Source organism: Bombina bombina, chromosome 6 (assembly GCF_027579735.1).
Source record: "Bombina bombina isolate aBomBom1 chromosome 6, aBomBom1.pri, whole genome shotgun sequence".
NCBI lineage: Eukaryota > Metazoa > Chordata > Amphibia > Anura > Bombinatoridae > Bombina > Bombina bombina.
The window spans coordinates 193,786,676-193,930,854 of NC_069504.1; the positions used below are offsets into that span (position 1 = coordinate 193,786,676).

At 39.9% G+C, this 144,179-nt stretch overlaps 1 protein-coding gene across 1 annotated transcript; it reads right to left on the minus strand.

Annotated features, from left to right (window-relative positions):
* Nucleotides 1-11,041: 11,041 nt before the first annotated feature.
* On the minus strand, nt 11,042-94,089 carry IFRD1 (interferon related developmental regulator 1). The gene is made up of 12 exons (XM_053716720.1): nt 93,791-94,089; nt 80,614-80,718; nt 80,461-80,542; nt 66,232-66,356; nt 49,549-49,706; nt 28,713-28,763; nt 28,476-28,639; nt 17,284-17,392; nt 16,219-16,353; nt 14,729-14,857; nt 11,917-12,012; nt 11,042-11,818 (listed from the first exon to the last, which is right to left on the minus strand). The coding sequence occupies exons 1-12, from the start codon at nt 93,825-93,827 to the stop codon at nt 11,729-11,731; spliced, it is 1,281 nt and encodes a 426-aa protein (XP_053572695.1). The 5' UTR covers nt 93,828-94,089; the 3' UTR covers nt 11,042-11,728.
* Between the last annotated feature and the right edge of the window lie 50,090 nt (nt 94,090-144,179).

Consider the following 144,179-nt stretch of genomic DNA (forward strand, 5'->3'; position numbering starts at 1 on the left):
TTTACCTGCCTTAAAAAAAAAAAACAGGGCGGGCCGTGGACTGATCACACTACAGAAGAAAGGAATTTATCAGGTAAGCATAAATTATGTTTTCTTCTGTTAAGTGTGATCAGTCCACGGGTCATCATTACTTCTGGGATACCAATACCAAAGCAAAAGTACACGGATGACGGGAGGGATAGGCAGGCTCTTTATACAGAAGGAACCACTGCCTGAAGAACCTTTCTCCCAAAAATAGCCTCCGAGGAAGCAAAAGTGTCAAATTTGTAAAATTTGTAAAAAGTATGAAGCGAAGACCAAGTTGCAGCCTTGCAAATCTGTTCAACAGAGGCCTCATTCTTAAAGGCCCAAGTGGAAGCCACAGCTCTAGTAGAATGAGCTGTAATTCTTTCAGGAGGCTGCTGTCCAGCAGTCTCATAGGCTAAACGAATTAAGCTACGAAGCCAGAAAGAAAGAGAGGTAGCAGAAGCCTTTTGACCTCTCCTCTGACCAGAGTAAACGACAAACAGGGAAGACGTTTGTCGAAATTCCTTAGTTGCCTGTAAATAAAACTTTAGGGCACGAACTACATCCAGATTGTGCAGAAGACGTTCCTTCTTCGAAGAAGGATTTGGACACAAAGAAGGAACAACAATCTCTTGATTGATATTCCTGTTAGTGACTACCTTAGGTAAGAACCCAGGTTTAGTACGCAGAACTACCTTATCCGAATGAAAAATCAAATAAGGAGAATCACAATGTAGGGCTGATAACTCAGAGACTCTTCGAGCCGAGGAAATAGCCATTAAAAATAAAACTTTCCAAGATAACAACTTTATATCAATGGAATGAAGGGGTTCAAACGGAACGCCCTGTAAAACATTAAGAACAAGGTTTAAACTCCATGGCGGAGCAACAGTTTTAAACACAGGCTTAATCCTGGCCAAAGCCTGACAAAAAGCCTGAACGTCTGGAACTTCTGACAGACGTTTGTGCAACAGAATGGACAGAGCTGAGATCTGTCCCTTTAATGAACTAGCAGATAAACCCTTTTCTAAACCTTCTTGTAGAAAAGACAATATCCTAGGAATCCTAACCTTACTCCAAGAGTAACCTTTGGATTCGCACCAATATAGGTATTTACGCCATATCTTATGGTAAATCCTTCTGGTAACAGGCTTCCTAGCCTGTATTAGGGTATCAATAACTGACTCAGAAAAACCACGTTTTGATAAAATCAAGCGTTCAATTTCCAAGCAGTCAGCTTCAGAGAAGTTAGATTTTGATGTTTGAAAGGACCCTGTATCAGAAGGTCCTGTTTCAGAGGTAGAGACCAAGGTGGACAGGATGACATGTCCACCAGGTCTGCATACCAAGTCCTGCGTGGCCATGCAGGTGCTATTAGAATAACTGATGCTCTCTCCTGTTTGATTCTGGCAATCAATCGAGGAAGCATCGGGAAGGGTGGAAACACGTAAGCCATCCTGAAGTCCCAAGGTGCTGTCAGGGCATCTATCAGGACTGCTCCTGGATCCCTGGATCTGGACCCGTAACGAGGAAGCTTGGCGTTCTGTCGAGACGCCATGAGATCTATCTCTGGTTTGCCCCACTGATGAAGTATTTGGGCAAAGACCTCCGGATGAAGTTCCCACTCCCCCGGATGGAAAGTCTGACGACTTAAGAAATCCGCTTCCCAGTTCTCCACTCCCGGGATGTGGATTGATGACAGGTGGCAAGAGTGAAACTCTGCCCAGCGAATTATCTTTGTTACTTCCATCATTGCTAGGGAGCTTCTTGTCCCTCCCTGATGGTTGATGTAAGCTACAGTCGTGATGTTGTCCGACTGAAACCTGATGAACCCCCGAGTTGTCAACTGGGGCCAAGCCAGGAGGGCATTGAGAACTGCTCTCAATTCCAGAATGTTTATTGGTAGGAGACTCTCCTCCTGACTCCATTGTCCCTGAGCCTTCAGAGAATTCCAGACGGCACCCCAACCTAGAAGGCTGGCGTCTGTTGTTACAATTGTCCAGTCTGGCCTGCTGAATGGCATCCCCCTGGACAGATGTGGCCGAGAAAGCCACCATAGAAGAGAGAATTTCTGGTCTCTTGATCCAGATTCAGAGAAGGGGACAAGTCTGAGTAATCCCCATTCCACTGACTTAGCATGCACAGTTGCAATGGTCTGAGGTGTAAGCGTGCAAAGGGTACTATGTCCATTGCCGCTACCATCAAGCCGATTACCTCCATGCATTGAGCCACTGACGGTTGTTGAATGGAATGAAGGGTGCGGCAAGCACTTTGAAGTCTTGTTAACCTGTCTTCTGTCAGGTAAATCTTCATTTCTACAGAATCTATAAGAGTCCCCAGAAAGGGAACTCTTGTGAGTGGAACGAGTGAACTTTTCTTTTCGTTCACCTTCCATCCATGTGACCTTAGAAATGCCAGTACTAACTCTGTATGAGACTTGGCGGTTTGAAAGCTTGAAGCTTGTATCAGAATGTCGTCTAAGTACGGAGCTACCGAGATTCCCCGCGGTCTTAGTACCGCCAGAAGAGCACCCAGAACCTTTGTGAAGATTCTTGGAGCTGTAGCCAATCCGAATGGAAGAGCTACAAACTGGTAATGCCTGTCTAGGAAGGCAAACCTTAGGTACCGGTAATGATCTTTGTGAATCGGTATGTGAAGGTAAGCATCCTTTAAATCCACAGTGGTCATGTACTGACCCTTTTGGATCATGGGTAAAATAGTCCGAATAGTCTCCATCTTGAACGATGGAACTCTTAGGAATTTGTTTAGGATCTTTAAGTCCAGGATTGGTCTGAAAGTTCCCTCTTTTTTGGGAACCACAAACAGATTTGAGTAAAACCCTTGTCCCTGTTCCGACCGTGGAACTGGATGGATTACTCCCATTAACAAGAGCTCTTGTACGCAGCGTAGAAACGCCTCTTTCTTTGTTTGGTTTGTTGACAACCTTGACAGATGAAATCTCTCTCTTGGAGGAGAGTATTTGAAGTCCAGAAGGTATCCCTGAGATATTATCTCTAGCGCCCAGGGATCCTGGACATCTCTTGCCCAAGCCTGGGCGAAGAGAGAAAGTCTGCCCCCCACTAGATCCGATCCCGGATCGGGGGCCCTCAATTCATGCTGTTTTAGGGGCAGCAGCAGGTTTCCTGGCCTGCTTGCCCTTGTTCCAAGACTGGTTAGGTCTCCAGCCTTGTCTGTAGCGAGCAACAGATCCTTCTTGTTTTGGGGCAGAGGAAGTTGATGCTGCTCCTGCTTTGAAATTCCGAAAGGAACGAAAATTAGACTGTCTGGCCTTAGGTTTGGCCCTGTCTTGAGGCAGGGCGTGGCCTTTACCTCCTGTAATGTCAGCGATAATTTCTTTCAAACCAGGCCCAAATAAGGTCTGCCCTTTAAAAGGTATATTAAGTAATTTAGACTTAGAAGTAACATCAGCTGACCAGGATTTTAGCCACAGCGCTCTGCGTGCCTGAATGGCGAATCCTGAATTCTTAGCCGTAAGTTTAGTTAAATGTACTACGGCCTCCGAAATGAATGAATTAGCTAGTTTAAGGACTCTAAGCCTGTCCGTAATGTCGTCCAGAGTAGCTGAACTAATGTTCTCTTCCAGAGACTCAATCCAGAATGCCGCTGCAGCCGTGACCGGCGCAATGCATGCAAGGGGTTGCAATATAAAACCTTGTTGAACAAACATTTTCTTAAGGTAACCCTCTAACTTTTTATCCATTGGATCTGAAAAGGCACAGCTATCCTCCACCGGGATAGTGGTACGCTTAGCTAAAGTAGAAACTGCTCCCTCCACCTTAGGGACCGTCTGCCATAAGTCCCGTGTGGTGGCGTCTATTGGAAACATTTTTCTAAATATCGGAGGGGGTGAGAACGGTACACCTGGTCTATCCCACTCTTTAGTAATAATTTCAGTTAGTCTTTTAGGTATAGGAAAAACGTCGGTACTCGTTGGTACCGCAAAATATTTATCCAACCTACACATTTTCTCTGGTATTGCAACTGTGTTACAATCATTCAGAGCCGCTAACACCTCCCCTAGTAATACACGGAGGTTCTCCAGCTTAAATTTAAAATTTGAAATATCTGAATCCAATCTGTTTGGATCAGAACCGTCAGCCGCAGACAGAAGCTCTCCGTCCTCATGTTCTGCAAGCTGTGACGCAGTATCTGACATGGCCCTAGTATTATCAGCGCACTCTGTTCTCACCCCAGAGTGATCACGCTTGCCTCTTAGTTCTGGTAATTTAGCCAAAACTTCAGTCATAACAGTAGCCATATCTTGTAATGTTATCTGTAATGGCCGCCCAGATGTACTGGGCGCCACAATATCGCGCACCTCCCGAGCGGGAGATGCAGGTACTGACACGTGAGGAGAGTTAGTCGGCATAACTCTCCCCTCGCTGTTTGGTGAAATTTGTTCAATTTGTACAGATTGACTTTTATTTAAAGTAGCATCAATACAGTTAGTACATAAATTTCTATTGGGCTCCACTTTGGCATTGGAACAAATAACACAGGTATCTTCCTCTGAATCAGACATGTTTAACACACTAGCAAATAAACTTGCAACTTGGAATACAATTCTAGTAAAATATTATGATAACGTACTGTGCCTATAAGAAGCACAGAAGATTTATGACAGTTGAAAATTAATAAACTGAAACAGTTATAGCATCAATCCTTGTAAACAACACAACTTTAGCAAAGGTTTGTTCCCATTAGCAAAAGACAACTAACTCTGATAGCAGAAAAAAAATTACAGAATAAACGTTTTTTATCACAGTCAACTACAATCTCACAGCTCTGCTGTGAGAATTACCTCCCTCAAAACAAGTTTTGAAGACCCCTGAGTTCTGTAGAGATGAACCGGATCATGCAGGAAATACAATGAGCTGCTGACTGAAATTTTTTGATGCGTAGCAAAAGAGCCAAAAAACGGCCCCTCCCCCTCACACACAACAGTGAGAGAGATCAGAAACTGTCAGAAATTAGATCAAGCAACTGCCAAGTGGAAAAATAGTGCCCAAACATTTATTCACTCAGTACCTCAGAAAATGAAAACGATTTTACATTCCAGCAAAAACGTTTAACATAAATTAAGAGTTATTAAAAAGCCAGTTGCTAGTCCCTGCAAAATAGGCTAAAAAGTTTTATGTACACAGTGTAATTCCAGTGAAGTACCATTCCCCAGAATACTGAAGTGTAAAATATACATACATGACATTATATCGGTATGGCAGGATTTTCTCATCAATTCCATTGTCAGAAAATAAAAGCTGCTACATACCTCTTTGCAGATTAATCTGCCCGCTGTCCCCTGATCTGAAGTTTACCTCTCCTCAGATGGCCGAGAAACAGCAATATGATCTTAACTACTCCGGCTAAAATCATAGTAAAAACTCTGGTAGATTCTTCTTCAAACTCTGCCAGAGAGGTAATAACACACTCCGGTGCTATTATAAATTAACAAACTTTTGATTGAAGATATAAAACTAAGTATAATCACCATAGTCCTCTCACACATCCTATCTAGTCGTTGGGTGCAAGAGAATGACTGGGAGTGACGTAGAGGGGAGGAGCTATATGCAGCTCTGCTGGGTGAATCCTCTTGCACTTCCTGTTGGGGAGGAGTAATATCCCAGAAGTAATGATGACCCGTGGACTGATCACACTTAACAGAAGAAAGATAGTATAACTATACTAGTCTAAGACTATATAGTCTATATAATAGCAACAGAATATATACCTCCTAAGAGAAAGACAAAATATGGTAATATATAACACAGTGGTGATAGGAGGTATATAGGCATTGTGCTACCTAAGAGAAATAAATTAAATAGCAAACAAACAAAATACAATGGTAAACAGGTAGTTCAGTCTCTGATAAAAAATTCACAGTGGTGTGTGAATTATTAAGTCCAATGCACTGTGTAGCAAGCTTGTGGAGGACGGCAAGTACTAAAATAATATAATCTGTAGTAGTAGTGATGGAAAGTCACTGAGATGAAAACAGGCAGCTATCTGTGGAGATCCAGGCCGGGATCCAAAGCAGCAATCTATAAAGACAAAAAGAAACAGAAGCGCCACATGGCCCAATATTGTCTGGTCCAGAAGATAGATATATATATGTATACAATATAAACTCACATTTGTGAAAGCACCTCAGGTAGTGCTATAGCAGCAGTCTGGGATTTCTAATAGTCACCCAGGGGACCAATCTCCGGTATAGGTTTGGTGTCTAGATGAACATAAAAGGACATAGGTGCCTATATGGCCTAGTATTGTCTTGACCACAGGTGAGTCAGTATGTTATTGGAAAGGTACTCACATTTGTTGTAGCATCTCCTTTGATGCTATAGAGGCAGGATGGGATCAATATGGTCACCCACCAGACTTATTCAAGGGCCTGCTGGACACCAGGAAATCCAGAAACCACCAGTAGTTTGAAGAGAGGCCCAAAACAGGGGACTCCTCTCACCAAAAGGATATGTAGCAGCAAAGAGATGATAGCAAGTGTCCCAAATTTAAAATGGTTTTATTAAAATGATAAAAACAAAGCAACGCGTTTCTCAGCTCAAGGCTGTTTCATCAGGCTTCATAAAAACATTTAAGAACACTTGCTATATATACACAGAACATCTAATTAGTGTTAATTAGCATCACATGATACCAGGAGGAGCCTGGGAGGCACAAATGGCCCTTTTGGTCATAAAATGTAAGAATCTTAACCAATATGATGAGAGTAGTACATTTTCTACCAATCAGGTGTCATGTCAACACACCTCTCATAAATAGAACATTTGGTCACTCATAGGATACATTCCAATAACTATAATGGCTATAAATAGAAAAAACAACAACATTGCACTATTTCCTGTGTGATATAAATAATAAATACATAATGCAAGATCATGAAACCCCCTCACAAGTGTGTATCAAAATATGTCATAGATAATCCTATATGGATATCTATGACATTAACTAGCCTACCATTGCATATGTTTGTGAGCAAACAATTGTCACTCAGATTCATACATTTCTATAATCACAATGTTCATGTAATATAAAGATTGATTAGAAAATGACAATTCAAAAGAGACAAACCTTAGTAGATCATATGACAAGCTAAATAGCCGCTAGATAAATTTGCTGACATGTTAGAACTGCTGCCAGATCAGTGTGATCACATAAAATTGTTTGGCGTGTTGGTGTTCTTACTGCGCATGTCTGAACCGACATGTCATTCGAGATCAAATAGTTCATATTCCCAGTGCTTTTTATAAAGCATTTGTATTGTTGTATAATATTATTAATAGTGATATGTGTAACTAACCTATAAAAGGGAATAAAGTTGTTTAGAAAAGATAGATGTGGGGTCATTGGGTAGAATTCTATAGTGGCTGGCATCATTGAGGATCCTATTTGCCTCCAGAATGTAGTCTTGGATATTTTGGATCACTGTCCCACCACCCTTATCCGCTTGGCGATTACTAATTCTTTGTTGGTACTTAAAGAATTTAGGGCATGGCGTTCTCCAGGGCTAAGATTGTTTCTCAATGAATGTGTTGATTTAGCTGCTTTTGATCTATGAGATCATGTGATATCTACTAGACTTTTGCTTATTGACATCTACAGTCCAGACTTAGATTCCATCAAATTAAACTATCATTGAATACCTAATATAAGTTAGTCACATATCCTTTTTCCCCATATGTTCTTAATGAGTCATTTCACTATTACATTATTTTTATGTAATTCACAAAATTAACACAACACTCTCTTTTTATATATTCATAGGTTAGTTACACATATCACTATTAATAATATTAGTTATTTTATATATATTAGCTCAAATATATAGTACCACATTTTATAGATTATTAGTATAATTTAGTTTTTTCAACTCATCTTTGACAATAACTATCATATCACATTTATATTATATGTGATGGGTATGATACACATTACATGTAATAGATAGCACTATATTTGCCATCACACTTTTATTACCACTCTATAGGTGACCATAATGTAAATACAGTGCCAGTGTCATATGATTATAATGTGCAATATTTATTAATCTGCACACATATGCCATCTCTGAATATATGATTATACTCATATATATCTTTATCTCCACTACAGATCACTTTATCATATTACACAATGTTATTTTAAATAAACATTATGTCCCAGTAACACTATTGTCAACCGCCCTTTATATTCTACTTAGTATAAAATCCTGCTGGAAATCTTTTTTTTTTTAGTCCACCTTAATTATCTAGTCATTGATTCTTAGAAACTACCCCGTGTTAGGAAGAAATACACTTTTGATAGAATATTTATTCACTACATCACTAGATATATATAGCGCTGCATTACCCATCACAGAACAATCAGGCAGATTCAGTTGATATTTTTTCAATATCTCAGTTACTTGTTACAAATGTTGCTATAGTTACCAATTGTTACGGAGTGATCTAGTGCCAATAAATCTGGTGCGGTCATGCGCAGATGGTGTCAATGCCGATGGCCTTATTAGATGAACTGGTTAATAAGAAAGTGACATTAGGTATTTTTTAACATTTATTAAAGGACCAGTCAACACAGTAGATTTGCATTTCCACTCCCCCTATACCATGTGACAGCCATCAGCCAATCACAAATGCATACACGTACCATGTGACAGACATCAGCCATTCACAAATGCATACACACTTATTCTTGCACATGCTCAGTAAGAACTGGGGACTCAAAGTTTAAATATAAAAAGACTGTGCACATTTAGTTAATGAAAGTAAATTGGAAAGTTGTTTAAAATGGCATGCTCTATCTGAATAATGAAAGTTTAATTTTGATTGAGTGTTCCTTTAACTTTTTGCTTAATTATTTATTAATCAATGGCACAGTGGGCTGATCGGACTTTCGGATCCGCCCTTGCAAACGCCCACCTTCTTTTTGAACAAATCTCAGAGCTCCATTTTATAACTAAAATGTTAGAACCAATGGGCTTACGTTATCAATGCGCTGGCTGCTATTGGCTTAGAGCATCAGGAAATAGAACCCAGATGGAATAGCCGCTATATAATTTTTCTATTTTAAACATGTAAGTTTCCTTTGTTATATGTTATACTGAATTTGTCTACTCCATGCCCCCAATACAAATGCTTTATAAAAAGCACTGGGAATATGAACTACATAAAAACAATTTTATGTGATCACACTGATCTGACAGCAGTTCTAACATGTCAGCAAATTTATCTAGCGGCTATTTAGCTTGTCATATGATCTACTAAGGTTTGTCTCTTTTGAATTGTCATTTTCTAATCGATCTTTATATTACATGAACATTGTGAACTGTGATTATAGAAATGTATGAATCTGAGTGACAATCGTTTGCTCACAAACATATGCAATGGTAGGCTAGTTAATGTCATAGATATCCATATAGGATTATCTATGACATATTTTGATACACACTTGTGAGGGGGTTTCATGATCTTGCATTATGTATTTATTATTTATATCACACAGGAAATAGTGCAATGTTGTTGTTTTTTCTATTTATAGCCATTATAGTTATTGGAATGTATCCTATGAGTGACCAAATGTTCTATTTATGAGAGGTGTGTTGACATGACACCTGATTGGTAGAAAATGTACTACTCTCATCATATTGGTTAAGATTCTTACATTTTATGACCAATAGGGCCATTTGTGCCTCCCAGGCTCCTCCTGGTATCATGTGATGCTAATTAACACTAATTAGATGTTCTGTGTATATATAACAAGTGTTCTTAAATGTTTTTATGAAGCCTGATGAAACAGCCTTGAGCTGAGAAACGCGTTGCTTTGTTTTTATCATTTTAATAAAACCATTTTATATTTGGGACACTTGCTATCATCTCTTTGCTGCTACATATCCTTTTGGTGAGAGGAGTCCCCTGTTTTGGGCCTCTCTTCGAACTACTGGTGGTTTCTGGATTTCCTGGTGTCCAGCAGGCCCTTGAATAAGTCTGGTGGGTGACCATATTGATCCCATCCAGCCTCTATAGCATCAAAGGAGATGCTACAACAAATGTGAGTACCTTTCCAATAACATACTGACTCACCTGTATCAAGACATAACTAGGCCATATAGGCACCTATGTCCTTTTATGTTGTTCATCTAGACACCAAACCTATACCGGAGATTGGTCCCCTGGGTGACTATTAGAAATCCCAGACTGCTGCTATAGCACTACCTGAGGTGCTTTCACAAATGTGAGTTTATATTGTATACATACATATATATATCTATCTTCTGGACCAGACAATATTGGGCCATGTGGCGCTTCTGTTTCTTCTTGTCTTTATAAATCAATGAATACTTTGTAGTACAGTCGCTCAATGTGATAGTAAACAAAGAAAAAAGTTCAGATTGAATTTTGCAATACTTGTTTTATTGTATTTCCAGTAAACCTTATGCTCACTGTATTGTACCTACTGTTATCACCTCAATTTAATAAAAGGTTTTTTTAAAAAAAAAAATTATACAAGAGTAGTGTAAGGCACTCCCATCTAATATGTAAAAGATTGAAGCAGGAGAGCCAAGATGGCCTTATACTTTTGGGTGGGGCAACATAATTTATGTGCATAAGTATTGTGCCGAGGGCTTATAAATTTAGTTTACTTAAATTTTTTTTACAAATGCTGGATTTTGTCAGATTATAAGAACATATTTTTATATCACATGATTACCTCAAAGAAAAGATTTACATTTGCCAAATGTTTGGCACTTTGTTCCAATCTATAAAGTGTCCAGTTAGTAAAAGCTACTAAGTGAATGCCTTTATAAAACTATTTTTACATTTGCTTTTAACATGCCTTGTTATAAAAGTTGGGCAATTTTAAATGGGAGGAAAAAGCTGCAGAAACACCCCTTGAAAAAGCTTCTTGAGTATTTTCTGCTGTGTTCAGTCAGCCCAGACGTAAATGCAAGCCATACAGCAGAGTTAAGTAAACAGCAGACAAGAAATTACAAGGCATGAAGGCAAGATAAACAGCTCTTTTTACTATAATTATATAAGGACTACAATTTTAAGTTTATTGCTTGAAACAAGTCTATACAGCAATGGTGAGGCAAACATCTCTTTATTAAGAGGGCTTGTTTTAAGTGAAGAAAAATCCTGAAATTCCACAAAATGGTCATTAACTGATATTACCCTTATTCAAAATTATACATTTGCAAACCAAACATTCTTTCAACCATTTGAAGATTAGTGCAAAATAGAATCATGAAAAAAAGGTTCTATACAGCAGTAAGAAGAAAATCAAACTAAAATTTAATTTATATACACATTCTGATTAACATTACAATCGCAAGAAACATTTTCTCCACTGGCACGATTTTACACAAGGTTCAGTTTAACACAATTTGCTACATTTCTTTGTACATCTGAAACAAGTGTCAAAGGAAGCAAACAAAATACTTAATGAAAGTTAAATATGTAGAGGTTTTGTGCACGTTCCATTAATGTATTTGTATCACATTTATTGAATAACAAAATGTGTTACTTTAACATGCATTAAAAGCAAAAGTATTAAATAAATATTGATAAATATGTTATATTATAGCTGTACGCATTTCCTGACTAGCCACTCCATCCTGAGCAAACGTAACCAGAAGGAAGGTACACAATTCAGTTCAAAAAAATCTGCTGGAAACCATCCTGATTGTTTAGAAAAATTCTCCAACATCTGCTCTCTTGTCACGCAGCTTGTTTCTAGCTTTTGTCCGAGCTTTGAATGCAGCCGAGTTGTTCATGTGCTTTATTGGGGGATAGAACATTTTTTTTTATTTTATGGCAATACAAAACAGAGTAAAATAGTAAAATCAGTAGAGTTCAGGTCATTTGTACAACTTACCCTTTCATCTCTAGAGACTTTCATTGCTTTTAAAGTAGCTGCATCCAAAAGAAGTGGGGGGCCAAGCTCAAATACACTGCGCAGAAACACATTTGTCTAAAGAAAAAAATATATACATTCACAGGAAATACAAATCCAGTTTACTTTGATGCCTGGTTAAACAATCCTCAATTACAGAACGCTAAATATCTTAGGTATGTCTAATGTTTTGTTAGCAATAAATGCATTACAAAAGGTGCAAACACTATGAGATGGTGATACAAATAAAAAAAATATTTAGTCCCCTTTTCCTGTAATTCCATTCTGAAATTGAGATGTTTCTTTCCAATGGCATACTATTTGGAATTAAACTCCTGGCCACCAGGAGGCAGCAAAGAACACCCCAGCAAAGCTGTTAAGTATCACTCCCACTTCCCATAAACCCCCAATCATTCTTTGCCTTTGCCCATTAAAGGATTAATCTTTGCACACCTACATGATGTAGTGTTTCCCTGCAAGCAAGGATTTGGGCATGCTGGGTCCATGTAATCCTCTTTAGTAAGTGTTATGGTGGCTATTAGATGTAGGAGGTTGGTGAGGTACTCCTTGCTTCTCCTGCAACTATTTATGTTAACCCCTATATAGAAAACCAGGGTTGGTTACTCTCTTCAGGTCCCTGTCAGTGTCATACCGGAGATGCTGTACTCCGCAGGTAAGTGCTTTTTGCCTTCTAGGTCAGGAGGATACAGCACTATGGGGTTTAAAAGACTTCATGTGGAGACAAGTTTAAGATATCTCGGGGATATTTAAGGGCAACAGATGCAGGGCACTGATCTGCCTTATTGGGAATTTTTTTTTTTTTTTTTTTTTTTAAATATATTTTTTTATTGAAGTCATAAACAGATACAAAAAAGGTTATGCCCCAAAGCAATTACAGAAAAGTGCAATTACAATATTATTGGATAAGTTACAAACAAAACCCTACAATAAGGGTAAAATAAATCCAAACATCACACGTAATGTTATATAATTTGGGCAATTAACAATAAGACTGCAGTTTAATAATAAAAGTAACAACAATAAAACGAAAATAGTCCTCCCTCGGCCATATAGGGGGTAAATTAAAGTGTCCACTCAGATACAATTAGGGCCAGGGGAGGGATAAGCCTTATAGAGTAAAGGGGGGGGGGGATGCAGCAGGCAAGAGCCGCTCGATATGTAATAAGGGGGGGAGGAAGGATGGAGGGCGGAGCCAGTCGTGACGTCGATCTTAAACTACCTGTTATCAGGACTCTAAGTGAGCACTAGTTTTAATTGCCAAGTACACTCCTAAGAGTGTCTAGACAGAGTATAAATTGGAATACTTAATTAAAGGGATATAGTGGCGATCTTTCATTAGTCTCATTATAATCTGGGAACAATGCTTTATATACCAGAATGAATCTTAGTATACGGGACATGAAGACTGGAGCAGAGTTAGACATATAATACAACTGAATCATGACCAAGACTAGGGATTGACTCTATAAAATGGATAGGGGTAGCTCCCAACATTATATGAATTGGGGAGGGGGACATTAGTGCACATGGAGCACAAGAAATTTCCAGGTGAGTCCCTCCCCTAGGGAGTTACTATCTATAGGTGATGTGGGGAAAAAGGCATAGGGATATGACCCGCAGGCAACCAGTACCGGCGGGAAAGGGAGGGGAGGAGCTCACCAGAGACCAGTAATTTAGTATTAAAATAAAACTTAACATAAGGAATGCCATATCCTAGGAACATAAATATATATAAATGGATCTACAAAACATTTATGCAAAAAAAAATCTAGTGTATGTCCCTTTAAGCAGTCACATGACCGCACAGCGAGTCAGAACAGTAAGAAAGTTTTTATCTCGGGGGATTTTTCAGCACCGCGTAATCATGTGCTTTTCTCTCCTGTCGGTGTTTCTCTTGCGATAACATGACCGCTCGGCTGTTTCTTCAGTTGAAGAGGATGTTACTACAAAAAGGGCAGAAGACTGAAGTATTTAATGGCAAACATAGGGGTCAGAAAGCCAAGTCAACTAAAATGTCTTTTTGGTGGCTAAGTGTCATTCGGTTGGCTTATGAGATTGCTGGTCAACAACCTCCTGAGAGGATTATGGCTCATTCCACTAGGGCCGTTTCTTCTTCCTGGGCCTTTAAAAACAAGGCTTCTGTGGAACAAGTTTGCAAGGCGTCCACTTGGTCCTGGTTCCACGTTTTCCAAATTCAATGTTTTTGCCTTAGCTGATGTTTCCTTTGGGAGAAAAGTTATTTAAGCGGTGGTGCCCTCAGTTTAGGTCCGCCTGTCTTGTTTCTACCTTCTTTTCCATTCTGTGTCCTCTAGCGTGAGTATTGGTTCCCACTAATAATTAGATCGGTTTTGTGGACTCTCCATGCCATTGGAAAGAAAACAAAATGTATGCTTATATATTTTATAAATATTATATATTTTCTTTTGAGAGTCTACAACCTGCCCTTGTCTAAAATTCAAGACAGCTTATAAGTTTTCTAAAACTCAGGTATTCTCTATACCCTTCGTGTCCTCTTCTTTCTGTAATCCCTCGGCTGAATGACTGGGGGTTATGGGAAGTGGGGAAACTTAAAGCTTTGCTGGGGTGTTCTTTGCCTCCTGGTGGCCAGGAGTTGAATGCCCACTAGAAATTGGAATGGATTTGTGGACTCCCCATGCCATTGAAAGGAAGGAATAAAAAAAATTAAAAAAAAACTTTAAACAGATTTATTTTTTTTACCCCTGAAAATTTATGGCTAGAGTAATCTGTCAATGGAAGACTATGAAAGCCTTACCAGAAGGTGACACTGCATTCCAGATCCAAACAGATCCTTGAAGATTCCATAAGTGAGTCTTTTAACCCAGCAATCAATCTGCATACGCTCTCTGCCAAACCTTATCATTTCAGACTGGAAATCGCCTTCCTGTAAAGAGTGAAGACATGCACAAAAAGGAATCTTAAGAAAAACAAATTCGACTATAGAGTAGTGTTTTTTAAATTGTACAAAATTCAAAGATGCAAATAGAGGGCTAGGTATGAATTATAAAACAGCTTTTATAAAGAACACTAAAATTAGAAAATCAATCCATTTGAAATGGAATAGTAATCTGTTCCATTACATAAACCATTTTATCCAAAGATCCCAAGATAATCTGAAATGCACGTAGTGTATAATTATATTAGTGCTAGCTTTATGTAGTCTAATATTCCCTGTGAACTTTTATTAAAAAACATTTCCAGACACGCTCTGTGCTCTACTGAGCGGGTCTGTTTTATACACAGAGCGCATCTGGCCAGCTGTCTAGTAACAGCCCGGGCCTGACCGCGCCATTCCTCAGCGCAGCTCGCTCCTGCTCTGTCCGACAGCGAGAGCGAGCTGCACAGTGTAATTGAGTTGTCAGGCCGGGCCGTGACTAGACAGCTGGCCAGATGCGCTCAGTGTAAAAAACAGACCCGCTGAATCATGAAAGAAAAATTTTGGGTTCAGCATCCTTTTGAAATGTAAGATTGCTCTTTACATATGGCAGCTGCAAAAATTCTTTATAGACCCCCAAGCCACACTAAAATTGATACAACTTGACTGTTGCGTTAATGAATTACACTACTAAACGTGCTTCACAGTGATGTGATTTCTACTTATACATGTGCATTCATCTCCTTGGTGAGGAAACCAATGCCGAAGATGGCGGCCGCCAGCAGCTTTCTGCTATTTCTGGAGCTGGATTTCTTCTTGTGAAAGTGCAACATACTAAGGTCTGTGCAAATCCAGATAGTGTGTTGAACTTTAAGAAATTTGCCCCAAAACAGCTGAATGCTGATGGTGGCCTCCCATCTGTAGCATTAGTTTCCTCAAAAGACAAATGCACGTTTAGTACGTATGAACAGATTAAACACATTCTGAATAGTTTGGGAATCTGTATGAAGTTTTCCTCTTTGCATCATGAGAAGCTTTGGATGGTGGTGTAAACTGCTAGATTGTGTAGACAAATAAGGATTCAAGTTTGTGATGCAACAAATGTGTAACTTTTTAAACAAACATCTTTATTACAAAAAGTGTTAGAGAAAGAAGCAAGCCGGCCAGTACTAGAAGGGAAAAAAAGCAAGCCGGCCCCAGAGTACTAGATACAAAAAAAAAGCAAGCCTACCAGTACTAGAGGGGGAAAAAAGCAAGCTGGCCAGTACAAGAGAAAGAAAGCAAGGCAGCAAGTAATAGAGGGAAAAAAAAACTGCGAACAAAGCAGGTTTCACCATGATGTTTTAAGACAACCGTAAAACTCTGCTCACCTCAACAGCCCTTAGAACATCACGGAAAACAGAACGTTGCTTTCTTCTATCCACCTTGGCTCTGTGTTTATTGCAGTCTGTAGCAAGAGCTTTTAAAGTCTCTGTAAGTGGTTCCAGATTTTCATAATAAAAGTCCTGCACAAAACCAGACAAGCCTAATAAAACTATCTATATGGATGGCTTTTATGTGAATATGCAATATTTTAAAGGCACAGTAAACACTGTACAAATGTAAACAGAATGCAGTACCACTTGCCACCTTTTCATTCAATTTAACTAAATTATTGTTTGCCCAATTTAGATTTGCAAATGCAAACATACTTTACAAGGATAATGGCTACATATGTCTGAATTCTCTGGGGAACTTAGACACTAAAACAATGCAGATTTTGCTAGCATATTGACTGTGGTGGGGGTGTTTGGCTATTGACCAAATAATGGCACTAAGGTTTTATTTTGATTTGCAAATGTTTACTCTACTTGTATGCTATTCTGTTTGAGACAAGTTTTATTTTTACGCGTCCCTTTAAGATGGTAATGCAGCTTTCTCTCAGAAAATGCATATAAGCAGAGGAGACTGTTACAATGGGTCACCACCAGCATGTGGACTGGATGAACATTCATTTACACAACTATTTGCTTTATGCTCTGTAGATTGAGTAGAGTGAACAGTAAGTTATAGGGATGTGCATTCGGATCTTTAGTAAGGATCTGAATGTGTGCGCTGCTTTTGGCAACTGGCTCTTTGAGCAGCCTAACTAGTTCTTGAGAAAGCTCACACTAAGATATGTGCAAATCCAGATCTTGGTGTGTTGCACTTTCACAAGAAAAAAAAAAACTTTTCTCCCAAGAGCCAAATATCACAAGCGTCCATATTAAGATCCTAAAGCACATGCCTAGTAAGTTAGCACTAAATCAGTAAAAATTTAAAGTATTAAGCAAACACCTATGATTTGTGCAATCAGAGCTCTAAAAAGTGATGGCATGAATGAATTGGAGCAAGCTAAATTCTCAGTTCCACAATGTAAAATGCATTTCTATATTTGTATACACTGGAGTACTTACAGCATCTGCTTCTCTAGCTAGCTCAAACAGAAGGGCCAGTGTCTCACCGGCAGCAATTCTCATGTTAACATCCTCACAAGAGAGAAGTTGTGGAAGTTTGGGAAGATGTCTATTAAAACAAAGTACAGGTGCACTCAGTAGCATAAAAACAACTTAAAGGATCAGTCAAGTAGTCACAGTAGAATTGCATAATCAACAAATGTAAGCTAACAAGACAATGCAATAGCACTTAGTCTGAACTTCAAATGAGTAGATTTTTTTCTCGGATAATTTTAAGTTGTCTTTTTCCACTCCCCCTGTACCATGTGACAGCCATCAGCCAATCACAAATGCAAACACACTTATTCTTGCACATGCTCAGTAGGAGCTGGTGACTCAAAGTCTAAATATAAAAAGACTGTGCACATTTAGTTAATGGAAGTAAATTGAAAAGTTGTTTAAAATGGCATGCTCTATCTGAATAATGAAAGTTTAATTTTGATTGAGTGTCCCTTTAAGTACAACAAAAGTGGCACAATCCTCTAGTAAAATCTTTGCTGTAATGCCAGAAGCGCGTTAAGGAACTTTGCATTTGCATAGGACAGACATCAAATAGTGATTTTGCTCTGAAAGGTTTTATTTCATGTACATTATGTGGGACATGCCACTGTTTAGAGCTGTGGTCAGAAGCCAATGCTCAACCAGTCCTTAGGAATGGTCTATGCACAAACTATTCCTGTTTTAATAGGTTTAAAAGCTTTAAACAAAATGTAAACCATTTATATGCACAATTTACTGGCTATTAGTGTCATTGTGTTTAAGCGTGGGACATGGTCTGCTAAAAGTGCACAAAGTTGAATTCCCATTAAATGGAGTACCAATAAAATGTGATCAAGTGCAAAAACATGCTTACCAGATAAATCCCTTTCCTTCCTGGCAGGGAGAGTCCACGACTTCATTCATTACTGTTGGGAAAACCACCACCTGGCCAGCAGGAGGAGGCAAAGACACCCCAGCCATTCTGCAGAGGGAACAAGGAAAAGTAGGAGAAAAAGGGTATAAAAGGTGCCAGAGTATAAAAAGGGAGCTGCCCATCAAAAACAAATTACGGGCGGGGTCATGGACTCTCCCAGCCAGAAAGGAATTTATCTGGTAAGCATAAATTTTGTTTCCTTCCATAAGGTAGGGAGAGTCCACGACTTCATTCCTTACTGTTGGGAAAACTATACCCAAGCTCCAGGACAGTGAAGGAATAAAAGGAGGAAACAGAAAAAAAAGAGGCGGACCTTATTCTGAGGGCACCACAGCCTGCAAAAAAACCTTTCCCCTGGAAAGCTGGTTCAGCCGAAGCAAACGCATCAAACTTGTAAAATTTAGAAAAACTGTGTAAGGACCAGGTAGTCTCCTTACAAATTTGATCCATTGAGGCTTCGTTCTTAAAAAACCAGGAAGACACTATTCTAGTGGAATGAGCCATAATCCTCTCAGGAGGCTATCATAAGCCAAGCGGATAACACTCCTCAACCAGAAAGATAAAGAAGTCTTAGTAGCCTTCTGCCTCTCACACTTCCCCGTATAGATGACAAAAAAAAAAAAGATAGTCTAAATTTCTTAGTAGCCTGAAGATAGAACTTCAAGGCACAAAGCACATCAAGGATTGTGAAGCAAACATTCCTTCGTTGAAGGATTAGGAAACCAGGAAGGAAGGAACAACAATTTTTGTATTAATGTATCAGACACTACCTTAGGGAGGAACCCTAATTTAGTGCGTAAAACCACCTTAGCATGAAAAACCAGATAAGGGGGTCACATTGCAAAGCAGAAATCTCACTCTGCACGCAGAAGCAATAGCCAACAAAAAAAAGATCCTTCCAAGATAAAAATTTAATGTCAACAGTATGCAGGCTCAAACAGAGCCTGCTGCAAAACACTAACAACAAGATTGAGGCTCAAAGGCAGAGCCCCAGATCTAAACACATGTCTGATCCTAGTCAGATCCTTAAATAACTGCATATCCGGAAGCTCAGCCAATCTTTTGTGCAGTAATACAAACAGGCCCGATATTTGTCCCTTCAGGAAACCAGCAGATAAACCCTTCTCCAGTACATCGGGAGGAAAGATAAAATTCTGGCAACCTTAACCTGTCAGGAAAAACCACGCTCTTCACACCAGTACAAGTCCTCCACACTTTATGGTAGATATGACGAGTAACTGGCTTACAAGCTTGAACAAGAGTGTTGATACCCTCAGAAAACCCTCTTGGCAAAGACTAAGCGTTCAATCCCCACACAGTAAGCCTCAGAGAATCTAGATTTTGATGAACAAAGGGACCCTGTAACAACAGATTTCTGCAACAAGGTAACCGCCAGTGAGATGAGGACATCCCCACTAGATCAGCAAACCACGACAGAGCTATCAGAATCACTGATGCTTGCTCCTGCTTGATGCGAGCCACCACACGAGGGAGAAGCGGTAATGGAGGAAAAAGATGAGTCTGAACCTCCATGGTACTGATAGGCAGTTGCTGGCCCTTAGGCCTATTCTTATCCTGCAGTAGGAAGGCGCCTTTCCCTCCAGTAACCGTAGAGATAATTGAGTCTAGCCCTGCACAAAATAAAATCTTCCCCTTGACGGGAAGAGAATAGAGTCTGGATTTAGAAGTCATATCTGCAGACCAAGACTTCAACCAGAGAGCCTGGCAGGCTAAAAGCACAAAGCCAGAAGCCTTTGCATTTATGCAAATAATCTGCATATTCGCGTCAGATGAAAGTGAGCAATTCTCAGGGCTTTAATTCTCTCCTGAATATCCTCGAGGGGAGTCTCCACATCAATAAGCTGCGACAAATGTCGCACCAGTAACCGCAGCTACAGCTGCCGCCGATTGAAATAAAAACCTTGTATGTTAAACATCTTCCTCAGAAAAAAGTTTACATTTGCTTATCCATAGGCTCTCTAGAAGAACTATCCTCCAGAGGGATAGTAGTATGCTTACCCAGCGTAGAAATAGCGCCATTCACCTTAGGGATGGAGCCCCATAAATCTAATTGAGAGTCAGGGACTAGGAACAATTTTTTAAAAGTAGACGAGGGGGAAAAAGTTCCTACTCTCATTCGTTGCTAATGTTCGCCATCTTAACTGGCACAGGAAAAGTCAAGAGGGACCTTCCTGTCTTCATAAACCCCGTCTAATTTAAGAATCTTAAGTTCCTCAGGGACTGTAGCCTCTGGAACCTCTAGCATAGACAGAACCTTCTTTAATAAAAACGCAGATGCTCAATTTTAAATCTAAAGGAGGGTTCCTCCGCTGAAGGTTTAGAAACTGAAGTCTCCGACTCAGAAAGTTCACCCGCTGAAGCTACAGAGGTTAACTCATACTCAGATAGATGGGACATAGTAGCCAATTCTGACAAATGTTTAGATGACTAGGTCAGAAGAACTGTTTAACCTTTCTCTTGCGTTTATTAGAGCGAGGTAAGGCATTTAGGGCTGTCGACACAGCTGATTGTAACTGTGGTAAAACTCGCTGGAAAAAGGCCTCCTCAAGATGGATTAGTTGAGCCGCTGGGAACTGCATGTGGAGAGGGTAATGTAGAAAGGGTAATAATTTCTCGGGACCCAGATTCCTGAGAGGTAGACGGTTTAGAGGGGCTAATAGCGCTATGAGTATTAGCAGGCTTGTCTCCCTCTTAGACTTTAGAACAGTGCTTAGGCAAATGGAACAAAATTGAGCAAGCGGGCAAACCACAGCCTCCTCACAATATAAACAGGAATTATTAATCAGTACAGAAGGAGCGGAACCTAATGAAGTAGAGTCCTCCATAGCTTTGTATATACCCACAGAAGGACAAACAAAAAAACGCTTTTATTTAAAAAAAATGGCACCTTAATACTCGCAATGGCTGGGGCACTCACCACCTCCTAGACCCAGACAGCCAACAGTGAAAACACTCCTTAGGAATGATGTCTGCAGCAGGATCTTAGGAAATCAAAGACCACACCCGGTCATGTGGTGTTTAAGACATGACTTCCCCGGTCATATGGTGCCTAAGACAGGACTTTCCCTGCTATGAAAAAGGGACGCTAAGCTATTATGAGCTGTGCAACACTTCAAAAACAAACGTGAAACCAATTTGTTCCAAGCCAAAAAAACTGTCTGAGCCCAAAAAAAAAAAAAAAAAAAACACATTAAGCAGAAATAAGTCCCCAAGCTGTTCAAATAATCTCCCTGAAGGAGATCTTAACCCTTAATTCTGTCGAGGTATAAAGGAGCCACACTGACCCTGTATTTATAAAAAACATAATTTATGCTTACCTGATAAATTCCTTTCTTCTGTAGTGTGATCAGTCCACGGGTCATCATTACTTGTGGGATATTATCTGCTCCCCTACAGGAAGTGCAAGAGGATTCACCCAGCAGAGTTGCTATATAGCTCCTCCCCTCTACGTCACCTCCAGTCATTCGACCAAGGACCAACGAGAAAGGAGAAGCCAAGGGTGTAGTGGTGACTGGAGTATAATTTAAAAAATATTTACCTGCCTTAAAAAACAGGGCGGGCCGTGGACTGATCACACTACAGAAGAAAGGAATTTATCAGGTAAGCATAAATTATGTTTTCTTCTGTTAAGTGTGATCAGTCCACGGGTCATCATTACTTGTGGGATACCAATACCAAAGCAAAAGTACACGGATGACGGGAGGGATAGGCAGGCTCTTTATACAGAAGGAACCACTGCCTGAAGAACCTTTCTCCCAAAAATAGCCTCCGAGGAAGCAAAAGTGTCAAATTTGTAAAATTTGGAAAAAGTATGAAGCGAAGACCAAGTTGCAGCCTTGCAAATCTGTTCAACAGAGGCCTCATTCTTAAAGGCCCAAGTGGAAGCCACAGCTCTAGTGGAATGAGCTGTAATTCTTTCAGGAGGCTGCTGTCCAGCAGTCTCATAAGCTAAACGAATTATGCTACGAAGCCAAAAAGAGAGAGAGGTAGCAGAAGCTTTTTGACCTCTCCTCTGACCAGAGTAAACGACAAACAGGGAAGACGTTTGTCGAAAATCTTTAGTTGCCTGTAAATAAAATTTAAGGGCACGAACTACATCCAGATTGTGCAAAAGACGTTCCTTCCTCGAAGAAGGATTTGGGCACAAGGATGGAACAACAATCTCCTGATTGATATTCCTGTTAGTGACTACCTTAGGTAAGAACCCAGGTTTAGTACGCAGAACTACCTTATCCGAGTGAAAAATCAAATAAGGAGAATCACAATGTAAGGCTGATAACTCAGAGACTCTTTGAGCCGAGGAAATAGCCATTAAAAATAGAACTTTCCAAGATAACAACTTTATAACAATGGAATGAAGGGGTTCAAACTGAACACCCTGTAAAACGTTAAGAACAAGGTTTAAACTCCATGGTGGAGCCACAGCTTTAAACACAGGTTTAATCCTGGCCAAAGCCTGACAAAAAGCCTGAACGTCTGGAACTTCTGACAGACGCTTGTGTAACAGAATGGACAGAGCTGAGATCTGTCCCTTTAAGGAACTAGCGGATAACCCCTTTTCTAAACCTTCTTGTAGAAAAGACAATATCCTAGGAATCCTAACCTTACTCCAAGAGTAACCTTTGGATTCGCACCAATATAGGTATTTACGTCATATTTTATGGTAAATCTTTCTGGTAACAGGCTTCCTAGCCTGTATTAAGGTATCAATAACTGACTCAGAAAAACCACGCTTTGATAAGATCAAGCGTTCAATTTCCAAGCAGTCAGCTTCAGAGAAGTTAGATTTTGATGTTTGAAAGGACCCTGAATCAGAAGGTCCTGTTTCAGAGGTAACGACCAAGGTGGACAGAATGACATGTCCACCAGATCTGTATACCAAGTCCTGCGTGGCCATGCAGGCGCTATTAGAATCACTGATGCTTTCTCCTGTTTGATTCTGGCAATCAATCGAGGAAGCATCGGGAAAGGTGGAAACACATAAGCCATCCTGAAGGTCCATGGTGCTGTCAAGGCATCTATCAGGACCGCTCCCGGATCCCTGGATCTGGACCCGTAGCGCGGAAGCTTGGCGTTCTGTCGAGACGCCATGAGATCTATCTCTGGTTTGCCCCAACGTCGAAGTATTTGGGCAAAGACCTCTGGATGAAGTTCCCACTCCCCCGGATGAAAAGTCTGACGACTTAAGAAATCCGCCTCCCAGTTCTCCACTCCCGGGATGTGGATTGCAGACAGGTGGCAAGAGTGAGACTCTGCCCAGCGAATTATCTTCGATACTTCCATCATTGCTAGGGAGCTTCTTGTCCCTCCCTGATGGTTGATATAAGCTACAGTCGTGATGTTGTCCGACTGGAACCTGATGAACCCCCGAGTTGTTAACTGGGGTCAAGCCAGAAGAGCATTGAGGACTGCTCTCAATTCCAGAATGTTTATTGGAAGAAGACTCTCCTCCTGATTCCATAGTCCCTGAGCCTTCAGAGAATTCCAGACAGCGCCCCAACCTAGTAGGCTGGCGTCTGTTGTTACAATTGACCAGTCTGGCCTGCTGAATGGCATTCCCCTGGCCAGATGTGGCCGATAAAGCCACCATAGAAGAGAATTTCTGGTCTCTTGATTCAGATTTAGAGTGGGGGACAAATCTGAGTAATCCCCATTCCACTGACTTAGCATGCACAGTTGCAGTGGTCTGAGATGTAGGCGTGCAAAAGGAACTATGTCCATTGCTGCTACCATTAGTCCGATTACCTCCATGCATTGAGCTACTGACGGGTGTTGAATAGAATGAAGGACACGGCATGCACTTTGAAGTTTTGTTAACCTGTCCTCTGTCAGGTAAATCTTCATTTCTACAGAATCTATCAGAGTCCCCAGGAAGGGAACTCTTGTGAGTGGAAAGAGAGAACTTTTCTCTTCGTTCACTTTCCATCCATGCGACCTTAGAAATGCCAGTACTATCTCTGTATGAGATTTGGCAGTTTGAAGGCTTGAAGCTTGTATCAGTATGTCGTCTAAGTACGGAGCTACTGAAATTCCTCGCGGTCTTAGTACCGCCAGAAGAGTGCCCAGAACCTTTGTGAAGATTCTTGGAGCCGTAGCCAGTCCGAATGGAAGAGCTACAAACTGGTAATGCCTGTCTAAAAAGGCAAACCTTAGATACCGGTAATGGCTTTTGTGAATCGGTATGTGAAGGTAAGCATCCTTTAAATCCACTGTGGTCATGTACTGACCCTCTTGGATCATGGGCAAAATTGTTCGAATAGTTTCCATCTTGAACGATGGAACTCTTAGGAATTTGTTTAGGATCTTTAAATCCAAGATTGGCCTGAAGGTTCCCTCTTTTTTGGGAACTACAAACAGATTTGAGTAAAACCCTTGTCCTTGTTCCAACCGCGGAACTGGATGGATCACTCCCATTAATAAAAGATCTTGTACGCAGCGTAGAAACGCTTCCTTCTTTGTTAGGTTTGTTGACAACCTTGACAGATGAAATCTCCCTCTTGGGGGAGAGGATTTGAAGTCCAGAAGGTATCCCTGAGATATGATCTCTAACGCCCAGGGATCCTGAACATCTCTTGCCCAAGCCTGGGCGAAGAGGGAAAGTCTGCCCCCCACTAGATCCGGTCCCGGATCGGGGGCCCTCAATTCATGCTGTCTTAGGGGTAGCAGCAGGTTTTCTGGCCTGTTTGCCCCTGTTCCAGGACTGGTTAGGTTTCCAGCCTTGTCTGTAGCGAGCAACAGCTCCTTCCTGTTTTGGTGCAGAGGAAGTTGATGCTGCTCCTGCTTTGAAATTACGAAAGGAACGAAAATTGGACTGTCTAGCCTTGGCTTTGGCCTTGTCCTGAGGCAGGGCATGACCTTTACCTCCTGTAATGTCAGCAATAATCTCTTTCAAGCCGGGCCCGAATAAGGTCTGCCCTTTGAAAGGAATATTAAGCAATTTAGATTTAGACGTAACATCAGCTGACCAGGATTTCAGCCACAGAGCTCTGCGTGCCTGAATGGCGAATCCTGAATTTTTAGCCGCAAGTTTAGTTAAATGTATTACGGCATCTGAAATAAATGAATTAGCTAACTTAAGGAATTTAAGTTTGTGTGTGATGTCATCTAGTGTGGATGATTGAAGTGTCTCTTCCAGAGACTCAAACCAAAATGCTGCTGCAGCCGTGACAGGCGCAATACATGCAAGAGGTTGCAATATAAACCCTTGTTGAACAAACATTTTCTTAAGGTAACCCTCTAATTTTTTATCCATTGGATCTGAAAAAGCACAGCTATCCTCCACTGGGATAGTGGTACGCTTGCTAAAGTAGAAACTGCTCCCTCCACCTTAGGGACCATTTGCCATAAGTCCCGTGTGGCGGCGTCTATTGGAAACATCTTTCTGAATATAGGAGGGGGTGAGAAAGGCACACCGGGTCTATCCCACTCCTTAGTAACAATGTCAGTAAGTCTCTTAGGTATAGGAAAAACGTCAGTACTCGTCGGTACCGCAAAATATTTATCCAATCTACACATTTTCTCTGGGATTGCAACTGTGTTACAATCATTCAGAGCCGCTAATACCTCCCCTAGTAACACACGGAGGTTCTCAAGCTTAAATTTAAAATTTGAAATGTCTGAGTCCAGTTTATTTGGATCAGAACCGTCACCCACAGAATGAAGCTCTCCGTCTTCACGTTCTGCAAACTGTGACGCAGTATCAGACATGGCCCTTGCATTATCCGCGCACTCTGTTCTCACCCCAGAGTGATCACGTTTACCTCTTAGTTCTGGTAGTTTAGCCAAAACTTCAGTCATAACAGTAGCCATATCTTGTAATGTGATTTGTAATGGCCGCCCAGATGTACTCGGCGCTACAATATCACGCACCTCCTGAGCGGGAGATGCAGGTACTGACACGTGAGGCGAGTTAGTCGGCATAACTCTCCCCTCGTTGTTTGGTGAAATATGTTCAATTTGTACAGATTGACTGTTTTTTAAAGTAGCATCAATACATTTAGTACATAAATTTCTATTGGGCTCCACTTTGGCATTAACACATATAGCACAGAGATATTCCTCTGAATCAGACATGTTTAACACACTAGCAAATAAACAGCAACTTGAAAATACTTTTCAAAGTAATTTACAAATATGAAAACGAACTGTGCCTTTAAGAAGCACAGAAAAAAATTATAACAGTTAAAATAATTAAGTTATAGCATCAATCTTTGTCAGAATATACAGTTTTAGCAAAGGATTGTTCCCCTCAGCAATTAAACAACACAACTTTAGCAAAGGTTTAATCCCATTAGCAAAGATAACAATTTCTGAAAGCAGGAAACAAATTACAGAATAAACGTTTTTATCTCAGTCAAACTATAATTCTCACAGCTCTGCTGAGAGAAAATATTTGATGCATAGTAACAGCGCCCCTCCCCCACACACACAGCAGTGAGGGAGAACAGAAACTGACAGAAAAAACAGATTTAAGCAACTGCCAAGTGGAAAAATAGTGCCCAAACATTTATTCACTCAGTACCTCAGTAAATGAAAACGATTTTACATTCCAGCAAAAACGTTAAACATAATCTCTAGTTATTAAACAGCTTTATGTCTTTCTTACAGTGTAATTCTAGTGAAGTACCATTCCCAGAATACTGAAGTGTAAAGTATACATACATGACATTATATCGGTATGGCAGGATTTTCTCATCAATTCCATTGTCAGAAAATAAAAACTGCTACATACCTCTATGCAGATTCATCTGCCCGCTGTCCCCTGATCTGAAGTTTACCTCACTCCTCAGATGGCCGAGAACAGCAATATGATCTTAACTACTCCGGCTAAAATCATAGTAAAAACTCTGGTAGATTCTTCTTCAAACTCTGCCAGAGAGGCAATAACACACTCCGGTGCTATTGTAAAATAACAAACTTTTGATTGAAGATATAAAACTAAGTATAATCACCATAGTCCTCTCACACGACCTATCTAGTTGCTGGGTGCAAGAGAATGACTGGAGGTGACGTAGAGGGGAGGAGCTATATAGCAACTCTGCTGGGTGAATCCTCTTGCACTTCCTGTAGGGGAGCAGATAATATCCCACAAGTAATGATGACCCGTGGACTGATCACACTTAACAGAAGAAAAAACTGTCTTACCCTCCAGGATCCATGCTGTGGAACAGGCACAGCCTCTAAAGTTTGACAGTCTTGCTGCAGCGCTTCTGACATGGACGAGTGAGTAACAGCAAGCAGTGAAACTCATTAACACCGATTGCTCAGGAGCTGTTAGCGACGGTCTGGATGGGTTTGCAGAAAAACTTTATCAATACTCAGAGGTTGACATGATTACTTTAAACTCCAATCCTTTCTTAAAGGGAACATACCCATTACTTCTCTGCCACCTCCTATAGTGACGAAAGGCAAAGAATGACTGGGGATAGAGGAAGTGGGAGGGATATTTAAGCCTTTGGCTGGGGTGTTTGCCTCCACCTGGTGGCCAGGTATTGTATTTCCCAACAGTAAGGAATAAAGTTGTGGACTCTCCCTACCACCTTATGGAAGGAAAAGGGCAACAGTGCAAATAAAGGAATATATGTATAAAAAAATTACTTTTACGAATATCCTTTATATAGATTGCTTTATTTGCACTTGATAACATTTGATATTTCATTCTATATTGTGATTTATTGTATATTTCACATTAAATGGAGAATGTAAAATTGATAGACTAAACTAGACAATTAGTGCATATTAAAGTGAATGTAAACTGACGAATGTGCCCGGTTTTTAAAAATCCTATTAAAAACAGGGGCACTTTCCTACATCAAAGTTTACATATCCACGGTTTTGTTAAAATACTTACCTTTTCCTCTTGAAAGCCGGACCAGCGATCACCCGCCTGACAATCGTCTTACGTCAGAAATGAAGAATCCAGCCTCCTCAAATCAAGGTTCCCCCCCCCCCCCAGAGCAAACATTTCCTTGAGGCCATGCCGTGATTGGAGGAAGCTGGATTCTTCATTTCTGACATATGGAGACACAAGCAGCAGGCAGGGGAATCGCTGGTCTGGCTTTAAAGAAGAAAGTATTTTAACAAACCTGCTGAAATTTAAGCTTTGATGAAGGAATGTGCCCCTGTTAATAGGATTTTTAAAAACCGGGCACACATCCGTCAGTTTACATTCACTTTAATACATGATAAAGCTTTATTAACTTGGCTTTTGCAAACATACATTTCAAGTTTCTTCTTCACTTCAGATGTATGGCAGATAGTCAGCAGGAGGGCCCATGACAGGAGAGCCTGGATGTGAAGCGCTGAACAGTTTCCACCACACTTTTCAGACTGATACTGCTTAGTAAAGATGTTTTCCATGCACTCCATTGTTGTGTACACATCCTGATAAATGAAAACCATTAACTACAATATCACCACAACTATAAAGTCTGGTTAAGCAAATAAAGGGTCTTACCTCAATGTCATCAGTTGCAATAAAGCAGCAAAGTCCTAAGTAGGTTGCACACTAAAGAAAAAAAAAGAAAAAAAATATGCTTTTTGAGTGCTGTACAATTTAAACTAAGGTCAGATCACATTCTTTACAAGACAGTATAATGCAGTAATAAATCAAAGCAATTAATATTTTGCATCTCATCTCTACCTAGTGCCATTTGCCAAATATGTAGCAGCTGCTGAGTAGGTTGCTCCTTTATTCCAATGTAAGGTTCACCTGACAGTGAAATGCACCACAAATATGCAGAAAACTACATTAAGGCTTAGAAAAAAAAGTAGGTTAACCTAAATGTTAAGCATGTTCTTAGCTGCCCAAAGCCTTTTAAATACTACTACTGATGAACCTAATCAGTTTAATAGAATCCAACAACACTATGAAGCACAAATGTGACAGTAATTCAAAGGTAGCCTTTGTACCACCTAAACAAAGCTTGATAAAATGTATAAATATGCAAAGCCGGCAACAGATTAGCTAAATGTATATTTTAAGAACCAGAAGAGATTTATTTAGGTGTGTAGAATATATTTAGGAGACAGAACTAAAAAATTATTTGAACCAATGCCCTTACCTAAACAGAAAGCTTTCCACAGTGCATGTTGAGGTTTCAAACAGCATTTCAGTTCATTACTAAACCGAAGATTATTTTTAACTTAAAAGATAGGCAGAAAAACATAATTTACGTAAGAACTTACCTGATAAATTCATTTCTATCATATTGGCAAGAGTCCATGAGCTAGTGACGTATGGGATATACAAGGGGCAAAGTTTCCCAAACCTCAAAATGCCTATAAATACACCCCTCAAACCCACAATTCAGTTTAACGAATAGCCAAGTAGTGGGGTGAAAAAGAAAGGAGTAAAAAGCATCAACAAAAGGAATTTGGAAATAATTGTGATTTATACAAAAAATCATAACTACCATAAAAAAGGGTGGGTCTCATGGACTCTTGCCAATATGAAAGAAGTTAATTCATCAGGCAAGTTCTTACATAAATTATGTTTTCTTTCATGTAATTGGCAAGAGTCCATGAGCTAGTGATGTATGGGATAGCAATACCCAAGAAGTGGACCTCCACGCAAGAGTCACTAGAGGGAGGGAAAAAATAAAAACAGCCATTTCGCTGAAAATAAATAAATCCACAACCCAAATATAAGTTTATTCTCATAAATAAAAGGAAAAACTTAAATCTTAAGCCGAAGAATAAAACTGAAACAGCCGCCTGAAGAACTTTTCTACCAAAAATTCATTCCAAAGAAGCAAATACAGCAAAATGGTAGAATTTAGTAAATGTATGCAAAGACCAAGTTGTTGCTTTGCAAATCTGATCAACTGAAGCTTCATTCTTAAAAGCCCAAGAAGTGGAAATTGATCTAGTAGAATGAGCTGTAATTCTTTAAAGCAGGGCTTTACCCGACTCCAAATAAGCTTGATGAATCAAAAGCTTTAACCACGATGCCAAAGAAACGGCAGAAGCCTTCTGACCTTTCCTGGAACCAGAAAAGATAACAAATAGACTAGAAGTCTTCCTGAAATCTTTAGTAGCTTCAACATAATATTTCAGAGCTCTCATCACATCCAAAGAATGTAAATATCTCTCCAAAGAATTCTTAGAGAAATTGTTGTCCCTTCTTTGTATCCTAATCCTATTAATGTTAAAATTCGCAGCCTTAGGTAAGAAAGTACATGAAGTCCACAAAACTGCCTTACCCTGATGAAAAAAAAAAATCAGAAAAGGAGATTCACAAGAGAGCAGATAATTCAGAAACTCTTCTGGCAGAAGAGATGGCCAAAAGGAACAACACTTTCTAAGAAAGTATTTTAATGTCCAAATAATGCATGAGCTCAAATGGAAGAGCCTGTAAAGCCTTCAAAACCAAATTAAGACTCCAAGGAGGAGAGATTGATTTAATGACAGGCTTGAGACGAACCAAAGCCTGAACAAAACCGTGAATATCAGGAAGTTTAGCAATTTTTCTGTGGAATAAAACAGAAAGAGCAGAGATTTGTCCTTTCAAGGAACTTGCAGACAAACTTTTATCCAAACCATCCTGAAGAAACTGTAAGATACTAGGAATTATAAAAGAATGCCAAGAGAATTTATGAGGGGAACACCATGAAATGTAAGTCTTCCAAACTCGATAATAAATCTTTCTAGAAACAGATTTACGAGCCTGTAACATAGTATTAATCACTGAATCAGAAATCTCTATGACTAAGCACTAGGCGTTCAATTTCCATACTTTCAAATTTAATGATTTTAAATCCTGATGGAAAAACAGACCTCGAGACAGAAGGTCCGGTCTTAATGGAAGTGGCCAACTGGACATCCGAACAAGATCCGCATACCAAAATCTGAGAGGCCATGCTGGAGCCACCAGCACCACAAACGATTGTTCCATGATGATTTTGGAGATCACACTTGGAAGAAGAACTAGAGGCGGGAAACTAAGCAGGTTGGTAACACCAAGGAACTGTCAACGCAAACACTGCTTCTGCCTGAGGATCCCTGGGAAGTTTCTGGTTTAGATGAGATGCAATCAGATCTATTTCTGGAAGACCCCACATGTGAACACATTTGAAGAAACACATCTGGGTGAAGAGACCACTCTCCCAGAAGTAAAGTCTGACAACTGAGATAATCCGCTTCTCAACTGTCTATACCTGGGATATGAACCACAGAAATTAGACAGGAGCTGGATTCCGCCCAAACAAGTATCCAAGATACTTCTTTCATAGCTTGAGGACTGAGTCCCACCCTGATAATTGACATATGCCACAGTTGTGATATGGTCTGTCTGAAAACAAATTAACGGTTCTCTCTTCAATAGAGGCCAAAACTGAAGAGCTCTGAGAATCGCACAGAGTTCCAAAATATTTATTGGTAATCTTGCCTCTTGATATTTCCAAACCCCTTGTGCTGTCAGAGATCCCCAAACAGCTCCCCAACCTGAAAGACTCGCATCTGTTGTGATCACAGTCCAGGTTGGACGAACAAAAGAGGCCCTTAGAACAATACAATGGTGATCTAACCACCAAGTCAGAGATAGTCGAACATTGGGATTTAGGGATATTAATTGTGATATACTTGTATAATCCCTGCACCATTGGTTCAGCATACAAAGCTGGAGAGGTCTCATATGAAAGCGAGCAAAGGGGATTGCGTCAGATGCTGCAGTCAGACTTAAAACTTCCATGCACATGGCTACTGAAGGGAATGACTGAGAGTGAAGGTTCCGACAGGCTGCAACCAATTTCAAACGTCTCTTGTCCGTCAGAGATAAAGTCATGGACACTGAATCTATCTGGAAACCTAAAAAGGTAACCCTTGTCTGAGGAATCAAGGAACTTTTTGGTAAACTGATCCTCCAACTATGTTTTTGAAGAAACAGTAGTTGATTCGTGTGAGATTCTGCAGAACGTAAAGACTGAGCAAGTAACAAGATATTGTCCAAATAAGGAAACACCGCAATACCCGGCTCTCTGATTACAGAGAGTAGGGCACCGAGAACCTTTGAAAAGATTCTTGGAGCGGTCGCTAGGCCAAAAGGAAGAGCAACAAATTGGTAATGCTTGTCTAGAAAAGAGAATCTCAGTAACCGATAGTGATCTGGATGAATCAGAATATGAAGATATGCATCCTGTAAGTCTATTGTGGACATATAATACCCTTGCTGAACAAAAGTCAGAATAGTCCTTAGTCACCATTTTGAAAGTTGGTACTCTTACATAGATTCAAAATTTTTAGATCCAAAACTGGTCTGAATGAATTCTCTTTGGGACAATGAATAGATTTGAATAAAACTCCAGACCCTGTTCCTGAAACTGAACTGGCATGATTACCCCTGATAACTCCAGGTCTGAAACACTTCAGGAAACCCTGAACCTTGACTGGGTTTGCAGGGATGTGAGAAAAAAAAAAATCTTCACAGACGGTCATACTCTGAATCCTATTCTGTGCCCCTGAGAGACAATACTCAGAATCCATTGATTTTGGACTTAATTGGTCCAAACATCTTTGAAAAATCTTAATCTGCCCCCTACCAGCCGAGTTGGAATGAGGGCCGCACCTTCATGCAGACTTGGGGGCTGGCTTTGATCTTTTAAATGGCTTGGATTTATTCCAATTCGAGGAAGGCTTCCAATTGGAAACAGATTCCTTGGGGGAGGGATTAGGTTTCTGCTCCTTATTTTGTCAAAAGGAACTAAAACAGTTAGAAGCTTTAGATTTACCCTTGGGTCTTTTATCCTGAGGCAAAAAAAAAATTCCCTTCCCCCCCAGTGACAGTTGAAATTATTGAATCCAACTGAGAACCAAATAACTTATTACCTTGGAAAGAAAGATAGCAATCTGGACTTAGAAGTCATGTCAGCATTCCAAGATTTAAGCCACAAAGCTCTTAGCTAAAATAGCTAAAGACAAATTTAACATTAATTTTGACGATATCAAAAATGGCACCACAAATAACATAATTTATGCTTACCTGATAAATTCCTTTCTTCTGTAGTGTGATCAGTCCACGGGTCATCATTACTTCTGGGATACTACTCCTCCCCAACAGGAAGTGCAAGAGGATTCACCCAGCAGAGCTGCACACAGCTCCTCCCCTCTACGTCACCCCCAGTCATTCGACCAAGGACCAACGAGAAAGGAAAAGCCAAGGGTGAAGTGGTGACTGGAGTATAAATTAAAAAATATTTACCTGCCTTAAAAACAGGGCGGGCCGTGGACTGATCACACTACAGAAGAAAGGAATTTATCAGGTAAGCATAAATTATGTTTTCTTCTGTTAAGTGTGATCAGTCCACGGGTCATCATTACTTCTGGGATACCAATACCAAAGCAAAAGTACACGGATGACGGGAGGGATAGGCAGGCTCTTTATACAGAAGGAACCACTGCCTGAAGAACCTTTCTCCCAAAAATAGCCTCCGATGAAGCAAAAGTGTCAAATTTGTAAAATTTGGAAAAAGTATGAAGCGAAGACCAAGTTGCAGCCTTGCAAATCTGCTCAACAGAGGCCTCATTCTTGAAGGCCCAAGTGGAAGCCACAGCTCTAGTAGAATGAGCTGTAATTCTTTCAGGAGGCTGCTGTCCAGCAGTCTCATAAGCTAAACGAATTATGCTACGAAGCCAAAAAGAAAGAGAGGTAGCAGAAGCTTTTTGACCTCTCCTCTGCCCAGAGTAAACGACAAACAGAGAAGACGTTTGTCGAAATTCCTTAGTTGCCTGTAAGTAAAATTTTAGAGCACGGACTACATCCAGGTTGTGCAGTAGACGTTCCTTCTTCGAAGAAGGATTTGGGCACAAGGAAGGAACAACAATCTCTTGATTGATATTCCTGTTAGTAACTACCTTAGGTAAGAACCCAGGTTTAGTACGCAGGACTACCTTATCCGAATGAAAAATCAAATAAGGAGAATCACAATGTAAGGCTGATAATTCAGAGACTCTTCGAGCCGAGGAAATAGCCATTAAAAATAGAACTTTCCAAGATAACAACTTTATATCAATGGAATGAAGGGGTTCAAACGGAACGCCCTGTAAAACATTAAGAACATGGTGGAGCAACAGTTTTAAACACAGGCTTAATCCTGGCCAAAGCCTGGACGTCAGGAACTTCTGACAGACGTTTGTGTAACAGAATGGCCAGAGCTGAGATCTGTCCCTTTAATGAACTAGCAGATAAACCCTTTTCTAAACCTTCTTGTAGAAAAGACAATATCCTAGGAATCCTAACCTTACTCCAAGAGTAACCTTTGGATTCACACCAATATAGGTATTTACGCCATATCTTATGGTAAATCTTTCTGGTAACAGGCTTCCTAGCCTGTATTAAGGTATCAATAACTGACTCGGAAAACCCACGTCTTGATAAAATCAAGCGTTCAATTTCCAAGCAGTCAGCTTCAGAGAAGTTAGATTTTGATGTTTGAAGGGACCCTGTATCAGAAGGTCCTGTTTCAGAGGTAGAGACCAAGGTGGACAGGATGACATGTCCACCAGGTCTGCATACCAAGTCCTGCGTGGCCACGCAGGAGCTATTAGAATCACTGATGCTCTCTCTTGTTTGATTCTGGCAATCAATCGAGGAAGCATCGGGAAGGGTGGAAACACGTAAGCCATCCTGAAGTCCCAAGGTGCTGTCAGGGCATCTATCAGGACTGCTCCTGGATCCCTGGATCTGGACCCGTAACGAGGAAGCTTGGCGTTCTGTCGAGACGCCATGAGATCTATCTCTGGTTTGCCCCAACGTCGAAGTATTTGGGCAAAGACCTCCGGATGAAGTTCCCACTCCCCCGGATGAAAAGTCTGACGACTTAAGAAATCCGCCTCCCAGTTCTCCACTCCCGGGATGTGGATTGCTGACAGGTGGCAAGAGTGAGACTCTGCCCAGCAAATTATCTTTGATACTTCCATCATAGCTAGGGAGCTTCTTGTCCCTCCCTGATGGTTGATGTAAGCTACAGTCGTGATGTTGTCCGACTGAAACCTGATGAACCCCCGAGTTGTCAACTGGGGCCAAGCCAGGAGGGCATTGAGAACTGCTCTCAATTCCAGAATGTTTATTGGCAGGAGACTCTCCTCCTGACTCCATTGTCCCTGAGCCTTCAGAGAATTCCAGACGGCACCCCAACCTAGAAGGCTGGCGTCTGTTGTTACAATTGTCCAGTCTGGCCTGCTGAATGGCATCCCCCTGGACAGATGTGGCCGAGAAAGCCACCATAGAAGAGAATTTCTGGTCTCTTGATCCAGATTCAGAGAAGGGGATAAGTCTGAGTAATCCCCATTCCACTGACTTAATATGCACAGTTGCAGTGGTCTGAGGTGTAAGCGTGCAAAGGGTACTATGTCCATTGCCGCTACCATTAAGCCGATTACCTCCATGCATTGAGCCACTGACGGGTGTTGAATGGAATGAAGGGTGCGGCAAGGACTTTGAAGTCTTGTTAGCCTGTCCTCTGTCAGGTAAATCTTCATTTCTACAGAATCTATAAGAGTCCCCAGGAAGGGAACTCTTGTGAGTGGAACGAGTGAACTTTTCTTTTCGTTCACCTTCCATCCATGTGACCTTAGAAATGCCAGTACTAACTCTGTATGAGACTTGGCAGTTTGAAAGCTTGAAGCTTGTATCAGAATGTCGTCTAGGTATGGAGCTACCGAGATTCCCCGCGGTCTTAGTACCGCCAGAAGAGCACCCAGAACCTTTGTGAAGATTCTTGGAGCTGTAGCCAATCCGAATGGAAGAGCCACAAACTGGTAATGCCTGTCTAGGAAGGCAAACCTTAGGTACCGGTAATGATCTTTGTGAATCGGTATGTGAAGGTAGGCATCTTTTAAATCTACAGTGGTCATGTACTGACCCTCTTGGATCATAGGTAAAATTGTCCGAATAGTCTCCATCTTGAACGATGGAACTCTTAGGAATTTGTTTAGGATCTTTAAGTCCAGGATTGGTCTGAAAGTTCCCTCTTTTTTGGGAACCACAAACAGATTTGAGTAAAACCCTGTCCCTGTTCCGATCGTGGAACAGGATGGATTACTCCCATTAACAAGAGCTCTTGTACGCAGCGTAGAAACGCCTCTTTCTTTGTCTGGATTGTTGACAACCTTGACAGATGAAATCTCTCTCTTGGAGGAGAGTATTTGAAGTCCAGAAGGTACCCCTGAGATATTATCTCTAGCGCCCAGGGATCCTGGACATCTCTTGCCCAAGCCTGGGCAAAGAGAGAAAGTCTGCCCCCCACTAGATCCGATCCCAGATCGGGGGCCCTCAATTCATGCTGTTTTAGGGGCAGCAGCAGGTTTCCTGGTCTGCTTGCCCTTGTTCCAGGACTGGTTAGGTTTCCAGCCTTGTCTGTAGCGAGCAACAGCTCCTTCCTGTCTTGGTGCAGAGGAAGTTGATGCTGCTCCAGCTTTGAAATTACGAAAATTAGACTGTCTAGCCTTAGCTTTGTCCTGAGGCAGGGCATGGCCTTTACCTCCTGTAATGTCAGCGATAATCTCTTTCAACCCGGGCCCGAATAAGGTCTGCCCTTTGAAAGGTATATTAAGCAATTTAGACTTAGAAGTAACATCAGCTGACCAGGATTTTAGCCACAGCGCCCTGCGTGCCTGAATGGCGAATCCTGAATTCTTCGCCGTAAGTTTAGTAAGATGTACTACGGCCTCCGAAATGAATGAATTAGCTAGTTTAAGGACTCTAAGCCTGTCCGTAATGTCGTCCAGAGTAGCTGAACTAATGTTCTCTTCCAGAGACTCAATCCAGAATGCCGCTGCAGCCGTGACCGGCGCAATGCATGCAAGGGGTTGCAATATAAAGCCTTGTTGAACAAACATTTTCTTAAGGTAACCCTCTAATTTTTTATCCATTGGATCTGAAAAAGCACAGCTATCCTCCACCGGGATAGTGGTACGCTTAGCTAAAGTAGAAACTGCTCCCTCCACCTTAGGGACCGTCTGCCATAAGTCCCGTGTGGTGGCGTCTATTGGAAACATTTTTCTAAATATCGGAGGGGGTGAGAACGGCACACCGGGTCTATCCCACTCCTTAGTAACAATTTCAGTAAGTCTCTTAGGTATAGGAAAAACCTCAGTACTCGCCGGTACCGCAAAATATTTATCCAACCTACACATTTTCTCTGGTATTGCAACTGTGTTACAATCATTCAGAGCCGCTAACACCTCCCCTAGTAATACACGGAGGTTTTCCAGTTTAAATTTAAAATTTGAAATATCTGAATCCAGTCTGTTTGGTCAGAACCGTCACCCACAGAATGAAGTTCCCCGTCCTCATGTTCTGCCACCTGTGACGCAGTGTCTGACATGGCCCTTATATTATCAGCGCACTCTGTTCTCACTCCAGAGTGATCACGCTTACCTCTTAGTTCTGGTAATTTAGCCAAAACTTCAGTCATAACAGTAGCCATATCCTGTAATGTGATTTGTAATGGCCGCCCAGATGTACTCGGCGCTACAATATCACGCACCTCCCAATCGGGAGATGCAGGTACTGACACGTGAGGCGAGTTAGTCGGCATAACTCTCCCCTCGTTGTTTGGTGAAATTTGTTCAATTTGTACAGATTGACTTTTATTTAAAGTAGCATCAATACAGTTAGTACATAAATTTCTATTGGGCTCCACTTTGGCATTGCAACAAATGACACAGGTATCATCCTCTGAATCAGACATGTTTAACACACTAGCAAATAAACTTGCAACTTGGAATACAATTCAATTAGAATAATATTAAAAACGTACTGTGCCTTTAAGAAGCACAGAAGATCTATGACAGTTGAAAATTAATAAATTGAAAACAGTTATAGTGTAAACAACACAACTTTAGCAAAGGTTTAATCCCATTAGCAAAGATAACAAATTCTGAAAGCAGGAAACAAATTACAGAATAAACGTTTTTTATCTCAGTCAACTATAATTCTCACAGCTCTGCTGAGAGAAATTACCTCCCTCAAAATAAGTTTTGAAGACCCCTGAGCTCTGTAGAGATGAACTGGATCATGCAGGAAATACAATGAGCTGCTGACTGAAATATTTGATGCGTAGCAAAAGCGCCAAAAAACGGCCCCTCCCCCTCACACACAACAGTGAGAGAGATCAGAAACTGTCAGAAATTAGATCAAGCAACTGCCAAGTGGAAAAATAGTGCCCAAACATTTATTCACTCAGAACCTCAGCAAATGAAAACGATTTTACATTCCAGCAAAAACGTTAAACATAATTTATAGTTATTAAACAGCTTTATGCAATTCTTACAGTGTAATTCTAGTGAAGTACCATTCCCCAGAATACTGAAGTGTAAAGTATACATACATGACATTATATCGGTATGGCAGGATTTTCTCATCAATTCCATTGTCAGAAAATAAAAGCTGCTACATACCTCTATGCAGATTCATCTGCCTGCTGTCCCCTGATCTGAAGTTTACCTCTCCTCAGATGGCCAAGAAACAGCAATATGATCTTAACTACTCCGGCTAAAATCATAGCAAAAACTCTGGTAGATTCTTCTTCAAACTCTGCCAGAGAGGTAATAACACACTCCGGTGCTATTTTAAAATAACAAACTTTTGATTGAAGATATAAAACCAAGTATAATCACCATAGTCCTCTCACACATCCTATCTAGTCGTTGGGTGCAAGAGAATGACTGGGGGTGACGTAGAGGGGAGGAGCTGTGTGCAGCTCTGCTGGGTGAATCCTCTTGCACTTCCTGTTGGGGAGGAGTAGTATCCCAGAAGTAATGATGACCCGTGGACTGATCACACTTAACAGAAGAAAAAATGATTAGCATGTTGAATCAAGTTAATGCTAGACAAATCATGATCCAATACTTGTTGCGCTAAAGTTTCCAACCAAAAAGTTTAAGCAGCTGCAACATCTGCCAAAGAAATTGCAGGATTGAGAAGATGACCTGAATATAAATAGGCTTTCCTTAGTTAAGATTCAAGTTTCCTAGCTAAACGATCTTTAAAAGAAGTACTCTTACGTAGGAATAGTAGTACGTTCAGCAAGAGTAGCAATAGCCCCATCAACTTTGGGGATCTTTTCCCAAAACTCTAAAGTAACTGCTGGCAAAGGATACAATTTTTAAACCTTGAAGGAGGAATAAAAAGTACCAGGCCTATTCCATTCCTTAGAAATCATATCAGAAATAGCATCAGGAACTGGAAAAACCTCTGGAATAACCACAGGAGGTTTATAAACCGAATTTAAACGTTTACTAGTTTTAATATCAAGAGGACTAGTTTCCTCCATATCCAATGTAATCAACACTTCTTTTAACACAGAACGAATATACTCCATTTTAAATAAATAAGATTTGTCAGTGTCAATATCTGAGGCAGGATCTTCTGAACCAGATAGATCACCATCAGAAGGATAATTCAGCATGTTGCCGATCATTTGAAATTTCATCAACTTTATGAGAAGTATTAAAAGACCTTTTACGTTTATTAGAAGGCGGGATGGCAGACAAAGCCTGAATAGAATCAGAAATAAATTCTTTTAAATTTACAGATATATCTTGTGCATTAGATGTTGAGGGAACAGCAACAGGTAATGAACTACTACTGATTGATACATTCTCTGTATGTAAAAGTTTATCATGACAACTATTACAAACTACAGCAGGAGATATAACCTCCACAAGTTTACAACAAATGCACTTAGCTTTGGTAGAACTGTTATCAGGCAGCAGAGTTCCAACAGTGATTTCTGAGACAGGATCAGGTTGAGACATCTTGCAAATGTAAGACAAAAAAAACAAAGCAAAATTATCAATTTCCTTATACGGCAGTTTCAGGAATGGGAAAAAATGCAAACAGCATACCCCCCTGATAGAGAAAAAAGGCAAGAGGCATATAGGAATGGGGTCCTAAATAATGAAAATATTTGGCGCCAAGTATGACTCACAACAGAAAAATATTTTTTGCCGCCAAAAACGGAAATGACAAATCTTGCGCCAAGAATGACGCAATAAACTGCCATTTTGCGCCCTCACAAGCCTAATTCTGCCCGCGAATTTAAAAAAAAAGTCAATTGAAAAAGACTATAACCCAGGTAAGAAATCCATTTTATCCTAAAAAAGCATTTCCCAGATATGAAACCGACAGTCTGCAAAAGGAAATATACTGAAAACCTGAATCATGGCAAATATGTTTTCATTACTTAAAGGGTCAGTAAACCTTAAAAATAATGTTATATAATTCTGCACATAGTGCAGAATTATATAACATTATATTAGCCAAACTTTGTAAATCATAATATTCCCTTTTTATTTTGTAAAAATACCGCTGTTTTACAGACCCGCTCTCTGTACTCTGCTGAGCAGGTCTGTTTTTACTGAGCGCATCGGGCCAGCTGTATAGTCACAGCCCGGCCCGGCCGCGCCATTAGACACAGTGCAGCTCGCTCCCGCTGTCAGACAGAGCGCAGTCGGGCCGGGCTGTGACTATACAGCTGGCCCGATGCGCTCAGTAAAAACAGACCCGCTCAGCAGAGTACAGAGAGCGGGTCTGTAAAACAGTGGTATTTTTACAAAATAAAAAGGGCATATTATGATTTACAAAGTTTGGCTAATAGAATGTTATATAATTCTGCACTATGTGCAGAATTATATAACATTTTTAAGGTTTACAGTCCCTTTAAGACACTCAGCTATGGTTTGGCACTTTATTTATTTATATAACATTCTAAATATATGTATTGTACATACTTACCAAAAGACACCCATCCACATATAGCAGATAGCCAAACCAGTACTGAAACTTATCAGTAGAGGTAATGGAATATGAGCGTATATCATCGATCTGAAAAGGGAGGTAGGAGATGAATCTCTACGACCGATAACCTATGAAATAGATCTCCCGTGAAGAAGACCATTGCATTCAATAGGTGATACTCCCTTCACATCCCTCTGACATTCACTGTACTCAGAGGAATCGGGCTTCAAAAATGTTAAAGGACCAGTCAACACAGTAGATTTGCATAATCAACAAATGCAAGATAAGACAATGCAGTAGCACTTAGTCTGAACTTCAAATGAGTAGAAGATTTTTTTTCTGACAATTTTAAAAGTTATGTCTTTTTCCACTCCCCCTGTACCATGTGACAGCCATCAGCCAATCACAAATGCATACACACTTATTCTTGCACATGCTCAGTAGGAGCTGGTGACCCAAAAAGTTTAAATATAAAAAGACTGTGCACATTTTGTTAATGGAAGTAAATTGGAAAGTTGTTTAAAATTGCTGCTCTATATGAATCATGAATGTTTAATTTTGATTGAGTGTCCCTTTAAGCGCATATCAACTTAGAAATCTTAGCACAAACTTACTTCACCACCTCCATAGGAGGCAAATTTTGTAAAACTGAATTGTGGGTGTGGTGAGGGTGTATTTATTGGCATTTAGGGATGCACCGAAATGAAACCTGGACCGAAACAGATACCGAAAATTCAGGATGCCCCTGGCCAAAAACCGAAACCAAATTTTTTTTTCTTTTTTAACTACAGTGTGTGTATGTAGCTGAGAGAGCTTGTAGGCGGGAAAGTTCCAACAAATGGGCGTAGTCCCTTGTGAAACTGGTGGAGCTCTACAGAGGAGAGTGTGGTTATAGCCAGACAACAATACGAGGTGGACATGTTTTGTTTTTGGGTTTAGTGGTCTGTGTGATGGGCGTGGCTGAACCTTATCGTCTCATTGTATCTCCGCCTAGTTCGGGTCTCACACTGGCCCGTCAGATTATATGTCCGGAGCCCCATATGGAGTCTGCCTGTCACCAGGACCACCGGACTTGGCTATGACCTTACGTGCAAGGTGGTTATAGAAAGTTACTATGCTTTTTTGTATACACTGGTGGGTGCTAATTTGTACCAACTGTGTGCAAGCTTGGGGATTATGCATATATAGTGTGCACTCATATTTGCCTCAAGTGAATAGAATGTCTACGCACAAGAGGCTGATGTATAAGCACTGTATATAAGGCTTATACATATCTGTGTGTGCTTAAGGCTGTGTCTGATAATATCAAGTGTTTATAAACATGTTACTTATCCCCCTTTGAATACTGTACTCAACTTTTTTTTTTTTTTTAAGAAAACCAAAGGTCACTGCTGGTTTCAAATATTACGTCATGGTACTTGTGTGTGCTCTGTGTACCATGCCAGTGCTGTGCTGCTCACCTTATGCTAAGGATAGACATGTAACTCAATAGAACAGGGGAGGGCTGTAAATTTGCCATTTTTGTCCTCTTTGGGCCGAAATAGGAATTGCACATTTTTGGCGACCCAAATTTTGGTGCATCGCTAGTATTCTTTATTTAGTTCTGTGTAATAACAAGATTTAACCATTTTTTTTTATTTATTTTTTTTACCAATTATCAAAATAAAGTATAGTCCTAGAAAACTATTATATGCAAAACAGTAAGTCAAGTAATGAACTCAAACAGCAGCTCTAGGCTGGCATCAAATTTGAAATATGCTACACAATTTTACTGAAAATAAAAGGCAAAAAAAAACTAAAAAACGAAATAACCAATAAAATGCAATTTTCGGACGAAACTTTGGTGCATCCTTAATTTTGAGGTTTGGGAAACTGCCACTCCAGGTAGAATTGTATATCCCATACATCACTAGCTCATGGACTCTTGCCAATTACATGAAAGAAATAGAGAAATAAGCATGTGTAATAAAAATATTGGATTTTGTGAAGAAGCTAAAAGAAAGTTTGTAAAAAAAAAAAAAAAAAGGGCACTGGCTATCGGAAGTAATGTCTACTTTAAAGTCGTCATTCCTTTAAAATGGGTTACATATTTCTACTTCATATTTTGCCAAGATCAGCCAGCGAGTTAAGAGGCAGATATCCCCATTCTCACAGGAACATTACATCTCGTGTAAATGTTATTAGGCCAGTGTTAACTGCAACCCGAGTTTTCTTCAACAATCCTACAAATCACTACACCAGCACTTTAAGAAAACCCAGGTTACAGCATTTGTTGTATTTGGCAAAATGCTCATTTTGCATGAATTTTGTCCCATGCACTGGAGAGGCCCAAAAGCAAACTGACAAAACTAGCTGTAAAAAATCATTTACAGCCAGTCCTGTTAGAGGGACAGTAAAAATCACACAATTTAGACAAAAACATAATTTATGCTTACCTGATAAATTCCTTTCTTCTGTAGTGTGATCAGTCCACGGGTCATCATTACTTCTGGGATATTACTCCACCCCAACAGGAAGTGCAAGAGGATTCACCCAGCAGAGCTGCATATAGCTCCTCCCCTCTACGTCACTCCCAGTCATTCGACCAAGGACCAACGAGAAAGGAAAAGCCAAGGGTGAAGTGGTGACTGGAGTATAAAATTAAAAAATATTTACCTGCCTTAAAAACAGGGCGGGCCGTGGACTGATCACACTACAGAAGAAAGGAATTTATCAGGTAAGCATAAATTATGTTTTCTTCTGTTAAGTGTGATCAGTCCACGGGTCATCATTACTTCTGGGATACCAATACCAAAGCAAAAGTACACGGATGACGGGAGGGATAGGCAGGCTCTTTATACAGAAGGAACCACTGCCTGAAGAACCTTTCTCCCAAAAATAGCCTCCGAAGAAGCAAAAGTGTCAAATTTGGAAAATTTGGAAAAAGTATGAAGCGAAGACCAAGTTGCAGCCTTGCAAATCTGTTCAACAGAGGCCTCATTCTTGAAGGCCCAAGTGGAAGCCACAGCTCTAGTAGAATGAGCTGTAATTCTTTCAGGAGGCTGCTGTCCAGCAGTCTCATAAGCTAAACGAATTATGCTACGAAGCCAAAAAGAAAGAGAGGTAGCGGAAGCTTTTTGACCTCTCCTCTGCCCAGAGTAAATGACAAACAGAGAAGACGTTTGTCGAAATTCCTTAGTTGCCTGTAAGTAAAATTTTAGAGCACGGACTACATCCAGGTTGTGCAGTAGACGTTCCTTCTTTGAAGAAGGATTTGGGCATAAAGAAGGAACAACAATCTCTTGATTGATATTCCTGTTAGTAACTACCTTAGGTAAGAACCCAGGTTTAGTACGCAGGACTACCTTATCCGAATGAAAAATCAAATAAGGAGAATCACAATGTAAGGCTGATAATTCAGAGACTCTTCGAGCCGAGGAAATAGCCATTAAAAATAGAACTTTCCAAGATAACAACTTTATATCAATGGAATGAAGGGGTTCAAACGGAACGCCCTGTAAAACATTAAGAACAAGGTTTAAACTCCATGGTGGAGCAACAGTTTTAAACACAGGCTTAATCCTGGCCAAAGCCTGACAAAAAGCCTGGACGTCAGGAACTTCTGACAGACGTTTGTGTAACAGAATGGACAGAGCTGAGATCTGTCCCTTTAATGAACTAGCAGATAAACCCTTTTCTAAACCTTCTTGTAGAAAAGACAATATCCTAGGAATCCTAACCTTACTCCAAGAGTAACCTTTGGATTCACACCAATATAGGTATTTACGCCATATCTTATGGTAAATCTTTCTGGTAACAGGTTTCCTAGCCTGTATTAAGGTATCAATAACTGACTCAGAAAATCCACGTCTTGATAAAATCAAGCGTTCAATTTCCAAGCAGTCAGCTTCAGAGAAGTTAGATTTTGATGTTTGAAGGGACCCTGTATCAGAAGGTCCCGTTTCAGAGGTAGAGACCAAGGTGGACAGGATGACATGTCCACCAGGTCTGCATACCAAGCCCTGCGTGGCCACGCAGGTGCTATTAGAATCACTGATGCTCTCTCTTGTTTGATTCTGGCAATCAATCGAGGAAGCAACGGGAAGGGTGGAAACACGTAAGCCATCCTGAAGTCCCAAGGTGCTGTCAGAGCATCTATCAGGACTGCTCCTGGATCCCTGGATCTGGACCCGTAACGAGGAAGCTTGGCGTTCTGTCGAGACGCCATGAGATCTATCTCTGGTTTGCCCCAACGTCGAAGTATTTGGGCAAAGACCTCCGGATGAAGTTCCCACTCCCCCGGATGAAAAGTCTGACGACTTAAGAAATCCGCCTCCCAGTTCTCCACTCCCGGGATGTGGATTGCTGACAGGTGGCAAGAGTGAGACTCTGCCCAGCAAATTATCTTTGATACTTCCATCATAGCTAGGGAGCTTCTTGTCCCTCCCTGATGGTTGATGTAAGCTACAGTCGTGATGTTGTCCGACTGAAACCTGATGAACCCCCGAGTTGTCAACTGGGGCCAAGCCAGGAGGGCATTGAGAACTGCTCTCAATTCCAGAATGTTTATTGGCAGGAGACTCTCCTCCTGACTCCATTGTCCCTGAGCCTTCAGAGAATTCCAGACGGCACCCCAACCTAGAAGGCTGGCGTCTGTTGTTACAATTGTCCAGTCTGGTCTGCTGAATGGCATCCCCCTGGACAGATGTGGCCGAGAAAGCCACCATAGAAGAGAATTTCTGGTCTCTTGATCCAGATTCAGAGAAGGGGATAAGTCTGAGTAATCCCCATTCCACTGACTTAGCATGCACAGTTGCAGTGGTCTGAGGTGTAAGCGTGCAAAGGGTACTATGTCCATTGCCGCTACCATTAAGCCGATTACCTACATGCATTGAGCCACTGACGGGTGTTGAATGGAATGAAGGGTGCGGCAAGCACTTTGAAGTCTTGTTAGCCTGTCCTCTGTCAGGTAAATCTTCATTTCTACAGAATCTATAAGAGTCCCCAGGAAGGGAACTCTTGTGAGTGGAACGAGTGAACTTTTCTTTTCGTTCACCTTCCATCCATGTGACCTTAGAAATGCCAGCACTAACTCTGTATGAGACTTGGCAGTTTGAAAGCTTGAAGCTTGTATCAGAATGTCGTCTAGGTATGGAACTACCGAGATTCCCCGCGGTCTTAGTACCGCCAGAAGAGCACCCAGATCCTTTGTGAAGATTCTTGGAGCTGTAGCCAATCCGAATGGAAGAGCCACAAACTGGTAATGCCTGTCTAGGAAGGCAAACCTTAGGTACCGGTAATGATCTTTGTGAATCGGTATGTGAAGGTAAGCATCTTTTAAATCTACAGTGGTCATGTATTGACCCTCTTGGATCATAGGTAAAATTGTCCAAATAGTCTCCATCTTGAACGATGGAACTCTTAGGAATTTGTTTAGGATCTTTAAGTCCAGGATTGGTCTGAAAGTTCCCTCTTTTTTGGGAACCACAAACAGATTTGAGTAAAACCCCTGTCCCTGTTCCGATCGTGGAACTGGATGGATTACTCCCATTAACAAGAGCTCTTGTACGCAGCGTAGAAACGCCTCTTTCTTTGTCTGGATTGTTGACAATCTTGACAGATGAAATCTCTCTCTTGGAGGAGAGTATTTGAAGTCCAGAAGGTATCCCTGAGATATTATCTCTAGCGCCCAGGGATCCTGAACATCTCTTGCCCAAGCCTGGGCGAAGAGAGAAAGTCTGCCCCCCACTAGATCCGATCCCGGATCGGGGGCCCTCAATTCATGCTGTTTTAGGGGCAGCAGCAGGTTTCCTAGTCTGCTTGCCCTTGTTCCAGGACTGGTTAGGTTTCCAGCCTTGTCTGTAGCGAGCAACAGCTCCTTCCTGTTTTGGTGCAGAGGAAGTTGATGCTGCTCCTGCTTTGAAATTACGAAAGGAACGAAAATTAGACTGTCTAGTCTTGGCTTTGTCCTGAGGCAGGGCATGGCCTTTACCTCCTGTAATGTCAGCGATAATCTCTTTCAACCCGGGCCCGAATAAGGTCTGCCCTTTGAAAGGTATATTAAGCAATTTAGACTTAGAAGTAACATCAGCTGACCAGGATTTTAGCCACAGCGTCCTGCGTGCCTGAATGGCGAATCCTGAATTCTTCGCCGTAAGTTTAGTAAGATGTACTACGGCCTCCGAAATGAATGAATTAGCTAGTTTAAGGACTCTAAGCCTGTCCGTAATGTCGTCCAGAGTAGCTGAACCAATGTTCTCTTCCAGAGACTCAATCCAGAATGCCGCTGCAGCCGTGATCGGCGCAATGCATGCAAGGGGTTGCAATATAAAACCTTGTTGAACAAACATTTTCTTAAGGTAACCCTCTAACTTTTTATCCATTGGATCTGAAAAAGCACAGCTATCCTCCACCGGGATAGTGGTACGCTTAGCTAAGGTAGAAACTGCTCCCTCCACCTTAGGGACCGTTTGCCATAAGTCCCTTGTGGTGGCGTCTATTGGAAACATTTTTCTAAATATCGGAGGGGGTGAGAACGGCACACCGGGTCTATCCCACTCCTTAGTAACAATTTCAGTAAGTCTCTTAGGTATAGGAAAAACCTCAGTACTCGTCGGTACCGCAAAATATTTATCCAACCTACACATTTTCTCTGGTATTGCAACTGTGTTACAATCATTCAGAGCCGCTAACACCTCCCCTAGTAATACATGGAGGTTAGTTTAAATTTAAAATTTGAAATATCTGAATCCAGTCTGTTTGGATCAGAACCGTCACCCACAGAATGAAGTTCTCCGTCCTCATGTTCTGCCACCTGTGACGCAGTGTCTGACATGGCCCTAATATTATCAGCGCACTCTGTTCTCACCCCAGAGTGATCACGCTTACCTCTTAGTTCTGGTAATTTAGCCAAAACCTCAGTCATAACAGTAGCCATATCCTGTAATGTGATTTGTAATGGCCGCCCAGATGTACTCGGCGCTACAATATCACGCACCTCCCTCTGAGCGGGAGATGTAGGTACTGACACGTGAGGCGAGTTAGTCGGCATAACTCTCCCCTCGTTGTTTGGTGAAATTTGTTCAATTTGTACAGATTGACTTTTATTTAAAGTAGCATCAATACAGTTAGTACATAAATTTCTATTGGGCTCCACTTTGGCATTGCAACAAATGACACAGGTATCATCCTCTGAATCAGACATGTTTAACACACTAGCAAATAAACTTGCAACTTGGAAATACAATTCAATTAGAATAATATTAAAATGTACTGTGCCTTTAAGAAGCACAGAAGATCTATGACAGTTGAAAATTAATAAATTGAAACAGTTATAGCCTCAATCCTTGTAAACAACACAACTTTAGCAAAGGTTTAATCCCATTAGCAAAGATAACAAATTCTGAAAGCAGGAAACAAATTACAGAATAAACGTTTTTTATCTCAGTCAAACTATAATTCTCACAGCTCTGCTGAGAGAAATTACCTCCCTCAAAATAAGTTTGAAGACCCCTGAGCTCTGTAGAGATGAACCGGATCATGCAGGGAATACAATGAGTTGCTGACTGAAATATTTGATGCATAGAAAAAATGCCAAAAAACGGCCCCTCCCCCTCACACACAGCAGTGAGGGAGAACAGAAACTGTCAGAAAAACAGATTAAGCAACTGCCAAGTGGAAAAATAGTGCCCAAACATTTATTCACACAGTACCTCAGCAAATGAAAACGATTTTACATTCCAGCAAAAACGTTAAACATAATCTCTAGTTATTAAACAGCTTTATGTATTTCTTACAGTGTAATTCTAGTGAAGTACCATTCCCCAGAATACTGAAGTGTAAAGTATACATACATGACATTATATCGGTATGGCAGGATTTTCTCATCAATTCCATTGTCAGAAAATAAAAACTGCTACATACCTCTATGCAGATTCATCTGCCCGCTGTCCCCTGATCTGATGTTTACCTCACTCCTCAGATGGCCGAGAACAGCAATATGATCTTAACTACTCCGGCTAAAATCATAGCAAAACTCTGGTAGATTCTTCTTCAAACTCTGCCAGAGAGGTAATAACACACTCCGGTGCTATTTTAAAATAACAAACTTTTGATTGAAGATATAAAACTAAGTATAATCACCATAGTCCTCTCACACATCCTATCTAGTCGTTGGGTGCAAGAGAATGACTGGGAGTGACGTAGAGGGGAGGAGCTATATGCAGCTCTGCTGGGTGTATCCTCTTGCACTTCCTGTTGGGGAGGAGTAATATCCCAGAAGTAATGATGACCCGTGGACTGATCACACTTAACAGAAGAAATAAGCAATTATGAACTACCACCAAATTTACTTTTGTTAAAAAAAAATTACTTTATTCTCTTGGTATCCTTTGAAAATTAAACCAAGGAAGGCTCATAGGAGCTCAGGAGTGGGCATGTCTTCAGCATTCTATGGCAGCAGTATTTGCAACAATGTAGCTATAAAACAAAAATAATAAAAATCTAGATTTAAGTAATTTATTTGTATTTATATTGTATGAATTATGCCTCCCCATTAGTAGCCTCAAATACTCACAGCTTGTCGTGCCTGTATACTTGCGCTCCCATCACAAATAATATTTTTTAGAACAGGAGCCAAAGTTCTAAAGACATCCTCACTTTCAATCCCTGGCCCCAGCTGACTACAAAGGAGACATGAGATTGCTGCAGCGGCACGTTGCTCTTCACCTTTACCTGGAAAGTAAACGAAATGATAAAAAAATATTTTGACAATTCTATATGACAACATTCAGAGTAGCTTCACAGCACAACAGAAACACGGTTGTAAAACAAATAGTATTTAATGGCAGAATACAGATCCAACAGAAATCCAGCAACGTTTCGGGCTCTCAATCCTCAATCATGCTATACATTGTATCCACTTCCTAATGCCCTTATATACCATCACCTCTACCAACAAGATTATTTCATAAAAATCTCATATGCCACCTAGTGGCTCCCAATGTATATCACATTGGTAATCAATACATATATACACAGATAATTTATAGGAAACAGATAAACATTTCATAATCCTTATTCATCCCATTCAGTCTGAGAGCATTTAAAGTAGATATCCAAAATAATGCCTCTTTACAGCAGCAGCTCTCTATTGCCCCCCTCCTGGGTCTTATTTGATCAATTATCTGCCATTTCAACTGGCTAATAGAATGGCTACTCTCCAAGAAACGGGATACTGGGGCATCTTTATTCCCACATCTGATATTAGATTTGTGTTCCCAATACGATCAATGGCTCTCCTAGTGGTCTCTCCTATATAGATCCAGGAAAACAGGCACTTTATTAAATAAATATACCCGAGTTGCAGGTAAAATAATCCCTTATTTTATAAGTTTTGCCAGATCTAGGGTGTGTAAAAGTGTCCCCTTTAATCATGGAGTTACAACTGCAACAACCTAGGCAAGGATAGCATCCCAAATTAACAGTAATGTACCCATATCCTGCTTTCCTAGAACCTCCCATATCAGTTTGGACCAATATGTCTAAGATTACGGTTCCTTTTAAATGCTATCATTGGAATATTTTGGAAACTCTTTATACAATTCTAGATCACAGCACTGTAGGTATTAATAGTTAAGGATTTTGGTGTGCTCCACAGCAATTTTAAACAACTTTCCCATTCACTTCCACTATGAAAATGTGCACAATGTTTATATGCATGCTAAGGCACCAGCACATGTACAATTCTATACATATAGAAATTGGCTGATGGATGTAAGATGGGGGAAGAAACCTGCAGTCCGTATTTAACAAGCAACGGTCAGACCGCTTGTTTCCCTAACCTTTCGCCACCTCAGATTGCAAATTTCAATCTCTGCGGTCTTATCTGACCGGGGAGATTGACACCACCTGCCCATGAGTGATTGGCTGTGCGTGGGCAGAATTGCACAAGGAGGGCAAAAACAAAATTTTTGATTACCTGATAAATTTATTTCTTGACACAGATCTCTAATTACTATTGGGAATATCACTCCTGGCAAAGAGCACCACAGCAAAGCTGTTAAGTATCACCTCCCTTCCCTCCAACCCCAGTCATTCGACCGAAGGAAAACAATTTATGTAAGAACTTACCTGATAAATTCATTTCTTTCATATTAGCAAGAGTCCATGAGCTAGTGACGTATGGGATATACATTCCTACCAGGAGGGGCAAAGTTTCCCAAACCTCAAAATGCCTATAAATACACCCCTCACCACACCCACAAATCAGTTTAACGAATAGCCAAGAAGTGGGGTGATAAAAAAAAGTGCGAAAGCATATAAAATAAGGAATTGGAATAGTTGTGCTTTATACAAAAAAATCATAACCACCACAAAAAGGGTGGGCCTCATGGACTCTTGCTAATATGAAAAATGAATTTATCAGGTAAGTTCTTACATAAATTATGTTTTCTTTCATGTAATTAGCAAGAGTCCATGAGCTAGTTACGTATGGGATAATGACTACCCAAGATGTGGATCTTTCCACGCAAGAGTCACTAGAGAGGGAGGGATAAAATAAAGACAGCCAATTCCTGCTGAAAAACAGAATTTATGTTTACCTGATAAATTACTTTCTCCAACGGTGTGTCCGGTCCACGGCGTCATCCTTACTTGTGGGATATTCTCTTCCCCAACAGGAAATGGCAAAGAGCCCAGCAAAGCTGGTCACATGATCCCTCCTAGGCTCCGCCTACCCCAGTCATTCGACCGACGTAAAGGAGGAATATTTGCATAGGAGAAACCATATGATACCGTGGTGACTGTAGTTAAAGAAAATAAATTATCAGACCTGATTAAAAAAACCAGGGCGGGCCGTGGACCGGACACACCGTTGGAGAAAGTAATTTATCAGGTAAACATAAATTCTGTTTTCTCCAACATAGGTGTGTCCGGTCCACGGCGTCATCCTTACTTGTGGGAACCAATACCAAAGCTTTAGGACACGGATGAAGGGAGGGAGCAAATCAGGTCACCTAAATGGAAGGCACCACGGCTTGCAAAACCTTTCTCCCAAAAATAGCCTCAGAAGAAGCAAAAGTATCAAACTTGTAAAATTTGGTAAAAGTGTGCAGTGAAGACCAAGTCGCTGCCCTACATATCTGATCAACAGAAGCCTCGTTCTTGAAGGCCCATGTGGAAGCCACAGCCTTAGTGGAATGAGCTGTGATTCTTTCGGGAGGCTGCCGTCCGGCAGTCTCATAAGCCAATCTGATGATGCTTTTAATCCAAAAAGAGAGAGAGGTAGAAGTTGCTTTTTGACCTCTCCTTTTACCAGAATAAACAACAAACAAGGAAGATGTTTGTCTAAAATCCTTTGTAGCATCTAAATAGAATTTTAGAGCGCGAACAACATCCAAATTGTGCAACAAACGTTCCTTCTTTGAAACTGGATTCGGACACAAAGAAGGCACGACTATCTCCTGGTTAATGTTTTTGTTAGAAACAACTTTCGGAAGAAAACCAGGTTTAGTACGTAAAACCACCTTATCTGCATGGAACACCAGATAAGGAGGAGAACACTGCAGAGCAGATAATTCTGAAACTCTTCTAGCAGAAGAAATTGCAACCAAAAACAAAACTTTCCAAGATAATAACTTAATATCAACGGAATGTAAGGGTTCAAACGGAACCCCCTGAAGAACTGAAAGAACTAAGTTGAGACTCCAAGGAGGAGTCAAAGGTTTGTAAACAGGCTTGATTCTAACCAGAGCCTGAACAAAGGCTTGAACATCTGGCACAGCTGCCAGCTTTTTGTGAAGTAACACAGACAAGGCAGAAATCTGTCCCTTCAAGGAACTTGCAGATAATCCTTTCTCCAATCCTTCTTGAAGAAAGGATAGAATCTTAGGAATTTTTACCTTGTCCCAAGGGAATCCTTTAGATTCACACCAACAGATATATTTTTTCCATATTTTGTGGTAAATTTTTCTAGTTACAGGCTCTCTGGCCTGAACAAGAGTATCAATAACAGAATCTGAGAACCCTCGTTTTGATAAGATCAAGCGTTCAATCTCCAAGCAGTCAGTTGGAGCGAGACCAGATTCGGATGTTCGAACGGACCTTGAACAAGAAGGTCTCGTCTCAAAGGTAGCTTCCATGGTGGAGCCGATGACATATTCACCAGATCTGCATACCAAGTCCTGCGTGGCCACGCAGGAGCTATCAAGATCACCGATGCCCTCTCCTGATTGATCCTGGCTACCAGCCTGGGGATGAGAGGAAACGGCGGGAATACATAAGCTAGTTTGAAGGTCCAAGGTGCTACTAGTGCATCTACTAGAGTCGCCTTGGGATCCCTGGATCTGGACCCGTAGCAAGGAACCTTGAAGTTCTGACGAGAGGCCATCAGATCCATGTCTGGAATGCCCCACAGTTGAGCAATTTGGGCAAAGATTTCCGGATGGAGTTCCCACTCCCCCGGATGTAATGTCTGACGACTCAGAAAATCCGCTTCCCAATTTTCCACTCCTGGGATGTGGATTGCAGACAGGTGGCAGGAGTGAGTCTCCGCCCATTGAATGATTTTGGTCACTTCTTCCATCGCCAGGGAACTCCTTGTTCCCCCCTGATGGTTGATGTACGCAACAGTCGTCATGTTGTCTGATTGAAACCGTATGAACTTGGCCTTTGCTAGCTGAGGCCAAGCCTTGAGAGCATTGAGTATCGCCCTCAGTTCCAGAATATTTATCGGTAGAAGAGATTCTTCCCGAGACCAAAGACCCTGAGCTTTCAGGGGTCCCCAGACCGCGCCCCAGCCCATCAGACTGGCGTCGGTCGTGACAATGACCCACTCTGGTCTGCGGAAGTTCATCCCTTGTGACAGGTTGTCCAGGGACAGCCACCAACGTAGTGAATCTCTGGTCCTCTGATTTACTTGTATCGTCGGAGACAAGTCTGAATAGTCCCCATTCCACTGACTGAGCATGCACAGTTGTAATGGTCTTAGATGAATGCGCGCAAAAGGAACTATGTCCATTGCCGCTACCATCAAACCTATTACTTCCATGCACTGCGCTATGGAAGGAAGAGGAACGGAATGAAGTATTTGACAAGAGTTTAGAAGTTTTGTTTTTCTGGCCTCTGTCAGAAAAATCCTCATTTCTAAGGAGTCTATTATTGTTCCCAAGAAGGGAACCCTTGTTGACGGAGATAGAGAACTCTTTTCTACGTTCACTTTCCATCCGTGAGATCTGAGAAAGGCCAGGACTATGTCCGTGTGAGCCTTTGCTTGAGGAAGGGACGACGCTTGAATCAGAATGTCGTCCAAGTAAGGTACTACTGCAATGCCCCTTGGACTTAGCACCGCTAGAAGGGACCCTAGTACCTTTGTGAAAATCCTTGGAGCAGTGGCTAATCCGAAAGGAAGTGCCACGAACTGGTAATGCTTGTCCAGGAATGCGAACCTTAGGAACCGATGATGTTCCTTGTGGATAGGAATATGTAGATACGCATCCTTTAAATCCACCGTGGTCATGAATTGACCTTCCTGGATGGAAGGAAGAATTGTTAGAATGGTTTCCATTTTGAACGATGGAACCTTGAGAAACTTGTTTAGGATCTTGAGATCTAAGATTGGTGTGAACGTTCCCTCTTTTTTGGGAACTACGAACAGATTGGAGTAGAACCCCCTCCCTTGTTCTCCTAATGGAACAGGATGAATCACTCCCATTTTTAACAGGTCTTCTACACAATGTAAGAATGCCTGTCTGTTTATGTGGTCAGAAGACAATTGAGACCTGTGGAACCTCCCCCTTGGGGGAAGCCCCTTGAATTCCAGAAGATAACCTTGGGAGACTATTTCTAGTGCCCAAGGATCCAGAACATCTCTTGCCCAAGCCTGAGCGAAGAGAGAGAGTCTGCCCCCCACCAGATCCGGTCCCGGATCGGGGGCCAACATTTCATGCTGTCTTGGTAGCAGTGGCAGGTTTCTTGGCCTGCTTTCCCTTGTTCCAGCCTTGCATTGGTCTCCAGGCTGGCTTGGCTTGAGAAGTATTACCCTCTTGCTTAGAGGACGTAGCACTTGGGGCTGGTCCGTTTCTACGAAAGGGACGAAAATTAGGTTTATTTTTGGCCTTGAAAGACCTATCCTGAGGAAGGGCGTGGCCCTTACCCCCAGTGATATCCGAGATAATCTCTTTCAAGTCAGGGCCAAACAGCGTTTTCCCCTTGAAAGGAATGTTAAGCAATTTGTTCTTGGAAGACGCATCCGCTGACCAAGATTTCAACCAAAGCGCTCTGCGCGCCACAATAGCAAACCCAGAATTCTTCGCCGCTAACCTAGCCAATTGCAAAGTGGCGTCTAGGGTGAAAGAATTAGCCAATTTGAGAGCACGGATTCTGTCCATAATCTCCTCATAAGGAGGAGAATCACTAGTGATCGCCTTTTCTAGCTCATCGAACCAGAAACACGCGGCTGTAGTGACAGGGACAATGCATGAAATTGGTTGTAGAAGGTAACCTTGCTGAACAAACATCTTTTTAAGCAAACCTTCTAATTTTTTATCCATAGGATCTTTGAAAGCACAACTATCTTCTATGGGTATAGTGGTGCGTTTGTTTAAAGTGGAAACCGCTCCCTCGACCTTGGGGACTGTCTGCCATAAGTCCTTTCTGGGGTCGACCATAGGAAACAATTTTTTAAATATGGGGGGAGGGACGAAAGGTATACCGGGCCTTTCCCATTCTTTATTTACAATGTCCGCCACCCGCTTGGGTATAGGAAAAGCTTCTGGGGGCCCCGGGACCTCTAGGAACTTGTCCATTTTACATAGTTTCTCTGGGATGATCAAATTCTCACAATCATCCAGAGTGGATAACACCTCCTTAAGCAGAGCGCGGAGATGTTCCAACTTAAAATTTAATGTAATCACATCAGGTTCAGCTTGTTGAGAAATTTTCCCTGAATCTGAAATTTCTCCCTCAGACAAAACCTCCCTGGCCCCCTCAGACTGGTGTAGGGGCACTTCAGAACCAATATCATCAGCGTCCTCATGCTCTTCAGTATTTTCTAAAACAGAGCAGTCGCGCTTACGCTGATAAGTGGGCATTTTGGCTAAAATGTTTTTGATAGAATTATCCATTACAGCCGTTAATTGTTGCATAGTAAGGAGTATTGGCGCGCTAGATGTACTAGGGGCCTCCTGAGTGGGCAAGACTGGTGTAGACGAAGGAGGAGATGATGCAGTACCATGCTTACTCCCCTCACTTGAGGAATCATCTTGGGCATCATTTTCTCTAAATTTTGTGTCACATAAATCACATCTATTTAAATGAGAAGGAACCTTGGCTTCCCCACATTCAGAACACAGTCTGGTAGTTCAGACATGTTAAACAGGCATAAACTTGATAACAAAGTACAAAAAACGTTTTAAAATAAAACCGTTACTGTCACTTTAAATTTTAAACTGAACACACTTTATTACTGCAATTGCGAAAAAGTATGAAGGAATTGTTCAAAATTCACCAAAATTTCACCACAGTGTCTTAAAGCCTTAAAAGTATTGCACACCAAATTTGGAAGCTTTAACCCTTAAAATAACGGAACCGGAGCCGTTTTTATCTTTAACCCCTTTACAGTCCCAAGCCCAAAGGGGAATACGATACCAAATGACGCCTTCAGAAAGTCTTTTCTATGTATCAGAGCTCCTCACACATGCGACTGCATGTCATGCTTCTCAAAAACAAGTGCGCAATACCAGCGCGAAAATGAGGCTCTGCCTATGATTAGGGAAAGCCCCTAGAGAATAAGGTGTCCAAAACAGTGCCTGCCGATATTATTTTACAAAATACCCAGATTAAAATGATTCCTCAAGGCTAAATATGTTTATATATGAATCGATTTAGCCCAGAAAATGTCTACAGTCTTAAAAAGCCCTTGTGAAGCCCTTATTTACTGTCTGTAATAAAAATGGCTTACCGGATCCCATAGGGAAAATGACAGCTTCCAGCATTACATCGTCTTGTTAGAATGTGTCATACCTCTAGCAGCAAAAGTCTGCTCACTGTTCCCCCAACTGAAGTTAATTCCTCTCAACAGTCCTGTGTGGAACAGCCATCGATTTTAGTAACGGTTGCTAAAATCATTTTCCTCTTACAAACAGAAATCTTCATCTCTTTTCTGTTTCAGACTAAATAGTACATACCAGCACTATTTTAAAATAACAAACTCTTGATTGAATAATACAAACTACAGTTAAACACTAAAAAACTCTAAGCCATCTCCGTGGAGATGTTGCCTGTACAACGGCAAAGAGAATGACTGGGGTAGGCGGAGCCTAGGAGGGATCATGTGACCAGCTTTGCTGGGCTCTTTGCCATTTCCTGTTGGGGAAGAGAATATCCCACAAGTAAGGATGACGCCGTGGACCGGACACACCTATGTTGGAGAAATAATCCACACCCAAAATAAAGTTTAATGAAAACATAAGCAGAAGATTCAAACTGAAACCGCTGCCTGAAGTACTTTTCTACCAAAAACTGCTTCAGAAGAAGAAAACACATCAAAATGGTAGAATTTAGTAAAAGTATGCAAAGAGGACCAAGTTGCTGCTTTGCAAATCTGATCAACCGAAGCCTCATTCCGAAACGCCCAGGAAGTAGAAACTGACCTAGTAGAATGAGCTGTAATCCTTTGAGGCGGAGTTTTACCCGACTCGACATAAGCATGGTGAATTAAGGATTTCAACCAAGATGCCAAAGAAATGGCAGAAGCTTTCTGACCTTTTCTAGAACCGGAAAAGATGACAAATAGACTAGAAGTCTTTCGGAAAGACTTAGTAGCTTCAACATAATATTTCAAAGCTCTAACAACATCCAAAGAATGCAACGATTTCTCCTTAGAATTCTTAGGATTAGGACATAATGAAGGAACCACAATTTCTCTACTAATGTTGTTAGAATTCACAACCTTAGGTAAAAATTCAAAAGAAGTTCACAACACCGCCTTATCCTGATGAAAAATCAGAAAAGGAGACTCACAAGAAAGAGCAGATAATTCAGAGACTCTTCTGGCAGAAGAGATGGCCAAAAGGAACAAAACTTTCCAAGAAAGTAATTTAATGTCCAATGAATGCATGGGTTCAAAAGGAGGAGCTTGAAGAGCCCCCAGAACCAAATTCAAACTCCAAGGAGGAGAAATAGACTTAATGATAGGTTTTATACGAACCAAAGCTTGTACAAAACAATGAATATCAGGAAGATTAGCAATCTTTCTGTAAAAAAGAACAGAAAGAGCAGAGATTTGTCCTTTCAAGGAACTTGCGGACAAACCTTTATCTAAACCATCCTGAAGAAACTGTAAAATTATCGGAATTCTAAAAGAATGCCAGGAAAAATGATGAGAAAGACACCAAGAAATATAAGTCTTCCAGACTCTATAATATATCTCTCTAGATACAGATTTACAAGCCTGTAACATAGTATTAATCACAGAGTCAGAGAAACCTCTGACCAAGAATCAAGCGTTCAATCTCCATACCTTTAAATTTAAGGATTTGAGATCCTGATGGAAGATTGCAACAGAAGGTCTGGTCTTAACGGAAGAGTCCACGGCTGGCAAGAGGCCATCCGGACAAGATCCGCATACCAAAACCTGTGAGGCCATGCTGGAGCTACCAGCAGAACAAACGAATTCCTTCAGAATCTTGGAGATTACTCTTGGAAGAAGAACTAGAGGCGGAAAGATATAGGCAGGATGATACTTCCAAGGAAGTGACAATGCATCCACTGCCTCCGCCTGAGGATCCCGGGATCTGGACAGATACCTGGGAAGTTTCTTGTTTAGAAAAGACGCCATCAGATCTATTTCTGGGAGTTCCCATATTTGAACAATCTGAAGAAATACCTCTGGGTGAAGAGACCATTCGCCCGGATGCAACGTTTGGCGACTGAGATAATCCGCTTCCCAATTGTCTATACCTGGGATATGAACCGCAGAGATTAGACAGGAGCTGGATTCCGCCCAAACCAGAATTCGAGATACTTCTTTCATAGCCAGAGGACTGTGAGTACCTCTCCCCTTGATGATTGATGTATGCCACAGTTGTGACATTGTCTGTCTGAAAACAAATGAACGACTCTCTCTTCAGAAGAGGCCAAGACTGAAGAGCTCTGAAAAGTGCACGGAGTTCCAAAATATTGATCGGTAATCTCACCTCCTGAGATTCCCAAACCCCTTGTGCCGTCAGAGACCCCCACACAGCTCCCCAACCTGTAAGACTTGCATCTGTTGAGATTATAATCCAGGTCAGAAGAACAAAAGAAGCCCCCTGAATTAAACGATGGTGATCTGTCCACCACGTCAGAGAATGTCATACAATCGGTTTTAAAGATATTAATTGAGATATCTTTGTGTAATCCCTGCACCATTGGTTCAGCATACAGAGCTGAAGAGGTCGCATGTGAAAACTAGCAAAGGGGATCGCGTCCGATGCAGCAGTCATAAGACCTAGAATTTCCATGCATAAGGCTACCGAAGGGAATGATTGTGACTGAAGGTTTCGACAAGCTGAAATCAATTTTAGACGTCTCTTGTCTGTTAAAGACAGAGTCATGGACACTGAATCTATCTGGAAACCCAAAAAGGTTACCCTTGTCTGAGGAATCAATGAACTTTTTAGTGAATTGATCCTCCAACCATGATCTTGAAGAAACACCACAAGTCGATTCGTATGAGATTCTGCTAAATGTGAAGACTGAGCAAGTACCAAGATATCGTCCAAATAAGGAAATACCACAATACCCTGTTCTCTGATTACAGACAGAAGGGCACCGAGAACCTTTGTAAAAATTCTTGGAGCTGTAGCTAGGCCAAACGGCAGAGCCACAAACTGGTAATGCTTGTCCAGGAAAGAGAATCTCAGGAACCGATAGTGAGCTGGATGAATCTGAATATGCAGATATGCATCCTGTAAATCTATTGTAGACATATAATGCCCTTGCTGAACAAAAGGCAAGATAGTCCTTACAGTTACCATTTTGAATGTTGGTATCCTTACATAACGATTCAATATTTTTAGATCCAGAACTGGTCTGAAGGAATTCTCCTTCTTTGGTACAATGAAGAGATTTGAATAAAACCCCAGCCCCTGTTCCAAAACTGGAACTTACATAATTACTCCAGCCAACTCTAGATCTGAAACACATTTCAGAAATGCTTGAGCTTTCACTGGGTTTACTGGGACACGGGAAAGAAAAAAAATCTCTTTGCAGGAGGTCTTATCTTGAAACCAATTCTGTACCCTTCTGAAACAATGTTCTGAATCCAAAGATTGTGAACAGAATTGATCCAAATTTCTTTGAAAAAACGTAATCTGCCCCCTACCAGCTGAGCTGGAATGAGGGCCGCACCTTCATGTGGACTTAGAAGCTGGCTTTGCTTTTCTAGAAGGCTTGGATTTATTCCAGACTGGAGATGGTTTCCAAACTGAAACTGCTCCCGAGGATGAAGGATCAGGCTTTTGTTCTTTGTTGAAACGAACGAAAACGATTAGCCCTGTTTTTACCTTTAGATTTTTTATCCTGTGGTAAAAAAGTTCCTTTCCCACAAGTAACAGTTGATAATAGAATCCAACTGAGAACCAAATAATTTATTACCCTGGAAAGAAAGGGAAAGTAGAGTCGATTTAGAAGACATATCAGCATTCCAAGTTTAAAGCCATAAAGCTCTTCTAGCTAAAATAGCTAGAGACATAAACCTGACATCAACTCTGATAATATCAAAAATGGCATCACAGATAAAATTATTAGCATGTTGAAGAAGAATAATAATATGAGAATCATGATCTGTTACTTGTTGCGCTAAAGTTTCCAACCAAAAAGTTGAAGCTGCAGCAACATCAGCCAATGATATAGCAGGTCTAAGAAGATTACCTGAACACAGATAAGCTTTTCTTAGAAAGGATTCAATTTTCCTATCTAAAGGATCCTTAAAGGAAGTACCATCTGCCGTAGGAATAGTAGTACGTTTAGCAAGGGTAGAAATAGCCCCATCAACTTTAGGGATTTTGTCCCAAAACTCTAATCTGTCGGACGGCAAAGGATATAATTGCTTAAAACGTTTAGAGGGAGTAAATTAATTACCCAAATTATTCCATTCTCTGGAAATTACTTTAGAAATAGCACCAGGAACAGGAAAAACTTCTGGAATAACCACAGGAGATTTAGAGACCTTGTCTAAACGTTTAGATTTAGTATCAAGGACCAGAATCCTCAATTTCTAAAGCAATTAAAATTTCTTTAAGTAAAGAACGAATAAATTCCATTTTAAATAAATATGAAGATTTATCAGCATCAACCTCTGAGAAAGAATCCTCTGAACCAGAAGAATCATTAGAATCCGAATGATGTCCATTTAAAAATTCATCTGGATAACGAGAAGTTTTAAAAGATTTTGTGTTTTACTAGAAGGAGGAATAACAGACATAGCCTTCTTAATGGATTCAGAAACAAAATCTCTTATGTTATCAGGAACACTCTGAACATTAGATGTTGTTGGAACTGCAACAACAGTTCCAATATTATCTGCATTAACAAGTTTGTCATGACATTTAATACAAACAGCTGGAGGAACAGCTACCAAAAGTTTACAGCAGATACACTTAGCTTTGGTAGTTCCAGCACCAGACAGCGATTTTCCTGAAGTATCTTCTGACTCAGATGCAACGTGAGACATCTTGCAATATGTAAGAGAAAAAACATAAAGCAAAATTGATCAAATTCCTTAAATGACAGTTTCAGGAATGGGAAAAAATGCCAAAGAACAAGCTTCTAGCAACCAGAAGCAATGAAAAATGAGACTTAAATAATGTGGAGACAAAAGCGACGCCCATATTTTTTTAGCGCCAAAAAATACGCCCACATTATTTGGCGCCTAAATGCTTTTGGCGCCAAAAATGACGCCACATCCGGAACGCCGACATTTTTGGCACAAAAGAACGTCAAAAAATGACGCAACTTCCGGCGACAGGTATGACGCCGGAAACAGAAAAGATTTTTTTGCGCCAAAAAAGTCTGCGCCAAGAATGACGCAATAAAATGAAGCATTTTCAGCCCCCGCGAGCCTAACAGCCCACAGGGAAAAAGTCAAATTTTTAAGGTAAGAAAAATTATTGATTCAAATGCATTATCCCAAATATGAAACTGACTGTCTGAAAAAAAGGAATGTTGAACATTCTGAGTCAAGGCAAATAAATGTTTGAATACATATATTTAGAACTTTAAAAAAGTGCCCAACCATAGCTTTAGAGTGTCACAGAAAATAAGACTTACTTACCCCAGGACACTCATCTACATGTTTGTAGAAAGCCAAACCAGTACTGAAACGAAAATCAGCAGAGGTAATGGTGTATGTATGTATATATATATATATATATATATATATATATATATATATATATATATATATATATATATATATATATATATATATATATATATATATATATATATATATATAAAAATATATATATATAAATATATATATATATATATAAATAAAAAGAGTATATCGTCGATCTGAAAAAGGAGGTAAGAGATGAATCTCTACGACCGATAACAGAGAACCTATGAAATAGACCCCGTAGAAGGAGATCATTGAATTCAAACAGGCAATACTCTCTTCACATCCCTCTGACATTCACTGCACGCTGAGAGGAAAACCGGGCTCCAACCTGCTGCGGAGCGCATATCAACGTAGAATCTAGCACAAACTTACTTCACCACCTCCATAGGAGGCAAAGTTTGTAAAACTGATTTGTGGGTGTGGTGAGGGGTGTATTTATAGGCATTTTGAGGTTTGGGAAACTTTGCCCCTCCTGGTAGGAATGTATATCCCATACGTCACTAGCTCATGGACTCTTGCTAATTACATGAAAGAAATAAAGAAAGTAACACAAGGTGCAGAGGTGCCTGAGGTGTGTGTAGAGAAGACCAAGTTGCAGCCTTGCAAATCTGTTTTCTGGGCATTCAAAAATGAAGCTTCTGTGGAAGAGGAAACAGCCCTCGTGGAATGAGCTGTGACTCTCAGGAGGCTGCTGTCCAGCAGCTGAGACTCTACGAGTCCAAGATACTTTCCAAGATAATCTTAATATCTAAGGAATGCATAGGCTCAAACAGAGCCTGCTGAAGAACAAGGTTAAGACTCCAGGGAGGAGTAACAGGTTTGAACACAGGCCTGATTCTGACCAAGGTCCGACAGAAAGATTGCACATCTGGTACATCCGCCAGATGTTTATGTAACAAAATAGACAAGGCAGATATTTGACCCTTCAAAGTACTTTCAGATAAGCCCTTCCAGACCTTCTTGGAGAAAGGACAAAATTCAAGGAATCCAAACCCACACATTGTTGGAAGGTCTTTAGCATAAAGGTACAGTTTGAGCTCTAGTAGCAATCAAGAGATCCTATGATTATTATAAAGCAAACAAAGTAAAATCCCTGACAATGAAACCTACAAATGCCTGGTCCCCTTAGCTACTTTAACTGATATGATAGCCCAGGCTATATGATTTTTAAATTGCTTTCCAACACAGACTGAAAGTACACGTGGGCCATATAGATAACACTGTACAGGCACAGAAAGTTATTTAAGATTTAGCACAATATAATGCTAAATGCAAGTCAATAGATAAGCCAGTCATGTGATCAGGGGGCTGGAAGAAGGTTCTTAGATACAAGTTAATCAGAGGTAAAAAGTATATTAATATAACTTATGCAAAACTGGGGAATGGGTAATAAAGGGATGATCTATCTTAAAATAAAAATTCTATTGTAGACTGTCCCTTTAAAGTGAAGGTAGACTGAAGAATCAGTGCCGTTTTTAAAAATATTAAAAAACCGGGGTACTTTCATTCAAAGTTTACATTTCACCGTTTTTGTAAAAAATTCTTACTTTTTATTCTGGAAGCCGATTCAACGCATCCGCCCCCCCCCCCCCCCCCCCCGGTCGCAAGTCTCTTATAACGTCACCAATTAAGAATCCGGCTTCCTCCAATCACTGTGTGGCTTCAGGCAATGTTTGCTTTGTGGGGGGAAGCCGTGATAGGAGGAAGCCAGATTAGTCATTGGTGACGTATGAAGATACTTGCGACGGGGAAGCTCTGGAGCGGCTTCCAGAATATAAGGTAAATATTTTTACAAAAACGGTGAAATGTAGACTTTGAACGAAAATGCCCCTGTTTTTAATAGTATTTTTAAAAACAGGACACTGATTCATCAAAGTTTACCTTCACTTTTAGGAAGATCTTGAGGAAAGGAAAACCCTATACCTACCCTACCTAGCTTTACAGAGACAATTAAGCACTTAACACTGATGCTCAGCCTAGCTAAGCAGTAACTAAGCATGCCAAACTTACTGTTTAAATGGTAGACATGCGCTAACCCAACTAGTGTTCAACGCGCGTTTGTGTGCACTACCCTGTAACTCTACAAGAGTTAAGGACATATGCGTACAATAATGTGCGCTAACCGACAAGCGTATTCAGACGTCTGTAGCCGGTGCGCAAAAAATGCATGCTATAAGTTCTGCACGCAAAGCATGGGGAATAGAGAGTTCTGTCCCAGGTATATACATACATCTATAGATAAACTCTTAAACGAGTGTCTATATATAAAATAAAAAAAAATAAAAAAAAAAACTTACCCATAGACACTCGTCCACTATAAGCAAGTAGCAGACAGCCAAACCAGTACTGAAACTTGAGCAGAGTTAATGGAATAGCAGTATAATGTAAAACTGAAAAGGGAGGCAGGAGACAAGTCCCTGCGACCGATTTACAGCGTTCCTATTAAGGATTTCCCATGAGTTGAACAGTTGCATCAAACCATACCCCAAATACACAAGCACTGTACTCTGAGGGGAATTGGGCCTCAATATAAACTGAAAACCCCTTTCTCTGAGGAACACATTGCTGCCATTGGAGGTGGTTGAAGAATGAAGATGCCAAAGTAAAGACAAAACTTATGCGTGAGGGGTTTTATAGAGCTCTTGGTTTTTGGGAAACTTTGCCTCCTAGTGGAAGAGAAGCAATTTCCATATGCAATGATCATGTACTCACGACCTGTATGAAAGAAATTTTTACATAGAGATGTTCAGGTGATATTTTTTGGTCCACTTTTTACAGCTATGCTGCAACACTTTCCCAGTGTTGTAAGCACATGACAGCTTCAAAAGCCTACACGTGACACATCTAAAGCCAAATTGAGATTTGGTTAATTTGACAGACATTTAAGACGCCAATCAAGATTGGCTCTTTAATAAGTTGTGGTGAAACGTTTTATCATTAAACTGCAGCAAAGGTGGTATTTATCTGTTTAAATAACATTCAGACTGCTGATATTAACCTATTGAAAGACTTTAAATAAAAAAAATAAAAAAAAACACACATGAGGTTTAGTATCCCTTTATCACAACTGACCAACTTAAAGTGAAGGTAAACTTTTGCGTTTTTGAAAGCAGTATTATGTTACCCATGTACTACATAGTAAGATCGCTAATTTTTCATAACATAGTATATATACACACACACACCTGTTTTTATCAACGTTCTCGGCCGGTCTTAGCTCCTCCCTCCATGTATTTCCTGGTTTCTGACTATCACGTATAGAGCGGTCCCACCCGCTCTATACGTACTTGAAAAGAGCGTTCACGATTGAAGGACAAATTGCGCGTGCGCACATCTCGCCGTACATTCCAATTGCACCACGGTAAAAAAAAAAAAAAAAAAACTTACTATTGCAGCGCTCAAGTGAAGTGTAGCAAAACAGGTTGTAGCCACCGATACTGTTGCAAATTGCTTCTAAATAAAGTGCGTTATGAAGATTTATATTTAGGATGAATTGCACATGTGCTAATCAGGAACGAGCACGGCTTGGAAGGGAGAGGAATATATAGCCAACGCATGCGCAGAACGTCCAGAAATGTAGTGACGTCAAATGACGGCCGCCTAACGGCCAGACCTTTGATTGGCTACTTGAAGAATGTGACCGGACTGTTAAAAAAAACAAAAAAAAACAGGCTGTTTATAACGAGTGGAATTGCATAGAAAAACGGCGATAACTAGGTAAATATTTTAATACAAAAAATGACTTAAAGTACCCTTAATTTGCTTTGGATTTGCATTTAAAATTATTGCACCTTGCAAAGTTTACCTTCACTTTAATCTCATTACAAAACATGCTAAAGTATTAACCCTATTTTGTGCACTATTTCACTGACATACCTTTTTTCAAACAACGTTCAATGCTGTCCGTTAGAGTCATTCTTCGCTCTATAATGAAATCGTATAACAGCTTTGATGAAAGGCAATTCTTAATACCTTGAAGCGCGGCTTGCCTTGTCTTTGCGCTGTTAAACGTAATACAAGTTAATGAGTTCAAATGTTATACATAAACTGGGTTTCAAATACCATATCACTAAAAATGTATACTTCAATCATGTTTTAGGACCCCAAATATCTGTTCTCATTGCACTTTGTGTTTATCATCAAAAACAGGGTTTATGGTTTGTTTTTTAAAGCATTTCCCTTCTTAGGCTATTCAGCAACTCAATTGCCTTGAGTCTCAAATGCACCCAAGTAAATTTATAAGTGGCCTATTAAAGGGACATAAAACCCAATTATTTTTGGTAATTCAGATAAAGCATCCAATTTTAAACAACTTACCAATTTACTTTCATTAAATTGTTAGTTTTATTATCCTTTGTTGAAAAGCAAGGACGTAAGCTTACAAGTGTGCATGTGTCAGCAGCACAATATGGCAGCAGTTTTGCAACAATGTTATACATTAGCAGGAGCACTAGATGGCAGCACTATTTCCTGTCATGTAGGGCTTCAGGCACGTGCACGCTACCTACCTTGGTATCTTCAACAGAGAATATCATGAGAAGGCAAATTTGATAATGGAAGTAAATTGGAAACTTTTTTAGAATTGTATTCTCTATCTGAATGGAAGAAATATTTTGGGTTTAATGTCCCTTTAATGGTCTTTTGAGTACATAGATTGAGAAAACAAGAACCATCAAGGTAACTCTTATATTATACAGTAAAACCCTGTTTATATTCTAGCTAGAAACCAACAGACTTATTTGTCAAAATGGTGTTATGTACTGGAAAACAGATAGCATGTTATATATAGCTTAAACATGGCACATGGAATAAAAACTGCTCACTTCTATCTAAGCAATGTTATTATGGTTAGGATTGTAAGTTGACTAATCCATGCTTAAAGTGCTCAGCACAATGGATAAATGACACCATCTCAAGGAATAAATGCAATGTTTAACATCTTACAAGGGTATTTCATGAATTATTGGGTTACCTAAATATTTACTAAAGGGGTATTTAACAGGGTTTCATTTTTGTAATAAAGCACTAAGCAGTGGGTTATACTTAATACATTGCAATATGTATTCTCATTATAAACAATTTTACATAATATATAAATATATAAAAACAAAGACCGCACTCTTAGGGCTTATTTTCACCACTACTGTGGACTTTAATCAATTAGTAAAGTTTCGGGGTTTCCCCCTTTATCAAAGTCCACAGTAGTGGTGAAAATAAGCCCTAAGAGTGCGGTTTTTGTGTATATTATCTTTATGCACTGCACCTAGGCACTATATTAACAACGGGAGTGCTTGGTGACTACAATTTGCATATATATATATATATATATTTTTTTATTTTTTTTTTCACTTTATTTGTGCAGCGTCCATTGCTTCCTGTCACAGCCCTGGGAGTTGGGGTCAACTGGAAGGCTTAACTAGCTTGATGTCAAACCTACAGTAACTTGAACTGGTTTACTGTTCAGATGTTAGAGGCATTAAAGGGACACTAAACCCAAAATTTCTCATGTTTCAGGTAGAGAATAAAATTTTAACATTTCAATTGACTTTTATTATCTAATTTGCTTCGTTCTTTATATATCCTTTGGCTCAGAAATGTGCATTGCTATTTCTTCAGCAATCACACGAGGCATCTATGTGCAGCAACCAATCAGCAGCTACTAAGCCTATCTAGATATAATTTTCAGCAAAGGATATAAAGAGAATGATGCAAAATAAATAAAAGTAGATCAGAAAGTTGTTTAAAATTGCATGCTCTTTCTATATCATGAAAGAAAAAATTAGGTTTCATGTCCCTTTAAGTCTTGCTTTTGCTCAGAATTGCTCATTCTGCACAAACAAGTTGTTAAACCATGTCAAGAAACCATGGTAAATAAAATTAAACCCAAAAAGAAACATTTGTTTCTACTAAATGATTAGTGTTTCATATCCCTTAAAAATCTGGGAGATCAGTGCAATTGTCTTCTCTTTAAAGGGACAGTCTACACCTCAATCATAAAGCCTTAACTTCGATTAAGCTGTAAAAAGCCTTGTGCACCCCTTTCTATATTATGCTGCAGGAACATTAAAGGGACAGTAAACCTTAAAAATAATGTTATATAATTCTGCACATAGTGCAGAATTATATAACATATTAGCCAAATATTATTTAAACGTAATTTCCCCTATTCATTTTTAAAAGAAAGCGCTGTTTCACAGACCCGCTCTCTGCTGAGCGGGTCTGTTATATTTCCTCAGCGCATCGGGCCAGCTGTATAGTCACAGCCCGGCCTGACCGCCTGTGACAGGAGCGAGCTGCACTTAGTCTTATGGCGCGGTCGGGCTAGGCTGTGACTACACAGCTGGCCCGATGCGCTGAGGAAATATAACAGACCCGCTCAGCAGAGAGCAGGTCTGTGAAACAGCGCTTTCTTTTAAAAATAGGGGAAATTACGTTTGAATAATATTTGGCTAATATAATGTTATATAATTCTGCACTATGTGCAGAATTATATAACATTTTTAAGGTTTACTGTCCCTTTAAAAATAAGTTTTTAAAATGATTGTTTCTGGCCACTTTGAAATGACTGCCAATCTCCACTCACTGACGACATCTGGGCTGCATCTAGGCACTCTGCTGAATAGCATTGACAGTCCCCTGAATCCTACTAGTGAGTTTTGTAACTAGTGAGCCTTTAATGCAGCCCAGATCATTATGTCATCAGTGGGTGGAGCTTAGCCACCACTTCAAAGTGGCCAAAAAACAAAATTTATGCTTACCTGATAAATTTCTTTCCGGACCTGGAGTCCACGATGTCATTCCAATTACTAGTGGGAATATCACTCCTGGCCAGCAGGATGCGGCAAAGATCACCACAGCAAAGCTGTTAAGTGTCACTCCCCTACCCATAAGCCCCAGTCATTCGACCAAAGGGAAATAGATAAAGGAATAACACAAAAGTGTAGAGGTGCCTGAGGTTTAGACAAAAACCACTGTCTAAGGGTGGTGTCATGTACTCTCCCCTGTCCAGAAAAAAAGAAGTTTATCATTGGGTAAGCATAAATTTGAGTCCACAATGTCATTCCAATTACTAGTGGGAACCAATACCCAAGCTAGAGTACACAGAATGAACAGGGAGGGAGAACAAGACAGGCAAACCTAAACAGAAGGCACCACAACTTGAAGAACCTGTCTCCCAAAAGAAGCCTCAGTCGAGGAAAAAAAGTATCAAATTTGTAAAATTTGGCAAAAGTATGCAGAGAGGACCAAGTTGCAGCCTTGCAAATCTGTTTCACAGAAGCTTCATTTTTGAAAGCCCTGGAAGAGGAGACAGCCCTAGTGGAATGAGCTTTAATTCTCTCAGGAGGCTGCTGACCAGCAGTCTCATAAGCAAAACCAATACTTCTCAACCAAAGGGAAAGAGAAGTAGCAGTAGCCTTCTGACCATTACGCTTTCCTGAGAAACAAAACAGGGCAGAGGACTGGCGAAAATCCTTAGTCGCCTGCGCACAACATCCAAGTTGTGCAACAGACGTTCCTTATGAGAAGTATTGGAACAGAGAAGGAACAACAATTTTTTGATTAAACTACCAGTTTACTCAACGTAAAAGCTCATTATCAGCAATAGCACAGTATCAAGTAAAGGAGAACACTGAATAATTTTTGAGAAATATATAGTATTTTTAACTTTATAATCCGCTTCTTAGCGTTGCAGTTTGAAGACTCTGGAACACCCAGATAAAAGGGTTGTGCTTCCAAACTGTCTAACCCAGCCCTGTGACCAATCAAATTGTTTTATGTAATTTTATGCAAAATAGCTATTTATTTCAATCGGCATGCGCAATTATCAGAGAAGCACACTCTCTAGGTGCACGCTTCAACAGGAATCCAAGTTCTTTGGAGATTGACAAGTAATGAAAACAGAACTCAGATAGAATTTGCAAAGAAAGTTTCTGATGCTTATAGAATGTTACCTACCCAGAGCACAGGAACGCTCAGATACACTAGTACATTCCAATATTACTATTAACACTGCTCCGGTTAGCAGTTATATACATAAGGCATATTTAGTCATCAGGCTTTTGCTGAAGATTTGTAAATGAAGCAGCTTCAGATATTTATGTGCGCAATCAGAAAGTAAGCAAACAAATCCTCAGATGATCCCCGTTAGTAATGTAAATGAAACCTTCGGGATTGTATTGTAAATTTCAGACACCGCCCACAGGTTATTCCTCATAGCCGTCAAAACACATATAGCCTTCTGAGATGCATTCTGTGCTTCGCTTTGGAATGTAGCCATTACATACAGGTCAGTATCAAGAGTAACATGGAAACAATTGATTAAGATTTGTGTTTTTGTGATTTGCACCCCATAGAAACTCAGTTCACATAACACTGTCTTTGAATACGGCATTGCAATGCCTGGTCAGTGTAATAAAATGCATGTATGTGTGACTGGAATTTGCTTTTCACGTACACTCTTGACACTGACCTGTATGTCATAGCTACATTCCACAGCGATGAAGCACAGAATGCATCTCAGGAGGATATATGCTTTTACTTGAGGGCTATATCTGAAATTCACAATACTGAAGGTTTAATTCACATTACTAACTGGAATCATCTGAGGGTTCATGAGTGCTGGTCAGTGTTCACACTTTCAATTACCTCAGAGGGCGTGGTCACAACTGCAAAGCAGCATAGGGCTAATATCTCTCTCAAAATAGATCCTGACCCTACTCCAAGAGTAGCCCTTCGATTCACACCAATAAAGGTATTCTATGATTACGGTCAATACGACCAAAACCGGTCAGACTCAGCTATGCTAACTGCCTAACCACATGGTTTTGTATCTCTACATACTTTAAGGAATAAAGTGATCTGTTTTTTTCATCACTTTGGCTTCGTTTTTGGAACTTTATTATATTCTCTTGGTATTTGAAAAGCAAGAATGTAAGTTTAGATGCCGGCCCATTTTTGGTGAACAACCTGGGTTGTTCTTGCTGATTGGTAGATTGATTTAACCAACCAATAAACAAGTGCTGAACCAAAAAAAAATAACATGCAAATAAAGAGAGCAAGAGAACGAAGAAAAAATAGGAGTAAATTAGAAAGTTACTTAAAATTGCATGCTCTCTGAATCACGAAAGAAAAAAATTAAGGTTCAGTGTCCCTTTAAACCTGAAGTTTACTTCAACGACAAAGGATTTACACTGTCAAAATCTGAGATTTCATCCTAAGAAGCTACCAAGGTATCCTCCGTTATGAGGGAGGGCAACTTGTGTAGCAGCAGATGGAACAGACGCCTTACTATATGAAAAATGTTTAGTTTTCCTCTTGCGTTACCCCAATGCAGGAAAAGCAGATAATGCCGCAGATACCACAAAAGATATCCATGCAGCAAAAACTAAATGGCAAATAATCTCCAGGAGGCTGAGAGGAACTGCAAGGCACTGTATGACGCCATTAAGGCTTGGGACTTTGAGGCGAAAGCTGTGGCATTGCCTGAACAGCATCATCCTGGGACATTGGGTTCAGCGGGCAAAAGCTTAACCTTACATTCTAGCGTTCTAGCTAAACATGTAACGCAAACCTGCATAGGCAAAACAACCTGGGCATAATAAGCATCTATAACTATATAGATTCTTGCTCCATGTCGATAATTAGCAAAATAAGCAAATCTCCAAAAATGAGAAACTAAAAATTTTGAATAAAAAAAAGTTAGTCACTTTATCAGGTAAGCATAAATTCTGTTTTTTGTTAATTTACTTTCTCCAACGGTGTGTCCGGTCCACGGCGTCATCCTTACTTGTGGGAATATCTCTTCCCCAACAGGAAATGGCAAAGAGTCCCAGCAAAGCTGGCCATATAGTCCCTCCTAGGCTCGGCCCACCCCAGTCATTCGACCGACGGAAAGGAGGAAAAAATAGGAGAAACCATAGGGTGCTGTGGTGACTAGTTAGAGAAAATAATTAATCAAACCTGATTAAAAAACCAGGGCGGGCCGTGGACCGGACACACCGTTGGAGAAAGTAAATTATCAGGTAAGCATAAATTCTGTTTTCTCCAACATTGGTGTGTCCGGTCCACGGCGTCATCCTTACTTGTGGGAACCAATACCAAAGCTTTAGGACACGGATGAAGGGAGGGAGCAAATCAGGTTACCTAAACGGAAGGCACCACAGCTTGCAAAAACTCCCAAAAATAGCCTCCGAAGAAGCAAAAGTATCAAATTTGTAAAATTTGGCAAAAGTGTGCAGTGAAGACCAAGTCGCTGCCTTACATATCTGATCAACAGAAGCCTCGTTCTTGAAGGCCCATGTGGAAGCCACAGCCCTAGTGGAGTGAGCTGTGATTCTTTCAGGAGGCTGCCGTCCGGCAGTCTCATAAGCCAATCGGATGATGCTTTTAACCCAAAAGGAAAGAGAGGTAGAAGTTGCTTTTTGACCTCTCCTTTTACCAGAATAGACGACAAACAGAGAAGATGTTTGTCTGAACTCTTTTGTAGCTTCTAAGTAGAATTTTAGAGCACGGACTACATCTAAATTGTGTAGCAAACGTTCCTTCTTTGAAACTGGATTCGGACACAAAGAAGGTACAACTATCTCCTGGTTAATATTTTTGTTGGAAACAACCTTTGGAAGAAAACCAGGCTTAGTACGCAAAACAACCTTATCTGAATGGAACACCAGATAGGGCGGAGTACACTGCAGAGCAGATAACTCAGAAACTCTTCTAGCAGAAGAAATAGCAACCAAAAACAAAACTTTCCAAGATAACAACTTAATATCTATGGAATGTAAAGGTTCAAACGGAACCCCTTGAAGAACTGAAAGAACTAGATTTAAACTCCAGGGAGGAGTCAAAGGTCTGTAAACAGGCTTGATCCTAACCAGAGCCTGAACAAATGCTTGAACATCTGGCACAGCTGCCAGTCGTTTGTGTAGTAAGACAGATAAAGCAGAAATCTGTCCCTTTAGAGAACTCGCAGATAATCCTTTATCCAAACCTTGTAGAAAGGAAAGGATCTTAGGAATTTGTATCTTATTCCATGGGAATCCCTTGGATTCACACCAGCAGATATATCTTTTCCATATTTTATGGTAAATTTTTCTAGTTACCGGTTTTCTGGCTTGAACCAGAGTATCTATCACAGAATCTGAAAACCCACGCTTTGATAGAATCAAGCGTTCAATCTCCAAGCCGTCAGCTGGAGGGAGACCAGATTTGGATGTTCGAATGGACCCTGTACAAGAAGGTCCTGTCTCAAAGGTAGCTTCCATGGTGGAGCCGATGACATATTCACCAGGTCTGCATACCAAGTCCTGCATGGCCACGCAGGAGCTATCAAGATCACCGAGGCCCTCTGCTGCTTGATCCTGGCTACCAGCCTGGGAATGAGAGGAAACGGTGGAAACACATAAGCCAGGTTGAAGGTCCAAGGCGCTACTAGTGCATCCACTAGAGTCGCCTTGGGATCCCTGGATCTGGACCCGTAGCAAGGAACCTTGAAGTTCTGACGAGACGCCATCAGATCCATATCTGGAATGCCCCATAATTGCGTCAACTGGGCAAAGATCTCCGGGTGGAGTTCCCACTCCCCCGGATGGAATGTCTGACTCCTCAAGTAATCCGCTTCCCAGTTTTCCACACCTGGGATGTGGATCGCAGATAGATGGCAGGAGTGATCCTCCGCCCATTGTATTATTTTGGTCACTTCTTTCATCGCCAGGGAACTCCTTGTTCCCCCCTGATGATTGATATAAGCAACAGTCGTCATGTTGTCTGATTGGAATCTTATGAATCTGGCCTTTGCTAGCTGAGGCCAAGCCCTGAGAGCATTGAATATCGCTCTTAGTTCCAGAATGTTTATCGGGAGAAGAGACTCTTCCCGAGACCATAGTACCTGAGCTTTCAGGGATTCCCAGACTGCGCCCCAGCCCACTAGACTGGCGTCGGTCGAGACGATGACCCACTCTGGTCTGCGGAAGCTCATTCCCAGGGATAGGTGGTCCAGGGTTAGCCACCAACGGAGTGAGTCTCTGGTCTTCTGATCTACTTGAATCACTGGAGACAAGTCTGTATAGTCCCCATTCCACTGTTTCAGCATGCACAGTTGTAATGGTCTTAGATGAATTCGCGCAAAAGGAACTATGTCCATTGCTGCAACCATCAACCCTACTACTTCCATGCACTGAGCTATGGAAGGACGTGGAACTGAATGAAGAACTTGACAAGCGCTTAGAAGTTTTGACTTTCTGGCATCTGTCAGAAAAATCCTCATTTCTAAAGAATCTATTATTGTTCCCAAGAAGGGAACTCTTGTCGACGGAGACAGAACTTTTTTCTATGTTCACCTTCCATCCGTGAGATCTGAGAAAGGCCAGAACGATGTCTGTATGAGCCTTTGCCTTTGAAAGGGACGACGCTTGTATTAGAATGTCGTCCAAGTATGGTACTACTGCAATGCCCCTCGGTCTTAGAAACGCTAGAAGGGACCCGAGTACCTTTGTGAAAATCCTTGGAGCAGTGGCTAACCCGAATGGGAGGGCCACAAACTGGTAATGTTTGTCCAGAAAGGCGAACCTTAGGAACTGATGATGTTCTTTGTGGATAGGAATATGTAGGTACGCATCCTTTAGATCCACGGTAGTCATAAATTGACCTTCCTGGATTGTAGGTAGAATCGTTCGAATGGTTTCCATTTTGAACGATGGTACTCTGAGAAATTTGTTTAGGATTTTTAAATCCAGAATTGGTCTGTAGGTTCCCTCTTTTTTGGGAACTACGAACAGATTTGAGTAAAAACCCATTCCTTGTTCCGCCAATGGAACTGGGTGTATCACTCCCATCTTTAACAGGTCTTCTACACAATGTAAGAATGCCTGTCTCTATTTGGTTTGAGGATAAGTGAGACATGTGAAACCTTCCCCTTGGGGGTAGTTCCTTGAATTCCAGAAGATAACCCTGAGAAACTATTTCTAGTGTCCAGGGATCCTGAACATCTCTTGCCCAAGCCTGAGCAAAGAGAGAGAGTCTGCCCCCCACTAGATCCGGTCCCGGATCGGGGGCTACTCCTTCATGCTGTTTTGTTAGCAGCAGCAGGCTTCTTGGCCTGCTTACCCTTGTTCCAGCCTTGCATCGGTTTCCAGGCTGGTTTGGTCTGTGAAGCATTACCCTCTTGCTTAGAGGATGCAGAATTAGAGGCCGGTCCGTTCCTGAAATTACGAAAGGAACGAAAATTAGACTTATTCTTGGCTTTGAAAGGCCTATCTTGTGGGAGGGCGTGGCCCTTTCCCCCAGTGATGTCTGAGATGATCTCTTTCAATTCTGGCCCAAAGAGAGTTTTACCCTTGAAGGGGATATTAAGCAATTTTGTCTTGGATGATACATCCGCTGACCAAGACTTTAGCCAAAGCGCTCTGCGCGCCACAATTGCAAACCCTGAATTTTTCGCCGCTAATCTAGCTAATTGCAAAGCGGCATCTAAAATAAAAAAATTAGCCAACTTAAGTGCGTGAACTCTGTCCTTAACCTCCTCATATGGAGTCTCTCTACTGAGCGACTTTTCTAGTTCCTCGAACCAGAACCACGCTGCTGTAGTGACAGGAACAATGCACGAAATGGGTTGCAGAAGGTACAAAAACGAAATGGGTTGCTGTACAAAAATCTTTTTAAGCAAACCCTCCAATTTTTTATCCATAGGATCTTTGAAAGAACAATTATCCTCGACAGGAATAGTAGTGCGCTTGTTTAGAGTAGAAACTGCCCCCTCGACCTTAGGGACTGTCTGCCATAAGTCCTTTCTGGGGTCGACCATAGGAAATAATTTCTTAAATATAGGAGGGGGGACAAAAGGTATGCCGGGCTTCTCCCACTCCTTATTCACTATGTCCGCCACCCGCTTGGGTATAGGAAAAGCGTCGGGTTGCACCGGAACCTCTAGGAACTTGTCCATCTTGCATAATTTTTCTGCAATGACCAGGTTGTCACAATCATCCAGAGTAGATAACACCTCCTTAAGCAGTGCGCGGAGATGCTCTAATTTAAATTTAAATGTCACAACATCAGGTTCAGCCAGTTGAGAAATTTTTCCTGAATCTGAAATTTCCCCATCTGACAAAACCTCCCTCATGGCCCCTTCAGATTGGTGTGAGGGTATGACAGAGCAATTATCAGCGCCCTCCTGCTCTTCAGTGTTTAAAACAGAGCAATCACGCTTTCTCTGATATGCAGGCATTTTGGATAAAATATTTGCTATGGAGTTATCCATTACTGCCGTCAATTGTTGCATAGTAATAAGCATTGGCGCACTAGAAGTACTAGGGGCCTCCTGCGTGGGCAAAACTGGTATAGACACAGATGGAGATGATGTAGAACCATGTCTACTCCCTTCATCTGATGAATCATCTTGGGCAACTTCATTATCTGTGGCAGTACTGTCCTTACTTTGTTTGGACGCTATGGCACAATTATCACACAATTTTGAAGGGGGAGACACATTGACTTTCATACATATAGAACATAGCTTATCTGAAGGTACAGACATGTTAAACAGGCTTAAACTTGTCAATAAAGCACAAAAACCGTTTTAAAACTAAACCGTTACTGTCTCTTTAAATTTTAAACAGAGCACACTTTATTACTGAATGTGAAAAAGTATGAAGGAATTGTTCAAAATTTACCAAATTTTCACCACAGTGTCTTAAAGCATTCAAAGTATTGCACACCAATTTTCAGAGCTTTAACCCTTTAACGAAACCGGAGCCGGTTACTGTTTTAACCCCTCTACAGTCCCAGCTACAGCCTTTGCTGCGACTTTACCAAACCCAGGGGGGAATACGATACCAAATTAAGCCTTCTAGGAACTTTTCCAACTACTTTCAGATCCTCACACATGCATCTGCATGTCTTGCTCTCAAAAGTAACTGCGCAGTAATGGCGTGAAAATGAGGCTCAGCCTACAACTGGGAAGGCCCTTCCTGACTGGAAAAGGTGTCTAACACAGTGCCTGACGTTAAAAAACGTTCCCCAAGTTTATAAGTGTGAATTACCAGCATAAACATGTATAAAATGCCCAAATAAAGCAATCGATTTTGCCCATAAAAGTGTACCAGTTTTATAGCCCATATTAAGCCCTTTATTCGATTTGAGACTAAGAAAATGGCTTACCGGTCCCCATGAGGGGAAATGACAGCCTTCCAGCATTACACAGTCTTGTTAGAAATATGGCTAGTCATACCTTAAGCAGAAAAGTCTGCTAACTGTTTCCCCCAACTGAAGTTACTTCATCTCAACAGTCCTATGTGGAAACAGCAAACGATTTTAGTTACTGTCTGCTAAAATCATCTTCCTCTCACAAACAGAATTCTTCATCTTTTTCTGTTTCAGAGTAAATAGTACATACCAGCACTATTTTAAAATAAACTCTTGATAGTAGAATAAAAAACTACAACTAAACACCACATACTCTTAACCATCTCCGTGGAGATGTTGCCTGTGCAACAGCAAAGAGAATGACTGGGGTGGGCCGAGCCTAGGAGGGACTATATGGCCAGCTTTGCTGGGACTCTGCCATTTCCTGTTGGGGAAGAGATATTCCCACAAGTAAGGATGACGCTGTGGACCGGACACACCAATGTTGGAGAAATAAATTACACCCTCAGAGCGGTAAACGCAAAAGAACTTGAATGCCTAATAAAAATAATAAACTCAGGGCCCCTACACCTCATCCAAGACTGAGGTGCCCTACCATAATCTACTTCAATATCTTTCAGTCAAAAAACTCTTATAAAGAAGCGATCTAGCGGAGGCAGAAAAAGAAATGACGCTACTCTGCTTAAATATCGCAACGGAAGAGGAGGAAGACACATGACCGTCAGGGAAGGGAAACTGCGCAGCAAATAAAAGCATGCGTTTCCTCTAACTAATACTGGAGCTAAAATACACACACTCCCTGTTAAACAGCCCTGGGAAATTATTGCACAAACTTAAATACTTTTGCATTTACACAATTTCAGTCTCCAAACCTGCACAGTAAAAAGCATAAGCCCACATACAACAAAGACTGAACACAAAAAAAAAAAAAAAGATGCAGACTTAGTCCCCACATAGTGTGCTTGTCCTCTGCCAAAGTGAATCTCAACAAGGATTAAAAATGTCCCAATAAATTGCAATAGGAACAAACATCTGAAGTGCAAGTCTCCAAGACCTTGAAGACAAAAGCACTTACCTGCAGTCTAGCTGTTGGGCAGAAAGACAACTCACAAGGCATTAAAGGACATACTCCTCACAGAAACCTGTAGAAAAAAAGAAAGAGTAACCAACTCTGGCTTTCTATAATTAGGGCAGCAATATGTTAGGAAACAAAGGACCAACTCACAACTTCCTAACTTCTTAAGACACCACTACTCAACTTAAGAGATTGACATGGAGTCAGCTAAACACAAATCCTTGCTTGCAGGGAAAAGTACCCAAAAAAGGAATTAATTTCTTCAGACACCAAACTTCACCTCCATTGACAGAGGCAAAGAGAATGACTGGGGATTATGGGTAAGGGAGTGACACTTAACAGCTTTGCTGTGGTCTTTTTTGCCTCCTCCGGCTGGCCTGGAGTGATATTCCCACTAGTAATTGGAATGGCATTGTGGACTCCATGTCTTAAAGTGAATGTAAATTTTTCATGTTTGTCTAATATAGTTTGGTAGAGAATCATCCGATTAAGCATACCGCTACAAGAACTTTTTAATAAAATTTTTAATTTCTTTTTTATGTTATATATTCAATATCACTCATTCACTTACCCGCTCCTCCCACTCACTGTTTGCTAATTTTCCTCCATATTACGTAAACAGCGGTCCCACCCGCTGTTTACGTATCGGCACTGCGCGCTCCTGTGTCTATTTTCCATTGCGCATGCGTTACTGCTGTTTCCGCTTTATAACATAGTTGTCACATAGATAAGATAAATAAAACAATCTAACCTATATACGGAGCCCTTTCAGATCCACTAATCCAAGCTTTACAATACAGAGGAAATGACAGGACTCCGTATAATATTCTATTGCTACGCCGTGTTTACTACTATTGCGCATGTGCGAAATGTGCACGAGCTTACAATAGATTAGCTCTGCACCGAAGACGAACGCATGCGCAATAAGGACGTATTACGTCATGATAAGAGGGTGGGTCCCCCCATGGTTAGAGCCATTATTGGCTATTAAGACGTCCATCAAAAAGGACAGCAACGGAGCGCGAATGCCGGGAGGAGGATGATTTAGCCGAAAATTGATAGAAAATAATGAAAATACAGGTATCCATTTGAAATCTTAAAATTTGATGAATGAAACTCAAGTTTTTTCGTGATAACTGTTACACAGCTGTTTAGACAGAAGGCTGACTTTACAATCACTTTAATATTAATATTTAAATTTTACCATTTCTGCTGCATGATATAGAAAGGGGTGCAGGAGGCTATATGCAGCTTAATCTAAGATAAGCCTTTAAGACGACTAAGGTGTAGACTGTCCCTTAAACACCTGCAACGTAGCTTGTACATCTGGTTGTTAAGGGACTGTCTGGATATAATAGCGCAGGTCTTGTAACAAGCAGCAAGACCATATTAGACCTTCCCTCCTGCATGCTTGCCAACATACCACGCTTTTGAGAAAGTCGCCTTATAGAAAGACAAGTAACGTACCCTCAATTAAGGGGTTAAATAGCTTTTCTAAAGAGAAAACATTTGTTACTCATTTTCAGTATAGTTGGATACAACAGGCAAAAATAGCTATTTCAACTGACAAAATGTAAAGGAGCTGGTTGAAAAACAAATACACTCCTGCAAGTAAAACTGACCATTGGTTAGACATTAAAGGGGAGAAAATGTTAAGCACAATGTCCTTTTAAGGACATAGTTACTAGTGCATCCTAAGATCATTACTGTGATGGGTCATGACGTAAGAAAACCTGAAAACCAATTTTACAAAATCAGGGGTTCTTAAGATGACATTTTAAAAAGCACAATAATTTCTAAACATACTGATTAAAGCCTTGTGTGTTTTTGCAGTGGTCATATCAATAGCACACAACACCTCAAATAATGAAATACAGAAGTGCCAAATGACTTACCTTTTGTCCATTGTAAGGTCAATAAGTCCTTTCAATTTGTATTCAAAGTCTTCTTGCGCCGCTTCTTCATCTACTTCGGCACCTGTTTAAGAAAAACAAGTTAATTTTAACGAACAGCACAGGAAACCAATACAGAAGTAGCAGAAAACATACCATCTTCAGCATAGCTTGCCACATCACTTAAGCTACTGCAGTGGCTCATTGTTCCAGCTGAGGAATCATCATCACTAAATGGGTGTATTATTCCTTGCCGGCCACCTAGGAAGATGAAATATGGTAACTTTGGGTAAAAAAATCAATTGTTGCACACAGTAATATTGATTAACATCCCAAGCAATACATACAGTTGACTTTCAAATTGTTATGACTACTATAAAGAGCACTTCTGTTCTACAAAGAGAAAACCCATGCACTGGGTGTATATAAAAAAAACTTGACTCATGCTAAAGGTGGTAAGCAGTTTTTGGGTTGTTCTTAAAGGGACATTTATCCCAAATTGAAAGCTGCATGAAACATTGTGAAATGTTTGATACACAGCTCAACTTTATTTCTCTCTATTCCAAGGATAAGAGAAAGTAGGAAAGGTGGAGAATTAAAGTGGCATACTAAATAGAAATTTTGGATCCTGGCCTGGACCATCACAGATTGCTGCCTTTATACACTACCATCAAGATTATATACTAAAAGGACATTACTACATATTTTGTACCTTCAATTGATATCAACTTTCATTGGGTGATATTGAAGTAGTCTTATGACTACTGTGTGTTAATTGTTAACTTGTATTAACAGGTCTATTTTGTGTGACATCCCTACTTACACATCTATATCTATCTTTTAAGCGAACTGTACACTTAGTATAAGTTAAATATTCCTTTTGTGTGTTCTCAAGGGCGCCCCCTATCATTCATTTATACTAAATAGAAAGTGCATGCTCTAAATTGAACTATAAGGCAGCCTCACAATCCAACAATCAGAGGTGTCATGCTCTGGAGGTGAAAGGCTTGCAACTATCTTGGACTTTAACACATGAAAGATGTTCAACACAGATACATACAGTTATGGGGTCAGAAAAGCAAAACTACATACTCTGATTTATTGCATTACTACAGCATTGCCTTCCCCAGGCTACTGAAACATTTGTTCACCACATGCTGGTAATCATTATTCAGTCACTGCTAAGTGAGAAATATCAGCTATCAGGCAGCCTTTTAAATTGTGCCAAGAATAGGTAAGTATCCCTGTACCTCTTCCTAGGGAGATTCACTAACTTTCATGGATGGCTGCATGTCAGCCATCACCTTGCCCAAGTAACCGCCCTGGGTTATGTATGAAATTACCACAAGACAATACCAGGGACTGTGCTACTAAAGCTACAAGGTATCAAGCAACAAGGTTTTATGCCCAAACACATGACCTAAACAAAATGCCAATATGACACTCAATGTTGAGTATGATGAGTATCCAAGCAAGATACAACTATTAAACTTAAACAGTGAAGCAGTTTCCTAGAAATAACTGAACAGTGTGTATGGAGTATGCCTGTATGCTCATATGTACTAATCTTCTCCATTAAACAAAGCTAGTTTTTCCAGCATTGAAGCAGCTGTACTGATTACTTTTAACCAAGGGGAGGGAACGCAAACTATGACAGAAGAACCCAGCAGCTTAAGGGCACAATATTTGGGGTTATTGAGTGCCCTGTTTTTAATCAGCCACAAGCACACAGGTGCTAGGGTTTGTTATGTCCTGTGATACCTAAACACCAGATATAAGCTACCAAAAATGCCAATTAAAATATCTAAACAATGCAATATAATTAATGTCACTATACTGCATATCACAAAAAAACATGTTTCCCTCACACATTTCACCATACATTCCAAAAATTTAAAAACATTCTAGACAATTTTTTTCAAAGAAAAACTAACCAAACGATGCAAAAAAACTCACCATAACACTGAGAATAAACATTCTTGGTGTGCCATGCCAGTTGTATATCAGCAAATGTTAAGTCACTCCAGCTGTCTGCTCCTAGATTTTATCTTAGCAAAAAGCATGACTAAGCTGGGAGACTGATTAGTTGCAATAAATAAATGTTGCCTTAAATGACTTAATCTAGCAGTCTTAAAGGGACATTATACACAAATTTTTTCTTTGCATAAATGTTTTGTAGATAATCTATTTATATAGCCCATAAAGTTTTTTTTTTTTAATTAATGTATAGTTTTGCTTATTTTTAAATAACATTGCTCTGATTTTCAGACTCCTAACCAAGCCCCAAAGTTTTATGTGAATACGCTCGACTACCTACTCCAGCTTGCTCCTGTTTGTGTAAAGGGTCTTTTCATATGCAAAAGAAGGGGGAGGGGGGAGTGTCTTATTTGCCACTTGCAGTGGGCTTTCCAGCTACCTTTTCAACAGAGCCAAAGTGACAGCTTGTAAGTACATTTGTAAACAGTTTTATACTGGATTTTTATATCAGTATCTGTGCATATTATTCTTTATAGTAGTGTCTATTACATGCAGTTATATGAAAAGGAGTGTATACTGTCCCTTTAATGCCACAACTCATAATTTAAACATAACTTGCAAGAAGAATATTTTTAGCAGCAATTCAGATCTGACACCTACAATTTTATTTAATTGCATAAAACCTCAGACAACCCTGTCTTTTCTATGCATCACAGTTGAAGCCTTGTAGTCTGTATTGGTAATGCATTTCCACCTCTAGTGGTTCATGAGAATGTGGGTTAAGGTATTTTCCAAAAACTTGCATGTATATTTAACATCTGCTCCTTATGCCTATGGTCAACCAAATAAAGGGACATTCTACATAAAAAAATGACATGCTGTAACTCAGGGCTCGACAAACAGGAAAACACTGGCACCTACATATAAATACCACTGCCTGGCTCCTAAATTTTAAATTGATTTGTCAATCCTAGCACCAAATCATTAGAGCATGTCGTAGCATTAGCCACACGGCAAGTCTTAGTTTAACATCCATAAAGGGGGTAAACAGAACTGCTCAGGATACACTAAAATGATAGTCTCAAGCAGAAATGGCTGGTCGCCCAATAAATCGCAGTAGCACAACTAAGACTTGCACCATAGCTAGTGCTAAAATATCATGTCATTAGAGCATGTCATTTTTCTCTAGAATGGCCCATTACAAACTACAGACCAATGCAGCCTATGAAAAGCAACACCAATGAGCCAACTAACTTCATGCAGGTTTTTTTTTTTTTTTTTAATACAAATGTATGAAATATCCTAAGATCCCCAAGACACTACATACACCTGATTTCTCTTGGGGGAAAAAAATGTAAACTGTGAGTACTACCTGTTATATAATTCTGCATTAGCGGTTATTTTTAGTTTCTTAGAGAATCAAGTGATGTAGCACTGCCAAGCTCTCCGTAGACACATTTGGTCATATACTTGGTATCCATGTTTGTTTCCATTTAGAGATAACTGTCTACCAATGTGCCCATAAGAACAAATTGTCACATGCTCTATTCCAACAGATTTTAAAACCAAACATTCCAAAGTGAACAGTTTAAGTATTTATGAAAAAAAAAAAAATAATTTGATGGGGGGAATGTAAGGTGGAATAGGACTATATGCTCCCAATGGCTAGATTCGTTGACGGAGATAAGCTATGAAAAAGAAACAAATATAGCCAAGGTAGGTAGGTTTGCCTCCTGGCTTTAATTTTTCTTAAATTTTCTTAATTCTTCACCACATAGGCAAGACTGAGAAAGGGATAAAAGGTCAAAAATGAAATGTGCATGGGTGTACTTCAATCTGAAACAAGCATTTTCTATCCCTTTAAACACTTTTTGAAACAATATGTCACAGAGTTCAGCTAATCAAAATCCCCTTGTTTTTCAGGCAGACTTGTGTTTAGAAATAAACCCACCCCCAGCATATACTAATAAGATGGCAGGATGAGCTGGGTTCCCAATAGGATTGCCCACTTGACATCAAATTGTTAAAAAAAAAAATCTTGTGTGTGACCTTTCCAAAATTCAGGAGTTGAATCACAAATAAGGTGGTATTTGGTACCTATAAGCTCCAATAGAATATAAACTTGTGCTTTTAGAGGTGCTGATTCGCTTATTTCACATTTGGTGGTAGGTATAGCCAGGTGCTATATGGTGAGGCTGACTCATACTGAGGATCTTTAATAATGATTTTGTCCTAAATCTTTAGATTGCTCTTAAATTACTTACCAAAATGTCCATGCAAGCTACAAATAAACCATCTCCAAATTAGTTTATAGTGCAAAAGCCCTCATACCACCTTAACCCCCACTAGGCAAATGTGACATGAGCGTATGTACATATGAGCTGCTATACCAGGAGGAACAGAGGTTTTAAAAGCACAAGGATACCTACATTCTCTATTAAATTTATTTGGGATCAGTCGTTGCAATCTAAAAGGAATCCACTACCCTTGAAGGCCTCATGGCAGAACATAATCTCAACTCCAACATCTTATCACCAATTGAACCACCACTATCATACAAGATTGACCTCCCCACCTTTTTTTCTCTGCCTTATCCCCCCCACCCCACACACACAATTTACTTGCCTTGTCAACAGTAAAAGTTTGCAACCAGCTTTTCATAATCAATATTTATTTGGCAAAAAAACTAAGCAGTGGCTTATATATAATAAAAAATCCAATATATACATCATTTAAGAGATTACCTATTAAAAAAAATAAACCTAAGTTTGTGCAGTGTCAATTACTTCCTGTCACAGCCACGCAAAGGGGCCTGGAGTCTATAGGAAGGGGTATCTTGATGTCATAAATCATCTAGATTAACAGGAGCTGGATTACTATTCAGTGAATGCTGTGTGGATTTACTTTGGATACTCTAGACATATTAAAGGGACAGTACACTGTAAAATTGTTTTTTCATTAATGTACAGTATTTTAAATGACTTGTTATACCAACTTCAGAGTATAAAATATCTGAGAAATTCCATTTTCATGCTTATTTGTGTATATGAAGTAGTTGATTGTGTGTTTTGAAACCACAGCCTATTACAATGTGTTGAAGTTAAAGGTGATATCAGATCGCATTATGTTCTAAGTTTGTGTAAACAGACTTGCTTCCTTATCTTATTTGGCTAGAACACCAAAGCTCAATACATAGAGAGAACAATGGAAAATGATCATTTTATTACTTAACTATCCTGCATCCCACTGAGTGTAATCTCTTCTGCTGGCTGTGTATACTTAGGCTATTCAATAGCCTATACGCCAGTATTAATTTGTTCAGTATAGGTGGCGATACCACAGGCTAAATCTGCTATTTCAAATGCTGAAATAGGAGTAAAGGAGCTACTTGTAACCAATTTAATACACTAGCATGTTAAAAGGATCATTGGGAATAATTTAAAGGGGAGAACATTTTTGGGTGAACTGTCCCTTTAACAGGGAGTAGATATGTATATGTTCTAGTTTATCACATACCAAATGAAGTGTCCTGTTTGAGTTTGTTAAGCATCAGACAATTGGTTGATTTTATTGTAAAGTCAACTACATTTGTACATGTTTATATTAACCCCTTAATGACAAGTGACGTACCAGGTACGTCCTGCAAAAACTTGCAGTTAGTGACAATGGACGTACCTGGTACGTCACTTGTCTAAGAGAGTGCTGGAAGCGATCGCAATCGCTTCCAGCAGCTCTCAGGGTATTGCAGTGATGCCTCGATATTGAGGCATCCTGCAATACCCTTAGAAAGCATCCGATGCAGAGAGCCACTCTGTGGCCCTCTCTGCACCGGTAGCGATGTGGCCGGTTCGTTGGTGGGTGGGAGCGCAACAGGGAGGCGGGTGGGCGGCCCATCGCTACCCGGCATCCGGCTCCTGTAAGTGCAATGTGCACGCCGGGTGCCGGGAGCGTGCGGGGGCGCGCATGCGCGCGATTACCTACCCACACTGACACCAATGAGTGGGAAGAGGGGGGAAAATATATATATATGAGGATCTGGGAGGGGGAGGGGGTTGGGGTATTGTGGGGGGCTGCTACACTACAGAAAAAATTAAATTGGTAATAAAAAATAAAAAAAACACTTTTTTGGGGGGCAAATTGGGTACTGGCAGACAGCTGCCAGTACCCAAGATGGCGGCAATTAGGTAGGGGAGAGGGTTAGATTGCTGGGGGGGGGGGATCATGGAGGTTGGGGCTAAGGCAGGAGTCCATCACAGCTAAAACATTTTATTTTTTTTTATTAAAAAAAAGAAAAACTCCTTTTATTTAGTACTGGCAGACTTTCTGCCAGTACTTAAGATGGCGGGGACAATTGTGGGGTAGGGGAGGGAAGAGAACTGTTTGGGAGGGATCAGGGGGTGGGATGTGTCAGGTGGGAGGCTGATCTCTACCCTAAAGCTAAAATTAACCCTGCAAGCTCCCTACAAGCTACCTAATTTAACCCCTTAACTGCTGGGCATAATTTACGTGTGGTGCGCAGCAGCATTTAGCGGCCTTCTACTTACCAAAAAGCAACCCCAAAGCCATATAAGTCTGCTATTTCTGAACAAAGGGGATCCCAAAGAAGCATTTACAACCATTTGTGCCTTAATTGCAGAAGCTGTTTGTAAATAATTTCAGTGGGAAACCTAAAGTTTGTGACAAAATTTGTGAAAAAGTGAACTTTTTTTTTTATTTGATGACATTTGGCGGTGAAATGGTGGCATGAAATATACCAAAATGGGCCTAGATCAATACTTTGGGTTGTCTTCTAAAAAAATATATATACATGTCAAGGGATATTCAGGTATTCCTGACAGATATCAGGGTTCCAATGTAACTAGCGCTAATTTTGAAAAAAGTTGTTTGGAAATAGCAAAGTGCTACTTGTATTTATGGCCCTATAACTTGCAAAAAAAGTAAAGAACATGTAAACATTGGGTATTTCTAAACTCAGGACAAAATTTAGAAACTATTTAGCATAGGTGTTTTTTGGTGATTGTAGATGTGTAACAGATTTTGGGGGTCAAAGTTAGAAAAAGTGTGTTTTTTTCAATTTTTTCCTCATATTTTATATTTTTTTTATAGGAAATTATAAGATATGATGAAAATAATGGTATCCTTAGAAAGTCCATTTAATGGCGAGAAAAACGGTATATAATATGTATGGGTACAGTAAATGAGTAAGAGGAAAATTACAGCTAAACACAAACACTGCAGAAATGTAAAAATAGCCATTGTCATTAAGGGTAAGAAAATTGAAAAATGGTCCGGTCATTAAGGGGTTAATTGATCAAATAAAAAGGAAAAATACATACACAATGGATAAACAGAATTAGAATTGCTATACAAATAAGTTTTAATGGATGACTATTTTACATATGGCCTAGGAAAGAGTGTAAATATATACATTTTCCAACACAATATTACAAAAGGCTATTCTCTCTAGATTGCAGTCCCATCTGCCCACTGTTTTAAAAAAAATATATATATTATACACATTTTACAAAATCAATAATGGCTTCCTCTACAAAGGAGAAATTAAATAGACATTGTACACTAGGTTTTTCTTTGCATACATATTTTGTAGATCAACATTTATATAGTCCACCTAAGGGTATTATAAAAACAAAGTTCAGCTTACTTTTATTCATATTTTCTCTTTATTGTCAAGTTATCATAAACATAACATTTCAGTCATTGAGAGATCAAACAAATCAGGTGACCAAAGGTGCCTGTGCAAAATACACATCAGTTGTTGCCTTACATTCTAGGCATGGTAAGTCAAGCTGCATTATATATGAAGAAACATGCATAAATAACAGATTCAATGAAATAATGTCCTTCTGGTGTCTGAATGTTGATTTTTTTATATACGGATACTTAGAAATTCTTTCCAATGAGGGTCTTTGAGGGGCCCAACAAATACCACCCAAATGGGGAAAATCTAGTAATTGTGACTAGGTGGACACATCTTTTATAAGATGCCTTTCCCTGTCTGCACCAGTCAATAATACGGTTTAAAGATATTGCTTATTTGTATAAGAGGCTGGAGACTCCCAGTGCTCCCTCTTATCTATGGATGTACAAAGTACTTTTCGCAATTCTAGGAGGTCTACGATGCCAGATGTATCAATAAGATTGTAGCCTACGTAAATCCACATTAATACCTGAGATTGGAAGGGCCTGCATGACAAAGCTTTCGGCAGCAGTGTCATTTTTGTCGCTGCTATTCTCCCCAACCATGAAATATTCTTTGGGAGCCATGAAGAAGTCAAATATACAAACTAATCTAGTAACCGCCCATAATTTAACTTGCGCAAATCTTCGGATTTGGATGTTAAAAATATTCCTAAATATTTTAAAACTTTGTTGTGGATTTTAAAGGGGTATTGTTGACTAATTGTTGAGAGATCTGTGGAGGATAAGTTTATTGGGTATATTTCTGATTTAGTGGTATTTATTAGGAAGTTAGACATCACTATAAGCTTTTAATTAATATTTGACAGATGGAAGGGATTGTAGCAGAGATGTCAATGTCATAAGAATGTCATCGGCAAACATTGTCAATTTGTAAACTTGCTTCTGCATTGCGATACCTTGTATTTTGGGATTATTGCGTAATATTGCCAAAGGCTCTAAGGAGAGTACAAATAATTTGGGGGACAGGGCAGCCTTGACGGGTTCCATTTCGGATTTCAAAGTTTTCAGATAGCACCCCGTTAACCCTGACTTGAGCCGAGGAGTTGGAATAGAGGGCCATTATTTTATGTATGAATTTTGTAGGGAATCCATATTTTTGGAGAGCTGTCTGGAAGAAAGTCCAATCTAATCTACCACATGCTTTTTCACCATCGGTTGATATAGAGGGGGTATCTACGTTTTTAAGGTGTTCCATAAGATGTAATACCTTACATATGATATCTTTAGCTTCTCTCTGTGGGACAAATCTAACTTGGTCATGATGCACCAAATCTGGTAGGAAATTAATTCTATTTGCCAAAATGTTTGCATAAAGCATCAGGTCTACATGTAATAAAGAGATAGGTCTAAAATTTGCAGGGGAAGTTGGTGGTTTACCCGGCTTAGGGAGAACCAAAATGTGTGCTTGCATCATGGTATCTGGAAAGCTGTTCGAGTCTGATATGTGGTTAAAAAGATTAAGGTGTGGGATGAGTTGAGTCCTAAAATTTTTATAATATCTATTTGAAAATCCATCGGGGTCAGGGGCTTTATCCAGTTTTATTTCTTTTATGGTGTCTGAAATTTCTTTGTAATTGGGGATTCTAGAAGGTCACTCACACTGGCATCTAGTTTTTGAAGTGATATACTGCTAAGGTACTTTTCAGAGTAATTTTTGTAATTCTGCCAATCTTTTAGGGAATAGGTTATACAGTTTATGGTAAAATATTGTGAATGCTTTGCCTATAGTTTTCATGTCCTCTATTACAGATCCCTGGTTTGAAGTGAGGGAGTGGATATACGATTTGTGGGGTTTTTTTTTAAGGCTCTCGCCAATAGTTTACCCGACTTTTTCCTTCCCCATAGTATTTGTTTTAAAAACATTTGTGATTCAACTTGTAGGTGCCGAGTTAAATTGTTTTGTTTCTTTTAGTGGTAAGAAGAGAGATTGATCATTTGGGTTTAATATTAATAAATAATCTGCTTCTGATACTTCTTGGGCTAGTTTAGTATATGCTTTTAAGGATTGTTTACATTTGTAGACTTTTATCTTAATAAACTCGCCTCATAAGGCCTTGCGGGCTTCCCAAACTATAGCAGGTGTAGATTCTGGGATGTCATTGAGAGAGAAGTACATGTCTAATTTAGTCAATTTTTCCAATACCACCGGATCAGACAATAAGGAGTCATTCAGCCTCCATGCAAACGATTTGGTCAGGATAGAGAGCCAGTGCATGGCGCATTCTACGACAGTGATCCAACCACGAGGTATGTTTGATGTGGATTTCTTTAACTAATAAGGCAATGTGGTCTACTAATAGTCAATCCTGGAATGACTTCTGCGGGTTCGAGAAAAAGGTGTAGTCCTTTGTGTGCGGGTGGGAATATCTCCAAGAATCACAAAGTCAGGGATTTTATATCTTTCCATATAGAATGGAGCAATTTTTGGTTGGACCGGGTATTAGGGTTTGAGCTATTTCAGGAACTAGGGGGGTATTTAAGTCTCCTGTCACAATGAGAGGGCCGTTATGGAAGTCTGATTTTAGTGGCAATTTGGTAGAAGAATTTGTCTTGACCAATGTTGGGGGCATAGAGATTGACTATGATAACCGGCTTGTCGAACAGCAAACCTGTTACACCCCAATATCTGCCCTCTGTCTACTTTCTGGAGTTTAAATGATATGGTTTTATATTAATATACTTACTCCATTTGTTTTTTTTGGTGGCATTTGTGCTGTGGAAATGTTGGGGAAAGTGAGAAGAAAAATACATGGGGATTTTGTTAGCTTTAAAATGGGTCTTTTCGATACGATTTGCAGGTGGAACGGGTGTCCAACGGTATGAGATGTTGAGTTGTCAACTAAGTTAATGGTTTAAGCTCTCTTTTTAGTAAAGTCCTGTTAGTAAGATCCTCCAATACTTGTATGGGGTCTGATTTGACTTTTATTGGATGTTTCTGCCTTGCTTTTGTCATTATTTCTTCCTTCAAAAGGATAGCTGGTAATTTTGACAATGACATCCCTTGGTGGCTGATCCCCGTAGAGCTCTATGGAATCTATCTAGAGCTATATTGACATCTGCATCAGTGGCCATCAAGGAAGAGAAAAGGCCTTGTATATACTGCTCCAGGTCTGCCGGTGCCACAGTCTCAGGGATTCCCCTGATTCTAATGTTACACGATGGCTCCTGTTTTCCAGGTCATCTATTTTATTTTCCATCTGTGCCATGGCTTAGTCTTGCTGGGAGACCTTAGTACGAAGAAAAGTGAGATTAGAGTTGGTGAGGTTTGAGATCTCTTCCAGCTTCTCCACTGACCAACGTCAATAAGTTCCTTTTTAATTTCTGCAATTTCCTCCCTGATGCACTGATTGACTTGGCTAAAAAGGGTGGAAAAGAGTTTTTAGATGGCAATGAGAACAGCAGGGCTCTAGGAATAGCGATAGCCAAGTCTAGGTGTTCTGTCTCAGTTTCTGACAATGGTGAGGAGGCTCTAGATTGCTTGTCGGAAGGATTACTTAGTGCCTTGGCCGGTGTTTCCAGATTTAAAAAAAAAAAAAAAAGGCGTTGATACTGGTTTCCTAGCCAACTTGTCAGCTCTGTTCCCCTTCTTAGGAGACACGATGGCACCACAAGGTCCAGAAAATTTGTCAAATACTCCTCACTGTAGATATACCACAAGTAGCATATAGATTGGGCTGTGAGCAACAGCTGTCTGAGAAAAAAGGATTTGTGGTAATAGCAGTTAAAAGGCAATTCTGTGTGTCGTCTCAGGGTTATAACAGAAATTTTAGATTAGCTTCTTGAAAGCAGAATTGTCTCTATAGTATTCCATGCCTTTCCTATGGCTGCAGTGTATATGAGCAATCTTATTTCTGTAATTCATTCCCCATATAGTAATTATGTAGGCAACCTGACTCCCAAAATAACAGGCGTGCCGTGGTTAAGGTACGCTGCATACTATGACCGCTTTGTGTAACACAAAAGTGCAGCCATCTCAGTTGAGCGCTGGCTCCAACCCCCCCCCCCCCCCCTTCAGCTTACTTTTAAAAAGCATTGTGCTGATTTTCAGACTAAATAAGTCGTAGTTATAGCTTTAGACTCCAGGCTTGTGAAATGGGCCTTTTCATTTGCAGAGGAGGGGAGAGGGGCAGAGGAGGAGAGAGGGGAAGTGTCTGCTTTTCTTGCTTTCACAGCCCATTTTAGTGGGAACCCTAACTTTTAGCAACCGTGCTAAAGTATGTTTGTAAAAGGTTTTACACTGGATTTTTATCAGTATCCGAGCATATTCCTCTAAAGTAGTGTCTCTTACATGCAATTATATGAAAATTGGTGTATAGTTACTATGCCTTTAATAAGGTGTTTATTTTAACTGCACTCAGACTATCTACTAATTGATTCTCATTTTTTGTTACATTTGGGGCATATGGGAAGGATGGGGAAGGGATATATAGAATATTTAGTGCAAAAAAAAAAAAAGTGGATTATCTACCCTAATAGGGCAATACAGGACACAGTTCCTAAATAGAGGCTTTTACATTTTCCTAATATCGTTGATTTTTTTCCCCTCTCATGTGTGATAGACAACCTATAATCAGAAACATTGAAGTACTTTATACAAGTCAGTTACAGAGTTGTGTTTTTAACTATTTTTCTGCCACGCTAGATAAAAAAAAGACAGCAGGAATAGTTGTAACTATAACTAGTAAAAGTTAAATTTGAAGTGGAAAAATATGTATACTTCATGTGTAGAAAGAGCATACTTTTCCCTATTCTCTTAATAGGGTTTTTTCCTTGATTTAAATGTAATATGCTCTAAGCACACTCCCAGCCAGTTACTTCCTATAACAGACAACAAGGTCAGCTGGGAGACAATAGAATTTGCCTTTTCCAGCAAATCTGGGATCACTCCCCTTTGTTTTGTGCAATACATATTGTCACTTGATAGTAAATCCTGTGAGTACCTTCTATCTATTTGAGACCGTGTTCTCGCCCAGGACATTTAACAGGCAATAGTAAGATAAGGTTGTTCAAAACATTGTAATTGTACACACATTTATGTTTACTTATGCAATTTGTAGTTGAATATAATAAATATCAATAAATCAGAAATTATAATATTGCGAAGTACTGCAATGCTACTACATAATGCCGCCCAGCTAGCAACATAATCTGTGGAGAACACATATCACGTGCGTGACGATGAACTACTTTCCACTTGCTAGAACATATAGCAGCCTAAACAAATACATTCACATTGACAGAAAACGCTTGACAAGAGAACCACGTGTCCTGACAGTGAACCATTGGTGAGAGCACGGAAAATGGAGCTGTGTCAACACCACAGCTGACGTCAGCACGACGCGGGAAGGCTACCCCTCTTGACACAGAGTTGACAACGTCTGCAGTTGACAACAGCTGATATTTATCAACATTAAATGTCGAACATGTACTTCAGATGCTCATAACCTCCTTCATTACTCCGCATAATATCACCGGCAAAAACCGAGTGTAGTATACTGGGACTTGTAGTCAACTCCCACTGCAAAACATTAACAATCCACTATTATACACTACAACACCCAACATGCTTCGGGAAGATGTATGGCTACTACAGCCAGGCCTAATGTGGTTTTGAGCAATGCGCTAAAGCACTTACCCGCGGCTCGGCTGTTCCTCTTCTTGGACTTCGGCATCGCTGCAACACTCTTTACTTCTCTCCCCCGGCCTGGATTGCGCCTTGTCGGGATTCGCCTCTATTATCTTCGAGCGGTGTATAGTAAAAATCAACCGATTGAAGAACACTTTTTACTAAAACGTCTCTCACTAATAAGGTTTGAATCTCCTATCGGCAGAGGTGAAAAATGTTTGAAAGCAAAAAAGGTGAAAGAAACTCCGGTGAATGCCCGTGAATGAAGACGATACATTTTACCTCTGAAAACCTGGGGTTAAAGTGATGGGCGCTGCGGCTCGAGCTTTTATAAATGCTGCTGTGACGTCACGAAGTGATAGTCGCTGTCATGGACCGACACCCAGCAAATGACTAATCAGGAGACAGGACGTTTTGCTTGCACGTGACTTATACGTTCGCAGCCATTTTACTTTTGGGAAAGTGATCACGAGGTCTACTTTGCCATTACGCCATCACGTTGAGTTATGCGAGTTGTGGCACGTTCGCATACAACATAGTGCATTAGCAATGTAATTAGACTAGTTTAAAGACACCGTTATTCAGATATACAAATAAACAATTGGTTGAGAGTATTGCTCTCGAAGTTTTAGTTTTTAACCATATGGTGCTTTCTAAAGATGTAAAAATACACCAAGATGCATTTTCTTTAATCAATGCAGAAAATTAGCATCTATAAAGGGACACTAAACCCATTTTTTTTTCTTTCATAATTCAGATAGAGCATGCAATTTTAAGCAACTTTCGAATTTACTCCTTTTATAAATTTTTATTCGTTCTCTTGCTATCTTTATTTCAAAAGCAGGAATGTAAACCTTAGTCGCCGGCCCATTTTAGGTTCAGCAGCCTGGATAGCACTTGCTTATTGGTGGTTACATTTTAGCCAACAATCAGCAAGCGCTACCCAGGTTCTGAACCAAAAATGGGCCTGTGACTAAGGTTTACATTCCTGCTTTTCAAAGAAAGATAGCAAGAGAACGAAGAAAAATTATAATAGGAGTAAATTAGAAAGTTACTTCAAATTGCATGCTCTATCTGAATCGTTAAAGAAAATATACCTTTAAGAAAAAGATAAACAATTTTGTAGGTTTCAGTATTTTAAGAGATTTGAAGTGTCATGTTTTCATCCCTTTTGCTGCTAAGATGTGTTACACCACTATGCAAGAGCTGGTTTAATTGTTGACTCTTGTCCCATTTACACAAAAATTTCAACTTTTTTCTATGTAGTACCTTAAAATTATACCTCGTTTGTTTTCAGCAGACCATGGGTAAAACTAGTATTACAGATCGCTCATTTGAGCCCGCAACTAATATTTATGAAGCAGCGGTTCAAACCGCTGCTTCACAAACCTCCGTCAAACTTTAGTTGGCGAATGAAAATCACTCCAGATTCATTTGACCGGGGGGATTGACAAGCTCTACTCTCACACAATATAGTATATAGTTATATGCAACCACTGTTTTGAAATGGCATACTCCCCTCTTAAATGGGGGGTCTCTTTCCTCTGTAAGTGTCTGAGATAAGGGCTGTCAAAGCCCTCCTCCAAATCCACAGATTAACTGACCAGACGATTTCTGCATGGCCCAATCCAGAATATGGCCATATCTATACTGGTGTAAAGATGATGTGGTGCTATCATTTAAAAACGGATTAGGGATTATATTTAAAAGTATATTTGTGAAAAACAGATTATAATTTACAATGCATATGGATTTATCAGAAACCAACCATGCCAAACTAATCTAATTAGTTTTTATAAGGAAGTAAGTTAGATAAAGATTAATCAGTTGATGTGATATACTTGGATTTTCTACCCAAGTGGAAATTCTTATTAAAAAGTTATCTAAACTAAGAAGTTTTTCATTTAAAAGATTTCCATATATTTTACAAACTATTTTTGTAGACTATTTTTTATAAATGAAAAAGTATTGAGCTACTATCATGTTTATTTAGCAATAACATGAACACCTTAAAGGGACAATAAAGTTAAAATTAAACTCTCGTGATTCAGATAGAGCATGCCATTTTAAGACACCTTTCAATTTACTTCATTGTATTTAATTTGCTTTGTTCTTTTGATATCCTCTGTTGAAAGACATACCTAGGTAGGCTCAGGAGCAGCAATGTACTACTGGGAACTAGCTGCTCCTTCAACAAATGATACAAAGAGAGTGACGCAAACTTGATAATAGAAGTAAATTGGAATGTTGTTTGAAATTGTATGCTCTGTCTGTATTGTGAAATAATATTTTTGGGTTTCATGTCACTTTAATATATTAATGTACTAACTTGCTTTTGCGGTGGATTAAAAGTCAAACATTTATTTTTTAATCATTCTGATCATGCTTAAAGGGACACTGAACCCACATTTTTTCTTTTGTGATTCAGATAGAGCAGGCAATTTTAGGCAACTTTCTAAATGACTCCTATTATCAAATTGTCTTCATTCTCTTGGTATCTTTATTTGAAATGCAAGAATGTAAGTTTAGATGCCGGCCCATTTTTGGTGAACAAACTGGGTTGTTCTTGTTGATTGGTGGATAAATTCACCCACCAATAAACAAGTACTTTCCATGGTTCTGAACCAAAAAATAGCTTAGATGCCCTTCTTTTTCAAATAAAGAAAGCAAGAGAACGAAGAAAAATTGATAATAGGTGTAAATTAGAAAGTTACTTAAAATTGTATGCTCTATCTGAATCACGAAAGAAAAAAATTGGGTTCAGTGTCCATTTAATGGCATTTTTATGGCCCTTGATTACACCATTTCTGTATTGGAAAGTTATTGTTTCGGATCCAAGCATAAATAGGAAAATTATCCCATATGATGCATGGAGAGCATCAACTTTGGTGATCAAAGGAACTATATACATGCTCATTACTCAGATATCATAATACACATGGGCCAATGATCTGTGCATGCTCAGACCAGAAGAACAAGATGCTGCAGCCAATGCCAACAATGACAATGATGACAGACCTTTTTGATGACAATGGATTCACAGCAAATAGCAAACAATACTGCATATATCATCAATATGTAAAACATGAATAAAGCATATCTTCAATATATTGCCAGGCACAGAGTAAGTACCTATATCAATACCAGTGTATATGTGCCAGTAAATTACATTAAAACATTAAAGTTAAAAATAAAGGTCACTATCCAATTGCAAAGCACATACACATGGACCCGTTAACTCCATGAACCCACTTTAAAAGGAAGCACTCTCTGAAAGGTGCCATGTTGCATGTTGGTCATGTTGTCAATGTTTCTGATTGGCTGTAGAGGTGATAGGGATGCAATGTAATGTAAAGAGATTGCAAATCTGCCATTTTATATTTCTTTGGTTTACCATTTTTGTCTGATATTGAACGAGAAAATCAGAAAGATTGGCAACCACTCTAAAGTCTGATGTGTGTCATAGTGTGGATTATGTGTAAGTAAACCACTGAGTTCATAAATAAAAATCACTGTTATGTAAGTAATAGCATACTTCATGATTCAACCCACTGTGTGGTTTAAATGATTTAACCCTGTATTATGCTGCTATAAAGTCTCAGAAATTATTTTATATGAATGACTCACTGAGCTCATTCATATGTAGGTTAGTAACAGTGAATCACATTAACAGCTCTGACCAAAATGAAAATAAATCCTGAATGTAATCTAATGTACAACACATAGTTTTGTACCTGAATAACTTTATCAATGTTGAGTTAGATTATGTCAAATAAGGAAATAAGGGCCAAATACCATCTTGATTTACAAGCAATTGTTTCACCAAAAAGGGATATTATACAGTTACAAAGCTTTATAATTGGGATATGGTTTTAAATAGCCCTTAGTCAGTGTTGTTGTCACAGTGTTGCACAATAATTTGTTTAATTAATCACACACACACACCAGTTAAAGGGACATTTGACTCCCCTTGCTTTAGTGCAGTGCTTTTTTGTAAAAGAAAAGGTGCTGGCACTCAGAAAATGGTGCTGTAACTTTGAGAAAAGCAAAGTGGCAACATTATTTACTATCGGCTAGATTACGAGTCTTGCGTTAGCCTTAAAAAGCAGCGTTGAGAGGTCCCAACGCTGCTTTTTAATGCCCGCTGGTATTTCAAGTCTGGCAGGTACAGGTGTACCGCTCACTTTTCTTCTGCGATTCGAGCTTACCGCAAATCCCCTTACGTCAATTGCGTATCCTATCTTTTCAATGGGACTTGCCTAATGCCGGTATTACGATTCTTCGAAGAAGTGAGCGGTAGACCCTCTCCTGTCAATACTCCTACTGCATTTAAAAGTCAGTAGTTAAGAGTTTTATGGGCTAACGCCGTAACATAAAGCTCTTAACTAAAGTGATAAAAAGTACACTAACACCCATAAACTACCTATTAACCCCTAAACCAAGCCCCCCCCCCACATTGGAAACACTTAAATAAAGTTTTTAACCCCTAATCTGCTGAACGAACATCACCGCCACTTCAATAAATATATTAACCCCTAAACCGCCGCACTCCCGCATCGCAAACACTAGTTAAATTTTATTAACCCCTAATCTGCCGTCCCTAACATCGCTGCCACCTTACTACACTTATTAACCCCTAATCTGCCGCCCCCAACGTCGCCACTACTATATTAAATTTATTAACCCCTAAACCTAAGTCTAACCCTAAGTCTAACCCCCCGTAACTTAAATATAATTTAAATAAAATGAAATAAAATTCCTATCATTAACTAAATTATTCCTATTTAAAACTAAATACCTATTAAATAAACCTTAAGCTAGCTACAATATAACTAATAGTGACATTTGTAGCTATCTTAGGATTTATTTTTATTTTACAGGCAACTTTGTATTTATTTTAACTAGGTACAATAGTTATTAAATAGTTATTAACTATTTAATAACTACCTAGCTAAAATAAGTACACATTTACCTGTAAAATAAACCCTAACCTAAGTTACAATTACACCTAACACTACACTATCATTAAATAAATTAACTAAATTACTTACAATTAATTACAATTAAATTAAATAAACTAAAGTACGGAGAAAAAAAAACACTAAATTACAGAAAAAAATAAAATAATTACAAGAATTTTAAACTAATTACACCTAATCTAATCCCCCTAATAAAATAAAAAAGCCCCCCAAAATAATAAAAATCCCTACCCTATACTAAATTACAAATAGTCCTTAAAAGGGCTTTTTGCGGGGCACTGCCCCAAAGTAATCAGCACTTTTACCTATAAAAAAAAATACAATACCCCCCAAAATTAAAACCCACCACCCACACACCCAACCCTACTCTAAAACCCACCCAACCCCCCCTTAATAAAACCTAACACTAACCCCTTGAAGATCACCCTACCGTGAGACGTCTTCACCCAGCCGGGCACAAGTGGTCCTCCAGAGGGGCAGAAGTCTTCATCCGATCCGGGCAGAAGAGGACCTCCAGACAGGCAGAAGTCTTCATCCAGGCGGCATCTTCTATCTTCATCCATCCGGAGCGGAGCGGGTCCATCTTGAAGCCAGCCGACGCGGAGCATCCATCCAGACCGACGACTACACAACGAATGACGGTTCCTTTAAATTATGTCATCCAAGATAGCGTCCCTTGAATTCCGATTGGCTGATAGGATTCTATCAGCCAATCGGAATTAAGGTAGGAAAAATCCTATTGGCTGATCCAATCAGCCAATAGGATTGAGCTTGCATTCTATTGGCTGATTGGAAAAGCCAATAGAATGCGAGCTCAATCCCATTGGGTGATTGGATCAACCAATAGGATTGAACTTCAATCCTATTGGCTGATTGGATCAGCCAATAGGATTTTCCTACCTTAATTCCGATTGGCTGATAGAATCCTATCAGCCAATCGGAATTCAAGGGACGCCATCTTGGATGACGTCATTGTGGCAAACCTAGCCACTTCAGGACTATAATGTAAGAAAGGTTGTCTATAGAATGTATTGTGTGCTATGTAGATGTGACAGACCCTTCTGTCAGTACTGAAGGAGTTAACTGTGTTTAGCTTTAAGAAGCTAATTTTCTAAATACAAGTTGCTGGCTCCAGCCATAATTTAGTTAGTGATGAGAATTCCATTGTTTGATCACCTTCAGAGAGAAAACGCCTAAGTGATAAGAAGAGCCAAGAGTGTCTTGTGTTTAAAGTATTTAAGTAAGGTAATTCTATTGTTTCATAAAAGGGCGTCTTCCCCTTTTATCTAATGTACAACATTCTTTCAACCCCCATCTGGGGGGTCAGACCTGCATACATACTAGGCATAGCTTTTTAATAAATGTCATTCTGTTTTAAACCTGAAAACTGGCTGGGTTGTGAATTGCTGATTCCCTATGCAGGACATTGTTCCCTGGTGTTAACCCTTGTTATCCTGTTGGTACCGTTACAATTGGTGGCAAGCGACGGAATGAACCTTATCGCCCAGAAGAGCAACTACACAAGCCAGTAACCTCAGGAAGAGGGGGATTACTACAATACTGACTAAGATGGAAGGAGTACCAGGGACCGAAGTGAATGGAGATGGATTATTCTAAGCTAAAGAGACAAACGTTAAAGGAACTGCTAGAAGCCAGGGGAAAGATAGGCAGCAGCAAACCCAAGGCTATATTAATTGCTGAGCTGATGGAGGGAGACAGAGCTCGCAGCGCTACGCCTCCAGCAGCCATGGAGGAGACCCTATACCAGAGGGAAATGAGGACCAGGCTGGAATTTTTACCCCAACCTGTACCATGGGATATGCTATCCATGGTAATGGCAGATGTGCAGGAGTACGTGATGGCACACAGTCCGCGGAATGCATCCTCCTGAGCAGAATCCATTTTGGACGCACTCAGCAACCCAGTAAGACCCAAAATCCCATACCATGCATTTAAAATGTTTTGTGAGGAGAAGGATGAGATCGATGGGTATTTACAGGATTTTGAGAGACTGTGCGAGTTACATGATTTGGAGCAGTCCGTATGGGTGCCGGTGCTAGCAGGCAAGCTAGCCGGTAGAGCAGCGGAAGCGTATCGTGCTGTACCCAGGGAGGACAGCAAGGATTACGCTAAAGTGAAGAGAGCGATCTTGGAAAGATATGCCATTACCTCAGAGGCATACCGGCGCAAGTTTAGAGGCCTGCGCAAGCCAGAAAGAGATTCACATGCAGAGTGGGTCCACAAGCTGGATCAAGCATCTCAAGGGTGGATACAGGCCAGCCAAGCTACCACCATGGAAGAATTGCGACAACTGATGCTGTTGGAGCAATTCTTTAACGGCTTGTCCCCAGAAGCCCAAGAATGGGTGAGAGATCGAAAACCCTTCACCTTAACCGAAGCAGCCAGATTAGCAGACCAGCATTTTGATGCCAGGAGGCACCATGGATTACAGCCTAACAACCCCACAGTGGCACCTTTTCGCCCAGCCCCAGGGAATCCACCACCCCCTTCACGATACAACGTACGGGCGAATATACAATGCCACACCTGCAAGCAGTGGGGACATATGGCACGTGAGTGCACCCAAAATCGGAGCAGACAAGCTTGGAACCAGGTCAGACAGAACCTGGCCCCAAGGGCGGCTGCTCACCATTACCAAACGGAGCCAGCCGCTCATGAGGTGTTGAGCACCCAAGCCGAGGAACCCCTGGGAATACTGCATGAGGTGATGTCGGTCCGGGCCACCGATAACCGGCAACATCACCGCCAGCTGGTGACCGTAGAGGGGAAGGAGGTCCAGGGACTTCGGGATTCGGGAGCTACTTTAACCCTGATAGCTCCCCATTTGGGGCCAGATACAGCACACACTGGCGGATCCGTGGCAGTACGAGGGGCAGGGGAAGCGGTATACCGATTGCCCACTGCTAGAGTGGAGTACAGACCCCCAGTCACCCCAGCAGCTGCCAGTTACCAGCCCCCGGCGCACCGCTATACCACACGGCCTCCAGCCACGAACTACCCTCAGAGAGCCCGGTTCAATTCGCGGGGCTACTTACAACCTATTCGGTGCTTTGGATGTAAGCAACTAGGGCACAAAAGACCAGAGTGTCCCCTAAACGCAGCGAATCAAGCACAGTCCTGGAGAAGACCCGCCGGCGGAATCCCACATAATCCTGAATGCTGGGGCAGCCTACATGAAGCAGACCCCGTGCAAGCTGCCCACCGGAATAACCGGCAACGGGTTAAAGTGAATGGGAAGGAGGTCAGTGGTCTACGGGATACTGGTGCTACCATGACCTTGCTTCAAGAGAACTTGGTGTCTGAGAAACAGCACACTGGAGACACTGTGGCTGTGAGGGTAGCAGGGGGCACTGTGTTCCGCTTACCTGTTGCCAGGGTACATTTGGATTGGGGAGTGGGCGCTAGACCTGTGAATGTGGGGGTCAAGAAGGATTTACCTGCTGATGTTCTCCTTGGAAATGACTTGGCCCCCCTTGTTTCTGCCTATGCTCCCATGGGTCCCGCTGATGTTAACCCTGTGACTACCCAAGCCCAGTCCCTTCGGGAAGAGGTACATTTTAACCGTGGTGGACTACGCCACTAGGTACCCCGAGGCCATTGCTCTCTCCAACATCCATGCAGGGACGGTAGCTGAAGCCCTATTTGAGGAGCTACAACCTAGTTTGGTTTACTTACAAGTTGCTGTTACCTTTTATATTTTAATCAGGGCCCTCAAAAAGTTGCAGCCGTACCTGTATGGACAACCTTTTTCCTTACTCACAGATCACAACCCGTTGGTGCGGCTGAACCGTGTGGCCGGGGACAATGCCAGGCTGCTGCGCTGGAGTTTGGCGCTGCAGCCCTTCGACTTTACAAATCCATTATTGCCCAGGGAAACAAAATGGTAACGCCGACGGGTTGTCCAGACAAACTGAACTTGAAAAGTGATCTGTGAGTACTTCCCCGGACATCCCCAAGCCGATCCGTTGGGATCAGACTGTGTATGCCGGCTTGGTTCTGGGGGAGCATTGTGGCAAACCTAGCCACTTCAGGACTATAATGTAAGAAAGGTTGTCTATAGAATGTATTGTGTGCTATGTAGATGTGACAGACCCTTCTGTCCGTACTGAAGGAGTTAATTGTGTTTAGCTTTAAGAAGCTAATTTTCTAAATACAAGTTGCTGGCTCCAGCCATAATTTAGTTAGTGATGAGAATTCCATTGTTTGATCACCTTCAGAGAGAAAACGCCTAAGTGATAAGAAGAGCCAAGAGTGTCTTGTGTTTAAAGTATTTAAGTAAGGTAATTCTATTGTTTCATAAAAGGGCGTCTTCCCCTTTTATCTAATGTACAACATTCTTTCAACCCCCATCTGGGGGGTCAGACCTGCATACATACTAGGCATAGCTTTTTAATAAATGTCATTCTGTTTTAAACCTGAAAACTGGCTGGGTTGTGAATTGCTGATTCCCTATGCAGGACATTGTTCCCTGGTGTTAACCCTTGGTATCCTGTTGGTACCGTTACAGTCATTTAAAGGAACGAACCATCATTCGTCGTGTAGTCGTCGGTCTGGATGGATGCTCCGCGTCGGCTGGCTTCAAGATGGACCCGCTCCGCTACAGATGGATGAAGATAGAAGATGCCGTCTGGATGAAGACTTCTGCCTGCCTGGAGGTCCTCTTGTGCCCAGATCGGATGAAGAATTTTTCCCCTCTGGAGGACCACTTGTGCCCGGCTGGGTGAAGACGTCTCACGGTAGGGTGATCTTCAAGGGATTAGTGTTAGGTTTTATTAAGGGGGGATTGGGTGGGTTGTAGAGTAGGGTTGGGTGTGTGGGTGGTGGGTTTTAAAGTTTAGGGGGGTATTGTATTTTGTTTTACAGATAAAAGAGCTGATTACTTTGGGGCAATGCCCCGCAAAAAGCCCTTTTAAGGGCTATTTGTAATTTAGTGTAAGGTAGGGCTTTTTATTATTTTGGTGGGCTTTTTATTTTATTAGGGGGATTAGATTAGGTGTAATTAGTTTAAAATTCTTGTAATTATTTTATTTTTTTCTGTAATTTAGTGTTGTTTTTTTTCGTACTTTAGTTTATTTAATTTAATTGTAATTAGTTGTAGGTAATTTAGTTAATTTATTTAATGATAGTGTAGTGTTAGGTGTAATTGTAACTTAGGTTAGGGTTATTTTACAGGTAAATTTGTACTTATTTTAACTAGGAAGTTATTAAATAGTTAATAACTATTTAATAACTATTTTACCTATTTAAAATAAATACAAAGTTGCCTGTAAAATAAAAATAAATCCTAAGATAGCTACAATGTAACTATTAGTTATATTGTAGCTATCTTAGGGTTTATTTTATAGGTAAGTATTTCATTTTAAATAGGAATAATTTATTTAATTGTAGTAATTTTATTTAGATTTATTGTAATTATATTTATGTTAGGGGGGGTTAGGGTTAGACTTAGGTTTAGGGGTTAATAAATTTATTATAGTGGCGGCGACATTGACAGCGGCAGATTAGGGGTTAATAAGTGTAGGTAGGTGGCGGCGACATTGGGGATGGCAGATTAGGGGTTAATAAATATAATGTAGGTGTCGGCGATGTTGGGGGCAGCAGATTAGGGATTCATAGGGATAATGTAGGTGGCGGCGGTGTCCGGAGCGGCAGATTAGGAGTTAATAATATAATGTAGGTGTCAACGATGTCAGGGGCGGCGGATTAGGGGTTAATAAGTGTAAGATTAGGGGTGTCTAGACTCGGGGTTCATGTTAGGGTGTTAGGTGTAGGCATAACTTTTATTTCCCCATAGGAATCAATGGGGCTGCGTTAAAAGCTGAACGCTGCTTTTTTGCAGGTGTTAGGTTTTTTTTCAGCCAAATCAGCCCCATTGATTCCTATGGGGAAATCGTGCACGAGCACGTTTAGCCAGCTCACCGCTACCGTAAGCAACGCTGGTATTGAGGTGAGATGTGGAGCTAAATTTTGCTCTACGCTCACCTTTTTGCAGCTAACGCCGGGTTTAAAAAAAAACCGTAATACCAGCGTTGTCTTAAGTGAGCGGTTAAAAAAAACTGCTCGTTAGCAACGCACCCCTGTTACCGCAAAACTCGTAATGTCGGTGAATGTTTGATGTATTTTGCACCCTCTTCTTGTGAAAACTAGATAATTTACATGATGATTACTAATATCACCTATTATGAGTTGGCAGAGGTGGGGGTACGCAGAGGTGGGGATTCTCAGTACCGGTGAGTACCCCCAAAAAAAAGCCCTGCTTTGGTGTATACATTATACTTTTCCCACATTCCATAGAAAGGTGAAAAAGCTGAGTCTGTAACATAGGCATTTAAAAATGCAAATGGCCTAAATCAGCTATAGAAAACATTTGCTACAGAATTAGCTTTTTGACCTTTCTAGGGAGCATGGGACAAGCATAAGTTATAAACGAAAGCAAAAGTGTTTTTTAAAGTCCCTTTAACTCCACCACTCATGCAAACAGGACAAATGGCTTACATGCCTTAAGAAAATATTATTATTATTATTATTATTAATAAATAAGGGCCAGATTACTAGTGTCGCGCTAACAGTTATGTACAAGCGATATCGGGTTTATCACGGCTGTTTGTGCACGTCGGAAGTAGTGCACATATTACAATTTGAAAGTAAACACAATCGCTTGAGCGCAATTGAATTTAACGTGCATTGGGATAGCACAACCTCAGAGTTCTGGTTAACTGTTACCCTCAAATAAAAAGTGTCACAAAAAACATTTAAAAGTACAGTAACACTCACAATAACACCAATAACAATTATTTTAAAAATATTGCATACAAAAGTTATAGGAGCTTAAAGATATGAGGTCTCAGGTGTTAGGGGAAAAAAAGACTGCAAAGGGCTTTAAATAAATATACATAAACATTTCTAAATATATAGAAATGTCCCATATATAGGGACGTGCACTCATAGGAGGCAGGGGAGGCAGTGCCTACCCTGCCATATGTGGCCAAAGCTTAATTACATTTTAATAAAAAAAAAAAAAAGTCCAAAAAAATATTTTCCCCCCATGTAATGCTATGGAGAGGCAGGTACAGGAACACTTCTCTCCATTGCAGTACATGGGTCAAAGGAAAAGCTGTGCTACAGCGCCACCTGTGTTCTGTCAATATATTAGCAGCAAAAATTGGAACCAATAGGAGGCACCTCTCTTGATGCCTCCTAGCAATTGAAGGATATATAGATTAATCAGAAGGAGGATGCAGTGAGCAGGGTCATGTGACACAACTGGAAGCTGAGGTAACCTAAGAACAGATGACACCAATCAGAAGAGTTAAGTATAATTCTACATCTCTTGGGATTTACAAATTGTGTTCAGATACAGCTCATTAACGGGGGGGGGGGGGGACAGTAAGTGAGCATAACCCAAAACTGACAGGAAATCAAAGGGTCAATTCAAATTTAAATCCATAATTTAAAACCCAGAGTTTGAAGTTAAGTGTGCAGTGTCCACATTATTTAAATTAAAGTTTTTGACATTGAATATTGCTAAGCCTCCCTTTTTCATGGTTATTTGATTTAATTAGGTACAAACTCCATATATGTTATGTCTGTTCAGTCAGAAAATGCAGTATCTATTTTTATTTTTCTCTGTGTCTCCATTTATTTAAAGACTGCTGTTAACTTGTAATTCACAAATCAATTGAAAGCTGTTGCATTGTGTTTTTAATATGTGCTGCTTTTATAGAAGTTTATATTAATAAAAAGGAGATAATGAGTCATTTAAAAAATATATGTAATTATTGCAGTTAAATGTTTTTAGAAATAATGCCACTGTAAAGTAACTGGTTAAACACATAGTCAAAGGGAGACATTTAAAATTAAACTTTCATGATTGAGGTAGAACATGCTATTTTAATAGACTTTTTTAGTTATTTATATTTTGAGAATTAACATCAACTGTTACTGGCCCCATGTCAGCAAATCAAATTAGTTTTTGAAAGGAACATGAAAGTCATAATTATATTTCCATCATTCAGATAGAAATTGCACACACAAAAAAAAAAAAAAACTTTCTATTTTACTTTTATTATTATGTACTTTATTCTTTTGGTATTCTTTGGTGTCCTTTGTTGAAGAGCATACCTAAGTGGGATGTGCATATGCGTTTCTTGAACACCATATTGCAGAAGCTGTGTTGACAGTATTGATAACTTGTCCTTTGTGTAAAACTTGTATGGTAAATTATTTCTATTTTTACAATACAGTAGTGAATAGAGAAGAGATTGTGGATCATTCTAATTGCTTAGTGGCACTGTCACAGAATTGTGTGAGTGTGTATGTGAGCAGAGTGTTTGTGGGTGTCAGTGAGCAGAGTATGTGTGCTTTATTCTCCAGGTAATCAATACATTTTCGATGAGCTGGTGCTTTAGTGCAGTGTTTCTCAACAATGGTCCTCAAGTACCCCCAACAGGCCAGGTTTTCATTATAGCTGAATCAGTGCACAGGTGAAGTAATATGCTGATCATTAACTCAGAGGTTACTAACTTGCTCTCACCCATCACCTGATTATGTCACCTGTGCACTGGTTCAGCTATCATTTAAACCTGCCCTGTTGGTGGTACTTGCGGCCCTCTGTACATGTGTTTCTGCGGCGTATCATATCTAGTGCCTCACCAGCCTCTGACCTCACTGCACATCACTGATATATATAAATGTCTCCGCACTACACAATGTCAAACATTGTAAAGTCACAATGCATTCCAAATTAGATAAAAAAATGAAAATAAATTTTAATGAAAGAAAATACAATGTAATAAATGAACAAAACTAAAGTCTAAAGCATAAACAAACAAAGATGCAAAATAAACAAACAAAACATATAAAGCACACTGGGCGTCCCCAGTACAAAGAGAACAAAGAGTGGATATCAGTCCAAACTCCGGAGTAGATAAACAATCCCATCAACTTATGCAATGTATGTAATATGTAGGTAATTTGAAGAAAGCCGTGGGTATCAAGTGAGATGCAAGCAATAAAGCAAAAGACATATATAGCAGTTCATGCAAGTCTAGCAGCGTGGTTTGACACAGAGTTTAAGCATTAGCAGAGAGATGAAAACAGTTCATGCAATGCAATTCATGCAGCGTGATTTGCGTTGTATTGATACATATGTTCGGTATTGCCACAGATATGTTGCTTTATGTAACTTTCCACAGTCGCAACAAAACATATGTAACTGTTCATGCAGGTCTAACAGCGTGATTTGGTACAGGTTTAAAGCACTAGCAAGGAAATGAGGCAGTTCATGCAATGCAGTTCATGCAACGTAATATGCATAATGTTGATACGTATATTCAGTTGGCCCCAAATATATTGCTATGTGTATCTTTCCACAGTGTGACCAAGCATAGACATATACAATGAACTGTATATATATATATATAGGTATTAATATATATTTTACCAAAAAAACATAATTTATATGTAGAACATATTCTGCAATGTGCAGAACATTGGAATGTGAGATATTCACATTTTCGTTGGGTTAGCGCACATGAGAATATGTGATCGGGTTTGTGCTCGAGCTGGGTGTTAGTTCCCCCCCCCTCCGCTTTTTTACTCCATTGGGGGAATACATTAATGTGATCATAACTTCGGCTTTTTGCACTTGTTGGGTTTGTGCGCAAGCGAAAGCAGTTTACTTTCAACTCCTAATACGAGCGATAACTAATTTTTCATGTGCGCCAACCTGACTCGGTGTTAGACCTAAAGCTCAAAACCCAAAGTGCTTTATGCAAATTTTACATTCCATTGTTCTTCACAAAGAAAAATAATATTCTTTTTTATTTTATTATATATATTTTTTAATATAAGTTTAATTGAGGTTTTTAGCATGTACATAGATAAGTAGTAAGTAGCAAATTAGTTATAGTTATACTGACATAACAGAGTTCACAGATATGTCTTCTCAGCAGCTAATGTTCAAGCAGAATATGTGAACATCTAAATATACAAATAACAGTGAGAGAGGAAAAAAAACTGCAGATAACAAAGTAGTGAAACCTCATTTTACATTTGAAATATCCCTCCAATACAATCTTGGGCCACTCTTGGACCCTGGCTATTAGACTTAGATCAGGGGAGGGAGGTTAATGGTAAAGACAGTCACTTGTGGACCACTGATCTGATATGCTGTAAACTATTAACTGTGGTAATTTTAACTATGAATATATGCTATAGATAAGAATATAAACTATAAGCTCATATCTATATGGTTATGCCATATATGTCAGATAGGTTATAAGTAGGCTTGATTATCTATAAAATGCATACTGGGAGGCTATGTATTCATCTATAAATATTCAACTCTTTAACATGAGGATATGTTAATGTGGACACAGAAAATCTAAACTACAATATGTCTGCACAATGAAAAATAGTTATGAAGTTGATAGGATAAGGTAGTTAAAGGGTTTTTCTGACCTACAAGGTGTAGCTTCCTTATATTAATATGGGTGGTGTTTGATGAGAGGCTAGGCTAGGGTACGCTATCTCGGCCTCAGACAGCATGCCCAGCTAATGGGCTAGTGTTAGGTTGTCAATCAGTATGTGACATAATCCTGCCTTTAAACTATGTACAGTAGGAGGCCTATTTATGAAATGTCTGTCGGACCTGATCCGACAGTGTGCATCAGGTCCGACAGACATCGCTGAATGCGGAGAGCAATATGCTCTCTGTATTCAGCATTGCACCAGCAGCTCTTGTGAGCTGCTGGTGCAATGCCACCCCCTGCAGACTCAGGGGGTGTCAATCAACCCTATCATACTCGATCGGGTTGAATTCCGGCGATTCCTGTCCGCCTCATCAGAGCAGGTGGACAGGATTATGGAGCAGCGGTCTTTAGACCGCTGCTTCATAACTGGTGTTTCTGGCGAACTTGCAGGTTCGCAAGAAACACGGGCCCTCAAGCTCCGTACGGAGCTTGAGAGGCCCCTAGGAATCTAGGCTATTAGATGAATAAGTTTAAGCTCCTTGAACCTTCTCAATAATATAAGCGCCAGGCTATGGCCTCTACTTATCAACGTGTCTACTTTACCTTACCAGCCCTTAAAAGGGCCTTTTGCGGGGCATGCCCCAAAGAATTCTGCTCTTTTGCCTGTAAAATAAAAATACAACCCCCCCAACATTAAAACCCACCACCCACATACCCCTAATCTAACCCAACCCCCCCTTAAAAAAACCTAACACTACCCCCCTGAAGATCTTCCTACCTTGAGTCGTCAGCCGAGCCGAATTCTTCATGCAATCCGGGTGATGTCTTTATCCAAGCGTGGCGCTGAAGAGGTCCATCATCCGGCTGAAGTCTTCATCCAAGCGGGGGCTGAAGAGGTCCATCAATCTTCTTTCTTCCGGCTCCATCTTCATCCTGCCGACGCGGAACATCCTTCCTCCACGACAAACTCCCGACGATTGAAGGTTCCTTTAAGGGACGTCATCCAAGATGGCATCCCTTCAATTCCGATTGGCTGGTAGGATTCTATCAGCCAATCGGAATTAAGGTCGAAAAATCTGATTGGCTGATTGAATCAGCCAATCAGATTCAAGTTCAATCCGATTGGCTGATGGACCTCTTCAGCCCCCGCTTGGATAAAGACATCACCCGGATTGGATGAAGAATTCGACTCGGCTGAGTGAAGACGACTCAAGGTAGGAAGATCTTCAGGGGGGTAGTGTTAGGTTTTTTTTTTTTTTGTTTTTTTTTTTTTTAGATTTCAAAATTTTTATTGATAAATAATATTCTCAATTACAAAGATAACATAGTAAATGTTTTTTGGAGCACGCAGGCTCCTTCAGGATATATGAACAGAAAATTGAAACAATATCAACATTTCAGGTTGGGATGTATTCATAAGATGGAAAATGAGCGTGATATAGCTCTTAGAGGGGGTAGGTTAGATGGGGTGGGGAAACAGCTGGGGAGGAGAGGAAAGGTGGAAGTGGTGTTAAAGGTAGAGATATAGATCTTATACATAGGGTATATAGCAAAGGTTAACTAGTGCTCGTTTGTTCCAGTGTTTGGGGTCCAAGCTATGGTATGGCAAGTTTGCCAGTCTGCCCACACTAGTTCAAACAGGTCCGAATTATTTAGGGAGTAAAAGATAGGTTTCTCCATGTTGTAGATATATGCCATATAATTTAAGATGCATGGCCATTTTGGGGGTGTCTCGTTTTTCCATGCCTTGGCTATGGTCGCTTTAGTAGCTGTTAGTAAATAGATTGCTAGGTATGCTTGATGCTTAGGTAATTTAGTAATGCCTATGTGTAAAAGGGCATTGGGAGGAGTTGCGGGTAGTGTTATACCTAGTCTTGCTAGTGTACGGAAACAGGTACTCCATAAGGGTCTCAGCTTAGGGCATTCCCACCATATGTGCAAGGAATCTCCTTTTTTACTGCAATTATGCCAGCATAGGGGAGATGCAGAGTCAAACATTTTGTTTAGCTTCGCAGGAGTGAGATACCAATGCGTTAAGAGTTTATAATAAGTTTCGAAGAGTGTAACACAGTGTAAAGCCTTTTTGGTGAGATTACGTGTTGCCATGTCTGTGGGGGTACGGTTAGATTCAGAGCAGACTCCCATTCGAGTAGGTGAGAGAGCTTGTTCTCAGAATCTGAGTGTCCTAATAAGGTGTAGTGTATTGATAGGGGCCTATGCAGTTTGTTACCTTGTTGCCATGTCATTTCCCAGAGTGTTCGGGGTCGGTGCAATTCAGGTTGGAAACCCCAACTGAGAAGAAAGCTCTTTAATCTTGTATATTCAAATGTCATATGCCTGGGTAGGTTGAAGCCAACTGTATTTCTGAAAGTGTCATGAAGCGCGGGGTTGGTGAAGTGACCCACATGTCAGCTACTGTCTGTATACCGATTCGCATCCAGCTATGAGGGTGAGAGTCAGGTAGGCCTCGTAGGAGACCCGTCATGGGAGTGATAGGGCAATATGTGGGTAGTGTCTCAGCTTGTCCCACATAGCGAGGCATTCTCGTATTATGGTGTTACTAATGTCTGTGGTCCGTCATAGGTGGGCAGGAATCCAAATCAGGTCCGGTAAGAATATGTGGTTTGGGAGAGAGGCTTGTTCTATGGTTTTCCATTTACTAGGGGAGTCCTTCGCGCCCCATTGCGAGATGTGAGTGAGCATGGCTCCTTCATAATACCTTGTTATCGAAGGGGAGGCTATGCCTCCTCTACTGAGGGGACTTTGGAGAATTTTATGCGCTACTCTAGGGGATTTATGCTGCCAGATATATTTTGTAAATTCACTCTGAAATTGGTGGAGGAGATACCCCGGGATACGAAAAGGAAGGCATCTAAATAAGTATGTAATTTTGGGTAGGAAGGACATCTTAAGGGCCGTTAGTCTGCCTATCCATGATATGTAAGTGTAATCCCATTTGTCTTTCAGAGTGCGCAGTTCGGCTAAAAGGGGCAAGTAGTTGTCTTTGATCATCTGAGGGATATTGTTCGATATCTTAACTCCTAAGTGAGAAATAAAGTTGTTGGCGCAATGTACTCTATAATGGGTCTTTAGGGTGTCAACTGTGTCTTGGGGGAAACCCCATGTGAAAATTTCTGTTTTATCTAAGTTTAATTTGTAAAGGGACATGTATCCAAAAGAATCTAAGATTTCCATCAGTCTCGGGAGTGAGGATAGAGGGTCTGAGGAGAATATTGTGATGTCGTCAGCGAAGAGCGCTATTTTATGAATAGTGCCATGTAGACGAACGCCATCAATTTTTTTTATCTTGTCTGATTTGCACTGCTAATTCCTCGATTGCCAGGGCAAAAAGAAGAGGTGAGAGTGGACACCCCTGTCTGGTACCATTGGAGATTGAAAAGGGGGGCGAGACGAAGCCTAGTCCTCTAACTACCGCTGAGGGAGTAGAGTAAAGAGCCTGTATCGCTTTGATAATTTGATCTGGGAAACCAAAGGTTTTGCGGACTTCCCTTAAGTAGGGCCACCGAATGTGGTCAAAAGCCTTCTCTGCATCTAAAGAGATTACAGAGAATGGCCTATTTAGTCTGGTGGATTCAGTGCAAATGTTTAAAAGACGCCTAGTGTTGTCAGGTCCTTCGCGATGGGGAATGAATCCTACTTGGTCTAAGTTTATGAGTTGCGGGAGTAATTTAGAGATGCGCGTAGCAAATAATTTAGCATAAATTTTAACATCTAAATTAATCAGGGAAATTGGTCTGTAATTGGAGCATAAAGATGGGTCTTTTTGTGGCTTAGGGATAGTTATCACTGTGCCTTCCAAGAATTCCTTACTGAAACTTCCCTGTTCTCTAGCGTGGTTAAAGAATCTTAGAAGTAGTGGGGTTAGCTCATTTGTGTAAGTTTTATAAAAGGCTGCTGAGTAGCCATCTGGGCCTGGGGCTTTAAACGGTTTTAAATGTGTTATTACGTGTTTAATTTCCCTAGGGGTAAAGGGGGAGGAAAGCGTTTCTTGATCATCAGGCGACAATGAGGGGAGATTTAAGCTGCGAAGGAAGGAGTAAATATTGTCAGCAGGGGTTAGTTTGTGGCTTGCTTTTTTTTCTAAGTTGTATAGATTTGAGTAGAATTTCTCAAAGCATGCGCCAATGTCTGAAGGTTTACGGTAGGTCTGGTTTCCAGATTGGATCTGGTGTATTCTTGAGGTACTCGCTCTGTTTTTGAGTTTATTAGCTAGTAGTGTGTCTGCTTTGTTACTCTTGTGGTAAGTAATCTGTTTCAATTCAAATAGATTAGCTTGGGTACGTTTTAGTTCTAGCTGGTTGATATGATTTTTGATCTTTATGATTTGAGCTATGGCGCTATCTGAGAGTGTGTGCCTGTTGAGGAGTTCTAGTCGGCGTAGTTCGATATGAGATTTAGAGAGGGGTAAGCCAGCAAGTTTTTTAAGGTATGCTTGTCTCTTGAGTATGAGACCTCTAAAGGTGGCCTTTGCCGCACCCCAAAGTGTGTCATCTCTAACCTGATTATTATCGTTAGTTTGGCAGTAAAATGTGATGTCTTTTCTAAGAGTTTCTTTGAATGCAGCATCCTGCAAGATATCATGTGGGAGGCGCCATGAAGGCCTCGCATTGTGTCGTTCTGTGGAGCGGAGAGTTACTGATACTAGGTCATGGTCAGACCATGGGCACAGGGAGATGTTAGAGTGTGTGACTTGGTCAAGGGTTTCTGCCGAGCAGAAGACATAGTCGAGTCTGGAGTACGTTTTATGGGGGAATGAGAAGTGAGTGTAGTCTCTGTCTCTAGTGTGGAGTGATCGCCAGATATCATAATAGCAGAAATGGGTAATAATTTGTCTGAACTTTTGGGAGAGTTGAGCAGAGGGGGTAGCGTGTTTTGTGCGGGTGATTCTTTTCCTGTCTAACACCGGGTCCCAAGTCATGTTAAAGTCCCCCGCTAGCAAGACTCTGCCTATTTTTATCCGGTCGACTGTGTGTAGGATCCGTTTGAGGTATCTGGGTTGAGGTGAGTTAGGAAGATAGATAGAGACTAAAGTGTGATCAGTATGGTCCAGCTTACATGTTAGGATGAGAAATCTGGATTGCGGATCTTTTAGAACTTGGATTGGTTCATAGGCTATTCTTTTATGAATTAAGATTGCTGTGCCTCTGGCTTTCTTTGAGAAGGAGGTGTATTCCAGAACAGTATAGTCTTTAGATATCGTGCAAGGCGGGTTATCTAGCGACCAATGTGTCTCCTGAAGGAAGGCTACATCGGGGTTATGGAATTTGAGCGATCTAGCTAAAAGGCTACGTTTGTGTGGAGAGTTTAGGCCTCTTACATTATGGGTTAGTATTTTAAGGGGGGCATAGAGATATATAGGGAGTAGGTCAGGTCTTTTAATGAGAGTTAGTTTAGATGGGGTGGGTGGGGGGAGGGGAAAAGGCAACAGGTAAAGGGGAAGAGAATTAGCGAAAATAGTTCGCTGTGATGGAGCCCTAGCGTGGGCTGCCTGTGGGGGGGGGGGAGAGAAGCAACAAAAGCAGGGGTCAGTAGGGTGAGCCCTGCTCCGCAGTAATCACTATAAACTAAATTACAATTATAGGTGTGCAATTCTTACATTGATAAAACAACATTGAAATAGTGAGCAAACATATAACTTAATTGTACTCGTTATTAGTAAACTTTTAAACTTTAACTCAACCTCAGTCATGATCTGTTGGAGACAGGTCAAACTTCCAGGTTTAGTGGAGTCCAGGTAAGTTCCAATAGAGGCCACCAGACACGTTTTTATGGTGGATAAGTTTTAGGTTTCTTAGCTCTTTGTTCTTTGATAGACCATTCAGGAGCCGAAGCTCTCAGCTTTGGGTAAGTAGGCTGTAATGGTGGAGGCTGTTCCGGGTGTAGGCCCCATGTGGCTAAGAGGGCCATACCTTGAGGTATGGAGGTGATTGTGTGGCTCTGGTTATTTCTGGTGACCACTAGGTTTGTAGGATGACCCCACCTGTACTTAATATTAGCTTTCCTCAGAGTTAAAGTAATTTGTTGGAAGGTTTCGCGGTACTGCAGTGTATGAGTCGAAAGGTCAGGCAGAAGCTGAATGTCTCTAAATTTTTCTGGCATAGGCGGCCTCTTGAAGGCTGCTTGCATAAGTTTGTCTTTATAGATGTAACTGTGGAAGCAGACGATTACATCTCTTGGCTTGTCGGCAGGAGCAGATCGCGATCTTAAAGCTCTGTGGGCTCTTTCCATTGTATCAGTGAGCCCTTCTGGGGTACCCACGAGTACTGCAAACAGTTCCTTTAGAAAAGATTGAAGATGAGTATTCTCTACAGTTTCTGGGATGCCCCGAAACCGGATATTATTCAGTGTTAGGTTTTTTTAAGGGGGGGTTTGGGTTAGATTAGGGGTATGTGGGTGGTGGGTTTTAATGTTGGGGGGTTTGTATTTTTATTTTACAGGCAAAAGAGCAGAATTCTTTGGGGCATGCCCCGCAAAAGGCCCTTTTAAGGGCTGGTAAGGTAAAAGAGCTGGTAACTTTTTAATGTAGAATAGGGTAGGGAATTTTTTTATTTTGGGGGGCTTTGTTATTTTATTAGGGGGCTTAGAGTAGGTGTAATTAGCTTAAAATTGTTGTAATATTTTTATAATGTTTGTAAATTATTTTTTTATTTTTTGTAACTTAGTTCTTTTTTTATTTTTTGTACTTTAGTTAGTGTATTTATTGTATTTATTTGTAGGTATTTGTATTTAATTTATTTAATGATAGTGTAGTGTTAGGTTTAATTGTAACTTAGGTTAGGATTTATTTTACAGGTAATTTTGTGTTTCTTTTAGCTAGGTAGTTATTAAATAGTTAATAACTATTTAATAACTATTCTAACTAGCTTAAATAAATACAAAGTTACCTGTAAAATAACTATAAATCCTAAAATAGCTACAATTACATTGTAGCTATCTTAGGGTTTATTTTACAGGTAAGTATTTAGTTTTAAATAGGATTCATTTATTTAATGATAGTGTAGTGTTAGGTGTAATTGTAACTTAGGTTAGTTTTTATTTTACAGGTAAATTTCTCTTTATTTTAGCTAGGTAGCTATTAAATAGTTAATAACTATTTAATAACTATTGTACCTAGTTAAAATAAATACAAACTTGCCTGTAAAATAAAAATAAATCCTAAAATAGCTACAATGTAACTATTAGTTATATTGTAGCTAGTTTAGGGTTTATTTTACAGGTAAGTATTTAGCTTTAAATAGGAATAATTTAGTTAATAAGAGTTAATTTATTTAGTTAGATTTAAATTAGATTTAATTTAGGGGGGTGTTAGGGTTAGACTTAGCTTTAGGGGTTAATAATTTTATTATAGGTTGCGGCGGTATAGGGGGGGCAGGAAAGGGGTTAATAAAAATATTATAGGTGGCGACGGTGTAGGGGGGCAGATTAGGGGTTAATAAGTTTAATATAGGTGTCGGCGGGGTCCGGGAGCGTCGGTTTAGGGGTTAAACTATTTATTTCGTTGCTGCGGGGTCCGGGAGCGACAGAATAGGGGTTAATACATTTATTAGGAGTGGCGGCGGTATAGGGGGGCAGGATAGGGGTTAATAGGTATTATGTAGGTGGCGGCGGGGGCCGGGAGCGGCAGTTTAGGGGTTAACAGATTTCTTAGAGTTGCGGCGGTGTCCGGGAGCGGCAGTTTAGGGGTTAACATATTTATTATAGTGGCGTTGGGCTCCGGGAGCGGCGGTTTAGGGGTTAACATATTTATTATAGTGGCGGCGGGGTCCGGGAGCAGCGGTTTAGGGGTTAATCAGTTTATTAGAGTGGCGGTGGGCTCCGGGAGAGGCGGTATAGGGGGTAATACATTTATTTAGTTGCGGCGGTGTAGGGGGGGGCAGATTAGGGGTGTTTAGACTCGGGGTACATGTTAGGGTGTTAGGTGCAGACATCTCCCATAGGTATCAATGGGATGTCTTGCAGCAGCGAACATGAACTTTCGCTATGGTCAGACTCCCATTGATTCCTATAGGATCCGCCGCCTCCAGGTACCAGGTATGCTGGGCCGGAAAAGTGCAGAGCGTACCTGCTAGTTTTTTGATAACTAGCAAAAGTAGTCAGATTGTGCCGCACTTGTGTGCGGAACATCTGTAGGGACGTAAGAATCGATCTGTGTCGGACTGAGTCTGGCGGATCGAAGCTTACGTCACTAAATTCTACTTTTGCCGGTGTCTAGGGCTTGATAACTAAGGCGAATCAGCCTCGCCTCAAATACGCTGCGGAATTCCAGCGTATTTGAGATAGACACGTTGATAACTAGAGGCCTATATATGACTTAAGTTCCATGGGATGTTCTAGGGGAATGAACTACTCAGTGGGTATAAATTCTAATGATGATGTTATATGTGTAATTGTAGTGGCAAGTTACATCTCTATAGTTTCTAATCCAAGTTATGGGGTTAAGGTAAAAAAAATCACCTATACTGCGTCTGTTGTTGACAGGATCTATGAAATTTAGCAATGTATGAACTTACCTGAGAAAACAGTTATGGCAGTCTAGTCACCATCTAGTGTGCGATTGTTCCCCTAACTAAAAACAGAAAAAAACAAGCATCTTGTGTGAACTGGATAGAGCTAGTGATTACTATATAAAAGCATATAGTAGGAAATAATAACAGTATAAAGCATCTACGTCCCATAAGGTAATACACTTAAGTTTGAGTAATTAACCCATGCATAACCAAGCGTCCAATATCCCTGGGTTCAAAAGACAGATGATATGTATGGGTTTAGCAGGGCAAACCGTAGCTAGTACAAAAGTCTCAGACCATTTTCTAGGGCTAAGAAACTTATTAGGTTGTTAAACAAAGTAAAAGTATCTCTGTAATTGAGCACCGTCACCTCATGTTTTTTTCTCTAGTCCCAGCAGTGGGGAGGGGATGCTGATCTTAGGGTTTAGGAAGTCTTTATCCCACACCATGTCGGAAGATCTGGTAAGTTCTTACCGGATGGAAGAACTCCGGGTGATGCCGCTGCCAGCAGAATCGGACATTTCTTATAAGTCTCCTTTCCTTAAAAATGAAGTAGATCTTACATTGTCGGCTAAATGGGAGACTTACTCTGACTGCATCATCAGGGAAGGCCTGGTTTGCAGTTCCGACCAAGTCCCCTTTGCATTTTTTGTGAGCGATCTCTGCAGCGTGATGGTGATCTGATGTGGTAATAATCTCCTTCACAATGTCAGGTAGAATTTCTACAATTATATCACTTTGATGTATGTTCTGCTTTTGATCTGAATAAGGTCTCGGAACATACGCCAGGTCTTTCAGATTCACAGGATCCACCCATCCACTGCCTGTTATAGGTTGCGTAGGTTTATCTCCTAATTCCTTTACGAACCCGATTGTTATCATGGGTAGAACACTTTTTGTATGTCTTAAGGGTAAAAGAAGGTTGCTGAGCTCGATCTTTAAGGTTTGATAATAATTTTCCATAAGTTGTGTTATTCTGCTTTCCCATCTGTCCAATGCCTCCATAGTCAAGCCTGGCTTTCTTTTTTTTTTTTTTTTTTATTGAGGGTAATAAAATATACAACATACAGGTTACTCAATGAAACATATACACATATAACGACTAACATGAATATCTCACAGTATAGTAAGCAAACTGGGGAGCAACCTCTCCGCCACCCTCTATTTTTGTCCCTCCATAATTGCTCAGGCCACTTTTGGACCCTTGAATACACATCACACTAACTGAGGGGTTTAGCAGGATATAGACCACTTTTGGGCCTATAGATATCTAACACATAGAATACACAGAAGCAATTATGCAAGTCGGGCATAACTGGTAATTAGGTAACATTAGGTAGGTATCTAAGGTCACTACACAGAATCACATTAAGCCCTTATAGATATTCAGTTTATGGGGGGACTTAGTTATACAGATCATATAATAACAAAATATTTAAATGACCCCACAGAAGATTTGCTAAGGATCAGCTGTAATATGTCTAATAAGAACTCATACATGCTTTAGTTCAAATACACTTTGACAGGGAGTTATATACAAAAGACCAGGACCTCCCCCAGCGCTAAAGTGGGATTTAGACAATGCTATCCAGAGGCAAACCCATAGTTAGGTCTATCATTAAATGCTGCGATTCCCCACACAGAGACAATTCTAGGGCTAAATATTATGCTCATGTAGGTTATCCAGAACTGTCTAGTAATTATTACACACAATTGTGGTGCATTAAGCATTGCACAATTACCTATTTAAGACAACAAAAATGATTATAATACTATCATGTGAAAAACATTATACATTCACAAAGTACAGTAGCTAATTTGTTATGATCTGAAAATCCTCACAGGAAGGTCATCCAGGACTGTCTAGTGATCATTACACACAGCCGTGGTGCACTAAACACTACACATTTAGATATTTGAGGTAATATAAACGATTGTATTACTATCATGTGATAAACATCATACATTCACAAAGTACAGTAACTGATTTGATATGCTCTGAAAATCCTCTCAGGAAACCATTTGAATGTCCCATAAGTCCAATGTCCTTAAAATCTTTGCTAGGTGGATATTCAGGCCTAAAGGCCGTCGCTTAGCCGTATCTTTAACCATTTTAGGGCAGGTGCAAAGTCTTTACACAGGTACTAATTTAGGGCATATGTTTCAACAAAGAAAGGGGGGGGGATGGAGGAACGGAGCGAGAAGTCAGAAGTTCCTAGAAGTAACACATTAGAGACTCCAAGGGTGCTGGGTTTGTTATCTATCTATTGACACTATATCATTGATTGGATTAACTTACGAACAGTGTATAAATGGATCATCATACAGTTATATATTGCCAAATCCAAGCATCGAAAAGCTCTAACACTCAAAATGATACTACTCAGCACTAATCCACACCTTAGTCAGTAAAAAATGCATTAATACTTCACCACACAAGCGGATGAGACAGACCATACATGCAAACCCACATATTTCTCTATAAAGAATTTGTTATAAATGCAGTATATTACAGCAAACAGCTATAGGCTTATCATGCGTCTCCAGATAAAACAGAACACAGGGTAAGGAAATAAAGAAAAACAAATACTGTTACATCACAAACATTTACATTTGTGTAGATACACACAGGAGCAAGAAAAAGGTAAAACAGATTTGTGTGCTGTGCGGAGTGTAGCAGTGGGAATCCCCAAGATGTTTGGCAGTCTTGATGGGTGTAGTACACCCAAAATCGCCTCTCCCCAAGCGCTCCCCCTAACCAATACCTGCTTTGATTGACTTAATCAGACTAAACATGGCTCGTAAACCGGAACAGAGATCCAAAGGGGAGTAATGACACATAGCCTGATATTGCCATAGTGACTGGCGGTGTTCCCAGCAAGGAGGCTGTGGTAAGCCTGTAAAGCTGTTGACAATGAAGAGCATGTTGGGGATGACATGAACACTGCTGCGCCCTGATGTGCCGGGCTCTATGCGCGGGTGGTCAATCTGTATTCTCTTCCATGTAGACAGTCTGCTTGAAGCAGCAGAGGAAAAGTGAGGCTCCATCTCAAGGCTTGCATCTGCTGTTGTCAATGGCGAGGAGCGCGCCTGGAGAGCTGCAGGCACCATGTTGCTTTGTGGCTCCCGTATTGCTATGCGCTTCTCTGCAGCATTGTCGCCACGTGTACGAGCCGCTTGTATTGTGCCTATAAGGGCATCAAGCCTCTCGCACATCTTCTTCCCATATTCCTCCAGTAAATCATTGAGATCCATATAAAGCACTTGGCTCCTCATGTTGGGCAGCAGTGCATCCCGACATCCAGTAGACATTATAATACGGCCTGGAAGATTATTAGGTGCTGCTAACTGTTGCCGTGCTTTTCCCCGCTAAGTGTCTGCTGTGCTGTTCTTGTAAGCTTGTGTGTTAGCCTTGTGCAATTTGCAGCTTGATTGCTATTACTGTCCTAGAGAGACAGATATCACAAATATAAAAATTGCTGGGTCTCTGCAGGAGTATAATAGTCTTTTTTGAACTTCAAGATGGCGATTTTCCCGCCTCTCCAATCCTGCAGGCTCAATTTCCTCAGTATATCCCAATAATTTCTACTTTAAATATAAAGCCAGGGAGCAGAGAAAAAAAAAAGCTTATTTTAGGTAGGCTAAAGTCCGGAGTGTGCTCTCCCCACTTATGCTGTTATGAATTGTGTAGCTCCTACCTCCGGATCCGATGTAGGCCGCGGTCTTTCCTGATTAGGCTCTGGAAGTGCTTGCACCAAATGTTTTTGTCTCGGCTCTGGGACACAAATCAGGTCCAACATCGTTTGAGCCTGTGTCCTGCTTAAGTTTGCTGCTGTTTGCTGTTATCTGTCGGCAATAATATGAGGCTTGAGAGGGTTTTAATCAATTTTTGTGCTGGAGCTCTATCTGAACACAGCTTCTCTCTATGACGGCTAGCTCCGCCCCCTCAAGCCTGGCTTTCTGTGCTTCAGGAACGTTAAAGTCCCGTTGAATAAAAAGATGGTTCCCTTCTTGAAGTAAATATCATATTGGCATTTATAGAAGAAAGTTACTACTTTGTAACCCAGGAGTCTGGGGGGGGGGGGGGATTTATGCAGTAGCCCCAGACACGCGGTAGGCTAGGCTCATGTATTAGATCTCCAGGAATCAAGCAAATGTTGGCCCGTGTATCTTTCTGAAGAGCATAGGTCAGGTGTGTCAACTCCACAGTCTCGTTGATATTGTGCCCCAAATTTAGCTTGAATAGGTGAATGTTGGTTAGATAGACTTATCAAGATAATACAAAAAATAAAATTGAGACCAGGATCTTCACTGCCGCTTCAGAAGTTTGCTCCCCCCCCCCCCTCCCGTTTTTTATTTTTAAACATCAATTTATATATAAATACAGTCATGGCCACAAATATTGGCACCCCTGCATTTCTGTCAGATAATTCACCACTTCACCCAGAAAATTGTTGCAATTACAAATGTTTAGTCATTCTCATGTATATTTATTTTGTTTTTATTAGTATGACACAAAAAAAGCCAAATCTGGCACTTTACATGCAAAACTCCAAAAATAGACTGGACAAAATGATTGGCACCTTCTCAAAATTGTAAGAAATAATTGCATTCCAAGTTCATGATGCTCCTGTAATTTGTAATTAAACTCACCTGTATCAATTATGCTGACAATATAGAAATCATACCGGCAACCAGTTAAAATGGTGAAAAATAGACTCAACCTTTCTGTTGTGTGTCTCTGTTTGCCACACAGAGCATGGAGAAGAGAAAGAGCACCAAAGAATTGTCAGAGGATTTGAGAACAATAATTGTGGAAAAGCATGGAGAATCTCAAGGTTACAAGTCCATCTCCCGAATGAAAAGGAATGCTATGGTAGACCCAGGAGGACCTCACTGCTGACACAGAGAAATAAAAAAGCCAGATTGGAGTTTGCCAAAACTTACCTGAGGAAGCCAAAATCTTTTTTGGGAGAATGTGCTGTGGACAGACGGAACAAAATTACAGCTTTTTGGTAAAGCCCATTATTCTACTGTTTTCAAAAAAAAAGAAATTAGTCTTTTAAAGAAAAGAATACAGGCCCTACAGTCAAACATGGTGGAGGTTCACTGATGTTTTGGGGTTGCTTTGCTGCTTCAGGCACTGAATGTCTTGACTGTGTGCATGGCATTATGACATCTGAAGACTACCAAAGAATTCTGTGGTGCAATGTAGGGCCTAATGTCAGAAAGTTGGGTCTCCGTCAGAGGTCATGGGTCTTACAGCAGGACAATGACCCAAAGCACACATCAAAAAGCACCCAGAAATGGTTTAAGTCAAAGCGCTGGAGAGTACTGAACTGACCAGCAATGAGTCCAGATCTCAATCTCATAGAGCACCTGTGGAGAGATCTCAAAACAACAGTTGGGAAAAGGAATAACACACAAAATAAGAGTATATGAACTAACCCACTTAGCACCTAAAATGCTACCCCAAAATACTCTGAGATCTCCCAATACTCAGAAGGAAAGTTAATACAAAAACCAAGGGATGAGGAGCACTAAAAAAGCTAGGATACATGGATCACAAACAACTTGTAGCATAAGAATGTAATTTTTTTTAACAATACACTTGGTCTAAAAACACATATAGGCAATAGTTAAGAGGATTGTGGCCACAATCTAAAAGAGATACAAAAATATAGTTAAATAATATATTCAAATAAATATTCCTCTGTGCAAAATACTGCAGTTGGGAAAAAGAACCCTTCCAATCTGAGAAACCTGGAGCAGTTGGCAAAAGTAGAGTGGTCCAAAATTATAGTAGAGAGGTGTAAGAAACTCATTGATGGTTACTGGAAACGAATAATTTCAGTCTTTTTTTTCATGGGGTTGTTAGGGGTTAATGTGAACCTGACTAGCGCCATTTTGTTTTTAGGCGCCATCTTGTTCCTCGCAGCCATCTTGTGATGATTAGCATCCATTTTGTAATGATTAGACTTTATTATAATGGGTTATTATGTAGGGCGAACTATGTGCATGTTATGGTAGTTTCTTTAGCTGTTCGGCCTTGTCAATGTACTTTGGCTGTACGCCCAGAAGAATATAATGTCAATAAGATGGTCCAGAGACCTTGTTGTCTCCGCAGATGTTAGCTTATTATGACTATGTGATTCTTGTTATGAGAACATAATTTTCCAGCTTCACATTGTATCTTACTCTGTATAACTGTGTAAAATGATGCGGTCCTAACGTGTCATCCCCTTAACCCTGTATGCTGTTACTGTACACTATAAGAAATGCTTGCACTGTTCAATAAACATGATTGGCTTTCGATCATATTGCTGCGTGGTCTTAGTCATTCTAAGGGATCCTTATCAGATAATCTACATCTGCCTCAGGTGGTACAGTGGGCCCGTGGCTTCAGCCTGACCTGACACTTACCCCCCTGGGGAAACACCTGACAATTATGGTGTCAGTTATGTGGGATTCGCCGTGGGTGAGTATGAGTGCTTTTACCATGCTTTCCTTCTGTGAATCTGAACCTAAATTTAGTCTGGTAATAGGTGTTGATAATATATGATAAAGGGTTAAGGGGTTCCTGTGGTTAAAGCACAGGTTTGCGGAGGATTATAGTCCTGCCGGCAGTTGTGATACCCCTCCAGCCAGGTTAAGAGTCCTGTGCTGGGTTACGACAGGTATTGTGAGTCCTGTCTGTGATAAGCGCGCAAGAAATAAATGAATGCCATTTGGTGGAAGATTTTTAAGCTAAGCTCCCCCAGGAAAGTTGGCAGTAAGTGAGTCTCATGTGTGTTAAAGTTTCCCATATTCATTCTCATAATAGAGTTTTGTTACCCACCTGAAACTCATGTTGATATCTGATGCTTGATTTGTTTGTGTTGCTGCTATATAATTGCTTAGAAAATATTAAGTGGCTATGCATGTTATTATAGTGGCTATTATTTTGTTGAGAAATGGGATCTGCTTATAGATAAGAATGCACAGAGAAAATTACATGTATAAGGTCGAAAAAAAAAAAAAAGAGTTAATAGTTTCTGCAAAAGACAGAAATATTTTTAAAACACTGTCAGTGAGTACTGCTGTGTGGTAAATAGAGAAATCTCTGTGTTAAAAAATGTAGCAGGCAAAGAAGGGGGGCCACCACTGAGCGCGCACATAGATCAGAAGAGAAAAAAAAAAAAAAACTAAAGAAACCTGTTACAGCAGCTCCGTTTGTAAGACTTTTTGTTTGCTTGCAGTAATGAAAAGGAAATTTTGTATATTGAGATGCATAATGTGTGATGGTCTGTCGGTTCTCACTGTGGTATGCGTGTAACAGATTTACTTTAAACCAAAAACAGAATGTATTATTTGAAAATGATTGTCCCAATCCGTGCAAAAATTGCCATTTTGCGGGGAATCGGAATGAAATACATTTTGAACTTGGTGACAAGTTAATCTTGTGGTCTTTTATATGTATTTGGTACGCTAGGAAATAGATGTTTTTCTGAGAAAAAAAAAAAGGAATGAATCTCTGGTATGCGAGATGGAATGAGCTTGTGTGTCTGTATCGCTGTAAAAATGTTTCTTTCTGTTTCTCTGCTGGGAAATCAGACATTGTAAGAAGGTATTTTGTAGTGTTATTTTTATATACCTGTATTTTAAAGTCAACAGCATGTTTTAAGTATGTGGTATTAATAAGCAGTTTTAGTTTTAAGTGATAATTGTTTTTCGGCATGTAAATATGTGATATTGTTTTAGCAAATGAAGTAACGGCTTTGAAAGTGGCTTTGAAAGTGCGATGTTGTGTGTGATTTTTTTGTCACGCTCTGGTAAATATGAAACTGTTTCTGGCATGATTAATGGGTTAACGTATGTTGTATTTGTAAGGTCTGTGCACGGAGTTGGTGCACACAATGAAATATAGTTATAGGCTGTAATTGAAAGTTTATCTAAAAGTGTGTCCGTTTTTGTTGCAAGTAAATTAATCTGCAGGTCATGCTACAGTACAGAGGTGGAATTTGTGTGGTAAATCATACAAGCAGCCTAAATTATGGTTAGGGTATATATATGAGATTTACGTGATAAATGGTTAGTCCTTAAAGGGACAGTCCACTGTAACATAGTGTTGCTATTAATGTATTGTCCATGACTTGTTATACAAGCTGCATAGTATAAAATATAGGAGAAATTGCATTTGCAAGTTTATTTGTATATATATATGAAGTAGCTGGTTTTATGCTTTCAAAACACAGTTGATTGCAATGGGTTGAATTTTAGATAATAAGAATATCTCATTATCTTATATTTGTCTGTAAAATCAGAGCTCAGTGCGTAGACGGAGCAATAGAAAATTGTCATTTTATTATTTAAAGGATCAGTTCACTTTCACTGGTGAAAGGAGTCCAGGAGCAGCAATAACACTGTATTAGTAGTTTGCAAAATATATTTTAGAGACCTTTCTTTGTATATATTTATTTTAAATCTGCCGTTTAGATAGCAGATATTTCTTTTTGCAGTATAACTTAATTCTCTCTGTAATGCAAACTGAAGTGATAAGTTGTCTACAATTTTAGTGTAGCGATCTGTGAGACTAGCGGAAAAAAAAAAAAGCACAAGAAAAAAAAACAGAGGAGTGAAAATATTTAAAGGGATACAGGCAAACTGATATAACATCTGAGAATTTAGGGGGAATATTTACAGAAAAGAGAATGAGGTTTACTGTGAGCCTAACACTACTATATTTCACTGTGTTAGCAGTTTCAATTAAAGATTATTTTTTAGTTTGGGTAAAATATCCCTTTAACTAGCCTGCATCCCGCTGTGAGTGCGTTCTTATGCTGCTTATGCTTGCTTAGGCTATTTAATGAACGTCAGTATACATTTTTTATTATAAGGATCATTGGGAATAATTTAAAGGGGAAATTGTATTATTATTCTTTTGTAAAAAGCTTATTTTTGTGTTATATGCGGTTGTTATATTTGGCTGGAGAGCTGCAGAATGGTGAATATCAAATTATACACAACGTTAAATCCAATAATTTTGTTGTGGTTAAACTAATTAGCATTTATCAAGTTTTAGTGTGAATTTTATATTCTTAAGCAGTAAACAGTGTTTTTCCTTTAAGTAAAAATGAAACTTTGAGCTTGCCTTACTATCCTTTAGAAGAATGATAACACTGTGCATGTTTTGCTTTTCTTTAAAAAAAAAAAAAAAAAGTTCTCTCTTGTGTTTGGCTTTGTCGCAGAGAGAAAGATTTGTACTTTACATTTAAAGCGGCAGTACTGGTGTTCTTTATTAAAATAACCCCCACTGCGTTCAATCCATAAATGAGATATTATTTAATTAATTAATTTAAGTGACACTTTAACAAATATGTAGCTATATGGTTATGACCCAGTCTACAGCTATAACTGCAATGAGTTTGATTGCTGCTTACCAGCTAAGCCGTGGTCTATAATGTGTCTACTATAAACACCCCTATATTAAGGCAATAGGGGACGGCAAACAAATGATGCACAATTTCTCTGATTCTACTGCATTTACATAACTTGCTAATTTATCTGATTATAGTTTTAGTTTTATTTATATGGCTATTTTGTCTCTTGGTGTTGCAAAGAGATTTAAACAGCCTGTGATAAGAGGCAGCCTTCAAAGGCTTAAAATTAGCATATGAGCCTACCTATGTTTGGTTTAATCTAGGAAAGTTGGTTAACCCCTTAGTGACCAGACCACTTTTCAATTTGTTGACCATCTGGGACCAAGGCTATTTTTGCATTTCTGCGATGTTTGTGTTTAACTGTAATTTTCCTCTTACTCATTTACTGTACCCACACATATTATATACTGTTTTTCTCGCCATTAAATGGACTTTCTAAAGATATGATTATTTTCATCATATCTTATAATTTACTATAAAAAAAAATATAAAATATGAGGAAAAAATGAAAAAAAATTCACTTTTTCTAACTTTGAGCCCCAAAATTTCTTACACATCTACAACCACCATAAAATACCAATGCTAAACCGTTTCTAAATTTTGTCCTGAGTTTATAAATACCCAATGTTTACATGTTCTTTGCTTTTTTTGCAAGTTATAGGGCAATAAGTACAAGTAGCACTTTGCTATTTCAAAACCATGTTTTTTCAAAATTGGCGATAGTTACATTGTAACACCAATATCTGTCATGAATCCCTGAATAACCCTTCAAATGTATATATTTTTTAAAAGAAGACAACCTAAGGTATTAAACTTGGGGTATTTTGACTTTTTTCATGCAACCATTTTACCACCAATCTATGCCAAAGTTTGGGGGGGGGAAAAAAATAATTTGATTTTTTGACAAAATAGCAATTTAAGAATACATTTACTGATAATATTAAGGGTTACTGCCAAATAACACCCTCATATGTCTTCAGCAGCATCTCCTGGGTACAGTGATACCACCCATGTATAGGTGTGTCGGGTTCTCGGGGGGCTAAAAGCTCTTATTTTTAGGGAGCGCATTCCAGTTTTTCAACTTGGAATTTTCACATCGGTCATCATGCACCCATGTCCTATTTGGGACATTTCTGAAGCTGGTCAATGGAATTTACCCCCATCAAACCATATATTTTTGAAAAGTAGACACCCTAGGGTATTTCAAATGCTTGTATTTTAACACTTTCCATGCACTAATTCAACCACCAGTCTTTGTCAAACTTTTGGGTAGTCATTATTTTGTGACAACCTAAGGTATTAAACTTGGGGTATTTTGACTTTTTTCATGCAACCATTTTACCACCAATCTATGCCAAAGTTTGGGGGGGGAAAAAAAATAATTAGATTTTTTGACAAAATAGCAATTTAAGAATACATTTACTGATAATATTAAGGGTTACTGCCAAATAACACCCTCATATGTCTTCAGCAGCATCTCCTGGGTACAGTGATACCACCCATGTATAGGTGTGTCGGGTTCTCGGGGGGCTAAAAGCTCTTATTTTTAGGGAGCGCATTCCAGTTTTTCAACTTGGAATTTTCACATCGGTCATCATGCACCCATGTCCTATTTGGGACATTTCTGAAGCTGGTCAATGGAATTTACCCCCATCAAACCATATATTTTTGAAAAGTAGACACCCTAGGGTATTTCAAATGCTTGTATTTTAACACTTTCCATGCACTAATTCAACCACCAGTCTTTGTCAAACTTTTGGGTAGTCATTATTTTGTGTTATTTTTCACACACATTGTACTTTAGGCATGGATTCTCAGTTCCTGTTATGTGTTACTACCAAAAAAAAACCTCAATATGTGTTTAACAACATCTCCTGAGTACAGTGATACCACCCATGTATAGGTGTGTCGGGTTCTCTGGGGGCTAAAAGGCCTTAATTTTAGGAAGCGCATTCCAGTTTTTCAACTTGGAATTTTCACATCGGTCATCATGCACCCATGTCCTATTTGGGACATTTCTGAAGCTGGTCAATGGAATTTACCCCCATCAAACCATATATTTTTGAAAAGTAGACACCCTAGGGTATTTCAAATGCTTGTATTTTAACACTTTCCATGCACTAATTCAACCACCAGTCTTTGTCAAACTTTTGGGTAGTCATTATTTTGTGTTATTTTTCACACACATTGTACTTTAGGCATGGATTCTCAGTTCCTGTTATGTGTTACTACCAAAAAAAACCCTCAATATGTGTTCAACAACATCTCCTGAGTACAGTGATACCACCCATGTATAGGTGTGTCGGGTTCTCTGGGGGCTAAAAGGCCTTAATTTTAGGAAGCGCATTCCAGTTTTTCAACTTGGAATTTTCACATCGGTCATCATGCACCCATGTCCTATTTGGGACATTTCTGAAGCTGGTCAATGGAATTTACCCCCATCAAACCATATATTTTTGAAAAGTAGACACCCTAGGGTATTTCAAATGCTTGTATTTTAACACTTTCCATGCACTAATTCAACCACCAGTCTTTGTCAAACTTTTGGGTAGTCATTATTTTGTGTTATTTTTCACACACATTGTACTTTAGGCATGGATTCTCAGTTCCTGTTATGTGTTACTACCAAAAAAAAACCTCAATATGTGTTTAACAACATCTCCTGAGTACAGTGATACCACCCATGTATAGGTGTGTCGGGTTCTCTGGGGGCTAAAAGGCCTTAATTTTAGGAAGCGCATTCCAGTTTTTCAACTTGGAATTTTCACATCGGTCATCATGCACCCATGTCCTATTTGGGACATTTCTGAAGCTGGTCAATGGAATTTACCCCCATCAAACCATATATTTTTGAAAAGTAGACACCCTAGGGTATTTCAAATGCTTGTATTTTAACACTTTCCATGCACTAATTCAACCACCAGTCTTTGTCAAACTTTTGGGTAGTCATTATTTTGTGTTATTTTTCACACACATTGTACTTTAGGCATGGATTCTCAGTTCCTGTTATGTGTTACTACCAAAAAAAACCTCAATATGTGTTCAACAACATCTCCTGAGTACAGTGATACCACCCATGTATAGGTGTGTTGGGTTCTCTGGGGGCTAAAAGGCCTTAATTTTAGGAAGCGCATTCCAGTTTTTCAACTTGGAATTTTCACATCGGTCATCATGCACCCATGTCCTATTTGGGACATTTCTGAAGCTGGTCAATGGAATTTACCCCCATCAAACCATATATTTTTGAAAAGTAGACACCCTAGGGTATTTCAAATGCTTGTATTTTAACACTTTCCATGCACTAATTCAACCACCAGTCTTTGTCAAACTTTTGGGTAGTCATTATTTTGTGTTATTTTTCACACACATTGTACTTTAGGCATGGATTCTCAGTTCCTGTTATGTGTTACTACCAAAAAAACCCTCAATATGTGTTCAACAACATCTCCTGAGTACAGTGATACCACCCATGTATAGGTGTGTCGGGTTCTCTGGGGGCTAAAAGGCCTTAATTTTAGGAAGCGCATTCCAGTTTTTCAACTTGGAATTTTCACATCGGTCATCATGCACCCATGTCCTATTTGGGACATTTCTGAAGCTGGTCAATGGAATTTACCCCCATCAAACCATATATTTTTGAAAAGTAGACACCCTAGGGTATTTCAAATGCTTGTATTTTAACACTTTCCATGCACTAATTCAACCACCAGTCTTTGTCAAACTTTTGGGTAGTCATTATTTTGTGTTATTTTTCACACACATTGTACTTTAGGCATGGATTCTCAGTTCCTGTTATGTGTTACTACCAAAAAAACCCTCAATATGTGTTCAACAACATCTCCTGAGTACAGTGATACCACCCATGTATAGGTGTGTCGGGTTCTCTGGGGGCTAAAAGGCCTTAATTTTAGGAAGCGCATTCCAGTTTTTCAACTTGGAATTTTCACATCGGTCATCATGCACCCATGTCCTATTTGGGACATTTCTGAAGCTGGTCAATGGAATTTACCCCCATCAAACCATATATTTTTGAAAAGTAGACACCCTAGGGTATTTCAAATGCTTGTATTTTAACACTTTCCATGCACTAATTCAACCACCAGTCTTTGTCAAACTTTTGGGTAGTCATTATTTTGTGTTATTTTTCACACACATTGTACTTTAGGCATGGATTCTCAGTTCCTGTTATGTGTTACTACCAAAAAAAACCTCAATATGTATTCAACAACATCTCCTGAGTACAGTGATACCACCCATGTATAGGTATGTCGGGTTCTCTGGGGGCTAAAAGGCCTTAATTTTAGGAAGCGCATTCCAGTTTTTCAACTTGGAATTTTCACATCGGTCATCATGCACCCATGTCCTATTTGGGACATTTCTGAAGCTGGTCAATGGAATTTACCCCCATCAAACCATATATTTTTGAAAAGTAGACACCCTAGGGTATTTCAAATGCTTGTATTTTAACACTTTCCATGCACTAATTCAACCACCAGTCTTTGTCAAACTTTTGGGTAGTCATTATTTTGTGTTATTTTTCACACACATTGTACTTTAGGCATGGATTCTCAGTTCCTGTTATGTGTTACTACCAAAAAAAACCTCAATATGTGTTCAACAGCATCTCCTGAGTACAGTGATACCACCCATGTATAGGTGTGTCGGGTTCTCTGGGGGCTAAAAGGCCTTAATTTTAGGAAGCGCATTCCAGTTTTTCAACTTGGAATTTTCACATCGGTCATCATGCACCCATGTCCTATTTGGGACATTTCTGAAGCTGGTCAATGGAATTTACCCCCATCAAACCATATATTTTTGAAAAGTAGACACCCTAGGGTATTTCAAATGCTTGTATTTTAACACTTTCCATGCACTAATTCAACCACCAGTCTTTGTCAAACTTTTGGGTAGTCATTATTTTGTGTTATTTTTCACACACATTGTACTTTAGGCATGGATTCTCAGTTCCTGTTATGTGTTACTGCCAAAAAACACCTCAATATGTGTTCAACAACATCTCCTGAGTACAGTGATACCACCCATGTATAGGTGTGTCGGGTTCTCTGGGGGCTAAAAGGCCTTAATTTTAGGAAGCGCATTCCAGTTTTTCAACTTGGAATTTTCACATCGGTCATCATGCACCCATGTCCTATTAGGGACATTTCTGAAGCTGGCCAATGGAATTTACCCCATCAAACCATATATTTTTGAGAAGTAGACCCCCTAGGGTATTTGAAATGCTGGTATTTTCACACTTTCCATGAACTTATTTAACCACCAGTCTTTGTCAAACTTTTGGGTAGTCATTTTTTTGTGTTATTTTTCACACACATTGTACTTTAGGCATGGATTCCCAGTTCCTGTTATGTGTTACTGCCAAAAAACACCTCAATATGTGTTCAACAAAATCTCCTGAGTACAGTGATACCACCCATGTATAGGTGTGTTGGGTTCTCTGGGGGCTAGAAGGCCTTATTTTTAGGAAGCGCATTCCATTTTTTACACTTCCCCTTTTCACATCCCATGCACCCATGTTCTATTTAAGACATTTCTGAAGCCGGCCAATGTAATTTACCCCCATAAAACCATATATTTTTGAAAAGTAGACATCCTAGGGTATTTCAAATGCAGGTGTTTTAACACTTTCCATACACTAATTCAACCACTAGTCTTTGTCAAACTATTGGGCATTAATTTCTTTGTGTTATTTTTCACATACATTGTACTTTAGACATGGATTCACAGCTCCTGTTATGTGTTACTACCAAAGAAGACACCAATATGTGGTCACCAACATCTCCTGAGTTCAGTGATACCACCTATGCATAGGTTTGGTGGCTTGTTTGGGCGGTGAAATGCCAAATGTCTGACATGTGTTTGTGATTTTTTTTCACATTTAACATATTTTCTTTGCCTATTGTCTTTTTTGGGGGTCTTTTAACATACCCCAATTTATTTGTTTTCCATAAATGTGATTATATTTAAAAAGTTGACCCCCCAAGGTATTATACATGGAGTGGTTTGATGACTTTGATGCAACCGTTTTAGCCCAAAAAATTGGAGAAAGTATATGGTGGTAATTTTTCAATTTTCATTGTTACAGACACATTGCTTTTTTACTATGATTTAGGAGAGACTGTTGTAAGTTATTGCAAAAGAATACTTCAGGTTGTTTTCTGCAAGGCACCCTGAGTACACCTATGCCCCCCATGCATAGGTTTGCCAGGATTTTGGGAAGGTTATGTTACATGATTTTAGTTATTAAAAATGAGAGTATTTCTTCTGATAGGCCTATCTTTAGTTTGGGGCCTATCACATACCCCACTTTTATTTATTGCATTCAAAGTGTATATTTTTTAAATGTTGACACCCCAAGGTATTGTATATGGTGTGCTTTGATGCCTTTGAAGCAACCGTTTTAGCCCAAAAAATTGGAGAAAGTATATGGTGGTAATTTTTCAATTTTCATTTTTACAGACACATTGCTTTTTGACTATGATTTAGGAGAGATTGTTGTAAGTTATTGCAAAAGAATTACTTCAGGTTGTTTTCTGCAAGGCACCCTGAGTACACCTATGCCCCCCATGCATAGGTTTGCCAGGATTTTGGGAAGGTTATGTTACAATTTTATGACTTGTGATTTTAGTTATTAAAAATGAGAGTATTTCTTCTGATAGGCCTATCTTTAGTTTGGGGCCTATCGCATACCCCACTTTTATTTATTGCATGCAAAGTGTATATTTTTTAAATGTTGACACCCCAAGGTATTGTATATGGTGTGCTTTGATGCCTTTGAAGCAACCGTTTTAGCCCAAAAAATTGGAGAAAGTATATGGTGGTAATTTTTCAATTTTCATTTTTACAGACACATTGCTTTTTGACTATGATTTAGGAGAGATTGTTGTAAGTTATTGCAAAAGAATTACTTCAGGTTGTTTTCTGCAAGGCACCCTGAGTACACCTATGCCCCCCATGCATAGGTTTGCCAGGATTTTGGGAAGGTTATGTTACAATTTTATGACTTGTGATTTTAGTTATTAAAAATGAGAGTATTTCTTCTGATAGGCCTATCTTTAGTTTGGGGCCTATCGCATACCCCACTTTTATTTATTGCATTCAAAGTGTATATTTTTTAAATGTTGACACCCCAAGGTATTGTGTATGGTGTGCTTTGATGCCTTTGAAGCAACCGTTTTAGCCCAAAAAATTGGAGAAAGTATATGGTGGTAATTTTTCAATTTTCATTTTTACAGACACATTGCTTTTTGACTATGATTTAGGAGAGATTGTTGTAAGTTATTGCAAAAGAATACTTCAGGTTGTTTTCTGCAAGGCACCCTGAGTACACCTATGCCCCCCATGCATAGGTTTGCCAGGATTTTGGGAAGGTTATGTTACAATTTTATGACTTGTGATTTTAGTTATTAAAAATGAGAGTATTTCTTCTGATAGGCCTATCTTTAGTTTGGGGCCTATCGCATACCCCACTTTTATTTATTGCATTCAAAGTGTATATTTTTTAAATGTTGACACCCCAAGGTATTGTATATGGTGTGCTTTGATGCCTTTGAAGCAACCGTTTTAGCCCAAAAAATTGGAGAAAGTGTATGGTGGTAATTTTTCAATTTTCATTTTTACAGACACATTGCTTTTTGACTATAATTTACGAGAGACTGTTGTAAGTTATTACAAAAACATACTTCAGGTTGTTTTCTGCAAGGCACCCTGAGAACACCTATGTCCCCTATGCATAGGTTTGACAGGGGTTTTGGTTAAAAAAAAAACAGGCCCAATTTTAGAAAAAAATAGAGTAGTGAAATGTAAAAATCTGGCACAGTAAAAGTAAAAAAAACAAAAAAACATCTAACTGTAAACATAACCAAAAAAATATATATATATATGTAACAGCAAATGTATTTATTTTTTTAAAAATTGACCATTGTATGGTACCGCTTGAAGCAGTCCCCAATGCAGAGTGCAGGCTGTCCAGGGCAATCAGGACAGTAAAATATGGTGTCCCTTCTCTTCCCCCTCTTGGTACAGACTCTGCATTTTTTTTGTGGTTTCTGCTTTGTGGCAGTAGGGGGGATTTTAAAAATAAAATGGGTAGCCCCAACTCTGCTCTCTCCCATCACCGCCCGGGGAGCAGGTGCATCATGGTACAAAATCCCCGTAATAATCTGGAGCTGAAACTGTAAAAAAGTCTTTTTAACTCTGGGGTTTGCTTTTTTGAACAACAAAAAAGCGTTGTGGGTTGCAATCTGCATTAGGTAAATTGCAACCTTTTTGTACCAGGCCCTTGTCTTCTGCATAATTAGGTAGGGCTGCAGCAGCTGATCAGCCAGATCAACCCCACCCATATGCCGGTTATAAGACTTGATGCACACTGGCTTCCTTATGATCTCAGCTCTGCCACGTACAGAAACCGCCACCGTCCTCTCTGTGTGGATGGTGGTAAGAAGGTATACATCCTTCTTGTCTCTGTACTTCAGTGCCAACAGCTCCTCTTGGCGCAGAGCTGAGGTCTCCCCCCTTCATAGCCGGGTGCGTACAAGCTGTCCTGGCAAACCTGCGCGGTTCTTTTTAATTGTACCGCAAGCTACTGTATCAAAGCAATACAGTAGCTTGAACAAAAGGACACTTGTATAAAAATTGTCTAAGTACAAGTGATACCCTTTGTTCATTAGGGGTAATATCAGGTCCCAGACAATCTTGCCAGTGGTTCCCATATGTTCTGGGCAACCTGGAGGGTCAAGGTGGCTATCCTTTCCCTCATACACCCGGAAGGCCTGAGTATACCCAGTCTCGCTGTCACAGAGCTTATACACCTTTACCCCATATCTGGAGCGTTTGGAAGGAATATACTGCTTGAATCCCAGCCTTCCCTTATACTTCATTAGGGATTCATCAACGCATATATTCCTTCCAGGTGTATAAGCCTCTGCAAACCTGGCAGAAAAGTGGGTTATCAGGGGGCGGATTTTATACAGCCTGTCAAATTGGGGATGCTCCCTAGGGGGGCACAGGCTGTTGTCGCTGAAGTGCATGAAATGCAGAATCATTTCATACCTCTTCCTCGACATAGTCTGGGAGAAAATGGGGGTAGAGCAGATGTGGCTAGTACTCCAGTAGGAGCGAATGGAGGGTTTCTTTATGATGCCCATCAGCATAGTCAATGCCCAGAATTTTTTGAATTCTGGCACATTGATGGGGGCCCATTGCTGCTTTGCCAAATATGTTCCAGGCTTTGCAGCACGGAACTGATGGGCATATAAATTAGTTTGGGCGACAATGTTCCCCAATATATCATCGCCCAGAAACACTTCCAGAAACTGCTGGGGGCTAAAACCTGCCACATCTATATTTATGCCAGCATTTGCTGTGAAGGGTGGGATATCTGGCCTCTGGAGATGAGGCGTTACCCACTCTTCAGCAGCAATGGCAGCAACACGCCTCCTTCTGGCAGGGGGGCTAGCAGGGGGGCTGGCAGGGGGGCTGGCAGGGGGGCTAGCAGCCACAGATACATCACTATCAGTTGAGACTGCATCTAGTGATGTATCTGAGCACATGGCAGGGTCAAAATTGGGGTCTGAGTCAGAAATAGAGGCATCTGACTCTGACGCAAGGATGGCATACGCCTCCTCAGCACTATATCTTTTCTGTGACATTTTTGTATCTGTCACAGAAAACAATTACTAAAAAAAATTAAATTAACTAAATTAATTAACTAAATTAACTAGCAAAAATGTACAGCTATGCTACTGCCAGTGATTTATAGCGATCACTGGCAAGCTAGAGGTTAATGGCTCTGAAAATTAAATTAAATTAACTAAATGTTTCTGAAAAGAGCCTTTGGGTTTTTAAAAAATTACAACAACAAAATTAACCCCTAAAAAATGCACAGACAGCAAAAAAGTACAGCTATGCAACTGCCAGTGATTTATAGCGATCACTGGCAAGCTAGGGGTTAATGGCTCTGAAAATTAAATTAAATTAACTAAATTAATTAACTAAATTAACTAGCAAAAAAGTACAGCTATGCTACTGCCAGTGATTTATAGCGATCACTGGCAAGCTAGGGGTTAATGGCTCTGAAAATTAAATTAAATTAACTAAATGTTTCTGAAAAGAGCCTTTGGGTTTTTAAAAAATTACAACAACAAAATTAACCCCTAAAAAAATGCACAGACAGCAAAAAAGTACAGCTATGCAACTGCCAGTGATTTATAGCGATCACTGGCAAGCTAGGGGTTAATGGCTCTGAAAATTAAATTAAATTAACTAAATGTTTCTGAAAAGAGCCTTTGGGTTTTTAAAAAATTACAACAACAAAATTAACCCCTAAAAAAAATGCACAGACAGCAAAAAAGTACAGCTATGCAACTGCCAGTGATTTATAGCGATCACTGGCAAGCTAGGGGTTAATGGCTCTGAAAATTAAATTAAATTAACTAAATTAATTAACTAAATTAACTAGCAAAAAAGTACAGCTATGCTACTGCCAGTGATTTATAGCGATCACTGGCAAGCTAGGGGTTAATGGCTCTGAAAATTAAATTAAATTAACTAAATGTTTCTGAAAAGAGCCTTTGGGTTTTTAAAAAATTACAACAACAAAATTAACCCCTAAAAAAATGCACAGACAGCAAAAAAGTACAGCTATGCAACTGCCAGTGATTTATAGCGATCACTGGCAAGCTAGGGGTTAATGGCTCTGAAAATTAAATTAAATTAACTAAATGTTTCTGAAAAGAGCCTTTGGGTTTTTAAAAAATTACAACAACAAAATTAACCCCTAAAAAAAATGCACAGACAGCAAAAAAGTACAGCTATGCAACTGCCAGTGATTTATAGCGATCACTGGCAAGCTAGGGGTTAATGGCTCTGAAAATTAAATTAAATTAACTAAATGTTTCTGAAAAGAGCCTTTGGGTTTTTAAAAAATTACAACAACAAAATTAACCCCTAAAAAAATGCACAGACAGCAAAATGCAGCAAAAAAAAAGTGCACCTATGCTACTGCCAGTGATATATAGTGATCACTGGCAAGCTAGGGGTTAATGGCTCTGAAAATTAAATTAAATTAACTAAATGTTTCTGAAAAGAGCCTTTGGGTTTTTAAAAAATTATAACAACAAAATTAACCCCTAAAAAAATGCACAGACAGCAAAATGCAGCAAAAAAAAAGTGCACCTATGTTACTGCCAGTGATATATAGTGATCACTGGCAAGCTAGGGGTTAATGGCTCTGAAAAGAGCCTTTGGTTCTATATTTTTTAACAAATAAAAGAAATAAATCTCTCTCTCTGCTAAATACAGGTCTCTCTCTCTCTCCAACAAAATGGCAAGTGAGGAGAGGGAGGGAGATCCACACTGATCATAGTCAATATTTACAAATATTGACATGATCAGACAAATGGGGTATTTTATTATTATTTTTTTTTTTAGGGTGGGAGGCTCAGATTGGGTGACCCTAGCTTGCCCCTATGATGAGGCAGGCTAGGGACACCCCCAGAGGCCCCATGATGCACTGGGCATCGCCATCTTGGATGCCTAGTGAAGGGGGAGGGGGGGGGCTATTTAGGGCCTTTTTTTTAATATACGTTTTTTTTTATTTTTTATTATTACTTTTATTTTATAACTAACTAAGTGCCTCGACCCACCGAGGCACTTAGCACACAATCAGAGCATCGGAAGCGTGTCCGATCGCTTCCGATGCTCTGAAACACTGCCGGGCTCCACGTGGAGCGAAACCGGAAGTGATCACTCGTGGGGGAGTGATCAATCCGGTCCCGGCACTCGGGAACAGTATTGCAGGATGCCTAGACCTCAAGGCAAGCCTGCAATACTGTTAGAGCAGCTGGAAGCGATTCCGATCGCTTCCAGTGCTCTGTTAAACCGACGACGTATGCCATACGTCCTCGGTCGTTAAGTGCTTTTTTTTGAGGACGTATGGCATACGTCGTCGGTCGTTAAGGGGTTAAAATTAAAAGTCCTATCTGAATAATGAAATTTCTAATAGTATGTCCCTTTAACAGTGGATTTGCTTGGTGCATGCGGCAGGAGAACGGTGGCTGTACCATGGTTATCTGATCGTTCCCAAATAAGCGCAATTTTATTTGTACAATCTGCAACTGAAGTTTCTTGGGCATCTGCTGTGATTGCTTTCTTTGTGTGATATCAAAGTTTTGTACATAGTGGATGTTTTTAATTGTTTGTAGTGTTTTGCGAGTGTTGCATTTCAGTGAATGTCAGAATAAGTGTTGAATTTTAGGTTAATTGTGGTTGTTTGAAATTTGTGTCAGCAGCTAATGTTTTGTTTTGTGAAAGACAAAAACAATTGGTTTTCAATGTTTGTTTGTTATGTTTTTCTCTTTTGTGACTACGTGTGGAAGCGTGCTGTATGGACAGCATATTGAATTGTGAAGTGTATTTGATTTTGCTTGCTATTGAGAATTGTCTCTGCATGAGTAGAGTGCATGATTTGTCGTTTAGTCTCTTGTTATGTTGTGTTTGCGTGTCACATGAGATGTTTCACGCAAACAAGGGGGAAGTATTGATGAGTATTGATGAATATCTTTATGTAATTGGGGTGATTGTTTTTAGGAGGTGAACCTAAAACGTTTTGAATCTCCTCTTACAATGTTATTGCATAAACCACCAGCTGTGCCCTAAATTTCCCTGTCCTTGTCCCTATGCAGGATGCACTACGTCCCTAGGATTGTCTAGAACTTTCCTTCATTGGGAATCTGGCCACGGACATCATTTACCTTGATGGCCACCCCGGTCGTAGCCTGTAGACCCAGACCCCACTCCTTTTTTCCCTCCCTGGTGGATTAGATCTTTTCATTGTCTCTCTGTGTTGTATTTTGCTCTCATATTTCAGATGCCTAAAATGTTTAATTTTTCTATTTGGTTCTTAACACTATATTTGTATTTGCAGGATGAGAGTATGCTGCTGTATTCAGAGATTAAAAGACACTAACTGAATTATTTTTGAGTTTCCATATTTAGGTCAAATCTGTACAGGCAAAATTCCATAAGTGCACTCTTCAAAAGATTAAAGATTGAAAGCAAGTAAACCTTTAAAGAAAGAAAAGATGAAGATGAAAGACCTTTTGTCAAGCTTATTTTAACCACCATACTGCAGTAAAAGTTGCTGAACTATCTTTGGATCCATTCTTTGCTTTGCATGCTGGTACCAGCCCCAGAATTGGACTCTGGGTAATCCATGACTGTTTCCTCTGATGTGTGTCTTCAGGACATAAAGACTATCCTTCTCTGGACTGTGCCTTGCCGCTCGATATGGAGGACCTGTTATGCTGTTATAGGGTCAACCAATTAAATTAGGGGAGTATTGTTTTAACTTGATTCCTTATATTGCTTGTTTTGTATTTTCTTGTATTTGTTTTATTTTTATTGATCATATTTGGTATAAGAGATCATATGCTTTACTGGTATTAGTGCACATTTTAGTTTATGTGCTTAACAAAGTAACCCTTTAGATAAATGTAACTGTGAACTTTGCAGTATTGTACCCTATTGAATGACCCACTGAGTATAAAAATATGTTTAAGGAAAATGCTGCAATATATCATAATATTTTAGACCCTTCACCCTTTAGAACATAAGGAGGACAAGTCTAAGCTAGAAGTTTATATTAAATATACGGAGAAATGTTTGTTTGGGGAATAGCATAATTATAGTTTATGAAAGCAAATGTATTTTTCCCTTTTATTAATTGGTATGGTATCTGCAAAGTGAATTTGGTCATTCCTGATGTTTGTCAAAGAGAGTAATTCTTACCATAAAGATGTGTTTACCTTTAAAAGAGTTTGTCGTTTTAAATGATGTTCTGTTTGTAGGCGTTCCTCATACAGGAGTGTGAGAGAATTTAGGTTGCATAAAATAATTAGTAAACTAGTAGTGTTTATATCAGATGAGATTGTTGAATATTTAGATCATGGTTGGAGAATTATAAACATTATAGATAGCAGCCATGCAGAATAAAGCAACATGAGGTTCTTTTATTTTTTAGAAGTTCAAAGTGACACTGTAAAGAAATTCATTTATTTTTATTGACTGTTTTCTTTTTTTCCATTTTTGCTACAGGGCAGGCCTTAGCATACGTTTTAGCATAACCATAACCATTCAGGCCCTTGATGAAGTCTGGCAGGTTTTCACTTGCTTAGTATTCATGAAGTATCATTTAAAAGTGTATAGAGAAGTTGTAAATTATTCTCTGAGAAATATCAATGTATTTAGTTTGTATTATATATCAACAATGTTTTGTTTGATTTTAAATGACATAGGATGAAAGTGACGTTTTATTTGGACATAATTGTGATTGTATTGCGGTGTGTACTCATCCTGTACTGTTTCTGTTTGCTTCCTAGACTCCCTGTGACTCGAGTGTATGCTTGCCAAGGGTATCCACTGGTTGCCTTGTCTACCCCATGAACAAACCATCAGATTTCCAGCATCTCCCTGCGGAAGAACCGTGGATAAGCACCCCTACTGAAAATGAACTGTTGGAGAACTGTATTATAGCAAAGTGTCAAGGTGAAGCGCTCTCAATGGACAAAGACTGTTCATAAAGTGATCAGAGGCCACCTAGAGACAGTTGTGCTGTTGCTATGTCATGCTTTACTGTGGAGAAAGAACTGCTGGACATATTGGGGGGTGCTAGCAATGCAGGTGGATAAATAAACAATGCAGCGTTGTTTGGGGGTAGATGGGGGGCTGGTTGGGTCTCTGTGCTGGTAGACCGGTAGTTTTGGGAGGGCTGGAAGATAGATGGAAGGTATTGGAGGGGCTGTACCTATATGCAGTGACAATTAGCCTATAAAAGTATATCACGACATAGGAATATCTTTCTCTTTAGTATTCTCACATAGAGTTCTGTTACCATAATATAAGGCTTTACTAATTTTCTATGCCTGTCTATTTTTTATGTTATTCTGTTAGAATAAAAGGATGGTATGTTAGGGGTTAATGTGAACCTGACTAGCGCCATTTTGTTTTTGGGCGCCATCTTGTTCCTCGCAGCCATCTTGTGATGATTAGCATCCATTTTGTAATGATTAGACTTTATTATAATGGGTTATTATGTAGGGCAAACTATGTGCATGTTATGGTAGTTTCTTTAGCTGTTCGGCCTTGTCAATGTACTTTGGCTGTATGCCCAGAAGAATATAATGTCAATAAGATGGTCCAGAGACCTTGTTGTCTCCGCAGATGTTAGCTTATTATGACTATGTGATTCTTGTTATGAGAACGTAATTTTCCAGCTTCACATTGTATCTTACTCTGTATAACTGTGTAAAATGACGCGGTCCACGTGTCATCCCCTTAACCCTGTATGCTGTTACTGTACACTATAAGAAATGCTTGCACTGTTCAATAAACATGATTGGCTTGAGATCATATTGCTGTGTGGTCTGAGTCATTCTAAGGGATCCTTATCAGATAATCTACATCTGCCTCAGGTGGTACAGTGGGCCCGTGGCTTCGGCCTGACCTGACACTTACCCCCCTGGGGAAACACCTAACAGGGGTGCTCTACCAAATATTAAATTGAGGGCGCCAATAATTTTGTCCAGTACATTTTTGGAGTTTTGCGTGGAATGTGTCAGATTTGGCTTTTTTCTCTTCACTTTTTTGTGTCATACCAATACAAAAGAAATAAGCATGATAAACAAAAGAAATACACATGAGAATGCCTAAACATTTGTAATTGCAACAATTTTCTGGGTGAAGTGGTGCAATATCTGACAGAAATGCAGGGGTGCCAATATTTTGGCCATGACTGTATTTATATATATAAATTGATGTTTAAAAAAAAAGATTTTTATTATTATTTTTCTTTGTGAAGAACACTGGAATGTAAAATATGCGTAGCGTGCTTTGGGTTTTGAGCTTTATATATATATGATAATGTTAATGTAAAATATATATCTATACCTATATATCTATATGAATATATCTATATACACACACACACACACACACACACATATATATATATATATATATATATATATATATAAAAGTTCAAATATAAGTGCACTCACTGTTACAAATCAACAACCGCTGGGGTGCTGCGTAAAAAGTATACATCCGTAGCATTTATCCTGTGTAGAGAATAAAAGGCTGCACTCACCGGTCTTCATGAAAAAATTAAATTTAATCTCATCAATTCAGCATAGTCGATATACTGAATTCGACTATACTGAATTGATGAGATTAAATTTAATTTTTTCATGAAGGCCGGTGAGTGCAGCATTTTATTCTCTACACAGGATAAATGCTACGGATATATATATATATATATATATATATATATATATATATACAATATAGGCATATGTAGATATATACATATAGAAATATTTATTTAAAATAAATATAACATTTTCCTGTATTTGAAGAACATTGGAATGTGAAATAATAAGGTCTATTACACCAGGTTGGTGCAAGGAATTACATACACATGTGGTATGACTTTAATTCATTGAAAACTTGCTGATAACTTGCTGATAAGACCAACTTTCAATCACGTTATTCCATTTAAAATGCCAAAGATCACAGAATTTGACAGACATAAAATCATACTATTGCATTAGCAAGGCCACTCTTAAAGGGAAATCAGCAAACAAACTAAATACTCAAGATGTGGTATTCAAGCTGTTATATAGATATTTGAAGAATCAGGAGAGGTCAAGGACAAAAAAAGGACTGGAAGAAAACTTTCAAAATCTGATGAGAAGTTTCTCAGAGATTCTTCTTTGAGAGACCAGAAGAAGTCCAGCAAGGACCTGGCTCAGCATCTGGCAGCTTCATCGGGATGCCAACTTGACCCTTCTATAGTTGGAAGAAGCTTAATCAGGAATGGTCTTTGTGGAAGGGTAGCAGCCACTAAACCACTTTTTTGGAAGGGGAACAGGGTGAAAAGGTTAAGAAATGCTAAAACTCTCAAA

Excerpts from the sequence above, each read along its gene's own strand:
- IFRD1 (XM_053716720.1), bottom strand. The coding sequence starts at position 93,827 with ATGCCGAAGTCCAAGAAGAGGAACAGCCGAGCCGCGG. Across the intron at positions 80,543-80,613 it reads GGCAAGCTATGCTGAAGATG|GTGCCGAAGTAGATGAAGAA; the intron begins GTATGTTTTCTG and ends TTTCTTAAACAG. Across the intron at positions 14,858-16,218 it reads ATGTTCTAAGGGCTGTTGAG|GAAGGCGATTTCCAGTCTGA; the intron begins GTGAGCAGAGTT and ends CACTCTTTACAG.